This window comes from Cryptomeria japonica, chromosome 5 (assembly GCF_030272615.1).
Source record: "Cryptomeria japonica chromosome 5, Sugi_1.0, whole genome shotgun sequence".
Classification (NCBI taxonomy): Eukaryota; Viridiplantae; Streptophyta; class Pinopsida; order Cupressales; family Cupressaceae; genus Cryptomeria; species Cryptomeria japonica.
The window spans coordinates 603898782-604042960 of NC_081409.1; the positions used below are offsets into that span (position 1 = coordinate 603898782).

The 144179-nt window shown below is 37.9% G+C and overlaps 1 protein-coding gene across 1 annotated transcript; it reads right to left on the bottom strand.

The window, feature by feature from the left end:
- Positions 1-88047: 88047 nt before the first annotated feature.
- Positions 88048-90733, bottom strand: LOC131068739 (AAA-ATPase At5g57480). Its single transcript, XM_058003986.2, has one exon. The coding sequence runs from the start codon at positions 89820-89822 to the stop codon at positions 88203-88205; it is 1620 nt and encodes a 539-aa protein (XP_057859969.1). The 5' UTR covers positions 89823-90733; the 3' UTR covers positions 88048-88202.
- Positions 90734-144179: the final 53446 nt, after the last annotated feature.

The following is a 144179-nucleotide window of genomic DNA, read 5'->3' on the forward strand; positions in this document are numbered from 1 at the left end:
ATACTTTGATGGCTCATACACACAGCATGGAGCAGGAGCGGGTATTCTCTTTATAACTCCCCAAGGCGATTCTATACCAAAGTCATATCGCTTATCATTTCCTTGCACCAACAATATAGTGGAATATGAGGCATTAACAACTGGATTAAGAATTGCAGTTCAATGGAAGATCCAAGAACTTCGCGTTTTTGGGGATTCTCAACTGGTCATCCATCAAGCAACTGATGATTACCAAACAAAAGATGAAAAGCTAATGCCTTACAAACAACTGGTAGATGATTTGAAACAACACTTCACAAAGATAGATTTTGAGTAGATACCAAGAGAACAGAATCGTGCTGCAGATGCCATGGCTACGATTGCTTCGCTCATTGATCTACCACAAAATGAGACCTGCTATGAGTTCCTGGTAGATAATCTGTTGATTCCTTCATACGAGATCACTCCTACTAAAAGGATATGCGTTGTTGGTCCTGAATCCCAGTTATATGGTTCCATATTCACATACCTTCACGACAATATCTTACCTCCCGATCTATCGAACAACCAACGCTGCACTTTCATTTGCCAATCCTCTCGATACGTCATTCTAGCTGATATCCTATACCGACGAGGTCTAGATGGCACCCTTCTTAGATGTTTAGAGAGTGACAAAGCTCAGATTGCGTTACGAGAAGTGCATGAAGGGATATGTGGTCCGCATACTAGTGGTCCTACCTTGGCCAAGAAACTCATCAGGACTGGATATTACTGGCCTACTATGGAAAAAGACTCATATCAATTTGTCAAGAAGTGTAGGCAGTGTCAAATTCATGGAGACCTCATACATGCACCAGCACAAGAACTACAACCACTTGCATCTCCTTGGCCCTTTTGTCAGTGGGGACTCGATCTCATAGGCAAGATTCACCCTCCTTCTTCCAATGGTCATAAATTCATTATCACAACCACAGAGTATTTCACAAAGTGGATAGAAGCCGTGCCTCTCACACAAGTTACTGGGGAACAAATCGCTACCTTCATCCTGAACTACATCATTTGCCGATACGGGATTCCTACTTCCATTATTACTGATAACGGGCGTCCCTTCAAAAATCAGGATGTTCGTGAACTCTGTGACCACTTCCATATCTCTCATCGTTTCTCCACACCATATTACCCCCAAGGTAATGACCAAGCTGAGGCGTCTAACAAAACAATTCTTAAAATCCTTAAAAAGACAGTCGACGATGCTGGCCGTAACTAGCATATCCAACTTAATCCTGCACTTTGGGCCTACCGCACAAGTGTCCGCACACCTACAGGAGCTACACCCTACTCGCTTGTCTACGGCGTTGAAGCCATCTTGCCTATTGAGGTCGAGTTACCTTCTTTATGGATCTCCTTGAGAAACATAATCAATGATGAAGATTACAGGATCTCTCGCTTACAAGAACTAGAACTGCTGGAGGAACGAAGACACACTGCTTTTAATCATCTCAAGGCTTACCAACAAAGAATGATTCGGAGCTACAATCACAAAGTCAAGCCTCACGCATTTGAGGTAGGTGACTTAGTACTTAGAGAGAACCCCAAGAATCAGCAAGATAGAGATAAGATGGGCAAGTTCGAACCAAACTGGCTTGGTCCTTACATCATCACAGCGGTATATGGATCTGGAGCATATCAGCTCTCAACTACAGATGGTGAACCTTTGGAGGATCCTATCAACAGCATGCACCTTCGCAGGTTCTACACATAGCTCTTCAGAGTATCCTAATTCAAAAATACAAAAAAATCAAAAAAATTCAAAAATACAAAAAAAATTATAAAACAAAAAAATCGTTACTTGGTGAAAACCTGGCAAACAGGCGCCTTGTGACACGAAAAACATTGAAAAATTGAAAAAAGTAAAGAGAAATAATTTCGTCCAACGGTGAAAACCACTTCGGTGGCACCCTGGGCAAGTACCATGGTGAAAAATGGGTCACCAGCGCCATGCGTAGAGACTTTGCTCCTCTCTCCTTCAGGATTCTCTTTCATCTTTCACTTTGCACACACTCACAACCTATTCGTTCACAATAAACTTACCCAGTCCCATCATGGCTTGTTATTGATCTACCTAAGATTGGTTAGCCATTCATAATAAATCTCCCTTTTCACATCCCTTTCCATCCATAATAAATCCAATCCTATCTATGGCTAAGGCAAAATCCTACGTCTAGTGATGGGTGTGGAACTGAGAACATCACATGTTTTGAGGAGTATAGTTTCTTCCAGCTTTCTTCAGTCTATCCGCACACAATTCGCAATAAAGCAACATCTGCATCGCCAGATCCACAATAAAGTTCCATCTTCTCCACAATAAAGTATCAGTTTCATGGATTCAGTTAGTTTCAAATGAGACACAGCAGCAACAGTGAGCTTCAACAAAATCAAATCTTTCAACAGACTCAGACAACATATGGTTCAGTGCTATCTATCCTTTTTGTGAAAGTAAACATTGTGACCTTAATCAAATAAGACTTATACAAGTGACAAGAGACACTAAACTTGAGGACTATAGTGGATGTTGGTGTCGAGTCTTGGTTTTCTTTTGATTTTATCTTTTGGTGACATGTCTTTTAGCTTTTCCAGGATGTCTTTGACTAGAGATTCTATCTCCAGGATGTCTTTGACTAGAAAGGCGAGGATGGGGTATCGTCACCTATTTGCATTTGCTGTCTATGGATTGTCTCTTAGTAATGCTATGACTTGTCCAAGGATATGAGGACACTGTGAGTCTAGTATGAACTGGGGCATTCCTTGTTTGTGACTGTCTTATCTCCATGCAAACAGGTACAATGACTTTCTGGGCCGAACATATGCCTCGATTGTCATAAACCTACTTGCCATAATAAAGCTCAATGATGATAACGCACAAGAAGTTCTTTCACGTTCATATCTTCTGTCTTCCATCCCCCTTTCTTGATTGACTTCCATTGTCCTTCTCGAGTCCGCGTAGCCCACTATCACATGACTGAGTATAATGACACACCAAAAACATTTGCATTTCATATAGTTTGCACCTGCATCACCACATATAAGCATTTCATACATACATATAGATATCACAAGTGCATCACATCCTGCATACAACACATATTAGCACATTTTACATGTAAATAATCATTTGCATTATCATATTCATTTGCATTACATAAATTCACATTTGCATCATGCATCACATATACAACATAAAAGAACAAAAATATATTGCATTGCATCATATACATATTTGCATCCATATCATAAGAACATCTCATCACATAAGGTACACATGCATATAGCTGCCACAAAAATGATGAATCATCTCATATATAATCAAAATGTGTCATGATACAATGATGTCAAAAATTATATGGCTACAAAATCACCCACAGGTGTCTACAATACAAAAATGGTACATATACTGATACAAAGGGGAGCCCTCTATGGCTATGATGAACTCCCTCCCTCGGAGCCGCCTGGCCTCGACGGAGTCTAAGCTCTAGATGGACCCGCTCTAGGATCACCCTGCCTATCTGGTGGTGGTGGAGGACCCATGACCCCACCGCTAGATGCCTGCCTCCTACGACTCCCTCCCATAGCCGTCGCTGTACGTGATGGTCTATGGAAGCTCCTCGCCCGCTGATCCACTGGCACGACACCATAGTACAAGTCCCTCCAATAACCTATCTCCTCTCCGGCTCGCAAGACATATGCGTAGCCTGCCCCTGCGTCCTCTGCCGCCTGCCTCCCTGCCCTCAGAGCTATCTCGGCCTCAGTATATCATTGGATGGCCTGATCCCTCTCTCGCTCTATATCCCGAAGCCTGATCCTGAGGTGATCCCTCTCCCTCTCCAACTCTTGGATCTCGTTTGCCTGGCCCTGGCAGATCTCTCTTAGCTCTAGCAGCTCATCCTCCTTAGGATCTCCACCCTCAGCCTCTGCCTGTGGCTCCTCCTCTACAGGTGCCTACTCTTGTACCTCCCCCTGTACCTGTCTCGGTGCCTGAATAGGTACCTGTCTCTAAACATGCCTGGGAACCTGCACCTGTCTCTGTACATGTGCCTGTCCCTACACCTGTCCCTGTCTAGGTCCCTATGCTCTAGGACCCTGTGCTGCTGGTACCTGTAGGGGCAATCCACTTCGACCCCTCACCACTTGGGCTGCTCCCTCCTGTCCTCCCTCCCTCCGAGGTGCTACCCGCCTCTCCCCCACTACTCCCCTCCGCCTCCGTCGGCCCCTACCTCCATCCTCTCCACCATCATCATCATCATCCCCTCCAACCTCTCCCTCCAGCAGCTCTCCCGGATCTATCAACCATGGAAATGGATGCTCTGCCCAATATGCAGCGTACTCTGCATCCATCCCTGCATCCTCCACCTCCGGCCACATATCCCAAGGTAATGGCATCATCTCTATCATCTGTGTCACGGCCTGATCATATGATAACAGCGGTCTGAACTGTGCCTGATCCCTGACTATACGAGCATACATGCCCGAGCCTCGTGGTATCCTCTGAATCCGGCTGAACTGTCTGCCTACCCTGTCAACCAGCTGCCTCTCTAGTATGTAGGGCGTCCGCCCAATCAGATATCTGCTCCTGAATGTATATGGCAGCTCCACGGCATCGTCCTCCCACTCCTCGCACCCCAAGTACAGCCTCCAGATGACTGTGTCAATATCATCTATAACACGCCTCCAGTGCTCCAGCTGACCAATCTGAGGCTGTGACGTAATCATATCATACAAATGTACAAAGCTCCATCCATGTCCTCTGCCCCTAAAATGAATCGGTCGTGTGATAGGAAGGTGCTCATATGCCCACACCTGTAACAACGTCACTCCGCAGCCCAGTCCTACTGATCCATGATAGACAAACTGATGCAGCTCATAGTATAAATGTGCCAGGACACATGGACCCCAGGCATATCAGGTGTGCTCAGTCACCAGTTTCTCCAGTGCTCCTCCCCAGCCCACTGCCAATCCCCGTGTAGCCCTGTTAGGACACAAGAAACCACTGATGGCTCCTCCAATAACAGCTGGTAACGCTAAACCTGTCACGGTCATGGTATCCCATGCCACGTGCCCTGCTCTCATCTCCAAACTGGGATCCTGGAATACCTGTCTCAGCGCCTCCCTGTCTCCATCTCGATCATATGGAATCAGCTCTCCATCGATCGGTATATGCAGTATCCTATAGACATCCTCGAGCATCACTATCATCTCCCCCATAGGCAAGTGAAACATGCAAGTCTCGGAGTGCCATCTCTCCGCCAGTGCAGTCAGCAAACCCATGTTTGCCCGAAACTCGAGCACATATAGCACATGTCTAAGGCCCATCTCCTCAATAGCAATCCTGTCCTGAATCGACAACTCTGGTCGTAATCTCTGTGTAGACGGGAATCTCTCCCGTGACTCTAGCATAGGCAGATACTCCTGCAGTCAACCAATTGAATCATGTCAGTTATCATGGCATTCACTGTTTATCACAAAATGCTACTTGCTATCTAAATGCATCTGGTTATCTACCCTAGTGACACTCACTATTCATCACAAAGTGTTGCTGATTTATCCTAGTGGTACTCCCTATTCATCACAAAGTACTACGTGTGTGACACTCCCTGTTCATCACAAAGTGTTACTCACATTCGCACTCCCTGTTCATCACAAAGTGTTGCCTATCTTGGTGCTCCCTGTTCATCACAAAGTGCCTTGATCTATCTTAGTCTTCCCTAGAGGACCTGCTTGAGTGTATCCTCTCAGCAACTTATCCAATCGACAGCGTATGTTCATCACAAAACTGTCGATTTGACCTCGAAGACCAAAACCATGCATTTTGACACACAAACGCGCTTTAAACTCATAAACGTGCTTATAGACTGCACAAACGCGCTTCTGCAACACAGACGCGCTTTCTGAACACAAACGTGCCTGTATCATGCACAAACGCGGCTAGGGAACATAGACGTCCCTACATGACACAAACGCCTCTACAATTCACAAACGCGTCTGCATTTATCACAAACGCGGTCCCAGTCATAGACGCGCCTGGACCTGACATAGACGCGCTTGTTGGACACAGACGCGCCTGGCACTAACACAGACGCGGTTCTACGTTTTTGCATTTTTTTTAATACCCTATTTCTAGTGCATTTATTGCTACCTATTGAGCATTAATGACAAAAATTGAAATGCGTGAAAATAGGAGGAGGTTTGGTGGTACTTACCGGCTCTCCTGCCTCTGCTGGCCTCTGGAATCGGCGAACGTGGTCGAATCTATGAACGAAGGCCATCGTTGCTGACTGCTGCTGGTCTTTTTTTTCACTCTGCACTGTGATCTTGTAAGGGTGTGGATGACAATGAGGATGTCTTTTGCCCGTGGTCTATCTTATAGCCTACCCTAGCCCTCGCCTTCATTTGCCGAGTCAGTATTCTTCATCCTGTGACTTTGTCACTTTATTCGGTCAACCCATTCTAGCCTTTCTTTCTTATCGAGAGATTGTCTGCAATCTTTTCAGACATTTTCATCCAATCTCTCAAGGGGGCATATCATTCCCATCTTGGGGCAACTCTGTATAAGTTCATCTTATCTTCTTTGAAACAACGCGACAAGCCGCATTGTCTCAAAGAGGGGCAAAATGTAGACACTCAAAATTGTCATGTCTAATTAAATAAATATTTTATTTATTTAATTATCTAAGCCTAATTCTTCTATTAATTAAATAAATCTTTATTTATTTAATTAATTCATTTATCCTCTTCTAGCCTTATTTCTCATTTAAATAAATACATTTATTTATTTAAATTATCCTCTTTCCTAAATTAAATAAATATTTTTATTTATTTAATTATCCTACTTCTTCTATTAATTAAATAAATCTTTATTTATTTAATTAATTCATTATCTTTTTCTACACATGACACATGTCATTCATCTCTTAATTCATACACTACCTACCTCTTTCATTATTTTGGTATTTCTTTTACCTACCCTCTAATCCTAGCCGACCTCTCTTTTTACACCTCTCAATCTTAACCCTCCATTTCTTATTGTGTCTTCTATTTAAGAAGATGCTTTCTTCATTGTCAAACCCTAATGAATAATGACTGATTTTGGAGGACTTGGCTACACTACGATCCTACTTGCAACCACATTCCGTTTTTTGTTGAGCTCTTGTGCATATAAAAATCTGAGAGCAAATATATCAAGCAAGATCAATGGAGATAGGAAGAATGGAGATCAAAACCCTATTGGACATTGTGATGGTATAATCTTTGTGATTTCATGTGATTTGCATTGTCTTAGGTAATCTTCATATGTTATGGTGGATCTTTGTTGATTGTTAGGCTAGGGTTTAGTGGTTGGATTCATTTAGCCTTTCAATATTGTTATTATTGTTATCCATTTTCACCATAAACACATATGATTGATGATGATAGACATACTATATGACATATGACATTTGATGATTCTTATGGATGTTGGTACGAAGGATCACCATGATGGATGGATTTATATGGTTTATGGATTCATATGTGCTTATTATTAATTTATGGAATGGATGATTTATGATGTTATAGTACTACTAACCCTATCTCATGATTATGGTTTCATGCGATGCTTTGATGATATCTTGTGTGACTATCTTCATGAGAGGGATGATGCCTTATCACTCATTGCGAGCATGATATGGTGTTGTGACTCCCTTTTCACTTGCTTGTTTATCATGATGTATGTATGTTGTATATGTATCTCGTTGTGTGGTTGCAGGATTGCAGGTACCAGACATCGACTCCACCTGGTCCCACAGGTCTGAGCGTGTCCTATCCCAATGGCAAGTTGTCAGAGATGACATAGTTTTCCTCACACACTCTAGGCTTAATATGTACACCTTGTCAATTTCATCATGATGTGAGTTGTTTGGTTAGGATCTTGTGTTGTTGCTTGACCCTTTTGATGGGTTGATTGAGGTGATGCGAATGTATGTGGTATGATTTAGTAATGTTGATTTGTTATTATAGTTCGAATATTAATTTATTATTTATTTATGTAATTGATCTATTTTTTTTAGTTATTTATTTGGTTATTTTAATCAACTTAATTTAATTTATTTGTTATATTGTTTAATTATTATTTATTGTTTATTATTAATATTATTGTTATTTATTGTTTATTTATTTAATTTATATTTATTTTTAATTATCTATTATTTATTGAATTTTATTGAATTAGTATATAATGGAATTTATATTTATTTTATTTAATTTAATGGCTTTTATTATTAATATTTATTTATAACAATTATTAATGGGTAAGTAATGAATGTTGTATTGAGGATTAGCATTTATTGGTCGAATAAATAATAGTATCCATGTTTATTGTGTTATTATGGGGTTATGATTTTATATTTTATTTAATTGTCTTTCTACCCCTTTGGTTAATTTGACTTTTTGATATAATCTACCTACCCTCCTATTGTATTGGTCGAATGGGGGATAGTAGGTAAATAATATATATATTTTAATATTTGTCTTGGACTATGTGTGGGGTAGGTATAATATATTATTTATAGAATATTTTGATTGGTTTGTTTTGATTAAGGTTTTGAGTTTAATTTTTTTATTAAATTCAGCTTCCTATGCATTCATGAGGGTTGGAATTTTCGGGAGCTTTTGGAGATTTTGATTGAAGGATTTTTCTTTGGCTTTGGATTTGATTTTCTTGAAGGTTCTTGCTAGATTTTGGAGTTCTTCATCAAATTTATTTTTCTTTGCTTCATTTTCTAGGTTGGCTTCAAGTTCCCTGCACTTAGCATTTGATTTTGAAAAGATTGTTTGTCGTGACTGTAAAAGAATGTTTGGATATTTTGAAATGAAGTTAATTTTATTATTAATATAAAAAATCTATAAGGGAAAAGATTGGATTGATTTGCATTTGATTTAGGAAATTTTGGTTATTGCTTTGCTGGGTATCGGAAAATGCTTCGTGTGATAGTCTGAGATTTTGAATGTTACCTTATGGGTTTGTTTTGGTGTTGTAAAGGCTTTATTTGTCCCTGTATACCCTATTTCAAAACTTATTTGTGTTTAGGGTCCTATTGGTTGAGTTGTGTGGAAGAGATTGTGTCTGCAACTCTTCCTGTACATTGTTTATGTTGGTAGAAGTTTAGATCTTTCGTTGTATGTGCTTATTTGAGTCATGGAACCCCTATTCTATTTTATTTATGGTTTTTGGTGAGTTCTGGGTCATTTTTAGATCATTTGCAGGTCTATGCCTGAATCTGGGCAAGTTTGATTGACTCTTTCTCATGTTTTGCAAATGTTGCAACCCAATAACAAAAGCACTATAACAAGTGACAAAAGTGTCATTCTGGGAGTCAATAGGGCTAGAACTAAGAAAAAAGTGCCAAAGTAGTGTCAGTGCATTTCTGGGTTGAGTTTTGATGTTCGAGTTGACTTTTCTTGTTGATTTTGGATTCCAGAGGCTAGGGTTTGTTGTATTGATGATTTTTGGGTGTTTTTGAATCCTATTTGGGCTCCAACAATTATATTTGCACTTTTTTGTTGAGGTTTGAAATTTTTCTCCAGCAATATGTATGCATCCCTTGTTGTTGAGGATGAGTATATGCAACTCCAGCGAGAGGTTATGTTGCACCTCACTATTGAGGACTATGTGGTATCATTGGATTCATATCCTTTCCCTATTTATGTGTTTATATTACACTTGAGGCTCTCTTTCTTGTTTCATTATGATGCTTTGAGCTTATGGCATGTTTCTTGATATATGGCTTTTGTTTGCATGTTTATAGCTATCCTTTATGATTCAGTTTGTATCAGATTTCTAATGACTTTGGATGCTTTCCATGTTGAGATTCATGATGTTATTCTGATGTCTTTTGTTTATGAGTTACCCTATGGTCATGGTCCATGGTTGGGAGAGTGGGATCTTGCATGTGTAGGACAAAGGTCATGAGTATTAGATCTCTAAGAGGGGGTCTAGACCTATGGAACCACATGGAGAGTTTTCTTGTAATTACAAGTGATAATCATAATAATTGATTAGTGGATTTGAGTATTTAGGAATTCACTAAACAAGATAATAATTATTTTTGTGGCCCCACCACATAGCCCTAGAAGCATGCATGCTCGAGATGAGCTTGGGAAGATCGTTGGAGCGGTAAACCAATCTCCCTTGAATGGCACCAAGGTTGAGATGGTTCCACATGTCTATCAGGGTGAGGCTTGGCCCCTTCTTTGTGAGGATAGAATGTGATTACACTCTTTCCCTTCATGTGTCCATTATCCATATGCCCTTGTTGTTGAGTATTCCTCTGCAAGTTTCATTGATTTGATTAGCCTTGTGATGTGATTTGCATGTTATATTTATGTTGGTGTCTTGAGAAGTCATGTTGTATCCTATGGTTGTTAGGTGTTAGCTTAGGTATTAAGTGTGAGTTGGAACCTTATGTCATCTCCTAGAATGAGGGGTGGTTCCTTATTGGTTTCACATGGTCGGGTTGTTTGATGCCTTCTCCCATTGGGATATTCTTCTTGGATGCTAGCCTAAGTAGATTGGATTCTTGGATCTTCATTATGTGGATATTATTTGGAGATAGTTTCTATATATTTGGATTAGAGAACAATATATCATGCTGATTTGTATATGGAAAATAGATTGTGTATTCTTGAGACATGTATCTTCATGTATTTGTAAATGTAATTGAAAAGGAATATGAGGTAGTAGTTTAGGAGTAGATCTCATTGTACATTCATGGATGTATTGGGTATTCATTATGTAATGTTAGATTATGAGTTTTATGTGGAAAAGAAAGAGTTATTATTCATGCTTTTGTGTTTCATTGAAATTGTAAGATGGAATTGTATGTATAGTTTTAAGGAAATTAAGTTGGAAGAATAGTAGATGTTGTTATAGATCTTGTTAAAGGAATGAAAGTTATCTAGATGAAATGGATTATGTTACTTAGATAAATGAGCTAGTTGTCTTAGAGATTTGTAATTAACTTAAAGGATAATCTAGTCTTATTGAAGAGAATGGTTAGATAATTTATGATGTTTTATGATGAATGGAAGAATGGATATTAGGAGTAATTGATTTAGTAGTTTCTAAAAGATCCTAAAGAGTATGATATGTGACTAAGTTATGAAAATGTGTTAAGGATTTATTATAGTTCTATGGAAAGTAAATGGATAGATGATTATATGATGTATTAGGATTTTGTCAAGTAATGACGTTGAGATGCCCTAGGGAATGGATTGTATTGTATGAGTTTATATAGAGATTGTGTTAATGGTTAAATGGTTATTCTGCTTGCATAATATGACTCTATGGATATGTTAGATGTGTTCATGTTTAATTATGCATTCATGTAAATAGTGAATTATGCATTAATGAATATTAGTAATAACATGGAAGTAATAGTTGCCTTAAGAAGAAAAAAATTATCTCCTTATGTTAGTAGATTTTGGCTTATTTCTCTAGGGTATTTTGGCAGGCATTACAATAGGTGAATTGGCTTATGCTTGCAATGCCTTTACTAAATTGACAAAATGTATTGAAAATGTGCATAATGATAATGCAATCAATTAAGAAATGATATGAAATGATATCAATGATTCAATGATGTGATACAACAATGATATGATCAATTAACCACTTAATTAAGATAGGCAACCTAACAAAATGATAATTAATTAATTAATGAAAGCACATGAAAGATGAATTTCAGAAATTAATGTTTCTAAATCTGAAATTTTATGAAAACAAACTCAAATCAAAACACCCAAATCATAAATAATGAAAGATATGTTGAGTTCACCAAAATGAAATGGTTGGAAATGGATCCTTTGCCTAGAAATGTAAACTAGGGATTTATTCATTAACCGTTTCTAATATATAATCATTTCATTAGAGGAAAAATTAGTTAGGCTAAACTTCAATCGTCAAGGAGAGTTGACCATTGTGTTTAATTACTCCCTTTTGATTGATTTGATATGAAAATGCAAGAACTCAGTGAAATGATGGGGAAATGATAAGATTTAGCATAAATAGACATATGCAAAACAAAAAGTAGAAATAGAATTACAAATTTGGAAATCAAATGTAAAGAAGAACCTACTATTGAAATTCGGAGTTGGAAATATCAGTCCAATGAGATAGACACCCTTGACCTAGGGTTTTTGTTTGTTCAAAGTTTGGAAATATGCAACTCAATTTGATTAGCACAATCTTGCAACCTTTAGCTACTGGATTTGCATCTTGCACACAAAAAAAGAGGGAAAAAAGTTTGTGTTGTATAGGGTCTTGATTAAGTCAAACCCCATGTTGGTTTTTCCACCTTTCTACAAAAATGTTGGATGAAAGAGAGCTTATCATTGATAGGACAAAGTCTGAAAACCTTAACATAAATGCTTGAAATGCCAAATGATACCTTTGATATAAAAATCCTTGCCTTAAAGCCTCATACAAAGTTTGATTTTGCATGATAGGTGTTAATGCATGCCTTGATCATAGAGGAACAAATAACTTGATTATGATTGTTGAACTTGAATGCTTGTTTATAGAATTCTCCTTAACTTCCTTGAAGAAGATGATTGATTGAACACTCAATTGGAAATGATAATCTAGAAATGATTTCTTAGATATAGATGCTCAAATGAGACAGGGAATTGTATTTATATTACACAACTTACACCTTTTTGGGTTTAATTTTCAAAGAAGGTTGACATTAGGGAGAAATTTCCCACTACTTGCAAAGTTAATAATTTGAATTTAAAATATGATGCCAAAGTGGTTTGACTAGGGTGCTAGGAACCATACTTCAAGGGTTTATGCCACTAGGTTCCATAGTCCTGACATTTTGGGTTGAAATAAAGTTCATTGAGTAGTGGATTGTGTTGGACTTCCAAAAATGACCATGAATTAAGCACAATCAGGGATGAGTCAGGGGCATGAGGCACAACTGTTAGGTCAAATATGGAAAGATAATGTACTAAGAGGGGAGGGGTGAATTAGTACTTCAAAACTTTTCTTCAATAAAAACTTTACTATTAAACATAAACTGAATACTGCTGAAACATAATGTAAAGCTAAAACATATAAATAACATTCATACATGTTTCACTCCATAACACATATATTTTGGTTACAAGGAAACTCTTTGTTAGAGAGAAAAACTGTGGTGGGGATGGCACCCACAACTTAACTACTGCAATAATAAAGGTTGCTTGGTTAGAGCTACATGTTTAGCTATTCCTGATAGCTTACTGTAAAGCGAAAAAATTGAACCCTAGTTGTTCTCCCCTCCCCAACTCCAAGGAGAGAGAAGGGGGAGTCACTAGGGTTGATGGTTTTCACTTAGGAGAGACTTTACATTCAAAAGAGGGGTTGAAACCCACAAGATCCAATCCTACGCAATGCAAGATTGGATTCTATATGAGTTTCAAGGGTTGTGACATCAAGGATACCCTCTTTTGTAAAGAATGTAGATAGAAAGATTGAACTAGGAATGCATGTAAAGTAGGAAAGATTCACTTATAAACAGAGATAGGGATATGGGATGAAGCTGCGGACCTGAAATTAGTAGTAAAATGTCGAGACGGTGCTGTTCTGCAAATTTGAGCAAAAATTGACGGGACGATGGCGCCGGCATGCACACGGTCCTCCGAAAAATCCGCGAAACGAAGGGGGATCTGTTTGTCTCTGCACAAGGATTCCAGATCTTCAATTACAGCCGCGTACCTGCAACCTACACATAGAAAAGAGAGGATGATTGGGGGGTTAGGGATGAGGGGTTTTCCTTTAGGTCAAACCCCGGTTTTGGAATTAACCAAGAAATGAGAATGCTGTAAATGTAAATGTTTGTAATGTAAACAAGTACCGATACCTTGTTGTAAGAATGTTTGTATTCTTACATGCGAAGGTGTAATGTATGTAGTATGTTGTATGTTGTATGTTGTATGTGATCTCCTCTTCAATGGTTGAATCCTTGTCTTGAATGCAACACTTAGCCTTGAATGGAGACTTAGAATGCTCAATTGCTTGAAGGAATGCTTGAATGCTTGAATGCTTGAATGTTTGAATATCGCTTTCGCCTTTTGTTCTTGCTTATTCCCTCCTTTTTTGACCTCCTCAAATGGGAGAGGAAATGTAGTTTATATACTTGTCAATTAGGGCTGATAGACTAATTTTCCCGACCTTGGGCCGACCAGGAAACAATATTTTCCAATTTGCAAACTTAAAGACCCGAAGCCCCAAAAGAGACCGGGCCCAAAATAGGGCCAAGGACCAGGGCGCTGGGTGCCATGGTCCTGGGGGACCAGGGCATTGGGTGCCCTAGTCCTGAAGGACTAGGGCACTGGGTGCCATGGTCCCACCTCCCGGGACAGCAGGGTGCAAGGAGGATCAGACCAGGGTGCGGAAAAATGCAGTTTTTGATGTCATGAACAAGTTTTGGGGTCTCCATTCAGGTTCAGTGTTGCGCCGCCATCGTGAAGACCCAAATGTAGTTGAAATTGCAAGTGTCACAATTTTAGGACGCTACACTTACCCTATTAGGAGTATCAAGATCTTTAGATCTACCTTGCTAAAGGATTTTACAACACTTATACTAAATGTTGTACCTAGTTAAAGGCTTTACAATTTATAGACTTTGTTAGATTCTTTTACCCTATTAAAGGTTTCTCTTACAACTCAAAATAATACAATCAAAATCTTTACAAAATATCTGCAACTTCACATCTAAAATGTTATAGCAGATTCTATGTGCTCAATATGAAATTACCTTGCTCATAACATACCTTGGTAATTGATAAATCAACTCGGTAAACCCTTCTATTTACTCTGTTCCTTAACTATTCTCTAAAATCTTTCTCAGTGACCTTTGAATATCTATGTCAGTCGTAACAGTCACAACACATTGTGCTTTCTCATGATTTTTCCTTTCAGCTTATCTATCACACATGTATTGCTTCATACATTTTTATCCTCATTTCATGTTGTATAAATAGATCTCTTATGATGGTGATCTGTTCATGCTTCAATCTTACAAACATGAATCATCGAATGAATAACCATACAAATTATTTCATTGGATAGATGTCCTTAAAATCATACAAAATCTTAAGGTGCAATTTCATATGTGATAATGGTTCCCTATTCCTCCATCTTGTAACACGTTTCCACATATCTGTCCAAGTTCAATGAATCTGGTAACACGTTTCACTCAGTTCATATTAACTCGGTATACCATCTTTGCTGCTCGGTAGACATAGAACATTACTCGGTAGACAACTCAGTGTATACTAAACTCTGTGACTTCTTTCCTTCTATAACCGATTGCTTTAGTGCTTACCGACTAAGTATTTTAGTAGTATTACCCGACTAGAGTATATAGGATGACTTTGACATAAAACTAATGACAACTTAGTAAATAGTAACAATCTCCCCTTTTGACATTAGTTTGGTATGTTTGACAAAACTCTTTTCAAAGTCATTACTCAAAAATCTATATACTTACAAAATTTGGCTAAACTAACAGTATATACAATTGTCAATAAATAGTATACTCAGATATACTCCCCTTATCAATATGTTGTACATAACTCTGATTTTGCATGCAGCTTTATTGTTCTGTATTCACTGCTCGGTGCTCACTACTCCCCCTGTCAAAATTACCTGTACATCCGGATACACTATACTCCCCCTTTTTGACAAACATCAATACTAGTTACCATTCGGTGAAGGCAACTGATCAAAAATAGATTTGTACTTAGTTCAAGCATCAGTGAGAGCATTGGTAAGGGCACACTTGACACTGTCCATTAGGGAATTCTGAGTTGTAATATTAGCTAATAGTGAAATCAGACCATTTAAAGTGCTTCCCTTTTATTGAGTGGATAAATAGGTAGCCCAGTTAATCTGCTCTTCGACGGAGGACACGTGTGGAATGAATAAGGTTTGAAGAGTCATGACATCCATTCTTATTTTGTGCTCTTCATTCCGAAGTTCCAATTGTTGAGCCATGAGAGATTGTAACTTGGTATAGAAATTCTGAATAGAATTGGGCTCGGTGGTCAATTTATTTGAGAGTCGGTGATCTCTTTTTCAATAACTTTGGTTTTATTCTTGATATCTTTAATAAATAAAGAAAATGTACAGAGCTTTTGAAATAAATAAAGAATATGTTTGAGTTGAGGGGACAACTCAGCAATGAGTCTGGCTAGCTTAACTTTATCGATAACAATGGCTTTCTATACCTCTTCAATCATTTTGGCAGTGAGCTCTTTGTCCTTCAATTTGCTCAAGTATTCAGATGTGTCTACTCCAGATGCTTCTATTTTAGTGAGGAGTTCATCCAGTTGAATATGGATGGCTGCATCTTTTGTCATGATAGCTTCAGGTAGCATTTATGTTAATAATGCTTTAACCTTCTGAAGTACTCTGTTTTTCTTCTATATAGCCATTTGTCTCTCTTGTTCTGCTTTGGCTTTGCATAGTTCCCTGAATTCAATGAGTGCTTGCCCTTTCAGTTTTGAAATATCTACATTTGGCAACACAATCAGCTTTGACAAATCTAGCTTGAAACTATGCTTCTTCATTTTCTTCTCTTTAGATGATGAGGGTTTCATTGGTTGAACCAGTACAATGGCTTGGGAGGCTTGTTCACCCTCAGTAGGTTGCTCGGTAGAGGCAACACTTTTATCAGTTTCTTTAGCCTCAGATGAAGCCTTTGGTGATTCATTGCTTGGGGTCTCGATGGCAACAGTTTCAATGCTTGTTGGGGTTTGAGAAGTCTATTCCCCAGTGGTTTGAGAAGTAGCTTCTCCTTTGGTAGACTATTGACCCTCTTTGCCTTGTTTAGTGTCCTGAGGTGTCTCAGTTGAAACATGTTGAGTTACCGGAGGATAGGACTTGACTTGTTCCAAAATTGATTCACTTGATACCAGTTTGGCATAGGGATTCCCTTCTATCATCTCTTGTTCCTGTACCTCAGTGTCTATGATATCCTCATCAAGTTGTATAGTACCAGCAGGATCTTGCTCAGTGATATCAACTATTTCAACTTCACTTTTCTCATCAGCACTCTTGATTCAAAAAATTTCTTGCTATTGTTCTTTTGTCTCTTTCTCTACTTCAAGATAAAGGCCATTCATCAGTTTCAAGGCTCTTTGCTTGACTAGGAAGTTTGTCTGCTAGTTTTTTAGATGTTCACTTATCTCATCTACCGACATGTCTGGAAAGAGACGTACTAGACTTCTTTCTCTCATCTTCTTTTTTGAGTCGATAGCATATTTCCACCTGTTATCAATGCGTAAGTACAATGCTTTTGGAAGAGAATTAGTTACTTCCAATGGGACTAATCAGAATTTAAGAAGTGTACATACAACTAACTCTTCTATTTGCCTCTTTTCTTCTTTTGTTCGAGAGTCATATTTGACATATCTAAACAAACAAAATCCACCATATTGTTTCAGATTTGCACAAAAATTATCAACACTATGTACCTCTTCCTTTTTGCTTTTGACAATCTGAAATTTATTTTTGTCTTTAGATTCGGTGTCACTTGACTCTTTATTCAAAATGAGTCTTTGAGTAGACTTCTTATAAGTTTTTGTTACCTTAGGCATTGCAACATTTTTCTGCTTCTTACTCGGTGACACTGCAGATGATCTAGTATTGGGGCACTTCACTGGAGGAGTAGATGATACCTATGATGTATCATGTTTCTTCCTTTTCAAAATTTTGCCTTTTGGCAACTCGGTGCTCAATGTAATTGCTACTTCTTGGGCTTCAGATTCCTCCTTAGTGATGACTTGATCACTCTTGATAGGAGTGGAGGAAGAACCTTCTCCAAATTTCTCTATTAATATGTTGATCATTTTGGTTGCTTTCCCTTTAGCCTTAGGAACTACAATGCTCATCTTAACTTTTTCTTTGACCTCTTCATAGGTACCGTAACTGATCTCAGTAGCATGCCTTAGAAGTGCAAGAAGGGCATCTATCTACTGTTGCGTAATGTTAGAATCAATCTCATAACCCATAGGCAACAAGGATTGAGTTCTTGGTTCTACTACATTGACATAACAATAGTCAGTGTCCACTTCAAAACATATATCATCCTTGTATTTCTCCACTAATTGGGGTGGTATTTTGTCCCTATTATGCATCTTTTCTTGAAATTTGCTAAAATAATCATCCATTATATCATTGAAATTATCACCTAGTTGTTTGATAAAATCATTTATCTGATGGGTGATTGGTCGGTGTAACTCCCAAACTACGTTACCGACTGATGGAAAGAATTTCTGAAAATAGAAAAACATGCATACTAAGAGTGACCCAAACTTTAGTGTGTTTTTCCAGTTGTTCTTCTTTGGCTTCCTTATGGTGTTGAGATTTTCAAAAAGATTTTTCAACAACACTTCACATAGGTCAATCTTCATACCCTTTTTCACAATTTTGTATGCTAAATCAACAACTACACACGGTACACTGTTTTCCCTTGCCGACTGAAAGAAACAATAACCTATGACTCTAATTGCAAACTTCAAATCTACATCTGTAATATTGTTCAATTTCAGACCTCTGCAATCAGATTCAACTCTGGTTAAAATGATCAATTCTTTCTGTGAAATCATTTTCTGAGCTCGGGCATGTTCGAATATAGGGTATCTGGTGATTAAGTGGATGATTTCCTTGGTTATTTTGAATGGTTTCTCTTCTAACCACATAAAGTCATCATGAACTCTGCTCAAAACAAATTTAACCCATTGGGGTTTGAAGACTCGCAGGTAGGTTAGGGCTTCGGTCAATCCCTTGACTTTGATATGCTCATATTTGCTATCCAGATTTCCATCGGTGCATAATTCATCATACGTGTCTTTGATCTCAATATGACCTAGTTCCTCAACACAACACTTAGTGTAGAATCTGACATCCTCAACCAATAGAACCCTATCCGAAATGAGAGATAATGCAGTTTTATCATCAGGTTCGGATGCTACTTTGGGAGGTAAGGAACATTTCAATGAGGGCTTCTCAATGGGTTCAACAACAATAAGTTTATGAATCTTTGGAGCCATTTCAAACTTTGGATAATTACTAACGAAAAAAGCTTAGGGTTTGAAACTTAACCAGCAAATCTTTTCCACTTAGTAAATATAAAGTAGGTATTCTCAACTAATATGATCGATTGACTTCCTTGAAAAATGTGTTGAGATTGATGAATAAATACCTTTAAATTTTCTCGGGAGGAGTTTGATCACCTCTGAATCACTTAGCTTTACTTTTTGAAAACCTGGTAAGTGTAAAATGACCACGTAAAGGACTTTAAGTACACATTTTACCTTATCGAGCTTTGTGCAATTAGGTAAGAAAGCATTAAATTCACTCAGTTCCTTTAAACCGATTACCTTCCCTTTTATGCTTTTACCGACTAGACAAGCTTCCTACATTTACCAACTTCTCTGGTACTCCAAAAGACTAGATAAAATTACAAACTTGCTATTGCATCTTAGCTATGCGGATTTTGGAATTAAGTACATGATAAAATAGGAAGTGTTAAGATATAACCTTGAGAGAATGCAATCCCTTCATACTTTTACCGATTAATTTAAAATAGATGCACCTAACTCGGTAGGTAAGGTGCTTTCTTCATTAGTTGACACATTTTCCTTCTTTTTCCAAATCATCTGTAATTTGCTTCTTATTTCCTTGATATCTCCTCTGGGTTGATCTCTGCAATCTCTGGCCAAGTGTCCAACTTTGTGACAATGAAAACATGCCATACCAGGATTTCTCCATGATCTTTGGTTGTTCATTCCAAACCTTATAAAGAAGATGGCACTTATATGTCCATATCTTCCATAGCATTCACACCATATCCTTGTATTGCAATCCCATGGTACTGCAGTATATTGTCGGTTGATATATGTGTGAGTTTGGTAACTTCTAGCATTTGCTCAGTGTGAAGACCACATATATTTTTTCTAATTAAACCAACACTTCTCGGTACTGTGACCATATCTATTACAGTTTTTGCAAAACCCCTTGAATTTTGTCGTCTGATAATTGTTAACCGACTTAGTCCTACATTGATTAGATGTGCGACCATACTTATTGCAATTGTAACAATAACCATTAGACCTAGTGACATTTAGTTGCTTACCTTTTCTAATGTGGCACATGTTGGCAGTATGTCCTTGTTTTCCATAGTAGTTGCAAATAGGCTTCTTTCCTTTGATGTTCTTTTTGTTTCCATCTTGTTTTGATGATTCTCCTCTCTCGGTGATGTGGATTCCTTTCTCGGTAGAGTCTTTTCCTTTTTAACTGAGTCCTGCATCTTTGTTGGGTCATTTTATATTCAGTTGCTCATCCAACATCTTTGATGCTTCATAACTTTTCTTCAGTGTTTCTTTGGATTTCTTCTCTGTTTCAAGTTCATCGGTCAATCTTGATATTTCAAGTTTCAATGCTTGATTCTCATTTTCCTTTAGATTTGCTTCATGATGTGCATAACCCAATTGATCAGATAAATTTTGTTGAATTCCAGTCATCCTTGTGATTTCATCATTCTTTTTAGACACTAATGCTTCAAGCTGTTGTTTTTCTCTTTCTGTATCTCTTAAGTTATCCTTAGTTTTCCTCAATGCATCAAGATTTTCAGTCATTTGTGTGCTGAAATGCTCATGTTCTCTTTTCATGGCTTTTAGCTGATCAGTCAATGCTTTGTTCTTTTCTTTCAATACTCCAATCATTTCTCCAGTCTCTTCAGATATATTATTCTCAGATGATGTCTCAATTTGTTCCACCAGCTCTTGTGAGTCCTGCAAATCATCAGACAATCTTCTTCTAACTTTCAGTGATTTTTGCATTTGTTTATGCATGTCTGCAATCACTTGATTTGCATGATCCAATTCATTTCGAAGATTCACAATTCTCTGAGATTGTTTGTAGCCTTCCATTGATAAGATCTTTCTCTTTAGGCAATTAAACCCTTTTCCAAGATTGAAGCTCTAATACCAATTGTTAGGTCCAATATGGAAAGTTAATGTACTGAGAGGGGAGAGGTGAATCAGTACTTCAAAACTTTTCTTCAATAATAACTTTACTACTAAATATAAACTGAATATTGCTGAAACATAATGTAAAGCTAAAACATATAAATAACATTCATACATGTTTCACTCCATAACACATATATTTTGGTTACACAGAAGCTGTTTGTTAGAGAGAAAAACTACGGTGGGGATGGCACCCACAACTTCACTACTGCAATAATAAAGGTTGCTTGGTTAGAGCTACATGTTTAGCTATTTCTGATAGCTTGCCCTGTTAGGAGTATCAAGATCTTTAGATCTACCTTTCTAAAGGATTTTACAACACTTATACTAAATGTTGTACCTGGTTAAAGGCTTTACAATTTATAGACTTTGTTAGAGTCTTTTACCTTGTTAAAGGTTTCTCTTACAACTCAAAATAATACAATTAAAATCTTTACAAAATATCTGCAACTTCACATCTGAAATGTTATAGCAGATTCTATGTGCTCAGTATGAAATTACCTTGCTCATAGCATACCTCGATAATTGATAAATCAACTCACTAAACCCTTCTGTTTACTCTGTTCCTTAACTATTCTTTGAAATCTTTCTCAGTGACCTCTGAAGATCTCTGTCAGTCGTAACAGTCACAACACATTGTGGTTTCTCATGATTTTGCCTTTCAGCTTATCTATCACACATGTCTTGCTTCATACATTTTGATCCTCATTTCATGTTGTATAAATAGATCTCTTATGACGATGATCTGTTCATTCTTCGATCTTACAAACATGATTCATCGAATGAATAACCATACAAATTATTTCATTGGATAGATGTCCTCAAAATCATACAAAATCTTAAGGTGCAATTTCCTATGTGATAATGGTTCCCTGTTCCTCGATCTTGTAACATGTTTCCACATATGTGTCCAGGTTCAATGAATCTGGTAACACATTTCACTTGGTTCATATTAACTCAGTATACCATCTTTTCTACTCGGTAGACATAGAACATTATTTGGTAGACAACTCGGTAACTCTATGACTTCTTTCCTTCTATAACCGACTACTTTAGTGCTTACCGACTAAGTGTTTCGGTAGTATTAACCGACTAGAGTATATAGGATGACTTTGGACATAAAACTAATGAAAAATTAGTAAATAGTATCAACAACCACCAAATTGAGTCCAAAAATGAGTGTGAAATTGTAGAGGGATACAAGTTATGACACTACAAAATCATATACTTTTGTCATCTCATTACTACTATACAAATTTATTAGAGTCTACAAATCAACATATCCTATCATATTCATACAATTGTTGAAGGTTTTAGGAGTGGGAGGAGTTCATAAATATGAAAGGAGAAGAGGCTATTGAAAAAAAAAACCAAAAGGGATAAAAGTGCAAAGGCTATAACAAAACATGATCCCTTACTACTAGAGATTGAAGAAGTCACTACCCAATAAGCTACGCAATCATTAGAGGAACAAACTAAGAGGAAATTAAAAGGCTAATCTTTTCTCGTGTAAGTAGCCATTTAAAAAAAATAAACACAATAGTCAACATTGAAGATAGTTCAACATGAGCCAACAATTGAGTGGAGGAAGACATAGAGGTGTCATTTAAAATGAGATCAAAGAATGAGTTACGACCAAGTGAGAAAATGGAAGAAATAGAAGGCCTAAATGCAATTGGTACATTATGATGATAGCTTAGCAACAAAGGAAAAGGAAACCAAAAAATAAAATAAGTAACCCAAAGAACAAGGTAAGAAGTAGTATAAGTGTCAACTCAAATATCTACAGTAGAAAACAATTAGTTGTTAAAAAAGTTATGTATAGTAGGTAAATTGTTAGAAGTGGCTTAGACTTACTCTCTCACCACCATAATGATAAATAAGTAATCATTTAAACAATGACTACATTTATCATAATCAGCCTACACTATGGAACAAATCATCAAAGGATTTCAAAAGGAATTGAAAAAAAAATAATAAAGGAATATTGACAAGAAAAGAGAGGAATATCTCAAAATGGACTTATAAATAAAACAAGTAATGGAAGAAGTAGCTAAAGACCTAAAAATCTCACCGACAATAACAAAAAAAGTTCAAATATTTCAAGATCAAGAGTTGATAACAAAGTAAACAATAGATACCTAACTCCACAACATGGAGAATACAAAATTTAAAAACAAATTGTATGAAGAAGTAGTAGTAGCAACACAAAGTAGTAGTAACACAAAAATTGTTGAATACAAAGTACTACTGAGAGGGGGGTGAATTAGTGGTTCCTAAACTTTTTGACCTTTCAAAGTAACTTCAGAATACCTATTATTAACTTAAGCACTAAACAATCAAACCGGTAAAGCAGGAAGGAAATCCAAAGAGATCAATCACACAAATGCAACTCACAACACCTAATGTACAAGGAAAACCCAATATGGGAAAAACCTCAATGAGAAAATTTGTTGGAGACTACTGCTTTAATCCAGCCTCATAGGTAAAACATTGGATTACAAATATTTAGGGCACCAACCCCTTCTATTTTAGGGCACCAACCCAAGGAGCACCAATCCCTGCACCAAGCTCCAACTTGGTGATGTATATTGAAATATAATTTAGATATAGTTAAGGCTTCTTGTTGCAAATGAGTTCTGCAATTCTTGATCAAATATCTTAATGTCGATTGACAGTCTTTTCTCCTCCACTGAATCTCACACTATTGGTTGTGAGATTACTTTCTCTGATTCTTGGCCTTTATTATCACTCTTTCTCTCTCACAATCCACCACACACTCTGTCACACTTGGATGTTGCCTTTTTCTACTACACCTTGCTGGTTTTTCTTAACATTTGAACTATAGTTATACCGGTACTCAATCACTGTCGGTTAAACCCTTTCACTAGTTTGCTTGCTCACCTACTCTGCAACTTTCTCAGAATAAATTCTAAGGCCAGAAATATTCTCTGCACTTAATCGCTTTTCTCTCTTTTTCTTCTCCGCAGCAACACTTGCTCTATCTTGAGCTCATATATTTATCATCATGGTTTCCCACCAAAAAGCAATTCAAATTTGGAGCAGTTAGGATTTCCTTTACCCGACACAATCTTCATGAGATCCTAGTGCAAGGAACCTAACACTCCAAGTATGAAATTTTGTTTTCTTTCAAGTTTGTGAGTTATCTTTGTGATGTAATAATAGACCAACCATTTAGGACTCATTAGAGCCATGATTGAGTTGTCCAAGTTTTGGTTTGAGTCAATTGTGTTCAGGATGCTGACAGCCTGAGAAGTGAGATGCTTAGGTAGTTCACATGTGAAGTACTCCAGATGAATGTATTCATGTATTAGGGGTCAATTGTGTTGTGTTTAGGTGTTAGAGGGTGTTTGAGGACCTTCAAGAGTCTTAAAATGCATTAGAATGCAAAGTTGCATCCTGGAGTCAAAAGGTGTAAAAAGTTGTTGAGCAACATTTTGCAATTTCTTGCAAAAGTTGCATTTTTGGTTGAAGGCATTGAAAACTTGGTTGAACCAACTGAAAAAAGAGCATAAAACCCAAAATTCACTTCATTGTACGGGTTGGAGGATTGGAAATGCAAGAGAAATTTTTTGGATTGTGAAGCAAACTTGTTTTCACCGGTTTTTTACAGTTTTTCACTTGTTTTCATTGCTTGTACGGTCCAGTACAGAATAGATGGTGTAAACTCATTGTAGTGCATGAGTTCCCATTGTATTTTTCTTCATTTAGTTTGATCTGTAGGTTTTATTGTCATAGGTTGCAGAGATTTCTTCCATTCTTTGCAACTAGGTGCAAAAACCCTTGCAAGTAGGGTTTAAGAGCAAGAAAATGGCTCTAACCTAAGCATTCTTTGATGGAACCTGTTGAAATCATTAATAATTATAGGTTAGGGTCTTTACATATCTTTAGGATATGATTTTTGGTTTTGCAGGTCCTTAAGGAGGATAAACAATGAAGCCCTAGGCTCACCACTGGGAGTAGGTGAGTTAGGACAACAAGAAAAGTGAGATCTATGAGCACATGGAGATTGGTGCAAGACCAAGTGAAACATGAATGGAAATCCCTCTAAGTTCCCTTTAATAATCCTTAATTTTTTTGAGTAGAATTTTTTACTGGTGAAGAGTTTTAGACCCAACTTACAAAGTCACCCGGTGAGGCCTAAACCCTCCAAAATAGTGCAGCATTGGAAACCCCACTTGTATGGATAACCCAGATGCACTTTTTCATTATTGTTTGTAATTTCCAAAATGGTACTTGAATCCATGATTTATTTCTAGCCTTGTTTGGTAATTTTACAAACTAAGACCCTAAAACCGCCAAGGGAGGGCTAATGCAATTAGGCCTATTTTGAGCCCGGTAGAGACCTAGAAAGGTTAGGAAGCCAAAGAAATGGGTTTGATGTTCCTAAACCCTCAAAATACTACAAAGACACCTGGTAGATGCATTGGGAGCCCATTGGAAGCAATTGTGTGTTGAGATCCTTGCAGGAGTGGTTGGAGCCCTGAAGTGGTGTGTGTGTGATTGAGGTGGCAACCTCAAGAGGTGGAGTTGATTGTCCAAAAATGATTGGCTCTAACTAGGAGGCAATACAAAGAGGTTCAAACCTTGGAGGTCTCATTATCATAACCCCTACTAAGTGCCATTGGATAGACTTGAGTAGTTGAAGGGTTGAGTAGGACAAGTCACTCAAGAAGGTGTATTGAATCAAGCTCCAAGACTCTCTGTATCAGATTTGATCCAATCTGTCTTGGATTGATCACCTGTACTCCAGGGATGCATTTGTACATGTTTTCCATTATCCAATGCATACTTGCTAAAGATAGCAATCACGTACAAGGTTTCCTACTTTGAAATTTGTCAACTCATAAAGCGCTCAGTTATTTCCTTTTCGAGGTCTTCTTGCAATCTGAATTCCTTTGCATTGATCTAGGCACCAACTACTCCCTAATCTTCCTCTATTATTATTTCTTCCTCAAGACACATCAATTAGTTACAATCCCATGATTTGTGGTTGTTTCATTACTGTTGACCAGTTGTTTCAACTACCAAGTCGATGGAGGCTTTACCGACCTCTGCATGTTTGCCACCTCAGCTCCATAGGCATCACAATGGTTGGTCACTTAGCTCACTGACACACAGTCGGTTCATACTTGATCATTTAACAAACTCATACCGGTACATCCCTTTACCAGTAAGACCTTCTTCCTCTACTACCTGGTAGTGCACACTACACTGGTAACACATTTTCACCTCCAATGGTTTGTGATAACTTTAACATTCTGCCTCTTCATCAAAACCAGGCAGCCAACCTCCAAACCAGTTTATTTCTCTACCGATTGTTACTCGACATGTTAATATGCACATAGTCTTCATCTCAGTTTATGCCTTACCGATAAGCCTTCTTTACCGGTAGATGACCCAAGTCATGTGTACCAGTAGCCTTCCTTCTATCTACTCACTCTCATGTGAATTGTCATAATATCGGTCACCCTTTCTTTCTTACCGGTGACCTTGCCAAACCATTTGACATCAATGACAACTTAATGCCAAAATGCCAACAATCTTCCCCTTTGGTATTGATGTCAACTTATCATAAAACACTTCATACCAATACATTTCTCCCCCTTTGAAACAATGACAAAGGGTACTAGACACTCCCCCTTTGATCCATATAGAGCTCCCCCTTTGACCTCTATCAACTCCCCCTGAGCCACATAAATCCTTTCTAAGTAGATGACACAACTCCCAACTTGTATCAGAGGTACTCAAAAGTGCTTACCTCTTGTAGGGACATAATCCATCCTCGCCTCTTGTCCTCAACCTTCTCTCTGAGAAAATGATACTTGATAGAAATGTGCTTTGTTCTGGAATGCATCACCGAATTCTTTTCTATGTTGATGGCACTCGAATTGTCACTCTGGATGAGAATAGGATTAGTGATATCCACCTGTATGTCTTTGAGGGTCTCCTTCATCCAAAGTACCTGAGAGAAGCATATAGCAGCAACAATGTATTTAGCTTCAATAGTAGATAGAGAGATTGAGTCCTACTTCTTGCTATACCTGAGACCAACCGCTCACCTAGAAAGAATGCACCACCACTTGTGCTCTTCTGATCATCAATGCAACCTACCCCATCAGCATCAATTTATTCTTCCAAGATAAAATCTCCTTGTTTAGGATAACATAATCCATAACCGAATGTCCCTTGTAGGTACCTAAAGATTCTTCTTACCACATTCATATGTGACTGCTTAGGTGCAACTTGGAATCTAGCCACCATGCATATTGCCTATACTATATCTAGCCTAGAAGCAGTTATATACAATAGACTACCTATCATGGATCTATATAGAGTCTGATCCACCATCGATGATTCATCATTATTGCTCAATTTACTGCTGGTTACCATGGGGGTACTTATTGGTTTACAATCTTCGAGTTAAAATTTCTTCAACATCTCCTTTGTATACTTAATTTGTGACATGAAGATTCCCTTATCTTGTTGTAATATCTGTAAACCAAGGAAGTGTGTCAATTCACCAAGCATTGACATCTCAAATTTTGATTGCATCTGATCAGCAAATTCTTTGCAGAGAGTGTCCAAGTTGCCTCCAGAGATAATGTCATCTACATATACAACCTAATTGATCATGTGGTTCCCATCTTTCTTGATTTACAAATTCCTCTCAGCACTCCCCTTTTTGAATCCCTGCTCCTTCAGGTATTGATCTAATATCGAGTACCATGCTCTAGGAGCTTGCTTTAGACCATACATGGCCTTCTTCAACTGGCAAACAAATATTTCATCATGTAGCAGAAACCTTTCTAGTTGTTCCATGTATACTTCTTCCAAATTTCCATTTAGGAAGGCAAATTTTACATCCATTTGATATACTTTATAGCCCTTGTAGGCAGAGAAGGCTAGAAACATTCTAATTGCTTCTGATATAGCTACCGGTGCAAACGTTTCTTCAAAGTCAATCCGTTCTACCTGAGAGTAACCTTTGCACACTAATCTAGCTTTGTGCCTAACAATCTTACCTTCTTCATTCATCTTATTCCGGTAGACCCATTTTTTGCCAATGATGTTCTTGTCTTTCAGTCTAGGGACTAATTCCCAAGTCTTGTTCTTCTCAATCTGTTGTAGTTCTTCTTCCATGGCATCCATCCATTCTTGTCTTTTGTTGGCCTCATTGAATGTTTTGGGTTCAACTTTAGTCATGAGGCAAAGGTTGACTTGATCATCATTCCTGGCAAGTCTTTGTAGTACCCCTCCTCGATCAGCCTCTTTTGTATGTTTTGAGTTACTTCAGTAACTGTTCTATGAAACATTATTGTATTTTGATTCAGATATTATGCGATGTTATTTCATACTTTATCTAGATTTATGGTGTATGATTTTATGCAGTATTTTAGTGCTTATGAGTAATGTTATTTTTTTTATGGATCATTATCATGGACTGACACTTTTCCCTTATATTGCGATGCATTATTTATATGTTGCATGTTTGCAAGTGTATTGGGATGCGAGGGGATGATTTTCCTTCACTCACTTTGGTGAGGAAAGGAACGCCATGATTCTCCTTCATTAGTGTGCTTACCATGTCTGTATGTATATTGTCTATATGCACGTGTGGTTCTTTGGTACAGGATTTTGTAGGTACAAGTACCGGGTAGGTACAGGGTATCGACTCCACCTAGTTTCACAGGTCTGAGTGTGCCTTATATATATATATATATATATATATATATATATATATATATATATATATATATATATATCCTATGGGAGTGCAGGAGATAGTTATTGTACCCTAGCTTGATCACAGTTACACTCGTGTCAGTGTTGTCAGTCGGTTGTGTTTCCCCGTCTAGCTGTTATGCATGTCATGGTGCCTTGGTTTGGTCATTTGAGAGTCGTCATTTGATCTATCTTGGTTTTGCGTGTTTCCGTTTATTTAAATGGTTATTTAATTTAAATGGATGATTCTATCTTGTGTTGGCGTAATCATTTAATTATTATGCTCTGTGATTACTGATTTATTAAATTGATGAATTGCTAGATTAAATGGTTAAATGGCTTAATTTATTGTGTAAAGTTGCATTGATATTTTTGTGAAATAAATAAATTGCCTAGCCATTTAAAAAGGTTAAATAATTATGTTGAAGGAAGTATTTATGGAAAAAGAAATAAATAAAAGCTTCCCTTTTTATTTTTCCATTTTGGATTTTTTAATTTAATCATTGGAAAGAATTATTATTTTTGGGGAAAGAAATAAATCTAATTGCCTTTTAGTTTTAAAATATTTAAATTTGATTGGATGAGAACTTTAACCTAGAAGCTTGGGTTAAAAGATAATTTTGGGCATCCATTCAGGGCATTGACAGCGATAGAAGAAGAGGATTTTGGAGAGAAAATTCTGGAAAACTTTCTGGAGGAGCTGGAGATTCGACCTGGTTGCAAGACTGGATTTGCTTCATCTCTTTGCTTGCTAATTTCTTCAAGGTTGGAGGTTTCCTTCTTGTTTTGAATTTGTTTTTGAAATTTTCAGTTTGCTTCCTGTGTGTGGAATTTTATGCAATCTCGTTGTAGATTCTTCTTGGAATGTTGAAATGGGAGAAAGATTGTCTGATATAGTTGATTTTTTTATGCTATTAGCATATGGTTGCATTTAGGAAAGGAATTGTTCATTTCTTCTTGCTATGTGTTATTTGTTCATAGCAAACAATTTCTTCATTTACCTCTTATTTTGAAAGAAATAATTTTCATTTGGGTTTAATGGGTACATCCTTATTTCTATACTGTCAAGAATTGGCTAGCTATTCTTTCCAGTGTGTTTATTTCACCATTTACCTTGCTGGTAAACTCCTCCTTGAAATTTTGGAAATTGGCACTATATATGTGTGCTCGTTAAATAATTCTTGAAATGGAATGTCCCTTGTGGTTATTGATTTTGTATCTTTTTCATTTTAGAATGCTTGGAGGCATGTTTCTTGTGCCTCTCTTGTGGACTTTACCGCTCCTGTGATGGGCTTGCCTCATCACGTGGGTCGATAGTTTTTGCTACCCATAGGTAGCAGAACTACAGGTCAGCAGTGTTGCTACCGGTTGGTACTGGGCACTAATTGTTGACAATACAGCTACCAGTTGGTAGAAATGCTACCGATTGGTAGCGGCAACCACCGGTTGGTAGGGTTGTTACCACTGGTAGCAGCACTACCGGTAGGTAGAGTCTATTGCCCCGGCAGCAGCACAACCGTGGGTTGGTTTGACCCCCGATTAGCTTTGAGCCCTCACCGGTCTCCAAACCGATTAGTGCTAAGTGTAAGGAAGTTAAGTAGCGGAAACAACTTCCTACACTAACCTTGAGAGGAGGGTAATGCAAAACTTTTTCAGATCGTTACAACAGTTACAGGAAATAGAAATAGATATAATAGCATTCATACCACAACACAGTGATTTACGTGGGGAAAACCCTTTCGAGAGAAAAACCCCACCCTCCAAAAGCAGCTCAATATTTTATTCAGCAATCAAAAATAGATTACAACATACTTGCAGAGCAAGCTCTTCGCAGGAGTACCACTAATCAGAGATTCAGAGGCAACTCAATAGCCATAAGACTCTTACACACAACCTCTATCTCACACACACCTCATAAATAGGAGATACAATACAGGAAACCGTCAAACGGTATTACAAAACTATGGGCTAAAACCACCCAATAAGGTGTAGCCGACCTTATCTCCCTTCTAGATGCCCTATGACATGTTAAAGCACACATCAACACGTGTCGCTCCCTTTTATAGCTCATTTATGTATCCGATACAAATTATTTTTCCTATTTCAGGAGTACAAACTTCCGGAGGCCATAACTTGAGAACCGGGTGTCTGATTGACGAACCGTTTGAAGCGCCGGAAAGCTCGCGAAGTGCTCTATCACCTCGTAACCGGCTTCGCCGGTTATGGCCACTTTTCAGGGTGTTTCAGAGCCTCTAAAGTCCCCAAAATTAAGTTTAAATATTTTATTGCACCCCTCCAAGATGAAAACATTAATATCTTCAAAACTAGCTGTGACCTTGCGACGCAACTTTACCGGAATGCTTATCTAACCAACCACAAGCTTTAGGGAGAGTTTCGCACCATTTCGTGCTCAAATGAAAACTTACTATAAATAGTAACCTCGCATAAATACAAGGTTGAGACACCATTTTTCCAACAAATCTCCCACTTGTCGAACACCTTGCAGGAGTGGAAGGGAATGTCAACACAATGAATCAATTGCTAGGGGCCATAAGGCCCATAGACTCTGAACACCATCTGAACTTCTCTATGCTCACAGCCTTAGTTAAAGCATCTGCAACATTCATCAAAGTTTCCACCTTAACCAGCTTCACCCTACCATCTTCGACCATATCTCTAACAAAATGATATTGAACATCAATATGTTTGGTCCGGGCATGAAATGTCGGGTTCTTAGCTAGGCTAATTGCACTCTGACTGTCATAGTAAACTGTCACTGTACCTTGTTTTATTCCAATATCTGAACACAGTCTCTTAAGCCAAATGGCCTCTTTACAAGCATGAGTAGCTGCCATATACTCTACTTCAGTAGTGGATAAAGCAACCACAGCCTGTCGCTTACTCATCCAACTAATTGCACCACCAAACAAAGTAAACACATAAGCACTGGTGGATCTTCTGCTATCAATATCACCTGCCCAATCTGAATCCACATAACCATGGATATCAAGGGAATTCATGTCTCCAATTGAATTACCATGATAACACAAAGAATACTCTGAAGTACCCTTCAAATATCTGAAGACTCTTTTGACTGCATCCCAATGAACTCTACCAGGATTAGACATATATCTAGAAAGTACTCCCACTGCTTGGGCAATGTCTGGTCTAGTACAGACCATAGCATACATCAAGCTTCCAACCGCACTCTGGTAAGGCACTCTACTCATGTCTTCCATCTCCAATGGGGATGTAGGACAATCTGAAACAGATAGTTTCGTTCCAACTGTAAAAGGAACACTCAATGGTCTACAATTCTGCATGTTGAACCTCTGTAACACTGAATTCACATACTTACTCTGGCCTAGCCATAGCTTTCTGTTCACCCTATCTCTTCTAATTTCCATCCCAAGAATGTGCTTTGCTGCACCAAGATCTTTCATTTCAAATTTAGCAGCGAGCTGAGACTTTAGTTCTGAAATCATACCTTTCCCTTTACCAATGAATAACATATCATCAACATACAATGCAATGAATAAGAAATGATCACCATCAGATTTATAATAAACACAGTGATCTGATTTAGAACGTTCAAATCCCAAACTCAACACATATGTATCAAATTTCTGGTACCACATCCTAGGACTTTGTTTGAGGCCATACAAAGATTTCTTCAATTTACAGACCAAATTACTTTTGCCTTTCACCACATAGTGCTCTGGCTATGTCATATAAATATCTTCCTCCAAATCACCATGAAGGAAAGCAGTTTTCACATCCATTTGCTCAACCTCTAAATCATAAGCAGTAGCAATAGAAAGCAAAAATCTAATGGACGTCATTTTTGCAACAGGAGAAAATATCTCACCGTAATCAACACCCTCAACCTGAGAGTAGCCTTTTGCAACCAACCTTGCTTTATACTTCTCAATGCTTCCATCTGAACCAATCTTTTTCTTGAACACCCATTTACAACCAACAGGTTTTCATCCTTCAGGCAATGGTACAAGATCCTATGTATCATTCTTTTTCAAAGCTGCCATTTCTTCCTCCATAGCAATCTTCCAGGATTCTGCATCATTCATACCTAATGCCTCTTCTACAGATTTCGGTTCATCCACACTAGTATTCAGAGCAAAAATACATCTCCAATCATCAGGTGAATACCTTTCAGGTGGTTGTCTATGTCTTGTAGACCTTCAAACAAGCTGAGTTGGAGGTTCTTCCTCCTCTTCTGAAGATTCAGAGCTAGACGAGCTCTCCTCAAATTCTTGCCTATCTAGGGGTCTCGATTCAACTCTTTCAGGTGTAGAAGGAAGTTGAATCACATCTTCTTTTTTAGTCTGTTCTGGCTGCAATGTAACAGAAGGAGACTTAATTTCTCTAAAAATAACACTTCTACTGTGAATTACCTTTTGTGCAACAGGGTCTCAAAGCTTGTATCCTTTCACACCATAACTATACCCGATGAAGATACATTTCACAGCCTTGTTCTCCAACTTTGTTCACTTCTCCTTTGGCACATGTGCATATGCCTCGCAACCAAAAACTCTAAGATGTCTCAATGAAGGCTTGTGACCTGACCATGCTTCCATAGGTGTTTTATCAACAAGAGCTGATGTAGGAGACCTGTTAATCAAGTAGCAAGTAGTGGCAATAGCTTCAGCCCAAAACTTTTGTTCGAGACCAGCACCACTCAACATACTCCTAGCCTTCTCCGTCAATGTCCTGTTCATTCTTTCTGCAACTCCATTCTGCTGTGGAGAATACGGAGTTGTCTTCTGCCTGTTAATTCCATAGTCTTTACAGAATCTATCAAAATCATTAGAGCAAAACTCACCGCCATTATCAGTTCTCAAACATTTTATTTTCTTTCTAGTCTGCAACTCAACCATTGCTTTAAATTCTTTAAAACGACTAAAAACTTCAGATTTACTCTTTAGAAAATATACCCATGTCCTTCTACTAAAATCATCAATAAATGAAACATAATATGTGGATTTTCCAATCGAAGAGACATCTACTGGACCAAACACATCAGAATGGATAAGATCCAAAACACCACAAGTTTTATGAGAACTCGAGTAAAACTGAACGCGGTTTTGTTTTCCATAAATGCAATGCTCACAGAAATCAAAGTCAAGGTTACAGTCATTCAAACCTTCAACAAGGTTTTTATTTTTCAAGGTCCTTAGACCCTTTTCTCCAATGTGGCCAAGTCTCTGGTGCCATAACATAGTCTTCTCTGTAGGTAACTTTGCTTCAGACGAAAGAGCACCCTTAGGTACCCAAAAACCATTTCTATCTGCTGAAGGTGAAACCTTCAAATCTTCCAGTGAAGTATCCGCAAATTTACTTTTTATAGAAGTGCTATTACACTCAACAGTGTATGCTTCAAGCTTATACAAAGTGCCAAACCTGACACCTCTAGCAACTACCATAGCACCCTTAATCATCTTACATCCTGCTTCAGAAAAGACTACCTGCACACCCGCATCTATCAGTTTGCTCACAGATAACAGGTTTCGTTTTAATCCAGGGATATGCAGCACACCATTAATCCTTTTTATTCTACCATCAGAAAACCTGATTCTAACTTTACCTCGACCAACAATGTCTAGATGTGAATCATCACCCAAGTACACCTTACCTCCATTAAATCCTTCATATTCAGAAAACCAATCTCTATTGGAAGTCATATGAAAAGATGCACCTGAGTCAATTAGCCAGGCATCATTACCTGCATGAGTCGCCAAAGCCGCAATAAATGCATCGCCATCTTCCTTGTCGGACTCAGAATCAGAATCGAACTTTTTCTTTTTCTTCTTCTTCTTTTCTTTTTTGCAGTCCTTACAAATGTGACCCGGTTTACCGTAGTTCCAGCAAATGACTTTGGACTTTCCAGGAAATTTCGATCTCCCTTTGGATTTGGACTTGTCGCTCTTTTCATTTTTCTTGCCTTTCTCCTTAGGTCTTCCACGAACGGTTAGGGCTTCCTTTGAACTGATGGATACCTTCTTTCGCATCTCTTCACCGAGTAGGGCACCCACCACGTCTTCAGATTTCAAAACAATAGAAGTACTACCGATAGCCATAACAAGAGAATCCCACGAATCAGGCAAAGAACAAAGCAAGATCTGACATTTCTCCTCCTCGTCCATCTTAACACCGACGGATACTAATTGAGCCACCAACATATTGAATGCTTCTAGGTGGTCTGCAATTCGTCCACCCTCTTCCATCTTCAAGAAATACAATTTCTTTCTTAAGAAAATTTGATTTAATAAAGATTTCACTTGATACATCTCACCAAGCTTAGTCCATAGCTTTTTTGCAGAGTTCTCTTCATGGACATTGATTAGAACAGAGTCTGCCAGGCACAGTCTGATTAGACCCTTGGCTTTTCGGTCCATAACATCATACTGAGCTGCCGCAGTAGGATCTGAGGGCCTTTGGACATTCGCATCAACAGCATCCCAAAGATCTCGATCTATTAGCACATCTTCCATCTTCAGCTTCCACATCTCAAAATTACTTCCATTAAATTTCTCCACCTCTATTCTCCCTAACAAACTCGCCATCTGAATATTCCTGCAACAAGATCAAAAAGTGTCTTCTGCACAAGCTCCCACTCAAATCTGGATTAGTTCAAAAAACCCAACTGCCCATAATTGAAACCAAAGGTGATCAGGTTCTGATACCACTTGTAAGGAAGTTAAGTAGCGGAAACAACTTCCTACACTAACCTTGAGAGGAGGGTAATGCAAAACTTTTTCAGATCGTTACAACAGTTACAGAAAATAGAAATAGATATAATAGCATTCATACCACAACACAGTGATTTACGTGGGGAAAACCCTTTCGGGAGAAAAACCCCACCCTCCAAAAGCAGCTCAATATTTTATTCAGCAATCAAAAACAGATTACAACATACTTGCAGAGAAAGCTCTTTGCAGGAGTACCACTAATCAGAGATTCAGAGGCAACTCAATAGCCATAAGACTCTTACACACAACCTCTATCTCACACACACCTCATAAATAGGAGATACAATACAGGAAACCGTCAAACGGTATTACAAAACCATGGGCTAAAACCACCCAATAAGGTGTAGCCGACCTTATCTCCCTTCTAGATTCCCTATGACATGTTAAAGCACACATCAACACATGTCGCTCCCTTTTACAGCTCATTTATGTATCCGATACAAATTATTTTTCCTATTTCAGGAGTACAAACTTCCGGAGGCCATAACTTGAGAACCGGGTGTCCGATTGACGAACCGTTTGAAGCGTTGGAAAGCTCGTGAAGTGCTCTATCACCTCGTAACTGGCTTCACTGGTTATGGCCACTTTTCAGGTTGTTTAGGAGCCTCTAAAGTCCCCAAAATTAAGTTTAAATATCTTATTGCACCCCTCCAAGACGAAAACATTAATATCTTCAAAACTAGCTGTGACCTTGCGACGCAACTTTATCGGAATGCTTATCTAACCAACCACAAGCTTTAGGGAGAGGTTCACACCATTTCGTGCTCAAATGAAAACTTACTATAAATAGTAACCTCGCATAAATACAAGGTTGAGACACCATTTTTCCAACACTAAGAACTTAAATTTTATAAATGGAATGTTTAAAGTGGTATTGCGTGATGTAATGTGATTTTCATGTGATTTTTTCTTATGTGGTTAATAAATTTATCAATGAAAATTAAGGCATGAATTAGAGATTCAAATTGGTAGTTTTGGATATATTCTGAAAATGATTTAAATGTCTGTAGGAATTCATGTTATAACCGGTTGAATGTATAATGTGGAAATCATTTCTGATGGAACATTGATTTGGGAATTGAATAATGTGACTGTTGCAAGAGTGTTATATTTCATTTTTTTCAATCAATGATGTTGCAAGTTCTTATGATGCTGATATTCTCAAAGATTGTCTAAGTTCGGACTTGATGTATTTAGCTAAACTTGCAAGTGTTTATTGTGATATTTTGGTATGTGGTTTAGCCATCCTGTGGTGGTGTAGTTGGTACCTTTGACCAAGAGATATATGTTGGCTCTGTTGTCTTAACCATGTAGTGTCTTTGCCTTACAGTTAGTCAAGAGTTAGTATGTCCTTGTTTGACCACTTGTTTCTAATAGTGGTGTTATGGTTGTCTGCTTCACCATAGGGTCCTAGGGGAGTGACCATGCTTGTGTAGTGTCCTTTGAGAGAGTGGCTTTCACTTGGGGGTTGCACCCAAAGTGGTAGGTATTACGACCCAATGAAAGGTAATCTAATGAATTGATAAGGTGGGTAGTATCATAACATTAATAAAGATAATTGTACCTTGTGCATAGGTGAGTGCTAGTATAGGGCTCATAATGTGGCGAGAAGGCCTGGAATGGCAAACCAACCACCTTGTCTTCACAAAAGGCTGGTAGGGTCCGCATAAGACTTAGTTGGAGCCAGAGGTTGGGAAAGGTTACCAGGATAGTGAGCCGGGACCTATGGAGGTTGTACCATGGTATCCATCTTAAGCTATGTGATGAAACTCTCTCATTTGGTTCACTTGTGTTTTGCAATGTCAGTTCACTTGTGTTTGTGAAGTTGAGTCACCTGGATTCTTGTGGAGTCTTTTGTGTTGTCATGGAGTCATATTGTTTTGTTGACCATGTCATGCTTATGCTTTTTTGAGGGTCCTCAGCTATCTCCTAGCACGGTGGGGTGATTTCATGTGGGAATTACATGGTCGGGTGGTAGTGCCACTTCCCATCGGATGTTCAGATTTGTACCTTCATGCAAGGATTGGCTTTGTAGGTGTTCCTATGGTTCATGGCTCATGCTTCATCTCATGTTTTGAAGATTACTCATATTTGTAGACCTATGTGGTCATTGTATCATTGTAATATTGATCTTATGTAACCTTGTAATTGGATGAGATATGTCCCTTATGTTTATTGAGAAGCTATGTATTGGAAGAGCAATGTAATCCTATGTTTGGATTTTTTTATCAGTTTCCTTTATGATGTTAGTAAATGCTTATTGAAGTGGAAATTATGTTGTATCCTTTCAATCTTTCTATGATGAATCTTTATTTTCTTATGGCATCTTGTGATCATTGAGTTTTGATGCATATGTGGATTTATGATTTTGTGGAATTTATTCTTGAAGTTAATTCTTCATTGGTAACCCTTAAGGAATTCTGGTGTAAGTTTTTCGCTTGTGTTATCGTGCATGTTGTGTAAATGCACTTATGATGTTTATTCTTTAAAAAAAAAAAATTGTTTCACCCTTGTTGTGGGTTTTCCTTTGACATTCCTGGCAAGGCTTTACATTTGGTATCAGAGCCCATGTTTCAACACTGGGTACTCTAGGTTTGTAGTGAGCCCATTTGCCTTGACCTTTTTATGTAGGTCTTGTGGTGTGACTTTCTTGTGTCTTTCTTTGCCTTTGATCTGAACTTTTTTCTCTTGTTCAGTGTTAGGTCATAGCTAGGAAAGCCAAGGGAGGTGGTTGTGTTGGTGGTCGCACCAGAGGTAGAGGAGGAGGAAGGGGTCGAGGTTCCAACCGCCATAGTCCTTCACCACCACCCACTCATGTGAGTGTGGATAGAGATCAGTCAGTTCATCAAGATGAGCCGCATTCAGTAGAGCAGGTTCCCAAAAGGGAGGAGCTACATCAGATGTTTCATGAGGTGCTAGCTAGACTAGGCCCCAGACCCGAGGTGGATCAGCCCATCCATGGCTAGGTAGAGGAGTCGCTTCAGTGGATTCTAGAGAGAGAGAGAGAGAGAGAGAGATCTCCTAGAAGGAGAGAGGTCCTAGTGGACCCGGATCTAGCTATCTTAGGGCACAAGAGGGACTTGATGAGGTCCAATCCTCCCCTCTTTGATGGAAAAGGTACCGGTCTCAAGGCAAAGACCTGGCTTATCAGTTTAGATTGGTGTTTTGCTATGTATCCTTACAGTAGCAACACCAAGGTGAGGTGCACAATCATGCATCTTGAGAGATTCGAATCTATCTAGTGGAGATTAGAGGAGGAGAGGATCGGTGTGAGCATTAACACCGCATCATGGGAGATCTTTTTGGAGAGGTTCAGGGCACAATTCCTCTCACCCCAGTGGAGGCAATCGCGAGCAGATGAGTTCTATACTTTGCACCAATTTGGGTTGTTAGTGGATCAGTTTGAGCACAAGTTCTATGAGCTCAAATAGTATGTCGGGATCGGCAATGACAAGGCTATGCTTGTGCAGCACTTCTTGAGGGGTCTTAATGACCACATCAGTGGAGTGAGAGTTTTTTAGCCTACTTCAGTAGAGGTAGCCGTGGAGAAATCCAGGTTGGTAGAGAAAAACCTTATCCGTGCTCATGGTGGCTAGTTTGGAGTTCAGTTTGGGAGTAATCCTTTTAGTGGGTCTAGAGGTAGAGGGAATCAGTCCCAAACTGCTGCACCTTTTAGGGGTCCTCAGGTACCCACCAAGGGTGGACAATAGTAGCAGTAGCAGCTGAGATCGAAGTAGTCTTAGGGCTAGCAAGGTGGCATCTCTTAGTCTCAAAAGAGTAGGAGATGGTCGAGGGATAGGCTGACCTTTCCAGGGCAGTCTTCTCAGGGACCATCTTAGGCCCCTAGTGGGGAGAGTTGTCAGCTACCAACACAACCACCTCCTTTGTTAGTGCTCTAATTTTGGCAATTCCTTACCCATCCAGAGATTTCATGGTATGCACGAATGCCTCTTTAGAAGGTATAGGTGTGGTACTTATGCAAGATGGACGTGTGGTTGCCTATGAGTCTCGCAAACTCAAGGATCCCAAGTTGAACTATCCAGCTCATGACTTAGAATTGACAGCTGTAGTGCATGCATTTTTTCATTGGAGACATTTCCTGTTGGGGCATCGGTTTGAGCTGTATAGTGATCACCATAGTTTGTAGTATATTTTCACGCAGCCAAACTTGAATGCTTGATAGCAAAGATGGATGGAATTCCTCTGTGAGTATGATTTTGAGGTTCATTATATTTAGGGGAAAGAGAATGTAGTGGAAGATGCTTTGAGACATAGGCGGCATGAGGTTGCAGCATTGTCCCTTGGTGTGGACTTGAGTGAGATAATTCTTGGAGTTCTTCCTCAAGACACCTGGTATCAGGATGTTAGAGCCATGGCGGAGTCGAGAAGACCATTGGAGGGTAGATATTCTGGATATACTCTTGAGTTAGATGGTCTTCTTACACATCTTGGACGGATCTATGTATCTCCTTTGGAGGGTCTTCACGTTTTGTTCATAACTGAGGCTGATCGTAGGCCTTATTCGACACACCTTAGTGTCAAGAAGATGCACGTAGATCTTAGACAGATTTATCATTGGGCTGGTATGAAACATGACATTGCTGATTTTGTGTCCAAGTGCTTAGAATGTCAATGGGTGAAGGCGGAGCATCAGTACCTTGCAGGGCTTTTACAGTCGAATTTGATACCGGATTGAAAATGGGATATCATTTCCATGGATTTCATAGTAGGGTTGTCTGTTTCTTTGCAGCGTCATGATGCCATCATGGTCATTGTTGATAGATTGACTAGAGTTTCTCATTTTGTTCCTATTCAATCTTCTTACACTGTAGCAGTGGTGGCATGAGTCTTCTTGGAAGATGTGGTGAGGTTGCATGGGTTCCTAAGGCGGATCATTTTTGATAGAGACCTTGTCTTTACATCAGCCTTGTTGACCTCACTTCAACATGCTTTGGGGACCCAGTTGAACTTCAGTTCAGCTTATCAACCAGAGACCAATGGTCAAATTGAGCATGTGAATTAGGTCTTGGAGGACATGCTTCACATGTATGTTATGGGTTAGCAGTCGCATTGGGAGGAATATCTTTGCCTTGTGGAGTTTGCTTATAATAACAGATATCACATCACTATAGGCATGTCGCCCTTCCAGGCATTGTATGGTCGTCCTTGCCGTACTCCTTTGAGTTGGGATCGACTGGAGGATAGGGTGTGTTTAGGCCCGGAATTGCTTCGTGAGATGGAGTAGTAGGTTGAGCAGATTCATGGGCATTTGGTTGTTGCCCAGGTTAGGCAGAAGAAGTATGTTGATGCTCATAGAGTTGATCACCAATTTTTGGTTCACAACTGTGTGTTCTTGAGAGTGCATATGCAGAAGAGTCTGATCCATTATGGAAAGGGTTCTAAGTTGGCGCCTCATTTTGTAGGCCCTTTTGAGATCCTTGAGAGGATAGGACCTATTGCCTACCATCTTGCCTTGTCACCGAGTCTACCCCGCATCCATGATGTCTTTCATGTTTCTGTTCTTCATCCTTATCATTGTGATGTGACCCATGTTCTTGATTGGAGTGCTATGCAAGTTGAGGATAGGCAACTTTCCATGGAGCCCATGCGTATCCTTCAGCATTGGGATTTGACCCTTAGGGGTCATACCATTGAGTAGGTAAGGGTCCTATAGGACCCCAGTGATGAGTCCTTTGTGACTTGGAAGGATGCAGCGAAGATGAGAGAGCTTTATTCTTATCTGTTTTAGGTTTCCATGAGTAAGCCTAGGCTTGGGGGGGAGGATGCAGTACCCCTCCTCTATCAACCTCTTTTGTATGTTTTGAGTTACTTTAGTGAATGTTTTGTAGAACATTATTGTATTTTTATTCGGATATTATGCGATGTTATTTCATACTTTATCTAGATTTATGGTCTATGCTTTTATGTAGTATTTCAGTGCTTATGAGTAATGTTATTTTTTTTATGGATCATTATCATGGACTGACACTTTTCCCTTATATTACGATGCATTATTTATATGTTGTGTGTTTGCAAGTGTATTGGGATGCGAGGGGATGATTTTCCTTCACTCACTCCGGTGAGGCAGGGAATGTCATAATTCTCCTTCATCGATGTGTTTATCATATCTGTATGTATATTGTCTATATGCACATGTGGTTCTTTGGTGTAGGACATTGTAGGTACAAGTACCGGGTAGGTATGGGGTATCGACTCCACCTGGTTTCATAGGTCTAAGTGTGCCTTATATATATATACCCGATGGGAGTGGAGGAGATAGTTGTTGTACCCTAGCTTGACCATAGTTACACTCGTGTGAGTGTTTTCAATCGGTTGTGTTTCCCCATCTGGTTGTTATGCATGTCATGGTGCCTTGGTTTGGTCATTTGAGAGTCATCATTTGATCTATCTTGGTTTTGCGTGTTTCTGCTTATTTAAATGGATGATGCTATCTTGTGTTGGCATAATCATTTAATTATTATGCTCTATGATTATTGATTTATTAAATTGATGAATTGCTAGATTAAATGGTTAAATGGCTTGCTTTATTGTGTAAAGTTGCATTGATATTTTTGTGAAATAAATAAATTTCCTAGCCATTTAAAAATGTTAAATATTTATGTTGAAGGAAGTATTTATGGAAAAAGAAATAAATAAAAGCTTCCCTTTTTTTTTCCATTTTGGGTTTTTTAATTTAATCATTGGAAAGAATTATTATTTTTGGGGAAAGAAATAAATTTGATTGTCTTTTAGTTTTAAAATATGTAAATTTGATTGGATGAGAACTTTAACCTAGAAGCTTGGGTTAAAAGATAGTTTTGGGCATCCATTCTGGGCATTGACGGTAGGAGAAGAGGATTTTGGAGAGAAAATTCTGGAAAAATTTCTGGAGGAGCTAGAGATTCGACCTGGTTGCAAGACTGGATTTGCTTCATCTCTTTGCTCGCTAATTGCTTCAAGGTTGGAGGTTTCCTTCTTGTTTTGAATTTGTTTCTGAAATTTTCAGTTTGCTTCCTATGTGTGGAAATTTATGCAATCTCCCCGTAGATTCTTCTTGGAATGTTGAAATGGGAGAAAGATTGCCTGATATAGTTGATTTTGTGATGCTATTAGCATATGGTTGCATTCAGGAAAGAAATTGTTCATTTCTTCTTGTTGTGTGTTATTTGTTCATAGCAAACAATTTCTTGATTTACCTCTTCTTTTGAAAGAAATATTTGGGTTTGATGGGTGCATCCTTGTTTCTATACTATCAAGAATTAGCTAGCTATTTTTTCCAGTGTGTTTATTTCACCATCTACTTTGCTGGTAAACTCTTTGAAATTTTGGAAATTGGCACTATATGTGTGTGCTCGTGAAATAATTCTAGAATGGAATGTCCCTTGTGGTTATTGATTTTGTGTCTTTTTGGTTTTAGAATGCTTGGAGGCATGTATCTTGTGCCTCTCTTGTGGACTCTACCACTCCCGTGATGGGCTTGCCTCATCACGTGAGTCGATAGTGTCTGCTACCTATAGGTAGCAGAACTATGGGTCGGCTGTACCGCTACCGGTTGGTAGTGGGAACTATCGGTCAGCAGTACCACTACTGATTGGTAGCAGTGCTACTGGTTGGTAGCGGCAGCCACCGGTCGGTAGGGCTCTTACCAGTGGTAGTAGCACTACCGGTAGGTAGTGTCTATTGCCACGGTAGCAGCACAATCGTAGATTGGTTTGACCCCCTCTTATCTTTGAGCCCTCACCGGTCTCCAAACCGATTAGTGCTAAGAACTTAAATTTTATAAATGGAATGTTTAAAGTGGTTTAGCGTGATGTAATGTGATTTTCATGTGATTTTTTATTGTGTGGTTAATAAATTTATCAATGAAAATTAAGGCATGAATTAGAGATTCAAATTGGTAGTTTTGGATATATTCTAAAAATGATTTAAATGCTTGTTGGAATTCATGTTATAACTGGTTGAATGTATAATGTGGATTTCATTTCTGATGGAACATTGATTTGGGAATTGAATAATGTGACTGCTGCAAGAGTGTTATATTTCATTTTTTTCAATCAATGATGTTGCAAGTGCTTATGATGCTAATATTCTCAAAGATTGTTTGAGTGCAGAATTGATGTATTTAGCTATCCTTGCAAGTGTTTATTGTGATATTTTGGTCTGTGGTTCAACCATCCTGTGGTGGTGTAATTGGTACCTTTGACCAAGAGATATATGTTGGCTCTATTGTCTTAACCATGTAGTGTCTTTGCCTTATGGTTAGTCAAGAGTCATTATGTCCTTATTTGACCACTTGTTTCTAATAGTGGTGTTATGGCTATCTACTTCGCCATAGGGTCCTCGGGGAGTGACCATGCTTGTGTAGTGTCCTTTGAGAGAGTGGCTTTTGCTTGGGGGTTGCACCCAAAGTGGTAGGTATTATGACCTAGTGAAAGTCAGATAAGAACTGGTAATCTAATGAATTGATTAGGTGGGTAGTATCATAACATTAATAAAGATAATTGTACCTCATTCATAGGTGATTGCTAGTACAGGGCTCATAATGTGGTGAGAAGGCCTGCAATGGCAAACCACCCACCTTGTCTTCACGAAAGGCTGGTAGGGTCCGCATAAGACTTAGCTAGAGACGGAGGTCGGGAAATGTTACCAGGATAGTGAGCTGAGACCTATGGAGGTTGTACCATGGTATCCATCTTAAGCTATGCGATGACACTCTCTCATTTGGTTCACTTGTGTTTTGTGATGTCAGTTCACTTGTGTTTGTGAAGTTGAGTCACCTAGATTCTTGTGGAGTCTTTTGTGCTGTCATGGAGTCGTATTGTTTTGTTGACCATGTCATGCTTATGCTTGTTTGAGGGTCCTCAGCTATCTTCTAGCACAGTGGGGTGATTCCATTTGGGAATTACATGGTTGGGTGGTAGTGCCACTTCCCATCAGATGTTCAGATTTGTACCTTCATGCGAGGATTGGCTTCGCAGGTGTTCTTGTGGTTCATGGTTCATGCTTCATCTCATATTTGGAAGATTATTGGTATTTGTAGACCTATGTGGTTATTGTATCATTGTAATATTGATCTTATGTAACCTTGTAATTGGATGAGATCTATCCCTTATGTTTATTGAAAAGCTATGTATTGGAAGAGCAATGTAATCCTATTTTTGGATGTTTTTATTAGTTTCCTTGATGATGTTAGTAAATGCTTATTGAAATGGAAATTATGTTGTATCCTTTCAATCTTTCTATGATGAATCTTTATTTGCTTATGGCTTCTTGTGATCATTGAGTTAATGATGCATATGTGGATTTATGATTTTGTGGAATTTATTCTTGAAGTTAATTCTTCATTGGTAACCCTTAAGGAATTCTTGTGTAAGTCTTTCTCTTGTGTTATCATGCATGTTGTGTAAATGCACCTATGATGGTTATACAAAAAAAAAAAAATTGTTTCACCCTTGTTGTGGGTTTTCCTTCGGGGTTCCTAGAGGGGCATTATAGTCTTCTTCTATTCTGCACACCATCACTCTTATTTCCTATAATTTTCTCTTCAGGGTGATTCAGTTGTACATACCAGTTGGGAGCCTTCTTGGATGCTTCCTCTAGTTCAATTTCTGACTGAGCTTCATCATCTTCATCACCGTAATTATCATTCTGGTTAGCATGTGGTTGACATCCTTTGTGCACATCCTCATCAACTCTTACATTCACACTCTTAATGACTCTTCTTAGTCTTTTGTTATAGAATTTGTAGGCCTTGTTGTTAGATGAGTAACCAAGGAAGATTCTTTCATCACTCCAGGAGTCAAACTTCCTAGACCATCCATATCTTTCTTGATAAAGCACTTGCTTCCAAATACTTTGAAGAATTTTACTGATGGCTTTTGGTCATACCACAACTCATAAGGTGTCATTTTGTTGTTTGTTCTTAATTGAACCCATTTTAAAGTGTATGCAGCAGTATGAACAACTTCCTTCCAATATGTGTCTGGCAGACTGGCCTCATTTAACATGGTTCTGGCCATCTCCTTGACTATCCTGTTCTTCCTTTCTACCGTGTCATTTTGATGTGGTGTCCTAGGAGCTAAGTATTGCCTTCAAATTCCATCTTTTTACAATAATCTTCATATTCATTTGATGTAAACTCTCCACCCTAGTCTAATCTTAGGCATTTTAACCTACACCCACTTTCTTTCTCCACCATCTTCCTAAAGATCTTGAATCTTTCAAATGCTTGTGAATTATCTTGCAGGGAGGTGACCCATATCATTCTTGAGTAGTCATCAATAAAGAGCATAAAGTATCTTTCTCCTGCAAGTGCTCTTGTCCTAGTTGGACCACACAGATTTGTATGCACAATTTCAAGTGGTCTTGAGGTGTTGTGCTCTTTTTGTTGGTATTATGGATGTGTTGCATTAGTTTTGTCATTGATGTCAACACTTATCCTTCTGGAGATCTTTGGTTATGTTGAACTGACAAATTATGTGCATCGGCAAGTTCAGTGACTTATGCACAGTCACCGGTATATTGTTCACTGACAGGTTATATTGTTCACCGGCACTGAGGATGACTTGTTATCATCTGGAGATCACTTGGTTATGTCAAAGATATGGTTTGGATACTTGGTTTTGATATTATGGTTATTGGTCTAATCGAGCTGACATGTTTGTTGTTACTGGCAAATTGGTCTAGGTTATGGACCGGCATGCATTATCTATTCCAGATCAACACGACATGTTATGGAGATGATTTATTATTTGGATATTGTTGTAAATATATTGAGCCGACATGATGCATCACATCTTGACTTATTTGTAATTGATTTTATTGTAATATTCTTAGTTAGCCGACCTACACATTTGGTCCTAGGTTTTTTGTATATATGCGAGATCTCATTTGTGAGATAATGTAATAAGGAAGATAACGACATACGGTATATGGTTTTGTAACATGGTATGTGCGAATATTGAAGATCATATGAGTAGACCATAGAGAAGGTTCAAGGAAGGTTTGAAGGTGATTATCAGAGCTTAACTAGTATTGAATCCAGCATTGAATATGTTATTTTGTGCAGTACATTATCATTGGATTTAACCATCCAATTGTAGTCAGTGTGACTCCTATTTGTGATTGAGCAGTGAGCTCTAGGCGGTTGGCCTTTCTACATGTGTAGACCCTATTTGTATACACATACTATTTGCAGTAGTATCATCTGATTGTGGGTAAGGTTTCCCACCATTATTTTCCCCCTTATAGGGTTTCCACATACAAATCTCTATGTTATGTGTTGTGGATGTTTCTCTTTTTGTTTTATGCATTGAGTTTCACCGATATTAATATTAACTGCTAATTTGTCAACCGACATTAAGTTTGGTTTACCGGTATTAAGTATCAAGTTTGATTAAGTTATATTTGGGTTTAAATTAATTGACAACTGATTCACCCCCCCCCCCCTCTCAGTTGGCTCTAAGTCCTAAAAATTGATATCAGAGCCAGGTTCTCTTTTTGCAAAAGTTTAACAACTTGAGGAGATTCTATGGCAACAAACTTTTTTAGGAAGGACAGTCTGAAACTTGATGGAACTTACTATGGTATATGGAAGATCAAAATGGAGACACAGCTAAATTGCATTGGAAGAGACATATGGGATGTTACAAAGAATGGCTATATTGGTCCTGCACCGAATCAACCTAATCCACCAACATTGAGTAAGGATCAAGAGAATGATTACAAAGCAAGAGAAGCACTCTTGAGCACCTTATCAGATCAGCAAATCATGGGATTATCAGACCGATTTACTACTAAAGATATTTGGGATAAATTGGAGACAGTGAATGAAGGAGATACCACTGTCAAAATTGCAAAACTGGAATGCTTTCAAGTCAGGTATGAAAATCGGAAAATGGAAGGAGATGAAAGGATTTCTACTTTTATGGAAAGAGTAAATGAAATTGTTTTGGGAATACAATGTTGTGGAGGATCCTTAAGTGAAGATGAAATTGTTTCTAAAGTTTTAAGAGCTTTGCCACCGGCATACAAAATGAAATTAAATGTTATTAATGAGTTGAGAACAATACCTAATACATCAGTATCTAGAGATAACTTGGTTGGAAAACTTTCAACATTTGAGCTTAAGGAATTTGGTCTTGTTGCTACAATTAAGATAGATTTGGCCTTCAAAACATTGTCATCTACAGTGTCATGATCATCATCTAACAAATCTGATTGGAAAGGACTTTATGCAAGAGAACTTGAAGATATCAGAAAGGAAAATGAAGAACTAGAAGAACTTGAAGCACTATTTGCAAGGAAAATGCCTAAAGGTCCTATTGGAAGTAAGTATGAAGGTAAAGCACCATTTAAATGTTTTAATTGCAATAAAGTTGGTCATATGGCATCTAGATGTCCTAATAGACATGCAAGATTAAGAGAAGAAGCCAAAAGAACATATAAGCCTAACCCTGAATATCAAAGATACACATTTAAGAAGAATAGAGATAAATCATGTTACTATGTTGATGAAGGAGTTACTGATGATTCCGATGAAGAACCAAAAGACAATGGATGGGCTTTTGTTGCAATAAAATAATATCAATCGACACCTATTGTTCCACCGATAGAGAAGGCCCCGGCAACTAAAATTGAAGAAAAGGATGATTGGATTATAGATTTCAGATGTTCACATCATATGACTGGTGATAAAAGTAAATTCTTATCTTTTCAAGAATACAATGGAGTTCTAGTAAGATTTGGGGATTATAAAGCTTTTTTGATCAGAGGAAAAGGCACTACATATTTTGATGGTAAGCACAATACTGACAACATTTATTATGTTGAAGGTTTGAAGCATAATATTTTGAGTTTTGGTCAATTAGTTGAAAAGAGATTTTAGTTACAATTCAAGAATGGTAAATGCAAAATCATGAATAGAACTGGTTTGGAGATTGCAACCAGTAATCAGACTAGAGGTAATATCTTTCATTTGAATAACAATGAAAAGACATGCTTGATTTCACATATTGATGAAAGTTGGTTATGGCATAAGAGACTTTGTCATGTGAATTTTGATTGCATTGTAAAGATCAATTCAATTAAGGCAGTAAGGGATTTACCTAAGATTGTAAAACCTCATAATCCGGTATGTAAGGAATGTCAAATGGGAAAGCAAGTTAGAACAAATTTTTAAAGTATTTCTGAGAAATCCAATAATGTTCTTGATTTAATCCATACTGACTTGTGTGGTCCAATAAGATCAAGAAGTCTACAAGGAGATAGATATTTTATGCTAATCATTGATGATTATTCTAGAATGTGTTGGGTTACCTTTCTCGGGGAGAAATCAGAAGCTTTTGGGAAATTCAAACTATTCAAGGAAATGGTAGAGAATTAAACCAGTAAGAAAATCAAATGTTTAAGATCAGATGAAGGAGGTGAATTTACATCTAAGGAATTTAATACATTTTGTGAAGTGAATGGAATCAAAAGACAACTATCAGCACCTCAGACAACTCAGCAAAATGGGATTGTGGAAAGGAAGAACAGAACTATTCTGGATGCAGCTAGAAGCATGATATTGGAAGAAAATCTACCTCAAGTGTACTGGAGAAAAGAAGTGAATACAATGGTTTACACTTTTAACAGAGTTCACATCAAAGGTGAAACCAGTAAGACCCTTTTTTGAACTATGGTTTGGTAATACTCATACTCTTAAATATTTTAGAATATTTGGAAGCAAATGTTATATTAGGAGAGATGAGTATATTGGTAAATTTGATCCTAGAAGTGATGAAGAAATATTTCTTGGTTATTCATCTAAGAGAAAGGCATATAGATGTTTTAATAAAAGATTGCAGAAAATCATTAAGAGTGCAAATGTGAAGATAGATGAACACTTTAAAGGAAATTCAAGATCTATGGATTTTCAACCGACAGTTGAGATGATCATAAATGAACCTATACAGAGTGCACTGGTATAGAATGTGGATCTAGTCACATCGGCATCATCAGAGAATTCCACAGTGACTGAAGAACAATAGCAAATGAACAAACCCAGGTATGTAAGACTGAATCACTATGAAAGTCAAATAATTGGGAATAAGTATCAAGTTGTTATGACAAGAGGGAGACTGGCAAATGAAGAGGTGTGTTTCATTTCTCAAATTGATCCAGCATTTGTTATTGAGGCATGTGAAGATAAATTTTGGATTAAAGCTATGGAAGATGAATTAGAACAAATTGAAAATAATAATACATGGACATTGGTTCCCCAGCCTAAAGACAAAAATGTAATTGGAACTAAATGGGTATTCAGAAATAAACTTAATGAAGATGGTAAGGTAATTAGAAACAAAGAAAGATTAGTGTGTAAAGGATATTCACAGAAAGAGAGAATTGATTACAATGAAACCTTTGCATCGGTAGCTAGAATTGAGGCAGTCGGATTATGTCTTGCATTTGGAGCTCACAAGAACTATAAAGTATATCAAATGGATGTAAAATGTGCATTTATGAATGGTAATCTTGAAGAGGAAGTCTACATTGAACAGCCTAATGGATTTTCATTGACAAATGATAAAGATATGGTTTGCAGATTAAGGAAAGCTTTGTATGGATTGAAGCAAGCTCCTAGAGCTTGGTATGCTAGATTGGACAAATATCTTTTGAAACTTGGTTACACTAAAGGTAATGCTCACAACAACTTATATTTCAAAGTGACTAATGATGAAATCTTGATTATTGAAGTTTTTGTTGATGATATCATTTTTGGAGGAGAAGATGGATTGTGTAAAAACTTTGCTAAAAAGATGCAGGAAGAATTTGAAATGTCTATGATTGGGGAGATAAAATTATTTTTAGAATTGTAGATTTCACAGACTGATAAAAGTATATTCATATGTCAAACAAAGTACTTGAAGGAACTACTAAAGAAATTTGGTATGGAAAACTCTAAACCGATAATTACTCATATGACTACAACTAATAAATTGACATTGAAGGATGTTTCAGCTCCTGTTGATCCGACAAGATATAAATCTATGATTGGAGGTATACTATATTTGGCACAAACAAGACCTGATATAATAAATGCAGTATGTATTGTTTCAAGATATCAGAGTAATCCTAAAGAAAATCATGAATCAACAGTGAAAAGGATTTTTCGGTATCTACAAGGCACAACAAATCTTGGTTTATGGTATCCTAAAGATGAAAATTTTGATTTATGTGCATACACCGATGCAAATTGGGCAAGAGATGTAGATGAAAAAAGGGCACTACCGGCATGGCATTCTTTCTTGGTAGCAGATTGATTTCATGGTTAAGCAAGAAACAGAGTTGTACATCATTATCAACAATAGAATCATAATATGTTGTAGCAACAACTAATTATACTCAGGTATTATGGATTAAGCAAATGTTGAAGGACATAAAGGTAAAATGTAAAGAACCTATAATCATTTATTGTGATAATTCAGTAGCAATTGATATATCAAAGAATCCAGTATTTCACTCTAAGACTAAACATGTTTCTATCAAATATAATTTTCTGAAAGAGAATGTTGAAGTAAAAGAAGTGAGATTGGTTTATGTGAATACTAAAGAGCAGATTGCAGATATCTTTACTAAGCCTTTGCCTAAGGAAACTTTTGAGTATCTCAGAGAGCAGCTTGGAGTAATACCCTCACCGGTAGAGGCTTATACTATTCAAGTTTGGCATCAAACCAGCAAAATTAACATAGAAACCTTTTTCTGACTTTGATGGAGGAGAGCTACTTCTCAAGGGGAGTAGTTGGTTATTGTATTTGGTTATATGAATTAGTTTTATGTTCTGGTATTTATATTGCTTTGGCATCTAATGTCAAAGGGGGAGAGATACTTATGAAAAAGCATTAACATTATCCTTTGGGGAGAGATTATTCATTGGGGGAGAGATATATACTCTTTGCATTTGTATTTTGATTTCTGGTATTGATCTATTCTGGAGATTGTTGGTTTTTGGTTTTTGGCATTCTGTTTTGGCATTTAGATGTTTTTCCATCTTGTCTTTCCATCAATGCCAAAGGGGGAGATTGTCGGTATTATGGATATGTTGCATTAGTTTTTTCATTGATGTCAACACTTATCCTTCTGGAGATCTTTGGTTATGTTGAACCGGCACATTATGTTCACCGGCAAGTTCAATGACTTATGCACAGTCACTGGTATATTGTTCACCGATAGGTTATATTGTTCACCAACACTAAGGATGACTTGTTATCATCTGGAGATCACTTGGTTATGTCGAAGATATGGTTTGGATACTTGGTTTTGATATTCTGGTTATTGGTCTAATTGAGCTGACATGTTTGTTGTTATCGACAAATTGGTCTAGGTTATGGACCGGCATGCATTATTTATTCCAGATCAGTACGACACATTATGGAGATGATTTATTTTCTGGATATTGTTGTAAATATATTGAGCCGACATGATACATCGCATCTTTACTTATTTGTAATTGATTTTATTGTACTATTCTTAGTTAGCCAACCTACACATTTGGTCTTAGGTTTTTGTATATATGCGAGATCTCATTTGTGAGATGATGTAATAAGGAAGATAAAGGCATATGGTATATGGTTGTGTAACATGGTATGTGTGAATATTGAAGATCATATGAGTAGACCATAGAGAAGGTTCAAGGAAGGTTTGAAGGTGATTATCAGAGCTTAACCAGTACTGAATCCAGCATTGAAGATGCTATTTTGTGTAATACATTATCATTGGATTTAACCATCCAATTATTGTCAGTGTGACTCCTATTTGTGATTGAGTAATGAGCTCTAAGTGGTTGGCCTTTCTGTATGTGCAGACCCTATTTGTATACACATACTATCTGCATTAGTATCATCTGATTGTGGGTAAAGTTTCCCACCGTGGTTTTTCCCCTTACAGGGTTTCCACATACAAATATCTATATTATGTGTTGTGGATGTTGTTTCTCTTTCTATTTTATGCATTGAGTTTCACCGGTATTGATATTAACTGCTAATCTGTCAACCGACATGAAGTTTGGTTTACCGGTATTAAGTATCAAGTTTGATTAAGTTATATTTGGGTTGAAATTAATTGACAATTGATTCACCCCTCGTCTCAGTTGCCTCTGGGTCCTAACACTTTTGTCCTAAAGCTCACCTTAGTTTTCTTAACTTTCACACATTCATCACAAAATGTGCTTATCGATTTGATGATGGGTGGAATATTCCTCACACACCCCTTTTTGCTTACTGCTACTAGGTTATCAAAGCTTATGTGGCCTAATCTTCAGTGCCACAACCAACTTTCATCAACTTGTCCTAACAAGCATTGGAACTGATAGCATTCTTTCAGATTATAAACATTGCCATCCATTCTCTTTCCTTTTTCCACTACTTGACCGGTATCGTCTTTCTTTATCTGGCAACTAGTTGAGTCAAAGGTGAATTTGTAACCTTTGTCACACATCTGACTCACACTCAACAAATTTTTCTTTAGGCCTTCCACATAATATACATCATGTGCCTTCAATTTTTCATCAATACTTAAAGTGCCTTTTCCCTTTATTTTGATGGATGAGTTGTCTCCAAACCTTACGGAACCACCATTCCAATCTTCAAGTTTGATGAATTTATTTTTGTCACTAGTCATGTGGTTGGAGCAACCACTATCTACAACCCATAGATTTTTCCTTTCAGCATGTAAGGCAGTTTGCACTATGAGACTTGATTTTTCCTTTTCCTTTTATTTTTCAACCCATATTAGTTTGGTTTCCTTCTTCTTGTCAATTGCTATATTGTGCTCAGGTTCAGTTACTTGTTCTTGATCAGGTTTTGTCTTCTTCTACTTGATCTTCCAATTTTTACACAACTTTGCTATGTGTCCAAAATCTTAACAATTATAGCATTTTACATCTTCATATAAGGCAACATCCTTAAAATTATTATAGGGTACCGGTTTATTCTTCCTACATCTAAAACTCTTATGACCATAACCATTGCACTGATAACAGACAACATTCATATCCCAGAGGGCATTAAATTGATTTATGTAGATCATGAAATTGAAAATCATCAAAACTATAGCATCCTAAAATTGCGACACTTGCAATTTCGATTTCATTTGGGTCTTCACAATGGCAGCGCAACATTGAATCTGAATGGAGACCCCGAAACCTATTTATGACACCAAAAACTGCATATTTCTGCACCTTGGCCTGATCCTTCCTTGCACCCTACTATCCTGGGAGGTGGGACCATGGTGCCCAGCGCCCTGGTCCTTCAAGACCATGGCGCCCAGCGCCCTGGTCCCTGGCCCTATTTTGGGCCCAGTCTCTTGTTGGGCATCGGGTCTTTAAGTTTGCAATTCGGAAAATAATGCTTCTATGTCAGCCTAAGGTTAGAAAAATCAGTCTCCTAACCCTAATTGACAAGTATATAAACTACATTTCCTCTCCCAAAAGGAAGGAGGAAAAAAATATGTGAGCAAGAGGCGGAAGCAATATTCAAACATTCAAACATTCAAGCATTCAAAGCATTCCTTCAAGCAATTGAGCATTCTAAGTCTCCATTCAAGGCTAAATGTTGCATTCAAGACAAGGATTCAACCATTGAAGAGGAGATCACTTACAATACACAACATACAACATTCATTACACCTTCGCATGTATGAATACAAACATTCTTACAACAAGGTATTAGTACTTGTTTACATTACAAACATTTACATTTACAGCATTCTCATTTCTTGGTTAATTCCAAAACTAGGGTTTGACCTAAAGGCAAACCCCTAATCCCTAACTCCCCAATCATCCTCTCTTTTCTGTGTGTAGGTTGCAGATATGCGGCTGTAATTGAAGATCTAGAATCCTTGTGCAGAGACGAATAGATCCCCCTTCGTTTCGCAGATTTTTCGAAGGACCGTGTGCACTCCGGGCACCATCGTCCCGTCAACTTTCGCTCAAATTTGCAGAACAGCATCATCTTGACATTTTACTGCTAATTTCAGGTCCGCAACTTCATCCTGTGTCTCTATCTCCATTTACAAGCGAATCTTTCCTACTTCACATGTACTCCTAGTTCAATCTTTCTATCTACATTCTTTACAAAAGAGGGTATCCTTGATGTCTCAACCCTTGAAACTCATTTAGAATTTAGTCTTGCATTGTGTGGGTTTGGATCTTGTGAGTTTCAACCAATCTTTTGAATGTAAAGTCTCTCCTAAGTGAAAATCGTCAATCCTAGTGACCTCCTTTCTCTCTCCTTGGAGTGGGGGAACACCTAGGGTTCAATTTTCCACTTTACATTTTGGTGAACCTGACGTGAACATCCTAATTCTGATTATTCATGGTTAGATCTGAAAAATTTGCTTCCTTAATTACATTTCCATGTTTGATCTTTTGCAAATTTTAGAGGTTAATTGCATAAAAACCCTAAATTTTCTTTTTAGTAATTGAGCTTGTGAAATGTTTAATTGTTAATGCTTTTTTCAGATCTACCCTTCTATTGCAAATTGTCAATTCATTTTTGTGCTTTAATTCTGAAAATTAAGTGGTTAAGTGTCAAAACCCTAATTTTTAAACCTTCTTGATTCAACATTTGACCAATGATTTCATTGATCAAAACACCTCCAAATCGGCTGTAACTTTGGATTCCACAACAAGATCACAATATCTCTAATCCCTGAAAATTTGGAAAAAAGTTGCGAGGACCGTGTGCACCCCGAGCGCCATTGTCCCTGACATTTTCTCCAAAATTTCCGAAGCTAGATCTTACTGTATTTTTCTGCTAAAATCCAGAATCTTGACTGATTTCATCAATTCTAACACTTTCAAAATTAAAGTCAAAGTTGCTCTAGTGATTGCTTGGATTAAGGCTTATAATCATTCAAAAATTGCTGAAATTGAAATTCATGTCAAAATTGTGTTTCTTACTGTCCTAAATCTGATAAGTGTGTTGGCATTCATTTGAAATTTCAGTGCTGTATTCAAATTTTTGCAGTTTGTGACTTTTGAAATTAAATGTTTAATTGCAACAACCTTGATTTCCACTTTCAAAATTGAATTTTGCATGAAATTGAGTCAACTTTTAAATTTCAAAACCTGCATTGCTTTTAGTATTCCCTCTAAAATCATAAAATTCAAAATTTTAGTTTCCCTCTCTTTTTCAAAATTCAAATTTTGCATTTTTCAACAATCTTGGTAGGGTTCAAATTTGAGATTGCAACTTTAATTTGGCCTATCTACAGATCGTAAAATCACTCAATTTTTTCAGATTAGCTTTAAAATCATCATAACTTTCATCACTAAAAATTTCAAAAAAAGTTGCGAGGACCGTGTGCACTCCGTTCGCCACGGTCCCTGACATTTTTTCTAAAATTTTGGGAGATTATCCTGATTGCATTTAACAGCTTAAATCTAGGAGATTGGCTGATTTTATTGAAATTTGCTACCTCTAAAATTCAAAATCTTCTCTCTCTCTCCCTAGTGCATGAGTTTTACAACAATAAGCCCTACTTACACTATTCCCATTAGACGAAGCCTTAGAATTAAGTCTTTCCAAGGTTTAATTACTGAGGAGATGGAACATAACTTGAATGGCCTTTTTAACAAGGACATGGGTAATTCCTCTAATCCTCTTAATGATGAAGAATCTCTCCATGAGGTTTTTGTAGAACAACTTTTGAAATTGGATAACCAATTTGATGATTTTCAGCAATGGATGTCTCAAGAATACCCCGATAGTGAAGCTCTTCCATTAATTGAGGGTCTAAAACGTATGGTTCAAAGTGATAAGAATGGAATTGATATTTTGCATAGTATTGCACACATCGTGGATTCGAATGTGATGCCTATGAAGAGTTGTGCTGAAACTTTAGGTTATACACAACCTCCTACTCAATTCAATCATTCTATTCCTTTGACAACTTCTATTGCTAGTATACCTACTTTTACATCAAACATAATGACTACTTCAATACAAAACATTTCACCTATGATCACCAGTCATGGGGGCAATCTTTCTTCTTCAATCAACCCTCTTCCTTAATTCAATCCAACTTATTCATTCATTCCTTCAATGAGTGTCCCTATTACATCTCCACAAATGAACATGACGCAAGGGGACAATTCATTTAACCATTCCATTCCTCCTTGTAGTGTTCCTTCTTTCCAATCATCTCCTATGACTAACCATCATAGTGTCCCGCCACCTTACTCTCAATCAATACCTTCTTTCAATAACATAATACCTCCATCACAATCTAACATGTCTAATATGAACTCTTTGACTGAAGTGACTATTAACAATCTTGCACAAATTGTCTCTTCTTTACAACAACAAATTGCCTCTATGAATCAATCTAAGTTTAGTGTGCCCACGTTTGATGTTGCGAGCCCACTTTCTCTTGACATTGTTCAAGCTATCCCCCCTAAGCATGTTGAAATCCCACAATTGGAGCTTTATAATGGTAAAGGTGATCCTCTAACATATGTTAAGACCTTTCAAACAATATGTACCGATTTTGCTCATGACCAAAGGTTGTTTGCAAAACTGTTTACTAGAACATTAAGAGATAAGGCTCTACAATGGTATTTCTCATTGCCTTCCTATTCTATTACTTCTTTCCAACAACTTGCAAATGCTTTTATTCAACAATTTCAAAACAATATAGGTCCTAAAGTTACTTTAATTGATTTAATGCATTGTAAACAAGGCGTTAAAGAAAAAGTGACTGATTTCATTGGTAGATATAAGCATTTGTATGCTCAAATTTCTTTTCCAGTACCTGACAATGATATTCAAAGAATCTTTATTTCTAATTTACAAAAAGATATTAGAGAAAAACTTATATTTTCTGAGTTTACTTCTTTCCAACAATTGTGTGCAAAGCTTCACAATTATCAATTGACTGTGAGTCAAATGGAACAAGCAAATCCTATGGCTCCGAGTGATAAGGGTGATAGTAGTCAACAACCATTTGGGAAGTTTAAACCGAATAGAGAGTCCATTAAATTCAATGAAAACATCATCAGCAACAATGTGAATGCAGCATCAGGTGTGCCTCCTATTTCTAAGTTTTTCAAGAAAGAAAGAAAGTTTACTCCTTTGAATGAATCATTGCATAGTATTATGAATAAGTTATTAGAACAAAATGTGCTTACTCTCCCTCCTATAAAGCAAATAGATCCTGCAAAGATTAATTCACCCTATTTTGATAACAAATCTTTTTGTCAATTTCATCGTCAACCTGGGCATGATATCGAAAAATGTTTTGCTTTAAAGGGTAAAATTCAAGATTTGATTGATAATAATACTATCTCTGTTTCAGGTGTGAATGATAAAGGCAACACATCTGTAGCTCCTCCTAACCAAAATCTTAAGATTTTTACTAATCCATTACCTTCTCATACCTCTAATGTGATTGAGACTAAGGATTCCTCTTTCTCACCTGATAGTCTTGTGTCTATGACTCTGAATGTGATTAACTTTGTGGAGCAGTAGAAAATCCCTCAAGAACCTTCCATCACATTTGATTCGAGTGAAATTATCAGGGCACCTGATGGTCCTTTATATATAGTTGCAAAAGTCAAGAATACACCTTGTCGTGGAGTGCTTATTGATCCTTCTTGCATGGTTAATGTCATTACTGAAGAATTTCTCTTTACTTTGCAATTGAATCAAGAAATCTATGACAAAACAAATGTGGTTGTGAAATTATTTGATGCATTTTCTTCTCTTGCAATTGGTTCTATTACATTACCTATTGAGGTCCATAACAAATCCCTTGATGTAAGCTTCGCTATTATTCCATCATCCAAACAATTTCGTGTGAAGCTAGGCTATCCTTGGCTATCTTCCATGAAAGCTATTACTTCTCCTATTCACAAGTGTTTGAAATTTCCCCATAATATTGTTACTATCAATCATAGTCTCTTTAAACCAGCTGAAAGAACTTCTAGCATTCCTATTGATTATTTTTGGCCTAAACAATTCCAATCTCTTCCACCGCGAAGTGATCATCTTTTCAAATCTTATCAAAAGTGGAAAAAAGATATGATCCTATCTCTAAGTGAACCTAGAACACCCAAACTTGATATTCCTATCATTCTTGAGAAGGAAGTTCTTCCTTTGAAAGATAAAACTAATGTCTTTCCTCAAGAAGATTCCCAACCCATCCCTATGGATGTGATTATGTCTAACAAACTTTCTAAAAGTAGACCTATACCTCCTCATCATGATGGACTTGGTCTCCTTCCTAAACCAAATATTCCTCCTTTATATGGAGTAGTTCCTCCTCCTTCCTCTTATAGAGAGAAGAGACCTTCTTCTTCTCCTATTGTCCAACCTAAGAGACCACAACCTAAACACTCAAGTGATAAGGATGAGAACATTCCTCCTCCTCAATATTCTCAACTTCCTACTAAGACTAGACAAAATCGTTCTGCATGTGAACGCTGATGAAAGTGTTGTCTTAGAGCTTGTGCAGCTGCTTCTCAAACTTTGCAATCCCCAAAAACACCTTCAGCTAGTATTATTCCATTTTCTCCTCAGCTGAAAATTGAGCCAAAATCTCCTAAACATAAAATGCATGATGGTCTTGATCCTGTACAAGTTAAAGATCCTATTTTTATAAATCTTGATGATGATATAGATGAAAATGTTATTCATGATGAAAATGTTACTTCTCTTCATTTTGATAGTGAATATGAATATGTTGATATCGATAACCATTTATCTAACGAATTTTCTAAAGCACTTATCCTAGCTCCTAGACAAGAACAACGTGGCTTGGAACATGAACATAGCCCTTGTTTGGATCTTGTGATAGCTCCATCTGCTGTGTTGGATGTTCCTCCTCTAGCATGTTTCCTACCTTCCCGAAATATTGATCAGCAAGATCGGGGGGTAGATAACGTGCTAGACTAGTTCATTAGCATAGCAGACTCTCTCCTCCTCTCTTTTGTCACTTCTTCTATGTGTTACTCTCATTCTTCTATTTGTTGTCCTTAGTGTTGTCTACTAGAGGACGATGCAAAACATTGAGATCTCTTTTGGTCTCTCTCATGTTGACTCAAAAGACACATGTGTTCCCTTCTTCTAGGTGACCTTCCTTGATTGGGGAATGAAGAACAATTATGCATACATACATATGATATACATGAATTATCATACAGCATACTGACCCCAAGGAAAGCGAAGTCACCTCATGCTTTGTGTTTTGTGTCTATTATCCTTGGGTTTATCTCACACTAGGGGCCTAAATCCTTGTGATAACGTGCTCCTTTCCCTTCTCATTTCTTATATGTATCACTACCTTAAAGAAATCACCCCCAATGAGGCATGTGCGATCGCTTTAACGTAGGGGGGCATACACCCCATTCATATCTCTTCAAGATACTTGAAAATTTGTTGGCGAACTTAGCTTTGCCTTGAAAAATTTTGATATTCTTCTTGCATGACTCATAGTGAGGGAACCTTACTACTGATAGTCATGGTTCTCCCTCGTGATCTTCCCTTTTACTTTGTCAATCGAAGTTGTAAGATCCTTAGTCCACTGGGGGCTTGGTGTATCTTGCCTCCTTGACGTGGTGAAAGTCTTTCAATGTTGTTTCCTTGTACTTTACCAGAAGTATGGGCGTACGCTTATACTCCCGCTAAAGTGGGGGCTAAATGTAGAGTCCTAAAATTGTGACACTTGCAATTTCGACTGCATTTGGGTCTTTACGATGGCAGCGCAACATTGAACCTGAATGGAGACCCCGAAACCTGTTTACGACACCAAAAACTGCATATTTCTGCACCTTGGCCTGATCCTTCCTTTCACCTTGCTATCCTGGGAGGTGGGACCATGGCGCCCAGTGCCCTAGTCCTTCAAGACCATGGCGCCTAGTGCCCTAGTCCCTCAGGACCATGGCGCCCAGCGCCCTGGTCCCTGGCCCTATTTTGGGTCCGATCTCTTGTTGGGCATCGGGTCTTTAAGTTTGCAATTCAGAAAATAATGCTTCTATGTTGGCCTAAGGTCGGAAAAATTAGTCTCCTAACCCTAATTGACAAGTATATAAACTACATTTCCTCTCCCAAAAGGAAGGAGGAAAAACATATGTGAGCAAGAGGCGGAAGCGATATTCAAACATTCAAACATTCAAGCATTCAAAGCATTCCTTCAAGCAATTGAGCATTCTAAGTCTCCATTCAAGGCTAAGTGTTGCATTCAAGACAAGGATTCAACCATTGAAGAGGAGATCACTTACAATATACAACATACAACATTCATTACACCTTCGCATGTAAGAATACAAACATTCTTACAACAAGGTATCAGTACTTGTTTACATTACAAACATTTACATTTACAACATTCTCATTTCTTGGTTAATTCCAAAACCGGGGTTTGACCTAAAGGAAAACCCCTAATCCCTAACCCCCCAATCATCCTCTCTTTTTTGTGTGTAGGTTGCAGATACGCGGCTGTAATTGAAGATCTGGAATCCTTGTGCAAAGACGAATAGATCCCCCTTCGTTTCGCGGATTTTTCGGAGGACCGTGTGCACTCCGGGCGCCATCGTCCTATCAACTTTTGCTCAAATTTGCAGAACAGCATCATCTCGACATTTTACTACTAATTTCAGGTCCGCAGCTTCATCCTGTGTCTCTATCTCCATTTACAAGTGAATCTTTCCTACTTCACATGTACTCCTAGTTCAATCTTTCTATCTACATTCTTTACAAAAGAGGGTATTCTTGATGTCTCAACCCTTGAAACTCATTTAGAATTTAGTCTTGCATTGTGTGGGTTTGGATCTTGTGAGTTTCAACCCCTCTTTTGAATGTAAAGTCTCTCCTAAGTGAAAACCGTCAATCCTAGTGACCTCCTTTCTCTCTCGGAGTGGGGGAACACCTAGGGTTCGATTTTCCTCTTTACAAAAACAATAGCAATTAGGACAACCACAAAACCTTAAGCTGCTATGAAAGCAATCCCAATCCAATCAATGAAGACATAAAGACAAGATATTCAAATCAAATCAAATCGAAGCAAACCGACGTAGATATCTCCTTCATGTGGCTCCATTGTTCTTCTTTCACCTTCAAATTTGATGTGGATCTCACCTACAATTACAAAATGCAAGTGGAAAGCAAGTTGTTAAGAGATGAAATTCGTAGCATAAGGTTACTTGAAAATGCGATTGATTGATTGATTGATTCCTCAATTGTGATGACATGGCTTCGTAAGAAGGTTGAGACCTCATTCAACAAACATGTCACTATGCAATGCAACTAATGGGATTGACAAATGCAACCTAAAAGGATGACAATGCAACTTAATGTTTTTGTACCTTTTGAATTTTTGGAGACAAACTTTTGAAATGCAAAGCTAAAGACTCAATCTTGGGAAGTTGAAATGAAGTCAAGACCTTAAAGGACAAAGGACCAAATGACAATAGGACAAATTGACAATGTCTCACCTATATGCTTGGATCCTAAGCTAGGTTTGACAAAAATGATATTAATGAAAGGACAAATTTTAGACAAGGTCAAGACTCCCTAACAACAACATAGGGTATCATCCAAAGTTTTGATTTTTCAAGTTTGACAAACCAAATCTTTGAGACTAAATGCAAGAAGGAAATTATTATGACAATGACTTAGGATATGACATGAAAATGATCTAAGGATATGATGTGACAAGATGAAGCCAAGACAAGATGACAATACAATGATAAGGAATATGCGAAGACCAATGACTTGGAATATGCAAAATGTAGCCTAGGCAAGACCTAATTTTAGCATGACAAGGATAATGCACGAATGTCACCTAAATGGAAATCTAGCTTGGATATGACAATGAAATGCAAACTTAGGGAAATGATTTTGAATCTAAGTGCAAAATGAGGACGCTTGCAATGAAAAGGACTAAAATGAAGGGAGGTGACAATATGCCCTAGGACCTAAGTTGGACTATGCAAAACCTAGCCTAAAATGACATGAATTTTGAAACAAAGACATTCAATGTTTGACAAGCCATGTTCAAATGTTGGATGAATACTTGGACAAATTTGGACTTTTGTTTGGATTTTGTTTTGAATTGAAGGTTGTTGATTTTGAAAAACCCTAGTTGATTATGAGCACTTTTGAAAGTTTGTTTCTGATTTAACTTTTGATAATTACGGAAGACAAAAATGTTTGTTTGACTTTGACTCAAGACAATCAAGCACATTCACAAAAAATCCTCTGGCCGGCAAGGGAAATATCTGTTGAATCCTCTGACCATAAAATACAACACTCAGCCGGATAGCTAGACGCTTGGTAGCACTGGCTCCCCCTTACAGTGTACTGACTTCTCGGGCATACCAAGATTCAAGTTCAAGGGGCATCACTTCCCAAGAAATTGCTATCTCTAACTGAGGAGTACATGAGTGGTGTCTTCGGCATGTGCATATCACAACGCCTATGCCAACAGATAGAAGGATTTTGGCATCTAAAAACAAGAGATTCTAGTAAGGGCATCCGTTCGAGTGGGTATTGATCCGGCGAATAAATCATCGCAATACCATTCCAGCACCTGTTGTCTACAACTTTTGTTGCATCCACAGTTATTTAGAGTGGTTTGGAAGAGCTTGGCTTTAGCCCGTCACCACTTTGGGTCATTCCCTCTCACCAATGCCTATGTGAAGTGCCAAGCAAATCGGGAGGCAGGCCCAATTCTAAGGGTTAAAATATGCAATCAAATTAAAAACAGACAAAGCATGCATGGTGTTCATTAACCTTTAAGAAATGACATGTGCAACTACTTTAAAAATCGCAAGCAAGACATTTTAATGAGAGTCTTTGACCATGTCCTACATAAGATTCGTTAGTAGTTGCATTTTTAGTCTTCGTCACACGTAATGCCAAGATGCTGCACAGAGAATTAGCACCAAAGAAAAACCAAAATGCAAGAAACAAAATGAAAACAAACAAATTTGGAAGTAAAAACAACTGATTTCACCTTTGTTTCTGGCCTTGCACAGGTGCAGAATGCTTCAACACAGGCATAGAACCCATCAACACAGGCTCGGAATGCCTCAACACAGGCGCAAAATGCCTCAACACAGACGCAGAACCTATCAACACAGGTGCAGAAGTGCCCAGAGAGCTCTGAGTCACCCTGTTTCTTGAGTTTTTTACCTGCAAATAGCTCAAAAGCACTCAAAACATGATTAAGGGGTTAGTTCACGTCAGGTTCACCAAAAATGTAGATCAGGAAATTGAAAATCATCAAAACAATAGCAATTAGGACAACCACGAAACCTAAAGTTGCTATGAAAGCAATCCTAATCCAATCAATGAAGACATAAAGACAAGATATTAAAATCAAATGAAATCGAAGCAAACCGACGCAATATCTCCTTCATGTGGCTCCATTGTTCTTCTTTCACCTTCAAATTTGATGTGGATCTCACCTACAAGTGCAAAATGCAAGTGGAAAGCAAGTTGTTGATGAAATTCGTAGTGTAAGGTTACTCAAAAATGTGATTGATTGATTCATTCCTTCATTGAAGAAAATCATCCAATTTATAGACAAATTGGAGAGAGGACAAGATTAGCATGAAGAGATTTGAAAGGAAATTAAAATCAAGAATGGCAAAACTATGACAAATGTATGACAAGTTGCTATGCAAGATGTATGACAAATTATGACAAGATTGAAATAGAAACTAGGAATTAGGAGAAATTAGAAAATTAGAAAATTGAGGAAAAAGATGAAATAGAAATTAGGTGAATTAATTAATAGGTTTTCATCCATTAATTAATTCATGAAAGAGACCTAGGACTAAATAAATAGATTTATTGAACCCACAAAGAAGAAGAAAAGGATTAAATGAACAAATCATAAAACCCTAGAAATAAGAGGACAAGGAATTAGGTCAAGACAACAAGAAATTAATGTAGGTTTTATCATGATTCTAATTGACAAAGGACCAATGTTGATAAATGATTGAGATTGGTTGACAATAAATCAATGACAAATTGACCAAGATTGACAAGGAGATCAAATTGATAGGCGCCAATTGACGAGGAACAATGACTAATCGATCCAAATTGACATGATTGAAAAGGACAAAGAGCGATGACGAATCGGTTGCAAAATGACAAGATTGACAAGGACAAAGTTCGATGACGAATTGATCACAAAATGATGAGATTGACAAGGGCAAGGATCGATGACGAATCGATCGCAAAATGACAAGGCTAACAAGTTGATAATTGCAAATGATTACTAACAAGCTAAAGATGATTGAAAGATTGACAAGAGGACAAAACCCTCATTCAAACATCGATTAGGATTGACGATGTCTAAAATGATGATAAATGAGCACACACCATGATGCGACAGGATAAGATCGACCAAAATCATGACTAAAGATTTCTATCGACAAGACCTAATTCGAAAGTGAGAAAAATGAGGAATGCAGAAGAAGGACTCGATGCTTGCAAATGATAAAGACCAAGTGCACAACATAGAAGAAATATTAATGCAGCGCAATAACCCTAAAATAAGGCAATGCACAAATGTTAAAGTATGACTCCACAAGCGTTGACCATTTTTAGACGTCTACAATTTCTACTTTCATAGCTCATAGAGGGCTTATTGGTTAATCTACAATTATCTATTCTATGCCCAAATTTGTTACACCAGTAACAGTAACCATGAAAGTTTTAAACATACCAGTTAGGTTGCCTTGATCTGAATGGGACTACCTCATTAGGGGTCTTCCCTTCATGTTGTTGAATCTAGTGAATCCTTCATAGTCAACTATTGCATTTCTCCTTGGATTTGCATGTTGGTACAAGAAGTGTGGCCTCTGGTTCATTGTTGTATACTGGTTTGAGTGGTGATCTCCAACAACATCTGCATATGTCTTTTTACTGGTATTCTTGCCTACATTGAATGTCTTCTTTTCTTCACCTTCAATTGAAGAGGTGAACTTTATTTCTTTGTTGGATTTATCTTTGTGGGTTGAACTTTGACCTTCTTCAAAGCCTAAGCCACTTGTGTCTTTGGATTGCTTCTGTTTGCTCAACATCTTGTCTAAGGCCTCAGTCCTACCTTCATATTTTCTCCTTACTTTTATTTCTTCCTTACTTTCTTCAAGCTCCTTTCTGAGCTTACTATTTCTGCTTCCAACTCTTGATGCTCCTTTTCCTTCTTTGTCATATCAGAGGATGTAGCTTCACATATCCTCTTAGTTTCTTCTTGTTGTAATTTTAAGTCAGATATAACTTGAATTGACTCATCTAGGGATTGCTTCAAGAGATCTTGTTCACCTACTACAGCAAGCTTGACCTTTTTGAGTTCTCTTCTTGTTTTACTCAATTCCTCAAGAGAACTAATGAGTTCACCTTCCAAATCCACTTCAGCTTCAATGTCCTCCTCTTCCTCATCTTCATCAACTGGCTCACCAAGTGCCATGAAGAGATTGACTTTTCTGTCGTTCTCATGGTAATCATCTTCTGGTGCATTTTCTCCATCTTTTGTATCATCCTCAATAGTATATAGGCTGTTTTGATTCTGGTAGCCTCTCCTTCCTTGCCAGTAGTCGTTTATTTCTCTATCTTTGCCAGCGGATTTTCTGAACTCTCTTGACTCATCTTCATCGGTTTCTTTGTGGGGATAATTTGCAGCAAAGTGCTCGACCTTCCCGCAGTTGAAACATTTAAGTGGTAGCTTTCCTTTATACCGGTCGGATCCTCTTTTGAGCTTCCTAACAATTTTTGCTACTTCTACATCAGAATCTTCACTAGATTCTTTATGAGTAGCTGCTTCTTTGCCCTTTTTGGTGATGTTGAATGTTGCTTCTTTCCTTAAGGAAGTATCACCAGTTGCTCTCATCTCATAGGTTTTCAATGAGCCAAATAACTCATCCATTGTAAAAGTCTTCAGATCCTTGGCTTTTTCTATAACAGACACCTTAGTATCATACTTGGGTGTGAGAGATCTAAGTACCTTCTTGATAAGAATCTCATATGTAATCTCTTCTCCAAGTCCTCTGATGGTGTTCACAGTGTCATCAAACCTGTGAAGATAGTCTACAATCTTTTCATCATCTTTCATCTTGATGCTTTCAAGTTGGCCCCTTAGTGCTTGCATCTTGTCCTCTTTGACTTTTGCATCTCCTTCAAACAACCTCTACAATTTATCCCAAGTCTCCTTTACTGAAACACAGTGCATAACTTTGACAAACTCATTATCAGACAACCCACTCAAGATAGCATGTTTGGCCTTTTCATTGTTCTCATACTCCTTTTTGGCATCTGGATCAGTGGGAGGAACACTAGGAACAACATACCCATTCTTGACAAACATCCACACATCAAAACCCAGGGAGGAAATAGAGGTCTCCATTATTCTGCTCCAGAAGGCATAGTTGGATCCATCAAACATGGGGGCTTTTGAGGAAGAAGACTCATTTCTTTCCATTGTGTTCAAAGTCTAGAATCTACCCAAGGTTTAAATAAAACTAGGAACCTACGCTCTGTTACCAATTGTTGAACACAGAGTACCACTGAGAGGGGGGTGAATCAGTGGTTCCTAAACTTTTTGGCCTTTCAAAGAAACTTCAGAATACCTATTATTAACTTAAGCACTAAACAATCAAACCGGTAAAGCGGGAAGGAAAGCCAAAGAGATCAATCACACAAATACAACTCACAACACCAGATGTACAAGGAAAACCCAATATGGGAAAAACCTCGGTGAGAAAAGTTGTTGGAGACTACTGCTCCAATCCAGCCTCATAGGTAAAACATTGGATTATAAATATTTAGGGCACTAACCCAAGGAGCACCAAGCTCCAACTTGGTGATGTATATTGAAATACAATTTAGATACAGTTAAGGCTTCTTGTTGCAAATGAGTTCTGCAATTCTTGATCAAATATCTTATTGTCGGTTGACAGTCTTTTCTCCTCCACTGAATCTCACACTACCGGTTGTGAGAATACTTTATCTGATTCTTGGCCTCTATTATCACTCTTTTTCTCTCATAGTTGCACCACACATTGTATCACACTTGGATGTTGCCTTTCTCTACTACACCTTGTCAGTTTTTCTTAACAGTTGAACTACAGTTATATCGATACTCAATCACTGTCGGTTAAAACCCTTTCACCGGTTCGTTTGCTCACCTACTCTGCAACTTTCTTAGAATAAATTTTTAAGGGAAAAAATATTCTTTGCACTTAATCTCTTTTCTCTCCTTTTGTTCTCCGCAATAGTACTTGCTCTGTCTCGAGCTCATATATTTATCACCATGGTTTCCTATCAAAAAGCAATTCAAATTTGGAGTGGTTAGGGTTTCCTTTACCTGACACAATCTTCATGAGATCTGATCTAGTCTATCTTGGATTGATCACCTGTACTCCAGGGATGCATCTGTACACATTTTCTATTGTCTGATGCATACTTGCTAAACATAGCAATCACGTACAAGATTTCCTACTTTGAAATCTGTCAACTCATAAAGCACTCAATTGTTCCCTTTTTGAGGTCTTCTTGCAATCGGATTTTTTTTTCATTGATCTAGGCACCAACTTCTCCTTGATCTTTCTCTGTTATTCTTCCTTCCTTGAGCCGCATCAATCAGTTACAATCCCATGATTTGTGTGTTAAATCCTAGAGACAACTAAGAGGGGGGTGAATCAGTTGTCTAATAAATTCAAACCAAAAACAACTTAACCAACTTAATGCTTAATACCAGTAAACCAGTTTAGTATGCCGATAGACAGTGTTAATAGTTAATTGCTATACCAGTAAAGATTAATGCATGAAACATAAACACAAAGTCATCCACAACACATAACACAAATATTTGTATGTGGAAACCCTATAAGGGGAAAAACCATGATGGGAAACCTTACCCACAATCAGATGATACTACTACAGATAGTAGGTGTACATAAATGGGGTCTACACATGTAGAAAGGCCAACAGCCTAGACCTCACTGCTCAATCACAAAATGGGAGTCACACTAACTACAGTTGGATGATTAAATCCAATAAGAATGTACTACACAAAATAGCATCTTCATATGTTGGATTCAATACCGGTGTAATGCTGATATGCTTCCACAAAAACCTAGCTTCTCCTTCAAATGATGTCTGCGTGTATAGCTCTGCTTAACCTCGCATATACCTTCACTTAGTTCTTTTTCGCATTCCCACATTTGATCTTACAAATAAGATCTTACAGTTATACCATAACCTAAGACCAATTTAAGTAGGTCAGCTCTACAAGATATTACAATAAAACATTTTACAAACAATATAATTGTAGATGTCTAAAAATGGTCAACGCTTGCGGAGTCATACTTTAACTTTTGCGCATTGCCTTAATTTAGGGTTTTTGCATCGCATTAACATTTCTCCTATGATTCGCACTTGGTCTTTATCATTTGTGAGCATTGAGTCATTCTTTTGCATTCTTCATTCGTCTCGCCTTCGAGTTAGGTCTTGTCGACAACAATCTTCAGTCATGATTTTGGTCAATCTTATCCTATCGCATCAATGTGTGTGCTTATTTGTCATCATTTTGGACATCGTCAATCCTAATTAGGGTTTTGTCCTCTTATCAATCTTATCATCATGCGATCGATTTGTCATCGATCATTGTCATTTTCAATCTTGTCATCTTGCGTCGATTTGTCATCGATCGTGGTCATTTTCAATCTTGTCATTTTGTAATCTATTTTGTCATCAATCCTTGTCCTCTTGTCAACTTTGTCATTTTGCGATTGATTTGTCATCGATCGTCGTCCTTCTCAATCATGTCAATTTGGATCAATTAGTCATTGTTCCTCGTCAATTGGCGCATTTCTCAATCAAATCATTTATCAGCATTGGTCATTTATCAAATCAGAATCATGATCAAATCGAATCGACAGCAATTATCCTTTGTCAAGACCTAATTGGCATTCTTGCATTTTCTAATTGATCTTCTAGGGTTTCATGATTTTATTCATTTAACCCTGTTTGTCATTTTTCTCTTTAGGATAAATGATTTATTTATTTATCCTAAATCTTCTCGTCACAATTAAATGTTCATTTAATTGGCTAACTAATTCCTTCTCTCTTTGTGAATTAATTAATAAATGAAAAATTATTAATTAATTTACCAATTTACTAATTTCTCCTAATTCCTAATTTTCTAATTTTCATCAATTTTCTAATTTCCTAATTTCTAATTCATCTAATTTCCTAATTTCTAATTCTCCTAATTTCATGGGAATGACATAGCAAATTTGTCATATTTTGTCATAATTTGTCAATCAATCAATTTTGACATAGAAATTTGTCATAATTTTGTCAAAATCATCAATCAATCAATCTTGCATAGAAAGTGCAAATTTGTCATAATTTTGTCATAATTGTCATTCTTGATTTGAATTTCCATTCAAATCACATTCATGCTAATCTTGTCTTTCTCCAATTTGTCTATAAATTGGATGAATTTCTTCAATCCCAACTAATCACTTTTTTGAATCCCTAATCCCTGGTCGAATCAATCACGCTTTGAGTATTCTTGCGCTACTATCTTGTCTACTTGCTTTCACATCATGCTTATGCACTTGAAGGTGAGATCCACAAACAAAGCTATTTGAAGGAGAAAGAAGGACAATGGAGCCACATGAAGGAGACATTCAAGTTTGCAATGGTTTGTGTTTGAATTGATGTCTTGTTTTCATGTCTTTATTGAGTGTGTTTAGGATTGATCATTGCATTTTAGTTTCCATGATTGAGCTAGACTAATATTGATTTGCTTTGATGATTTCTGATTTCCTAGCTACATTAATTGGTGAACCCAATGTGAACTAACCCCCTAACCATCCTTTTGAGTGCTTTTGAGATGATTTGTAGGTCAAAAACCCAAGAAATAGGGTAATGCAGGGCTTTCTGAGAACTTTTGCGCCTGTGTAGGAGCAATCTGCGCCTGTGTCAAGCATTTTGTGCCTGTGTTAAGGACTTATGTGCCTATGTCAAAGGGATCTGCGCCTATGTTACATCATTCTGCGTTTGTGTTACATCATTCTGCACCTGTGTAAGAAATTTTGCGCCTGTGTAGGGCCAGAAACAAAGGTAAAAGGCAGTGTTTCTTACTTGCAAATTGTTTTGTTTTGCATTCTATTTTTGCTTTTTGGTTTTTTGGTACTGATTCTTTGTGTATCACCTTGGCATTATGCATGGCAAAGACAATAAATGAAACTACTAACACATTTTATGCAGGTTCGATAGTCAAAGACTAAACAAATTAAACTTCTGACTTGGTGATTTTGCAGGTTGCCTTATACTCCAACTAAACCTTGTGTTTGTAATTCATAATTAGGCACCTAGTTTTGATTGCTAAGTAGGATGGAATGAACGTATGTTTGCTTTGATTGTTGAGTTTGACATTGGAGTAGGAGAGTATGCTCTCATCCTTCTTGGGTGATCAGAAATCTAGATCTTTGATACCATTCTCATGTTTTGATTATGTGTTACCTTTAGAGGGCCTACCTTCCCGACCATTTGCTTTTGCAAGCAAGTGACAATCGTGAGAAGGGAACAACCCAAAGTGAGTACGGCTATAATACCTTGGCATTCTAACTCACTATAAATAAATACCTGATGGGCGAAAGCTTTGAAGGAAGGGTTACATGGGAATTGTAGTTACTTGGGAAGTGATGACCCTTGGACTCTTTCTCATATCAACATCTAAGTAGGACCTCATAGTCTAAATCGTGCTTGCGCGACTACATTTGTTTGGTATCTTGGTGGGCTTAATGTCTCAATCATGCTTGCGTGACACCAAGGAGTAACGCTTAACAGAAATCCTTACTAAACACCTTGTATTTAGAGGCCAAAAATCCTTCTAGTTGCTTGAGAAGGACAAGTTCGGATACTTGGAAGAGATACTAAGTTCACCATGGGGAGATTTCCATGGGGACTGATGCTTGGTTGCCTTGAGAAGTGAGTGTCGTGGAGGGGAGCCCGTGGGGTCAAGCATCTATGTATTCTCCTTGAATCTCATAACGAGTCTACCTCTCAAGTACCTACTGCCCTTGCCTACCATAAGAAATGTGTGAATGAGCATGATTGTTTTGAGTCTAAGTTGAAATATCTTGTCTTCTTTGCTTGTCAAAAGTTGAGTTGTGTCTCATTTCAAAAACAAGGCAAATTGATTCAAAACAAGGTTAAACACAAGAGTATTTCATCCAACAAAGTTCAAAACACCTTCAAACATGGTTGTCAAACATTTTTCAAAATCTTGTCTCAACATTCATGTCACTTAGATTTAGGTCCTCCATTGTCCATACTTAGGGCTTAGAGCATCATTCTTGCATTCCACTTGGTCCATTTCATTTAGGTGTCCATTTGCATGTCCTTATTAGGTTCTCATTTAGGTGTCCTCTTACATGTCATTATTAGGTCCTCGGTTAGGTGTCATATTGCATGTCCAACATTAGGTTCATCCTAGGTTTGCATTTTACAAATTCATTGTCAACTACCAAGGTTAGGTTTCACCTAAGTCATACTCCTTTGCATATCAATAAATGTCATCCATTTGCATGTGTCCTCTTGCATTAGAGTAATACCATTTCATAATTCAACCTTAGGTTTTGTCTTAGGTTGACATTGTCATACATTTGCATTTGCATCTTTGTCCTCATAACATTAGGTCACATTTGCATACCCTAGGTCTCTTCATCAAGCTTAGGTCATTATCATATCATATTAGGGTCATTTGCATAGTAATTGTCCCTTTGCATATAGTGTCAAAACTAGGTTTTGTCATACTTGAGTAATTGCAAATCTTTGATAAACCCTAAGTCATTGTTAAGAAGTCTGGACCTTATCAAACTTTTGTCTTTTTGTCATCAATGTCATTTTTGTCAAACCTAGCTTAGTATCCAAGCATATAGGTGAGACATTGTCAATTTGTCCTATTGTCACTTGGTCCTTTTCTCCTTTGAGGTCTAGACATCATTTCAATTTCCTAAGGGTCTCATTTTTAGAATTGCATTCATGAGTTTGTCAAAATCTTGAAAAACAACAAAAACATTAAGGTGCATTGTCATCCTTTTAGGTTGCATTTGTCAATCCCATTAGTTGCATTACATAGTGACATGTTTGTTGAAATGAGATCTCAACCTTCTTACGAAGCCATGTCATCACAATTGAGCAATCAATCATGTCAATCCAATCTCTACATGTCTCAGAACTTGGATCAAACTTATTATGATGATGTAAATGTCCAAATACAAAAACTAGAGGAGAAACTAGCTCAAGAAGAGGAGATATTGGAACAAAGAGTGAAAAACATTGAGAAGAATAGATCACAAATGTCCAAAATGTTTCAAAAATTTCCAGGTCGAAATCCAAAGATTGAGCCAATTGATGTAAGATCTCTTCTTGAACGATCAGACATACCAGCTCTCCTCTCCCAAATAGAGATGATGAAACAATTTCAAGAAAAGAGACAACAACATTATGTGCCTCCACAACAAGAACAAGAAGGTGTCTACTATCAATCACATCTTCAACCATCACAACCAATTGTTCAACAGTTCCAACATATACAACCAATACAACCAATGGTCCAATTTCAACAATATGTCCAACCAACTATACAATGTCAACAAATGGTTCAACCAATGGTGGAATATCAACAAGTTCAACCAACATATCAATGTCAACAACTACAACCAAACATTCAAAAACAAAGGTTGTAGCCCACACTAAGCCAAGTTTCAAACATGTCAGAACAATTGAACCAAGTCCAATATCAAAACATGAAATCAAACCACATCCTTGCCAAACAAGTTCAAATTCCAGATTCAACTATGTCGAAACCTTGAAAGAAAGGTGGCTTTATTACAAGGCTCTTAAGGAACCTACCAAGTGAGTTCTTTGAAGAAGATCAAGATAATACACTTATGTCTAGCAATGCCTCATCCCCCCACAAACAAATTGACTCTCCAGTGGCATTTATCCCTACACCTTTAGAAGTTTCACAAGAACCTTCTATATTGTCCTCATCATACAATACACCCAAGGATGCAATTATCCAAGGGCTATCCATAATTGATTGCCAAAATAATCCAATTCATGATGCACATCCTTGTCATGTTTCAGAAATACAGGACCCAATGCCACCATGCACTTTATTGCCATTACCTGTTTTAGAGGACCCCATTTGAAGTCCCTCCTCCTCATGTTCAAGCATTGATTCCTTGCCAGAATCCATCACAAATGTTCAAAGTGTATTTCCTTCATGCCAAAACATTGATCCCTTTCCAAAATCCCCCATGCATATCCAAAGTCCAACCCCATGTCAAGAGGATAAATTAGAGCACGAAGAAATGAGTCCTAAAGAAGATCAAGATCAAGATCCTGAAACCTTATCATCCCATCCAATTGTTGACCAGGACCTCATCTTCCCAGACACTCACAATGATTCCCCTATTCTTGTCCATCCTATCCAAAGTCCTATTGACACTCCATTCCCCGAGCAAGATCAAGATATCCCAATCCATCCAATCCCAAACGATCCCCTTCCATTTCATGAAAAAAATGTCCTTTCAAATCCCATTGACATTTCAGATATCCCTTCCATCCTTTCCAATGATCCCATTAAAAGTCAAGAGCAAAGCACCTTAAAAGAGGATTCCAATGATCTTCCTCCTTGTCAAGATCAAATCATTCCTTTAGATCCTCCACAAGATCCTTTTGTTCCTCCATCTCCTTGTCTTAATGTTCCATATACACTCCAATATCGCATTTCTTTTGATGATCCCATTATTTCTCCCATTCCATCTCTTGAAGAGCCTGTCATTGAACCATGTCCACTACACGATCCTAGTTTCCCTCGTGATCCTGATCCCCCTCATGATCCTAATCCCCTTCATGATTCTAACGTGTCAATGCAAGATGTTCATGAACCCTCGACATGCATAATGGGTTCTTCCACTTTGGTGCAATCCGATCCACTTCAAGATCTCATTATTTCTCTCATATCATATCCACCTCATAATGGACTCGTGTCTTCTTCCCAAAGAAAAGAGTATCCTACAAGTCAAGATATTCATAAAGGCAAAGGGGTAGATCTCCATAAGCAAGAATCCCTTCATGTGAAAGAAAATGTTAAGGGTCATGTCTACACAACTCACTCTCAAGACGTGGGTACCCCTACTAAATCCAACATCCCTTCAAAATCCAAACATATCCCTTCCCCATCATCCCTTCCATCCATCTTAGGTCCTTATATCCCTTCGTCCTCTATGCAAGGTCAACAAAGGCACACATCTTTGAGAACCTTCTAGTCATCCAAAAGAACTCCATTTCATTCATATTCATCCATGCATTCCTTTCCCCCTCCAAGCAATTTGGATGCCAAGTATAAAAGTCATAAGTCTAGCAATCCACATGTATTCAAGGATCAACATGTCCAATATAATCGACATGTCAAAACAAAGAACAAATTTATCTATAAATAAAAAGAAATATCCAAAAGGCCACAAAGACCCACTGAGAAAAATAAAGAAAAGTCAAAATATATATGGGTTCCTAAATCCCTTGTGCAAGCAATGCACTCCAAGGAACCACAAAAGCATGAAAAATCAAAAACCATGTGGATCCCTAAGCGACTCCTTAAAGCACAAAAGCCTAAAGAAACATCCAACTTGGAATCCAAAGTTGCTATTCCTCCATCCAAACCTCTCAAATTTGTTCCTCCACCACCTTCTTCATCTGTTTTGGGCCCTTATGTCCCAAAATCCATAGCCTTTCCTTCGTCAAAATCTCAATATCCAAAATACATTTTTCCTCCATCAGTCCATCACCCCTCAAGGTGTGTGCCAATGTTGATCTTGCCAACATTTCTGTCCACTAAAGCCCAATTCTTCTAATACCCTATCCATTATCCAATGCATATTTTCCATCCTTCAATCCCTTTGATCCCATCCTTTACATAAATCCTTGCCTTAGTTTCATCTTATTTTCCATGTCCTTATCCTACCAACGTCTTTGAGAATACTTTTAAAAGTGATGGTCCTTTTTTTTTCAAAGGCTACTATTCAAAAAAAAAAAAAGACGCTTGAGTCCTTCTTCCATCCCCTATCATGTGTCCATCTTCTCTTCAAAAAGTCAAAAAAAAAAAAAAGTGAAAAAAAAAGATAAAGAAAAAGAAAAAAAGTAACGCAAAAAACAATTCGTCCACTGGTGAAAACCTGGCAAACAGGTGCCTTGGGCAAGTACCGTGATGAAAACCTAGCAAACAAGCGTCATGTGTAATCTATGAACTTCTTGCATACCGTACTTGGGGACAGGTTTTATCCTATCATATCCTTTTGTCCTTCATTGTTCCATTATCCTATCGAACCCCTGTCATTACCCTCCATTATCCTATTGTCCCTCATGTCCAGTTTCCCTTTACACCTTTGATCTTGACAAGGCTTGAGCATCATGCATCTTGTTTGCAGCTTTTAGTCCATCATAGCTTTTGGTCTTTATCCATTTGCTTATTATAACCTTTCATCCATATTCCCTAGCTTATTGCAACTTTCTGCCACTATCCCTTAGCCTACTCCGACCTTCAGTCCATGTCCCTTATCCATTCTTGGTCTTGCTTATCCTATCCATATCTTATCACTATCCATACACTCTTTTTCATTCCTTGATCTTGATCTGACATAAAGACGCAAAATTTAAACATGGTTTCAAACACCTCTTGACATGTCCCTCATGCCATGTCATTGCTTTACATTGTCATATCTAGTCTCTCATCCCATCATGCAATAGCCCTTGAAAATTGCATCTGTATTGTCTCCATGATAAAAGGCCTTTGTCTTCCCTCTATCCACCAACATTTCAAAAAGCCTATTTATTCACTTGTCATATTCCTTGCCTTGCTAGACACTGGGGGCAAAATCATAAAAATTGAAAAATGTCCTGAAATAATCCAAAAAAATCAAATAATGTCCTTAAAAAAATCATAAAAAAATCAAATAATGTCCTGAAAAAAATCATAAAAAAATTGAAAAATATCCTGAAAAAATCCATAAAAATTGAAAAATGTCCTGAAATAATCCAAAAAAATTGAAAAATGTCCTAAAATAATCCAAAAAAATTGGAAAATGTCCTGAAAAAAATCATTAAAAAAAATTGAAAAATGTCCTGAAAAAATCATAAAAATTGAAAAATGTCCTGAAAAAATCATTAAAAAAATCAAAAACTGTCCTGAAATAAATCCCTAAAAAGTCAAATAAAATCTTGAAAAAAAAATGAACACAAAAAAATTGTAAACACTCGAAAAGCAAAACAAAAATATATCCTGTTTGTGCGTAAGACAGATCACTGAGCATCCCTCCAATGACACGCAATCACACATTGTGCTTTACTAAAATCACGCACTCATAGATGAACTTTTTCAATCAAACCAGACATTCAAACTGATTAAAATTGTCATATCAATCAATCAGCATCAATATCATTCGTCCTTGGCACACTATCATGGGTCTTATACAGGGTGTGGTATACTCGAAACTAGACTGTGTCCTATCTTAGGCGGGGTACCGCATTCTCTGAAACCAGACAGCATGATCGTCTTATCAACACTTTCAACTTTTGACAATGAAGATCAAGATGTTTGTTTGACTTGTTGGAATTAGCGAGTCTTATCATTTACTGATTTATCTTTAATCATGTTCCTATGTTGCTCGATGATGTCACTGAGTGATTTAGAGTGACCGAGATGGTTCATGGTCACTTTCTTTTTTGTTGAGATTGTTGTTTGTGGAATGTTTGTTGCAAACTGGGGCAACTATATCATTGGGTGTCTATGATAAGTACGTTCGCTTTGTGAACACCGCACATACCTCGACCCTTGATGTATGCACCCTAGGATGCTTCACTCATTCCTTGTGTGCAATATGTCTGTCTTTTGCAAAAAGGGTCGCATTTCAGCTTTGGCCTTCAATGCCATGATGCTACGCATCCATTTTGCTACATTAAAATAAAGGTTCTCACCTACAAAGTGCATTAGTGAAAGCAAGTTTTTCTTCGCCTCTAACTGTCCTTTGTCTCATTTCTTCTTACTAACATTTCTTCCATCAGTTTGGGCAGTCAGTTTGGTCTAGTGCTCCAATCTCCAAAAGCATAAGCTGCATCCTGCATCCATTGGTTAGTGCATTTGCATTATATCAAGCATTTTATCCATTTCATATTATAATTGCATCAAAAACACATCCAAATGTATCCATACATGTTCCACAATAAATAGTGCATAAGATATCCATGCATGAAAAGTAAACATATGTCATAACACATTGCATCCCATCATATCAATGCATATCATATGTCAAAATAATATTGGAGTACAAAATTGGACTGTCTGTCCTAAGTATGGCCCGCAGGCTGACTATATAATATCACACTACATAATGTCCAACTACATCTGTTTGTCATAAAGAGCACGTGCCTCTGTCACTGGGTGCTCCCTCTGTCCTCCTCATCCCTGCCATGTCTCAAGGATGATGTCCCTCCTGCCCCTGGTCCTGGCTGTGGTGGTCTCATAGGTCCACTCACCCCCATGCTGCTCACTGACCTCCGAGAGCGTGCCCTGCTCTCTGTCCTCGATCATGCCCGATATGAAGCTGCTCTCTGCTCTAATGGAACTGCACTCTCATAGAGTGTCCTCCAATGGCATATCTCCTCTTCAGTCTCTACCAACATTTGTGCCATCTCACGTGCACTGGCATCCCTAATCGACCCAATATACTCAGTGACTCTGGTTGGTTCTCCCGCATGATCAATGGATACTGTTGACTCTGCATCATAATTGGGGCACATTTTGTCAGTTTTAGGGTTTGCTCCTATGGGCTGCATTTCCTTGTTTCATGTCCAAATCAGGGTGTTTCTAATCTATTTTGCCCTATCCTATCCTTATCCCCCCTTTTCGGATCATTTGCATGCTGTTTTTGACCAAACTTGAGTTCCCAGGGCACAACTGCGCCTGTGTGTTGTATCCTGCGCCTGTGTTGCATTGAACTATGCCTGTGTACCCTACACAAGCGCAGAATACCCCACACAAGCGCAGAAGTCAGTTTTTGCATCCCCTGTGGGCCCCGCAATGTCCCGCAAGCAAGTCAAATTCATCAAATTGACAATATGGATTTTTGAGATACATACCGCTGCTCCCACGTCGTCTGGTCATCTGGAAGTGCGTACACATTCTCCAAGGTGATCTGCCATTGGAATGTTCGCCATCTCTCTGCAAGTGTCCTTTTCCAGAGCAACAAATTCTCCTCTTTAGCTAGTGCAAATGAGCAATTTTCACTCTCTTTGTCTCATTTATAGATCTTTGTCAGTGCATCGATGGACGTGCACTCTCTCCATCTTATGTTGGTCACGGTCTTTTGCACCATCAATTGTTTGTCCTTTGTGTATCCGATCTCTGATTGTCAGTCCGTTCGATCCTATCATTTTTATCGATCAATTGGCCTCTTTTATGCATGTTTCTGGCCAATTCCTCGAGGGGGCATGCATATGTCATTGTCAGTTGTCTGGGGCATTTTCAGTATTGTTCTTTGAAACAATGCTTAGAATCACATTGTCTCAAAGAGGGGCAAAATGTAGATGTCTAGAAATGGTCAATGCTTGCGGAGTCATACTTTAACATTTGTGCATTGCCTTATTTTAGGGTTTTTGCATCGCATTAACATTTCTCCTATGATTCGCACTTGGTCTTTTCATTTCCGAGCATCAAGTCATTCTTCTGCATTCTTCATTCGTCTCGCCTTCGAATTAGGTTTTGTCGACAACAATCTTCAGTCATGATTTTGGTCAATCTTATCGCATCAATGTGTGTGCTTATTTGTCATCATTTTGGACATCATCAATCCTAATTAGGGTTTTGTCCTCTTATCAATCTTATCATCATGCGATCGATTTGTCATCGATCGTTGTCATTTTCAATCTTGTCATCTTGCGATTGATTTGTCATCGATCGTGGTCATTTTCAATCTTGTCGTTTTGTAATCTATTTTGTCATCGATCCTTGTCCTCTTGTCAACTTTGTCATTTTGCGATTGATTTGTCATCGATCGTCGTCCTTCTCAATCATGTCAATTTGGATCAATTAGTCATTGTTCCTCGTCAATTGGCGCATTTCTCAATCAAATCATTTATCAGCATTGGTCATTTATCAAGTCAGAATCATGATCAAATCGAATTGACATCAATTATCCTTTGTCAAGACCTAATTGTCATTCTTGCATTTTCTAATTGATCTTCTAGGGTTTCATGATTTTATTCATTTAACCCTGTTTATCATTTTTCTCTTTAGGATAAATGATTTATTTATTTATCCTAAGTCTTCTCGTCACAATTAAATGTTCATTTAATTGGCTAACTAATTCCTTCTCTCTTTGTAAATTAATTAATTAATTTACCAATTTACTAATTTCTCCTAATTCCTAATTTTCTAATTTTCATCAATTTTCTAATTTCCTAATTTCTAATTCATCTAATGTCCTAATTTCTAATTCTCCTAATTTCATGGGAATGACATAGCAAATTTGTCATATTTTGTCATAATTTGTCAATCAATCAATTTTGACATAGAAATTTGTCATAATTTTGTCAAAATCATCAATCAATCAATCTTGCATAGAAAGTGCAAATTTGTCATAATTTTGTCATAATTGTCATTCTTGATTTGAATTTCCATTCGAATCACATTCATGCTAATCTTGTCTTTCTCCAATTTGTCTATAAATTGGATGAATTTCTTCAATCCCAACTAATCACTTTTTCGAATCCTTGATCCCTGGTCGAATCAATCACGCTTCGAGTATTCTTGCGCTACTATCTTGTCTACTTGCTTTCACATCATGCTTATGCACTTGAAGGTGAGATCCACAAACAAAGCTATTTGAAGGAGAAAGAAGGACAATGGAGCCACATGAAGGAGACATTCAAGTTTGCAATGGTTTGTGTTTGAATTGATGTCTTGTTTTCATGTCTTTATTGAGTGTGTTTAGGATTGATCATTGCATTTTAGTTTCCATGATTGAGCTAGACTAATATTGATTTGCTTTGACGATTTCTGATTTCCTAGCTACATTAATATCCGATACAATAACCGATTAAATATGTCAGCTTAAGGCATTTACAACAATAATAAATCATCTCCATAGCGTGCCATGCTGATCTGGAAAAGATAAACCTACCCGTGTAACCCTAGGTAACCCTGGACCTATTTGCCGGTAAAAGCAAATATGCAAATATGATTATACCAATGATTAATTCTTCAAAACAAAGTGTCCACATGATGTCTTCGACATTACCAAGTGTCTTCCATATCATTCCAAGTGTCGGTGATCATTATATCATGTCGGTGAACCATATACCAGTAACTGTGCAATAGTTACTTGTTTGTCGGTGAATGTTGTTGGATCTCTAGAGTGTTAGTGCTTTAGTAGGTGTTGACATAAATGACAAAACCATACCAAAATACCAACATTGTGGTTGTTTCATTAATGTCGACTAGTTGTTTCAACAACCAAGTCGATGGAGGCTTTATCGACCTCTGCATGTTTGCCACCCAACTCCACAGGCATCACAACGGTCAGTCACTTAGCTCACCGACACACAGTCGGTTCATACTTTATCATTCAACAAACTCATACCGGTACATCCCTTTATCCATGAGACCTTCTTCTTCTGCTAACCGACAGTGCACACTACACAAGTAGCACATTTTCACCTCCACTCGTTTGTGATAACTTTAACATTTTGCCTCTTCATCAAAAACAGGTAGCCAACCTCTAGACCGGTTTATTGCTCTACCGGGTGTTACTCGACATGTTAATATGCACATAGTCTTCATCCCGGTTAATGCCTTATCGGTAGATGACCCAAGTCATGTGTACTGGTAGCCTTCTTTTTGTCTTCTCACTCTCATGTGAATTGCCATCATATTGATCACCCTTTCTTTCTTACTGGTGACCTTGCCAAACCGGTTGACATCAATGACAACTTAATGCCAAAATGCCAACAAAAATCTCATAATAAATTATTATAATGTAGGAAATTACAACTAGAGCAACCACAACTAGAAAAAAATAAAGGAATTGAAACATATCAAAGAATAGGAAGAAGAAGAACTTGAGAGGAAACCACAAAACAAGCACAAATAGAGACATCAATCTCTAAGGTTTTAGATATTGCAAACATAGAAGATGTAGAGATTAAGGATAGTCTCCAAAAATAAAATAAGAAGGGGAGAAAGAAGAGAAGGAAGAGGAAAAAAAAAAAGCGAGAAATAAAAAATATTGAAAGAGGAGAGGTATCAAAGCAATTAGATAAATTGTTATGGTAAATATCATCTACATGTTAGAGTAAATGGCATTTACACATTAAGCTTACTTCGGCTTAGTTGGCATAAGTTAGTTGCCATTAAATGTCATTTTCATGTATTAAGTTTACTTAGGCATATATGACAATTAGTTGTCATATCATAGAGTTTCTTTATGTAACTTGTCATTTAATATTGCTCATAGGATCATGTTAGTTATCCTAGGTGGCATTCTATAATATGAGTCATTTCTCATTATTTATTATTTTCTTTAGGTATTTATTATATTGCATCATGCATTTAATGTTCGTAACAAGGTAGTTGTCTCATCATATAGGATTAAGACACATGCCCACATCTTGGTACTCATACCTCATGCTCTTGCCTATATAACCAAGGCTCATTTGTACATTGTATCATGTCAATTCAATCATTGTCATATCTCATTGGGTATTTCAATTTCATGATCATGCAAGATCATGTTGCAACATTCTTTCGTGGAAGGCATGTTTCTTGGTTGATCCTTTGAAGTATGTGCAACTTCATTATGGGTTCTTTGTTATTCCAACATTTACCCCACCTAAACAATAAGAATTTAATCTAATAAGGGGGATAAAAAAATATACTGGCAAAATAGAAGCAAATAACTTTATCAATTATAGTGACCCCAAGCATCTTGATCCATACTCAACATGATCTCATATTGATTTCATGCAAACATCACCAATCCAAAAGATGGAATTGAGATAAGCTTTCAATAGAAATACAAAACAAAAAAAATGATTTTAATAGAGGAATATCACATTAGAGGAAGTCATAAAAAAGATTATCCAAATACTAAAACTACTACAAATCTATATAGATTCATTTGCAATAGTTTCTACTTAGATATAATGAGCAATACTTTGGTTGTTAATTCACATAAGCATTTGGGAACAAGAAAAATAAAGTATTAAGAAATAGATTATAGAAAAAAATAAAGAAAAGAAGTTGAGAAGATCACAATAGAAATGGGAAATACAACTTGTATCAACAAATCAAGAAGTTGAAGGATACTTGCAATAACATGTGTTGTATTAGTTATGTTAGAAATACTTGTCTTAGTTGTTATTGATGTCAAACCTGGCGATTCGAATTGGTTTAGATATGTTGCAAAATAGTGGAAGATAGGTATGTATGATACAAAATAGTGGAAGATAGGTATGTATGTTGCAGATCAGTGGAAGATAGGTATGTATGTTGTAGAACAATGGAAGATAGGTATGTATGTTGTAGATAGGTATGCACAAATGATACAGATTACAAATCCTAGTTGTTGCATGTTTCATACATGTTTATTGCTCTGAAAATATGTATTGACAATATGAGGATACATTTATCTTGATATGAGATATTTGGTACTGGTTGTGCCAATTGGATTCATGCCCCAATCGTTCATGAAGTCGGATAGCATGGAGATGATTTATTTTAGAGGTGCAGTCCTTCACATCTGTGTCATGATGTAGATGTGGTAGTGCAATTTTGTTATGCGTATTGTCATCATTTGATATTTTTGTATTCATGGTGTTGGTGCTCTGGAAGTCATGCTTTGGATGTTGTGCTCTAGAAATGCATTTGGTTATGCAGTGTTGAGCAGTTTTTTGTGCTTTTATTTCCTTCGAATTCTTGATTCCTAATGACAATCTTTTGATGATTCATTATTCATATCTTCACCTTGTAATGTTGAGTTGGATCGTGGTCTTTATGCTCCGACAACGTGTTATTGTGGAAATTTGAGGATATGCTCTTTCCGGGTTAGGTCGACCTTGAAAGATTATGTTGACATTTTGCTTTAGGATTGTAGCATGTGATTTGAACGTTAAAATATCTTTTGGGAAAATGTTATTGAGGCCAACTTGTTGTTTATTCTTAATGTTACACTCATATATATACATAGGCATATTATGTTTCATGATATAATAGAGAGAGATGTATGAGATAGATGAATTGCGATGAAGTAAGTGAAGAGCAAGGTGGTAAGCGATAAAGCGAAGAAGTTGATGCTAAATGAGTAAAAGAGAAGAAAAGATGTAGTGTGACAATATTTTGGAGCAAGCAAATAGCAAAGAGATTTACAGAGTTTCTTAACTAGATCTACTGCAACAATTGGTGTGTTGTTTGAGCTTAATAGGAACTGATCCCATGCATTAGTAGATGCAATTTTCTTCATTCATTTCTCTATTTTCTGGCAGTGACCTGTTGTAATTTGGGTAGTGAGCCCTCCAGGAAATGAGCCCTTTGGCAGTGAGCCTCTTTTGTAATCCCATATAACTAGTTATATTATCTTGAGAGTTAACCCTCTCCGTGGTTTTTCCCATTTAGTTTTTTCACATATAAAAATATGGTGTCTCTCTTATGGATGTGTGTGTTGTGATTTTTGCTTCTATTGGTTATTTCATTTCATGTTAAGGATATCTAATGTCAAGATAAGTTTCAGATTATCTAAGCAGTTTGTTTTGGTAATACTGATTCAGCCCCCCTCTTAGTATTCTGGTCTGTTCAACAAGTTCTACACCAATTGAATCGAAATTAATGTGCCTCCAAAGACTTAGATATATCCTTTGGGAGCTTAAATCTTCCAATCCTCAAGTAACTAGAATTTTATGAGATAATAAGATGGATCACAGTGTTAGCAACTCCAAAATATATAGAACCAACATACTTAACTATGTAAACAAAGAATAAAGACAATAACACAATTAAATGATTTGGGGTTGTAAGTGAATATATATTTGGTGCTCAAGTTATTCCTACATTAGTGTAATTGTAGCATCCTAAAATTGCACCCCTTGCAATTTTGACCGCATTTGGGTCTTCACCTTAGTGTTTGCATCCCTTGGCCTAATTGAAAACCTGATTGTGCTCATACACATCACAAACACCAAAAAAAATTATTTTGCACTTATCCTGCACCTTGATCCTGCCCTAAAATATGGCAGGACTAGGGTGTGGCGCCATGGTCCTCCCTAAAATGGGGCCCCTCAAAACCCTTTTTCCCATTTCAAATTTGAGTGAGATTTTCCTCTTTGTGTCAGCTAATGTCAGAAAATTAGTCAATTAACCCGACAGGTAGGTATATAAAGAGGATTTCCCCTCTAATTTGAACATCCATCAATTAGAAAGAGCACACATACGTCATCAAGTGATCAATCATTCAAGAGCAATTGAGCATTTTCAGTCTTCCTTCAAGCCTCGGAGCAACAATAAAGTCAAGGATCAAGCATTGAAGTGGAGATCTACATCCTATTTCATGAAACCCTAATTCCATGTGGCTTGACAAGCAAAACTTTACAAGGAGGTATAATCATTTCATTTTTAGTCATTATTTATCATCTCCCTAAAAAGGAGAACATTTTTTTTCAGTCATTTCAAATACATTTATCTCAATTTCATGGTTAATTCCAAAACCGAGGTTTGACCAAAGGCAAGCCCCTATTCCCAACCTATTTCCCTTTCTTTCTGTGTGCAGGATACAGGTGCGTAGCTGTACTTCTGGAAATAAGCTTCAGACATAGAGATGAAACAACCCTTTTTGACGTACGAAAAATTCAGAGGACTAAGAGGCAGTGCCACGGTCCTTGCTTTTTCGGGGCATTTCCATAGGACAGATCCAAATCAACTCATATTGCTCAAATCCAGGTGCATGACAAAATCTCGAGCCTATAGCTTAGTATTTTCTCAGTTTTATCTTCAATTTCAGCACTTTGCTCTAAATCAACATTTCAACTTACAAAAGAGGAAAAAACACATCATAATTAATTAATCCACTTAGTATTCAGTCCTATCTGATTTGTGATTGACTCTAGTGGATTCCTCCTATCTTTTGAATGTAAAGGAATCTCCCTCTAAAAGTGAAAATTGATTTGGTGATTTCTCCTTCTATATTGCAAATTGCCAAATCAAATTTCCCCATTTACAGTAACTATCATAATGACTACAAACAATGAATATGAAAATATTTTAGCCATGGCATGAAAAAGATCAATATATGCTAATGAACTAGGAGGACGTGTGAGAAGGTAAAGGCTACCTATATGCACTCCCTCCCATAGAATTACATCGAAATAGAAAAATGCATCTTGAGAGCAAGACAATGTTTTAGGTGTTGGAAAAATGTTGGTAGGTCAAGAATTGTAAATAAGATAAACCAATAATCGCTAGAAGTATAGTAGCAAGTAGCATCATGTGACACCTTCCATAGAAAATCCAAGAGATATCTCAAGAAAGAGGTGCATGCATGCCTCTCTATGTATCCAAACACATAAATGTATCACACAATGATAAGAAAAGGAATATATATATATAAACGTAAAAAGAATATATTAAATGAATGGATTTGCAAAAGGATCTTATGTTGTCAATAAATATAATCTTTACGTTGTGTATGTTATCTATTGCATTATTTTGATTCCTTCCTATTGGAATAAACTAGGGTTCCAATTTGTTTTTCTTTCATATTTATTTGTTCTAAATGACTTTCCAATCCAAGTCAAGTTCTAAGTCCTTATCTACAATTCACTTAACTATTTGATGGATCCATCGAAGTGCTTTATATCATATCTTTATTCTTGCTAATAGTGAGGCTATTTTATGTCCAACTTGAAAATTTCAATTGAGTATTTTATTAAATTTATTTTTAATTAAGATTATGAAAGTTTGTGTATTCAATTTGTACATGGATTATGACAATTGCTTGAACTTATCTTCATAGTTGATAAGTCTTAGAAGATTGCATCATCCTATGCTCTTGGATGTGGTTGGATGTGTGAAAATTGTTCAAATAAAGTTTTGTTTCAAATTGCATTTCTTTGGTTACAAATTGACTTAAGAGAAGCCCATTCTTAAATTTTTGTTTCAAATTGAATTTCTTCGGTTACAAAATTGAATTATTAAGACAAGAACATTCTTAAATTTTTGTTTCAAATTGAATTTCTTCGGTTACAAAATTGAATTAAGACAAGCCCATTCTTAAATTTTCTCTTCTTTCTTTATCTTTGATTCTAATATCTTCTTTCTTTATCTTTGATTCTAATATCAAAACTGTACACTTCTCTAAATTGTTTTAATTACTTTGATTGAAACTTTTTCTATCAATAAGATCTTAGATTATATATGTTTACATCTCTAGATCTCAACTTTATAATTAAAATATATTTACAAGTAACATTTTATATTTTAATATCTTTACTTTTAATTAAATCCCTTTAAATAAAACAATTATCCTTAATCTATCACAAATGTACTATAACTTCTTCACTTTTCTTTGAAACAAAAAAAACTATCTAACACAAATTTTCACCTCAATAAATATTTTCATTTGTTATATTTTCACATTTTATTTTTTATTTTCAGCTCTTACTCATATATTAATTTAAGTTAATTTTACTCATATATTAATTTAAGTTAATTTATGCTTTATGTGTATATTTTTAAGTTAATTTATGCTTTTATGTGTATATATCTTATTGAATTAAATTTGAAGAAATATTATTTTCTTTTCACAAAAAAAAAAAATCATAATATTTTACTTCCATTAATTCCCCACATCAATTTTAATCCTCTCCTAATCTTATTTCTGTATATAATTAAAAATTAAATATAAATTAATATTTTATCACTAAACTAATTTAATAATTATTTATTGCCACAAAATTACCACTTAAGATTAATCAAGTATCTTATCATTAATTACCCGGTTAGCCATTAATGAATTAATCTAATAATTTCTTAAGGTAACATACTTTATTATTCAGAAAATATTTTATTTTTTATTGAAGAAAGCTTGGAGATAGTTAATTAATTACCAAGCAAATTACAAATTATCTAGACTTGTAATATTTCTAGACATTCTAGAAAGTAAGAATATCAATCAACCCAAGCATTGCAATGAAAAGATTAAAAATTCCATAAAAGGTTTCGGAAGCAATTTGAAAATCCAAAAGCTTTTAACATATAATAACTAGAGAACTTATATCATGCAGAACAACAGGCTGGCTTAGAATACCAACACAACATTTTGGAAACTCGAGCATTAAAAACATTAAAATATAAGAACATAAATTTCAATGCATAAATAGAAGAAGATAAAACAAAAGCAAGGATCTAGCCTGAGCAAAAAGTGGACTACAAAAATTGTGCTTACAGTAGAACTTCAACACGCTACTAAATCAGCTGGATCATGACAAACTATTCAATACATTCAGATTTCTTCTGCATCTTTATATCTCCACTCTTCCTTTCCTCTTCAGAGAGATAATTACTCTTTGCTAGTTTCTCTGCATCTGCAGCTTTATCCTTAGCAATTTGGCTTGCTTTGTAGCACTCAAATGTTTCAGACAATACTTTACCAAAACCCAATGATTCTTCTTTATCAATCTTCTGAGGAGTATCCAGAGCTCTCTTTTCTTGCTCCTCATACTCCTCAATTGGGTTTTCTTCCCTGGTAAAAGAAGATCCATGAGGAGGTCTCTCCTTTGCAGCCTTGAATGCTTCAAACAACTCTTCCAGAGCTCTTGTTGGATTGAGATGATACTTTATGAGGATTTCACTGACATCTGCAGGTGTCATCTGGGCATCCTGAATAATCTGCTCCAGTTTTAGGAACAGTTCATGCTTTTCAAGGCCAAGATAGTTCCTAACTAGAATTTTCAGGGCAGGGAATGTGCAGAATGACATTAAGATGTGCATATCCATCCTACCAGACCTTAACAATGCAGGGTCCAGCTTCTCTATATGATTAGTGGTGAAGACAAATATTCTTTCACTACCACAGCATGACCATAGCCCATCAGTGAAATTCAGCAATCCAGAGAGAGTAATGGAATTGTTGTTATCATCAGATCTATAGATTGGGGACTCTGCTCTACCCTCTAACCTGCAAGGCCTTTTGGAACGGTCAGAGAGATTGAGGGAGCAATCAATATCCTCAATGACAATGATAGACTTGTTAGTAGTCTTGATTAAGAGTTTCCTTAGCTCTGCATTTGTATGGACCTCTGTAAGTTCAAGGTCATATACATCATAGCACAAGTGATTAGCCATAGCTGCAATCATGCTAGATTTACCTGTTCCTGGAGGTCCATAAAGCAGATAGCCTCTTTTCCAGGCTCTTCCAGTATTCTGATAGAATTCCTTCCCTGTGGCAAAGGCCTCAAGGTCTGCAATGATCTCTGATTTCCTAACTGGGTCTAGTGCCAGAGTATCAAATGTGCTTGGATGCTTGAAGGGCACTGATTCCCAAGGTTGAGCTCTGGAATCCATACCTCCTCCTTTAGAATTTGTGTACAACAAGCGGTCTTGATTCTTTCTCCTGATCTGTGAAGCGTGCTCCATGATGTGTTCCAGATACGAATTCAAGACACGCTCTGTATCCTTCTTGTGAATGCATAAAACAAACCCTCTCTTCTCCTCTGGGAGTGGCCTCCATGAAAATGCCTGGTTCTGTCTCTGGGTTACACTGTGCTCCCACCAGATGGTAACCCCTTTGTACTTGTCAACAATCTTATCATTGTTGGCAAGACTGAAAGAGAAAGAGCTTGAGTTTTTAGCCCTGCTGAGATTAACTCTAGTTGCGGAAATGGATGGAGAGTTGCTTAGGTGAAGTTGCACAGCACTATAAAGCTCATTGGTGTTGACACCTTCTACTTCCATGATGTCAAAGTAACTATAGGCTGAGAACCATCGGAGGATATGATGGATGAATTTGCTTAAAGCATAACGAAGCTCAGGGGGAAGTACTGCCTGTATGAGTGTCTGGCTAAAGGCCAGAACACCCATCACAGAAGCCATTGATGTCCATAACTCCATAGCTATCCAAAAACACTGAAAAGATAAGGGAAAGACAATCTATTGGGTGCAAAACTAGAGCAAGAAACAGTATAGGTTTGCTTTGCTGATCAAAACAGGGAGAAGGCTATCAAATTGGGTTTTTGTACGCAAAATTAGTGGTACTTGTGCTCATGGAACCTAAACAAGTACAAAATGCATAAGAAAAATCAGCCCTGGCTGCAAAACAAGAACAAGCACTAGGGGACAGTGTGATTGGTGGACAAAGGAGCTTCACTATAGGGCAATGGATGGAAAATGAAGGCACAGGTTAGAAGGTTCCCGATCAAGACTAGCATCCAGAGTAGTAAAACATGATTCGACTTAAGTAGAAATCTTCATTGTCAGAGCAGAACGGAAGCCAAAACTAAGAAGTATGAATGAAATGAACATTCAGATGAAAAAAACTAGTCCAGGTACTTACTTGAGCTTAAACACAACATAGCAATAGTCTGTCAACTGCTTATCAATGTGCTTACTTACTGGATGGACAGCAAGTTGAAAACCATGGTTAAGCACTTGTCTTGTAAGATTGAGCAGGAAAAGTGCTTACTACACCACAATTAACATAGACAAGTAAAAGAAACTGTACTACCACCCAATACAAGGCCGAAAATGAAGAAACCCAATACATAAAAAAGCCAAATGGGTACCCTATAAATAGGGGATAACCAACCCACTTCAACTACCGCGGGACTTTCAATACTAATCATCAATGCTGAGCCCTCTGAACACGTTAATGAATGGTAACCTGCATGGAAACATTCTGTATTCCAAGGCAGCAGAGAACTTTAATACACTAACCCGAACCCATGAGCCGTCATTTATATGGGAATGGGAATGAACAGTGAATGCATTGCATTTTTGCATGGCACGGGGAATCGAGAAAGGCAGAGGATTCCCTCCGCATTGCTTGCCGTGTACACTTACTTTCCTTATTATTTTTCCAATAGAGTTAATATGCAGTTGAAAAAATATCCTAGAAGTAATTTAAAAGTAAGGTAGACCAATACATGACAGACAGACACATAAAAATGGTGAAGGAATTGTCAATTAAATAGCCCCAAAAACAGCAGTCTGCAATGGGATTCTTCGTTATCTTTTAATTGCTGTCACATGTGATTAAAATATCATCCACCCATCTGACTCCTTCGTGCAGAAAGTTTAGCAGCTTCAAGACTGGGGACCTATAGTACTACAACTTGTTGATTTTTTTATATAAACATAGATATATAGTTATATCAGATGTGTTTGAAATCCATTGGAATGTGTGTTTCCTGATATGTCTGATACTGGCTTCTGCTGCCTTGTGGCAGAATGACTGTCATTGGGAGTGCTACCCAATGTACCTTTCATCTGTGTACAAGTTAGATGCCCAGGAGATTTGTGTGTTATATTCTATCCTAAAATACCATTCCATCCACATATTAGAAGATGAAGAAATTGTCGTTATATATATGTCCTGAAAGTAAGGCATTCATGAACCTGTTCTCTTTCATGGATTTAGTGCACTGCCCACATGGTATGATGAGATTCTGCACTTTTCATGCTGAACCACTCTGAGCAAACCTTGCTGGATCTGCCCCCCTCTGCAGGACAAACAAGGAGATGATAACAAGCAACCACATTGCAATCAAATACAACTCAATTATCACAGCCCTGAAAAAATTCCCTACGAATCATTGCTAGTGGTGACTAGCAAGTTCTAACTTCTAGCCCATTGTTTTGGCCTATTTAGGTCTAGACATGCGTAGACATGCCCCACATGCAACCCAAAATTCATCATAGCTACAACTAATTTCCCCCTTCATGATTGATTATCAGGGAGCAAGACAGTAATTCAGGCTTGTTTTTATGTGGGAATATAACAAGCAATCCCTCTGAGCGGTCCATGTACCTGCAATTCTTTCGCTCAAAGTTATGAAAGCAACATCAGCAAAGGATTCACTTGACAGGGGATCTCTGCTCTCTGCTATCTGCTAAGAGTTGCTTACAAGTCTACTAGTCAGAACAGAGCCGTATCTTCTTAATGACATTGTTCAATTTAGCATATTAATAAAAGTAGAGTGTCCCTTTCAAAAATACCAAAAATAAACTATTGACCCTCAAATAGTGGAAGATCAGGTACCCCAAATGATCCGGGTTTTGCTACCTTGAATTGGGAGACATTGCCCATTTCAATGTGGGATGCACAATATATTGAAGATGGAGAAAATTAGGATATCGAGTCTTAATCAAAAATCTATTGGAATTGGTGATTATGAAATGGCATTGTAAGTAGAGATCTAACCCTATATTCAACCTTTATAGCTCATAGGAATACTGATGCCACAGTCCACATGCGCATGGACATGAAAGGAAGATATTTAACCTAACTTTAAGAATAGGGTTTCCTTTTTCATCTGGTTGTATGCATTATAATACTGCTCAACGTAAAAGGTAAAGTCCATGCATGGATATGTGCATGGGCAGATATACAAATTTATTGGCTACAGAATTTTTTTGAGATTTTGTTGGATTCTGTGAAATTTTTATCACCTTAAACTATGTTTGAAAGGACAGCTTTCAGACATTTTACTTAAACTGAAGAATAATTGAAAGCACGGTGATTAACCATTCTTCTTTCGGAAATATTCTGTTGGAAGATAAGACACGTTAATAATATTTTCCTGCTCGCTTTTGCTCTGTTAAATGTATTCTCACAGGAATCGAGAAACATAAATTCTTAAGGGAAATGTTGCATTCGCACGCATAAAAGGAGGACAGAGTGATCTTTTTTGCTTTTTTTATTAGAAAGCTTGCAGACTTAAGGTGAAAAGCAGTTTGAAATTGATGCAACAGTTCACTCTGGACAAGAGCTAAAAACATCAGTCCATGGAATACAACAGGAGAAAACAGGCCGTTGGGATCGAGGTTTCGATTTTTCAGAGTAATAATGATAATGCATCAAGGCTGTAATCCAATTGGTTGCCTTGGGAATTTTGTTCTTTGTCATATACCTGACATAAAAATATGTGGTGTTCGAAGTGTTAACAACGTCTGTACAACAGGTGTAAGCTGTTGAAGTGTGGCAGAGATTCGGCTGGTGGTCATACGGGCTTGTGCTCTCTACTTATGGTGGCCAAGCCATAGAAGAAATCAGGTGTGGACGAGGGCTAATGGTTTATGTTGTTGTTTACAAGCTTGAAACATTTTTTAGGGTTTTATGTGAGCAAGCTTAAACAATACATTCTAAGATTTGACTTGTTTAGGTTGAAATCAACACGAGTTTTCTTTTTAGGATCCACGTGTTAATGTTTTTTCAAATGAATCACCTATGCAACTCAAAGCTTATTGTAGAGGGGGGAAAAGTAAACCTCTCTAAAAGGTGTTTGCCAACCTCTTGAGGACTCATTTGATCAATTTCTCCACTCACGATAAGCACGAAGTATGAAAACTATCAAGTGCTTGTAGATAACAATGTTTTAATTTTGGTAAGCAGGTTTCTGGAATCAGATTGTGTGTGAGTTTTTTTATCAACGTTTCGGATCATACTTCGTGATCCATCATTAGGATGATTGAGAGCACCAAAAGAAAAAAAATGATGAGTGATCGCAGACCAGGAGGAAGCTTATTTTTTGTCTAGGTTCCTCCTTTGTTTCCTTGTACTTTTTATCTTTCTCTCTCCTCTCCCACATTTTTAAGCTTCCTCCTAGTTTGCAATCATTCATCATTTTTTGCCTCTGGTCCTCTCAATCATCTTGATGATGGATCATGGAGTGTGATCTGAAATGTTGATAAAAAACTCGCATACAATTTGACTCCAGAAACCTGCTTATCAAGATTACTATGGATTGTGGAAATCTTATTTCATTAAAGTTTTAATTACTCAACTCAAAAGCACAAGTCACAAAGATCTTTTGGTGACCTCCATAAGCTCTTTGTCTACGATGCATGTGCAGGTCTCAAATGATGATAGCATGACATGTTGGTGTCTTGTACGAATAGAATGTAGAGAGTATGCCAAAAAATGACCAGGACTTGGGTTTTAGTGTTTTAGTAGTATGGAAGGTACAAAAAATTGATGAATACTAAGAAGGGGGGGGGGGGGGGGGGGGTGAATTAGTATGCCAAAAATCTTTGCACTTAAACACTTTGCAAGACTAACGGGAAACCGATAAAACAGTTTAGTAGACAAACCGGTTAGCACACATGCAAACCAAATAGCAAATAATGCATTCACCCACAAAAGCATAAACACCATAACACATGAGATTTTGACATGGAAACCCAAAAGGGAAAAAACCACGGTGAGATGGAACTCACAAGTAACTATCTGCAGAATAGGAACGAGACCGGTTAAGGTCAGATCGGTTAAGGTCTTACAATGGTCTTTACCAAAACAGATCCTGTTAGGAATTTCAATCTCTGTTAGGAGATAAGTCCGATTAAAGACTACCTTGCTAGAGGATTTTAGATTTACAGATGTGAACCACCTTGTTAGAGGATTTACAAAAGGCTTTTGGGCCTACCCGGTTAAGGGCTACAGACTTGTCGAAGATGTGAGTAATCAACAAGTGAGTGATGTAGCAAATAGCATAGATTGCCTGATTAGATCCTTGATAGCTCTTTTCTAATGCATTCCAGCATTACTTCAGTCTTCTACACATTCATACTCTCTTTGACTCCTCAACCACCTTAAACCCTAGCAGCAATATCAACTTCACCAACAACAACAACAACATCAACAACCTAAAACCCTAGACATGATGTCCTTATAAAGGAACTTGATTTCATGTCGATCCATTAGGATTACAATACAATTTCCTAAGTTCAATACATCTAGACATATTTGGTAACACGACACAAAAAGCACCATTAAAGTGTTGACACCGTTAAAGTGTCGGCACCGTTAAACAATCGGTGGATGGTAACTCATCACAAAATGTTGGTTAGTAACTCATCACAGAGTATTGCTGGTTTATACAAAATACCGGTTCAAGCTAAATGCCGGTTGCCGGTTTGACAAAATGAAGACTGGGAAATATGTGTTCTGCCACTTTGATCCTTCGCACAGCTTGGGGTTAACATATTGTTTTAGAACGGTAAACACTTTCTGCAAAACACCAATAGTCTAAGGACTATAATGCTTCATACCGGTTGGAACAATTGTCGGTTGAGCATAACTTATACATACAAAAATGATCTCAATGCAAGTGTGTGTCCATCAATGACAATCACAACATAATCATCAAAAATGCCAACAATCTCCCCCTTTGGCATTGATGGCAACACTTAGGAAAATAAAATTTTGACATCTAAGTGTTTTACAACAAAATCATGCCATTAGCAAAATTGCTCCCCCTAAGCATATACACTATCCCTTTAACAATACAATGTATAACTATTTTGCACATAGAGATATTAGAACATACATCAAAATTTTAAATACCAGATACTTCTCCTACTTAGAATACTTCTCCCCCTTTGCCAACAATGACAAAGTACAGCTGAACAACCCCTATTTTCATTTGGTATTAAAATAATAAAAGTTTATGACAATAAGGAATAAAACTTGTCAAAAACAGATTTAAAGTCCTGCAAGAATTGTTTCATAGATAAAGACCAGGACTCAAGTAGGGAGGTGGCTACTTCTTTCTCTGTCTGCATCTGGGAGACCTGTTCTTCCATGGCGTCAATTGTGCTCATCTCCTGTGTCACTGTTAAGGCATCCAGATTTAGATAGCACTTCTAAAGAATTTGCAGACGTGGGAGTAGAACCAGTTGTAGCTCTTGCAAATCTCGAGACCGGGTGCTGATCTCATGCTCCATTTTTGCTGTCTGGATGTGAAACCAGTGAACGGTTTGCCCTTAAGTTGTAAAAGAGTCGTATGGCAGCTTGAAGGTACTCATATACAACTGCAAATTAGATTGAAGCTTTTGCTTCTATGCAAGCACATCGTCACAGAACAAATGGGGTTGACAAATCTTGCTGAGTAGAAGATTCCCCTCATCCAGAGCGTCCCTTATATCCTTTTGTACTTTTTGGAGTTCAGTCCAGAGCCCATTTAACTTCTTCACCAGAGCAATATTTAAAGCCTTTTGATGCTCTTTCTTAGCATTTGCCTCTACTACCTCTTCTAAGCTTTGCACTTGATCATCTACTACTGTGCATAGGAGCTTTAGTTGTGCCAATGATGAGTCGGTACTGGGGAGGTTTGTACCGGGTAACAAACCTTTAAGAGTGTCCACCACAGCTTGGATCACATCTTCCTCCTTCTTCCTCCTTAACACCTCAAGGCGTTCTTGAGCAACCTTGATGCTCTGCAGTAGCTCCATTTCACTTGCAGACTGGAGGTCAATGGGACTGGTGAGGTCAGCCAGTTTGGCTTGACTACCGATTGCCTTAGGTGTCTCCATCTGCATGCTCTTTGCTGCTTCTCCTACCTTGTCCTCCTTTTTTTTCTTCCTTGTCGCTTCTCTTCTCTTTTCCTCTTCCTTCTTCCTTTTCTCTGTTTCCTTCCGCTTCTCCTCTTCCTTATCTTCCTCTTCCTTCTTCTTTTCTGCTTCCTTTCGCTTCTCCTCTTCCTTTCTCTTTTTCTCATCCTCTTCCTCTTTCTTCTTCCTTGCATCTTCTTGTTTCTTTTTCTCTTCTTCCTCTTCTTTTCTTTTCTTTTCTTCTTCTTTTCTCTTTTCTCCTTGTTTCCATTTCTCCTCATCTTCTTCCTTCTTCTTCTTCTCCTCTTCATCTTTCTTCTTCTTCTCCTCTTCATCTTTCTTCTCCTCCGCTTGCTTCTTTGCTTCCTTCTTTTTGTCCTCAATTTCCTTTTTCTTTATTTCTTGTTCTGCCTGCTTCTCCTATCCTATAGCTTCCGATGGTGTAACCTGAGCAATATCTTCTCCATCCAGAGCATCGACATCAATAGTGTCAATCGGTTCAGCAACCGGATTTCCTTCATCATCAAACACTTCATCCAGTTTAGTTATTGTCAGTTCTTGATCAGCCTTCCTGTTGGCTTCAACCACTCTATGCATCTTCAGAGCTTCTAGAGCAAGGGTGTGTGTATTCTTGAGCACTTCTTTACCCTTCCCTTCCAGTAATAGGAGTCTTCTTCTTCTCATGAAGAAGAGGCCTTTGTATTTATTCATTACTTCAAACAGTTCTGAATTTGATACATCAGGAAAGTGTTCAGCATAAACTTTTTCCCTCATTTCCTGTTCCAGCTCTATGGCAATGTGCCATTTATTGTCTAATGATTTATACAAATAATCTGGTGTCTCAGATCTAATTTCTGAAGGCGACCAGTCATTAACACATAAATACTGAATTATTTCTTTTTCAACCACTTCCTTTTCATCATCATTAAAGTCATCAAAACAATCAATCAAATCATTCAACACTTTTCTCCTAATGTTTTTGATAGTTCTTTGACACTCAAAGGTTTGTAGGAGGAGATGTCAATATTTACTGGTGCCGACGATGTCGGTTCATTCTTTGTCTTTTTCTTTGCTTGACGTGTCTTCTTTGGTTTTTCCTCAGACACAGTTTCTTCTGAGTCTGGAGAGGTATTCCTTGTCTTCCTCTTTCTCTCGAACACTTTAGCAAGTGTTGCTTTAGGTTTCTTTTTAGCTGGTGACCGCTTGGTCACTGTAGGACTGGCTGTAGTAGCTGATGTTGATGCTAAAGGCACTATTTTTTCCTTCTTCACTGAAGGTTCTTTTCCTTTCTTTGTTGAGGGTTCCTCAACCAGTGTTATCCTTTCTAGGTAGGTGCTAGTTCTTTTTGCCTTTGGATCAAGCGGTGAGGCAATAAGGGTAGAGGCATATCCTTCCAGCATATCATTCATTACCTCATAGCCCACAGGCTCCACTTCCTCCTGCCTGGGCTCAATAGCCTCCATTATGCATTGATCCACTTTAATGGTGAAACATATATCATCTTCATATTTCTTAATAATATCACTTGATATTCTCACCCTCTGACTCATTTTGTGTCTGAACTCATCAAAGTACTTGTTCAGAACTTCAGGGTAACCGTTTCCAACTACTTGAATGCTTTCCTTGATTTGTTTGGTTACCGGTTGGTCAACAGACCACTGGACATCACCAACTCCTAGAAAGTAGCCTTGGAAGTAAAAGAATAACCCAACCAGTAGTTGTCCAAACTTGAACCTCAATGCATTATCCTGTTTGATTGATTTCAAATTCAATAGGAGTTGCCTTTGCATACCGGTGCATAGGTCAAATGATGCATCCTCCTTGATCATCTGGTAAGCGGCATTTACCGCTGTAATAGATACAGAGTTAATTTCGCTGGCTGAGAACGTCCGGTATCCAATCACCATACATGCATATTTCACCAGATCGTCCTTGATAGAATTAACAGTCATACCTCGTGAGTCGCTCACTTAACCGGTGAGCTTGGACATTTCTATTTTTCTTACCATCCTTAGGGCTGGCACTTCCCCTGTATTGAAGAAACCGGTGATGGCATGAATTTCTTGTGGGGTTATATCATGTGATCTTTCCAGGTACATCTTGTCACCATGAACTCTGCTCAGAATGATCCTAATGTGATCATCTGTGAAATCCTCCAGGAAATAAACAGCATTGTGGAGCTTCTTCTTCTCCAATATACTAAACTCTGGTTTGATCTTTTTATCTTGTCCACAAAATAAACCTAGCTGCGAGTGAATTGCTAGAGACCCTAGGTCTTTGATTTTACAATCAATGTAATATGAGATTCCCTCTTCTACTATCACACTGGCTGGAACTTGTGATAGGGCATTATATCTAGACTTGCATTGAATAAAGCTTGTTGAATCTATAGATGTACTAGAGCTAGTATGGGATGCTGAAGCCATGATAGAAACTGAAAACTCAAAAAATACCTTTTGAAAATCGTGAATTTAGGGCTTTCAGATTCTTCTCCACCTCACACTCCGTCGGTTGTAGAATCACCTCTTTGCTTCTTCACTTGACCGTTTGCAACTTGAATTTGAATCTTCTTCAAGGTTCCTTAAATTCTTAGAATCGCAGCACAAATCGCTTTGTCGTCAACCTGCACTCGAAAACCTCCTTCGCTTTGAAAATTGATAGTGAGAAATGATTTGAAAAATCCTTTTAAACATATTCCTCACCTACTGCAATTAATGCTCCAACATTAGGGCGTAAACCCTAATTTGCCTTTTACCATTTCCGATCTTCCGCCTATTGACAGGTATCACATATTGGTTAAGGTCTTTTACTGTTGTAAACCAGGGGTTCGAAACATTTCGCCGTTTGCTCCCCCTAAGATTTTTTGAAGCTTAGTTTGTCGGTTCCGTGATTTCCACACTAGGTGCAGAAACCGGTTCCTCTTGCAACACCACTGGTTTCTTCTTCCAGGCTTTGTTCATATCCGCTTGAACAGTGTCAACATCAATGTTTCCTTCCGAAGTGACTGGTATATCATCTGATATACTCTTTCTTGATCTACAGAATCTGGCAATGTGACCCGATTTGTTGCAGTGATAACAGACCAATCCAGGTGCTCTCTAGGGTCCATTGTTCGTGTTTCCATTCTTTCTTCTGCATGTTGTAGCAGTGTGACCATGGCCATGACAAATCCAACAGTTTTCTCTCCATCTGGTTGTCACTTGATAACCACCACTTCTTGGTTGATGATTGAAGGCATTAAACCAGTTGTGATTCTAGTTTATAAAAGGTTCAGGACCAACTCCTTGGATCCTCTGAGGATATCTTCCAGTGTTATTCATAACAGACCTGCATTCAGATGCTCTATGCCCAAACTTGTTGAATGCATAACAGTTACCATTGAATTTATAGGATCTAGATTTATCATTTAGAAAATAGGGAAAATTATTGTAAGCCTTACTCCTACACACATTGGCAGTATGTCCTTCTTTAAGATAGTTAAAGCAAATAGGTTTAACTTTTGCTTACCTTTGTCCTTTGATGCCGGTTGTTTCTTTGATGTTACAACATTTGTACCAGAGGTCTCACCTTCCTCATGACCGGAATAACTAAGTCCATTGGCATTCTTAACCGGTTTGGCAGATTCAAGCTTTTGCTCTAGCTTGACAGTACTCTTGTTGAACTTAGCAAGTATTTCCTTTGACTCAGAGAGTTCTTTGGAAATAGCAGCATTTGTTTCCATCAGGGTTTCATTCTCAGAGATGACAGTGTTAAGTTCTCCTTGCATGTCTTCCTTTTCCACTTTGCTCACATGGAGTTGAGCAGTTAGGGCACTGATCTCTTGCTTCAGCTTGGAGTTTTCATGATCTTTGTCTTTGACCAGATCTTCAGCTTTCCTCCAGTTCTCAAGCTCTTGGCACATTCGCATAGTCAGTCCTTCCAATTCTTTTCTCAGGTTGGAATTGGATTCATTCAACTTTTCTACTTCTTAAATCAAGGCTTCCATGTTCGCTTCATCAGAGGAACTATTTTCAAATAGCTCCATCAACTTTTCTGCACGTTCTCTCCTTTTTGTTTGAGATGCCTTGTATTTGACCATAAGATCATCATAGGATTGCTCAAACTGAGTGAGTCGATGAGTAAGTTCTCTCAAAGTATATTCCCCCATAGAAAGGTAGGCTTTGATACCAATTGATGAATACTAAGAGGGGGGGGGTGTGAATTAGTATGCCAAAAATCTTTGCACTTAAACACTTTGCAAGACTAATAGTAAACCGGTAAAACAGTTTAGTAGACAAACCGGTTAGCACACATGCAAACCAAATAGCAAATAATGCATTCACCCACAAAAGCATAAATGCCATAACACATGAGATTTTGACATGGAAACCCAAAAGGGAAAAAACCACGGTGAGATGGAACTCACAAGTAACTATCTGCAGAATAGGAACTAGACCGGTTAAGGTTAGATCGGTTAAGGTCTTACAATGGTCTTTACCAGAACAGATCCTGTTAGGAATCTCAATCTCTATTAAGAGATAAGTCCGATTAAAGACTACCTTGCTAGAGGATTTTAGATCCACAGATGTGAACCACCTTGTTAGAGGATTTACAAAAGGCTTTTGGGCCTACTCGGTTAAGGGCTACAGACTTGTCGAAGATGTGAGTAATCAACAAGTGAGTGATCTAGCAAATAGAACAAATTGCTTGATTAGATCCTTGATAGCTCTTTTCTAATGCATTCCAGCATTACTTCAGTCTTCTACACATTCATACTCTCTCTGACTCCTCAACCACCTTAAACCCTAGCAACAATATCAACTTCACCAACAACAACAACAACATCAACAACCTAAAACCCTAGACATGATGTCCTTATAAAGGAATCTGATTTCATGTCGATCCATTAGGATTACAATACAATTTCCTAGGTTCAATGCATCTAGACATATTTGGTAACATGACACAAAAAGCACCGTTAAAGTGTCGACACCGTTAAACAATCGGTGGATGGTAACTCATCACAGAGTATTACCGGTTTATACAAAATACCGGTTCAAGCTAAATGCCGGTTGCCAGTTTGACAAAATGAAGACTGGGAAATATGTGTTCTGCTACTTTGATCCTTCACACCGCTTGAGATCCTCGAGCTGCTTGGGGTTAACATACTGCTCCAGATCGGTAAACACTTTCTGCAAAACACCAATAGTCTAAGGACTATAATGCTTCATACCGGTTGGAACAATTGCCGGTTGAGCATAACTTATAATACAAAAATGATCTCAATGCAAGTGTGTGTCCATCAATGACAATCACAACATAATCATCAAAAATGCCAACAAAAATGATAAACAAAAGGAACATGGCTGAAATAGACTAAAATAGAGATAAAGAAAGCAAGAAGTAAAGCTTACAAAAGGTCTCAAGAATGAAGCCTCCAACTAGCTTACTTCTTCTTTGACAAACTTGCACACAGCAAAACAAAGACAAACATGTTGGGGCTATGTAAAGAGATTTGCTACAGGAAAACCCTCGCTTTGGTGTTTCCACCTCCACAAATAGTCAATATAGACAATAGATAATATGATAAATGAAATACAAAATGATCAAGATAGTTGATATGCTATGGAGATAATTGGAAATGCAATGAAAGAGAGAAAAAACTCTCCTTCAACCCCATATAAGTGAGAGTCTGTCAGAGTGAAGAAGAAGCACAAAACACTCCAAGGCACAAAGCTACAATGTAGTGAGGATGCAATGAACGAGATGCAACTATGGTAGAAAGTATGACAAAACTAGTGATGGAGTCTCAAGCATGAAGTAAAACTAGAGACAAAGAAGCAAGAAAGCAATTAGAGCTTCTTAGAATGCAAGAGAGAGCAAAATGAAGCCCAAAATGGCAACACATGCAACCTAGAAGAGAAACCAATGTCGGTGTGTGTAGAAGGAGGGGTTACAACTACTAAAAATAATAGGTGTAATGTGTTGGCAATTGACACTTATTTGATTGGTTTCATATGTTGTCATTGATGGCAACATGTTTCGGCTTCATTCTTTGGTTTTGTTCTTCACCGACACCGTCAGGTATCTTCACTGGTAGGAAGGATTCTATGGGTACCGAAATTGAAGGCCAACATAACTTACATATAGGGTACCAGCATAGGAGACCGACATCATTGGGAGATCCGGCAATCAGAAATTCATTTTAATATTTATGTATATATGTAATTAGCCGACATGTATAATCATTTTGTAAATATATATGTAAGCTGACATGAGTCATAAAGGATTGTAAGGGTATATAGGTCAGTTGATTAGATCATTTTGTGATATGTTAGGATATGATGGAAATGATTGTAATGAGGAATGTTGATGCGAAGATCATGTATATGAGAACATTTATGTAAGAGGTTATTCCGGTAAGGGTAGGGTTTTCAGAACTAGAACAGTCAGAGCTTGAACTAGAACTCTATCAGGCATAATAGATGCATTAGATGAGTTTAGTGTTATGTTTTCTTATTCAAAGTGACTGTAGTCAGTGAGATTCCTTTGTGTTGAGCAGTGTGCTCTAGGCTGTAAACCTTCTTGCATGTGCAGGCTTCCATATTATGTAATATCTTTTCATATGGCCAGTGGATTGATATTGTGGGTCACAAATCCCACCGTGGTTTTTCCTCTTTGAGGTTTTCCAGGTATAATTCTCTGTGTTATGGTATTCATTTGTGTGATTGGCTTATTGATTGCTTTACTTCTTTCAATCTTATATGTATCATTTTACCCGTTGGTGAATGTATGTTATAATAAGGTTAAAATTGAACATTCTGGTAGAACACTGATTCACCCCCCCCCCCCCCCCCCCTCTCAGTGTTCTTGGATTCCAACAATTGGTATCAGAGCCTTGTGCCTCGAAGGAAGTCTAACAGCTTGAGAAAGATCCTGAATCCATAATCCATGGATATGAGTATGGAGAAGCAACTTGAGGTAGCACTTGAAGATTATGATACTGAAAGGATGAAGAACTTGAAGTTACAAGATGAATTTAATTTTGCCAAGGAATTCATTCTTATCCTACAGGAGATGTTGTCATATATTCAAGCTAGGAGGAAGGAATTTCTACAAAATCGGGATAATGAAGAGAAAGATGCCCTTAATGGAAAATGTAAGAAGCTAAGTCAGGAGAATATGATCATGAGGAATGAAATGCAAGCCCTAACTATGAATATGTCAAAGGAGATTGAAGACCGAAAGATGAATGAAGAAAACCTTGGGAGATCTTTGAAAGATAGATCTGAAGAATGCATCCAGTTGGCTCATGAAAATGATATGTTGAGAACAAAATTAGTGCAATCCCAAAGCAATGAACAAGAACTTGAAAGACAGATGGTAAACCTAAGAGATGATCTGACTATTTCAAGTGAGTACAAGAACAAATTCAAGGTTAGTTCAGTACAACTTGATGAATTATTGAAAATCCAAAGACAGAATGGAGATTCTAGTGGACTTGGATTTGAACAAGGTCAAAGCTCTAGTATTGTAAATGAAGATCAAAACTAGAAGACACCGGTAAGGCAACTTAATGCTTACAAATTTAATGGTAGATGCTTTGTTTGTAATAAATTTGGTCACATGGCTAGGCAATGTAGAAATAGAGCAAATAAGAACTATAATTCTACTCTCGGCCAACGTTATAAATGCAATAAGTATGGTCATAAGACAAAAGATTATAGAATGAATGTAAAATGTCATGCATGTGAAAAATTTGGACATATGGCTAATTAGTGCAAGTCAAGCAATTATACTAGTTTTAGCAAAGAAATTCAAAGGAATATGGTTACGTGCTATGCATGCAACAAGATTGGACACATAGCTAAGTTTTGTAGAAGCAAAAATCCACCGATTAACAAGGATGGATCAAATGATAAAGGGAAAGAAAAGGTCAATGAAATCCGAAAAGACCATAACAAGAAATGGGTCAGGAAGTCAGATGATCAATCAGCAGATGAGAATGCTTCAGTTACTCAACCGACAGATGAGATTGCTCCTGCATGGGGAGGGAGCTCATCCGGTAACTGAGGCAGATGCCTTAGGGGTAGGCAAAATTCATGAAAATATTGCATAAGCCCCGAGGAGTTCTAGAAGATGTTCCAAACATTGGAAAAGGTTTATCTGGTATGGAGATGTTTGAAAAAGATCTGGTATATTCCACCAGAAGTCATTCATATCAATGACGGATTAGGGTTTCTTCAAGAGTAAGTGCACCAAGTTGTGGTACCAAAAAGGTGCCACTTTTTATCTTTTCATAACATTGGCATGAAAAGGTCGTCCAAACCTACGGGTTGGATTCCTAAGGAAAATCCAACCCAAAGGGTTGGTATTCTCGTAAGCAAACCATTTGACGAGCGCCAAATATGGCCCTTGCCCTATTTGGCGCTTGCCAAATTCAAAATTTTGAATTTTCACATTTGGTGCTCGCCAAATGCAAAATTTTGAATTTTCACATTTGGCGTGCACCAAATTTGGCACTCACCAAATGTGAAAAGTCATTTTTTTGCATTTAGCGAGAGCCAAATTTGGTGCGCACCAAATGTTTTGCATTGTCCAATGTGAAGGTTTTGTGAGTGTAGATTTTCCAATCTAGGCACAAGTTATATCCACCCTCAAAGGAGAATATATACATGAAATATAACATTTAAGTATAGCTCTATAGGACTTATAATGTAGATTCTAGTTTTTAGAGGATCATATAAAATTTCAGACAGTCAAATTTTAGTAATCAACATGCTCCTATTAGCATTCTTTAGCTATTTATCTCACTCTCTTTATCTTCCCCAAACTCTAGACCTATCTCTCTCCCTCTCTTGTCTCTCTCACTTCTCTATCCTTGACTCTCTCCCTCTCTCTTCTCTCTCACTCTCTTATTGTTTCTCTCCCCTCCCACTCCTTTCTCTTGGTCACTACCTATCCCTTTTATCCTCTCTCTCCCCATATCTAGGGTTGTCCCTCCCTCTCTATTCACCTCACTTCCTCTCCCTCCCTATATTATTGCCCACCTTTCTCTCTCCCTCTAGGTTTCTCACTTATCTAATTGTCCACCCTCTAGTTCTCTCCCTCCCTCTCCACCTTTCTCTCCCTTCTCCTTACCTCTATCTATTTATGAACTCTCTCCCTCTCTTCTCTCTCTCTCTCCAAACATATCTATATCCTCATTCTCTAGGTCTCTCACTCCCTCCATGTATACCTCTCTATCCATCTCCTCTTACTCATCTCTTTGTTATTCTATCTCTTCTATTCTCCCTCCCTCCCCTCTCCAGGTCTCTACCTTCCTTTCTTCCTCTCTCCCTCTCTATCTCCCTCTCCCACTCTCTCGGCTTCTTTCTTCCTCTCTTATTCTCTTTCTTCATTGCTAGGTCATTACCTCTCCATCCCACCCTATCTCCCCTCTCTAGGTTTCTCCCTCCCTTCCTCTCCACCTATCTACCTCTGCATATAGGTCTCGTTACCCACCTCTCTGTATCCCCCTCTATCTATCTCACTCCTCTTTGGCCATCTAGGTCTCTCACCTATCTATATGCCCCCTCTATAGTTCTCTATGTCCCTCTATACCTCTCTCTCCCTCCTCCTTAACCCTATCCCTTTATGAACTCTATCCTTTTCTCTTCCTCCCCTAACCTCTTTGGCTCCTCCTTCCATAGGTCTCTCACTCCCTCCATGTCTACCTCTCCATCCATCCCCTCTTACTCCTCTCTTTGTTCATCTATCTCTTCTCTTCTCCCTCCCTCCCCTCTCTAGGTCTCTCCTTTCTTTGTTCCACTCTCCCTCTCTACCTCCCCATCCATACATACCCCCATATATATCTCACTCCCCCACTTTTTAATTCTCTCTTCCTCTTTTATTTTCTCTACATTCTAGGTCATCAACTCTCTCTCACCTCTCTAGGTTTATCACTTCCTTCTTCTCCACCTATCTACCTTTGCATCATGTCTCATTACTCACCTCTCTCTCCCCCCCTCTATCTATCTCATTCCTCTCTCTTGTCATCTAGGTCTCTCATCTCTCTTTCCCAATATAGTTCTCTCACCTATCTATTTGTCTCCTCTCTAGTTCTCTCCCTCTCTCTTCCCATCTATCTCCCTCCCCCTTTACCCCTATTTATTTTTGAACTCTCTCCTCCTCTTCTCTCTTTCCCCCCACCTCTCTATCTTCTCTTTCCATAGGTCTTGTAGTCTCTCCATATCTACCTCTCCCTCAATCCCCTCATACTCTTCTCTATCTTTATTATTTCATCTCTCCTCTTATCCCTCCCTCCCATTTATAGGCATCTCCATTCTTTTATTCCCCTCTCCCTCTCTATCTCCCTATCCCTCCTTATCCCCATCTCTCTCTCTCCATTCCCTACTAATTCTTATTCTCTCTTTACCATCTACATCATCAGCTTTCCATCACACCCTCTCTACCCCTCTCTAGGTTTCTCCCAAATCCCCTCTCCACCTCTCTACATCTCCATCCATATCTCATTACCAACCTCTTTCTATCCCCCACCATCTATCTCAACCCTCTCTCTCTCTCTCTCACCCTATCTAGGTCTCTCATGGCTCTCTCCCCCTCTAGGTATCTTATATCTCTATATAACCCATTTGGGTATGTGCAGGAGCATGGTGGGCCATATAACCCCTTAGGAAACCATTACTATCTATCTTAGGAAACCATATGACCTCTTAGGACAACATATGGTGTCGTTACAAGTCATATGGTGTCCTAAGGGGTCATATGGTGTTCTATGACCCCTTAGGATACCATATGATCTCTTAGGACACCATATGAGCCCTAACGACACCATATGGCATCCTAAGGGGTCATATGGTGTCCTATGGGTCCATTTGGTGTTTTATGACCCCTAAGGAGATCATATGACCCCTTAGGACACCATATGACCCCTAACAACACCATATAGTGTCCTAAGGGCTCATATGGTTTTCTATGACCCCTTATGACATCATACAACCCCTTATGACATAATATGACCTCTAACGACACCATATGGTGTCCTAAGGGGTCATATGGTGTCCTAATGGGTCATAGAATACCATATGACCCCTTAGGACACCATATGATCCCTAACGACACCATATGACCCCTTAGGACACCATATGACCCCTAACGATACCATATTGTGTCTTGAGGGGTCATATGGTGTCACAAGTGGTCATGTCATATACTAGGATGTTAAAAGGGGTCATATGGTGTCCTAGGGGGTCATAGAACACCATATAACCCCTCGGGACACCATATGACCCTTTAGGACACCATATGGTGTTGTTAGGGGCCATATGGTGTCCTAAGGGGTCATATGGTATTCTATGACCCATTAGGATGCCATATGACCCCTTAGGACACCATATGACCCCTAACGACACCATATGGTGTGATTAGGGGTCATATGGTGTCCTAAGGGGTCATAAGGGTCATATGGTGTTCTATGACCCCTTAGGACACCATATGATCCGTAAGACTACCATATGGTGTCCTGAGGGGCCATATGGTGTCGTTAGGGGTCATATGGTGTTCTATGACCCCTAACGACACCATATGGTGTCTTAAGGGGTCATATGGTGTCCTTAGGGGTCATATGGTGTTCTATGACCCCTTAAGATACCATATGACCCCTTAGGACATGTCATATGGTGTCGTTAGGGTTCATATGGTGTCCTAAGGGGTCATATGGTATTCTATGACCCATTGGGACACCATATGACCCCTAACAACACCATATGGTGTCATTTGGGGTCATATAGTGTCCTAAGGGATCATACGATGTCCTAAGGGGTTATATGGTGTTCTATGACCCCTAAGGATACTATATGGTGTTCTAAGGGGTCATATGGTGTTGTTAGGGGTCATATGGTGTCCTAAGGGGTCATAGAACACCATATGACCCTTTAAGACACCATATGACCCCCTAGGACATCATATGACCCCTTAGGACACCGTATGGTGACATTAGGGCTTATATGGTGTCCTAAAGGGTCATAGAACACCATATGACCCCTTAGGACACCATCTGACCCCTCAGGACACCATTTGGTGTTGTTAGGGGTCATATGGTGTCCTAAGGGGTTATAGAACACTATATGAACCCATAGGACACCATATAACCTCTAACGACACCATATGGTATCATTAGGGGTCATATGGTGTCATGTGGGATCATATGGTGTCCTAAGGAGTCATAGAACACCATATGACCCCTTAGGACATCATATGACCCCTTAGGAAACCATATGACCCCTTTGGACACAATACAGTATCGTTAGGGGTCATATGGTGTTCTAAGGGGTCATAAAACACCATATGACCCCTTAGGACACCATATGGTGTCATTAGGGGTTATATGATGTCATAAGGGGTCATAGAAGACCATATTTCCCCTTAGGACACCACATGACCCCTTAGGATACCATATGGTGTCATTAGGGGTCATATGGTGTCCTAAGGGGTCATAGAATACCATATGACACCATATGACCCCTAATGACACCATATGACCCCTTAGGACACCATATGACCCTTAACGATACCATATGACCCCTTAGGACATGATATGGTGTTGTTAGGGGTCATATGGTGTCCTAAGGGGTCATATGGTATCGTAAGGGGTCATATGGTGTCTTAAGGGGTCATATGGTGTCCCAAGTATCAATACTACTCTCAACCCTATCTACCCTAAACAATGTTGTTGGCATTGTGTTGTCATTGATGTCAACCGGTATAGGATGTTACCTGTATCACTTACATTGATGTCAACTAGTAAAAAAGAGGCTATTAGCATTAGAGTTTGATGTCAACTGGAATAGGAGATGGGCCGGTATAGGAGAAGAGTTGATGTGTTGTCATTGGTGACAATCTGGTGACCATCTTCATGCAGAAAGAAGAACCGACATGTATTGGTATGATAGATGTGCAGTAATGTGACCACTCTGAACAAGGGCTGTTGATATGGTGTTGCATGCAGCCATGATGAAAAGATTACATGATGGGCATTGTTTTTGCTGAAGTGGAAGAATGTTGTTTGGTTCACATCAACACCGGAGGAGAAGTAGAAGTATGAGCAAGCTACCAAATTGCTAGTGTAAGGATAACTAGCGAGTCTCCCACTAGATGAAGAAGCTTTCCTGGGCTAGGTGATAGGTTGACAAAGTATGTTCCCTCTGTGTGCAGGATGGCATATGTCATGTTGAAGATGTATCCTCCCCTCAGTAATGTCACACTTGCACTGGCAGAATGATTCCCTAAGATAGACAGGTGATTGAATGCAGAGACTGGATGTACAAGTGGAAGATGAGAAAGCCTCCAGAGCATGAGATAAAAAATGCATATCGAATAAGCAAGTGAAAACAAGGTGTGCTACAACGACATTGAAGGAAGAATGAGATATTGATATGGTGTGTTTGTCATCCTAACAAGCCTGTTGAGAGGAGAACCGGTTTGATGAAGAAGGATGTTAGTGAGTTTGCAGGAATATATATATATATATATATATATATATGATGTCACCAGGATGCTAAAGGGAGGTTGATGCAAAATAGTAGGAGTGTGATGACTTGGTATCATCAATGTGTCTCACTGACAAGAAGAAAGTATGCTATCCACTAGTAGACACATCTACCAAAATCTCAAGGTGTGCTACCGCGACATTGAAGGAAGAATGAGATATTGAGATGGTGTGTTTGTCATCCTAACAAGCCTGTTGAGAGGAGAACCGGTTTGATGAAGAAGGATGTTAGTGAGTTTGCAGGAATATATATATATATATATGATGTCACCAGGATGCTGAAGGGAGGTTGATGCAAAATAGTAGGAGTGTGATGACTTGGTATCATCAATGTGTCTCACCGACAAGAAGAAAGTATGCTATCCACCAGTAGACACATCTACCAAAATCTGCATGGGTGATAATTGACATGTTATGTCAACTAGTGAATCATCAGAGAAGAAACAAGGAAGATAAGGTTCTCACCTGATTAAGAGGAGTGCAACAAACTGAAGATTAAGGAGAGAGTGATCAGAGATACACACCTGATAAGCATTTGAAGAAGGTGTGTTGAGTTGCCATTGTTGTAGATCAAATGGAGGATGATGACATCGAGTCATCTAGGTAATTACTGGTAAACAAGGATACCGACATGTAGCTGAGTGAGCAGAATGTGAAAGAGTGGAATTCCTTCATCTGATATAGTTACACATGTTGAGTTACTCCTAATAGCTATTGAGGACTAGCATGGTTGATGCTCGGTTGATGTACTACACCAGCAAGATTAAGTTGGTGTTGGCATGAAGGTTTACCGGCAAGGTGTTATATGTTGGTAGGGTTTGTTAACTGGTAGATGAAACCGGTTATATATGTGGTCAGTGACCTAGGCATGAACCGATAGAGCAGTGTGATGAGGTGGATACCAACAATGTTGCCATGTGAAGATGAAGTGGCAAACTTGCATGAAGTGGCAGATGAAACATGCATAGGTCAGTGAAGTGAGGTCGGTGAGGTAATTGTGATTGGTCCGACAATAATGGTGACTGCAAGACTCAAGGTAGAGTTGCAGAGTTGTGTGGCTTGAGATCTAGGATAGATTGATTGTGCGGATTGGAGTAGGCGAAGGAAACAACTAGGCCATTTATGGCGATTGACTGAGGTGTGCCGACAGACTGATTGCAGATTATCAAAGATGGAAGGTGTGATCAAGAAGGTCCACAAATGGCGGAAGTGTATAGTTAACTTTCAGGGAAATCAGATCGGGCATGATCTGATTGGATTTGGTTTGCCTTGAGAATGATGAGGAAACCCTAACCGCCTAGATTTTGAATAGGCTTTTGGTGGAAAGTCTGGGCTATAAATGTGCAAGCAAAAGACAATGTTAAGTGTTGTTGAATGGAAGAAGAGTGTGCTACTGTGAAGTAATTAAGTGTTACTTCTGCATGTGAGAGAAAATCAGTCAAGTGATCAACGAGTATCTGAAAAGAGAGTAAGAGTGAGGGAGAACCTGGTTGAAGTGTTCAACTGGTAGAAGAGCAGAACCAGTAGTGTCCATACTGACAGAGCAGAGGTTAAGGAAGCTGCAGAGTAGAAAGACATAGAATCGGTAGAGTATTGTACCGGTGAAGAGAAGAGTAGTGAAAAAGAGATTCAGTAAGAGAAGAATAGAAGAGAGGTGAACCGGTAGAGTTTACTGGAAAGCAAAGTAGCAGATGAGAAAAATAAAAGAGTAAGTCAGTGTAGTAGAGAAGGTATCTCACTGACAGAGTAAGGTATAAGAAATGGTTGCAAGATTCACTTGTAGCAAGATAACTTCTTTTGTAATTGATGTTTTGATTGTGAACATTGCGTTATAGCTCGATGCAAGGGTTGTAGCCCATAAACAAGTTAGGGCTTGGTGCTCCTTGGGTTGGTGCTCCTTGGGTTGGTGCCCTAAACACTGTAACAGAGTTTTCATTGTGAGGCTAGATTGGAGTAGTAGTCTCTAGCAGCATTGTTCACTGAGGTTTTTCCCATCTTGGGTTTTCCTCATACATCCTGGTGTTATGTGATGTCCCTTTGTGTGAATGCATTTGTGTTTAGTCTCCTCTCTAACAGGTAAGTCTGCATTCAACTAGATGTGTTAATCGATATTCTCACATAGGATAGTTAATGGGAGAAGGTTGAGAACCACTGATTCACCCCCTTCTCAGTGGTGCATTGTGACTAACAAATGTTCCATCAATCTTGTACCCCATACCATAAGCCTCATATCATACAACCTATTATCTAAATCCTATATAGGGGAGGGAGAAAAAAGAGGGGAAAGGGAAGAATAAAGAGAAAGAGAGATCTACGAAGAAAGGGAGAGGTGGGTAGGGAGTGGCTGAGAGACCTAGAGAGGGAAGAGTAGATAGGTGAGGGAGAGAGAGAAAAAAATAAGAGAGATAAGTTCACAAAGAGAGAAAGAGGGGTAAGGAGGAAGAAAGGAAAGAATTAGAGAGGAGAGAAATATAGAGATGAGAGATCTAGAGCCTAGGAAGAGAGAAGTGAGAGACCTAGGGTGGAAAGATAGAGGTGAAGGAGATATAGGGGGATTAAGAGACAAAGAGGGAGATGTAGATATGTAAAGATGGAGGGAAGGAGAAAAATAGGTGTGGAAAGAGAGGTTAGGAGGGAGAGGTATTCAGTAAGAGAACACAAAGAGAGTAGAGAGAAACAATAAGAAGAGAAGAGAGATGGAGGGAAGGATAGATATGGAGATAAGGAGGGAAGGTGAGAGAGAGAAGGAGAGAGTATAGGAGAGACCTAAAGAGAGGAGATAGAATAAATAGAGAGAAGAAAGGGGGAGAAATAGGTCTAGATTTTTTGGTAGATAAAGAGGTGACAAGAGAGATAAGGGAAGGCGAGAGTTCATAAAGGGAGATGGGTAAGGGGTGATGGAGAGAGAGATGGAGAGGAAGGGAGAGAACTAGAGAGGGGATAAATAGAGAGATGAGATATGTAGAGCATGATAGAGAGGTTAAATACCTAGATGGGAGAGATAAAGGAGAGATAGATAGAGGGGCATAAAGATAGGTTCCTAATAAGACATTAATGGATAAGTATAGAGGTGGAGAGGGAATGAGGGAGAAACCTAGAAATTTGAGAGAGGGAGGTAGAGAGAGTAGGAGGGAGAGGTGACAACCTAGACAATGGAGAGAGGGAATAGATAGAAGAGAAAAGAGATGACTAAGAGGGGATGGATGGAGATGTTTACATGGAGGGATTCAAAGACCTAAGGAATGAGGAGATAGTTAGGTTTGGAGAGAGAACAGAGGGAGAGAGTTAATAAATGGATAGGGATAAGGGAGAGGGAGAGAAATATGGAGATGGGGGGAGAGAACTAGAGGGTGGAAAATTAATTAGGTGAGATACCTAGAGGGGGAGAGATAGGTGGGTAATAATATAGGGAGGGAGAGGTAGTGAGGTGAATAGGGAGGGAGGAAGAGACCTAGATATGGGGAGATGGAAGATAGAAGGGATAGGTAGTGACCAAGAGAATGGAGAGGGAGGGGAGTGAAATAACAAGAGAATGAGAGGGAAGAAGAGAGAGGGAGGGAGTCAAGGATAGATATGGGGTCAAGGAAGAATGAAAGGTAGAGAAGTTGGGTTTACCTAGAGAGGGGAGAGAGAAGTGAGAGAGACAAGAGAGGGATAGAGATAGGTCTAGAGTTTGGGGATGATAAAGAGAGTGAGATACACAACTGAAGAATGCTAATAGGAGCATGTTGATTACTTAAATTTGATTGTCTGAAATTTTATATGATCCTCTATTAACTAGAATCTACATTATAAGTCTTATAGAGCTGAAACCACCCTCAAACATCCTGCTATAATATACATGAAATATAACTTAAAGTATAAGATAGAAAAAAGACATATTGAAATGTGACTTATACTTAAATGTTATATTTCATGTATATATTCTCCTTTGAGGGTGGATGTAACTTGTGCTTATATTGGAAAATCTACACACTCACAAAACCTTTACATTGGACAATGCAGAACATTTGGTGTGTGCCAAATTTGGCGCTCGCCAAATGCAAAAAATTGACTTTTTAGATTTGGCGAGCGCCATATAGGGTGAGCACCATATTTGGCACTCACCAAATGGTTTGGATTGGAAACCACCAACCCTTTGGGTTGGATTGTACTTGGGCATCCAACCCAAAGGGTTGGATGACCATTTAAGGCCTGAGACATGTTTTTATTAGAAGATTAAAAAATTTCACATATTTTTTGCCGCACTCTCCATCAAGATTGCATGCGTTTCAATGAAACTAAAAAACAAACCCATAGAAACCTCAATATCTCTCTTAGCTATTCAAGCATGCATTTTTTTTGCATTTTGATTTCATTAAGGCTTTCATCTGTAATTTCTTTTGTTAGTGTGTCCATTTTTGGTCGAAAACCAACATGCACTATTTTGGGTATAGTTTTTTACACATTCATTGGATTTTGAAGAAACTTATATTTTTAGAAACTAGATTCCATTCTACACAATTTAATTTTTTTTTTTTTTGATTTTTGATTAGTTATCAATGATTTTAGGGGGGAGCACACTCAAATTTCTGTTTTTCAAGATGTGTCCACTTCAAAAATTAGTAAAAAATCATATACTCATTATAAAATTAGCTGAAAAATTTGGCATAAACTACAAGGTGTTAGATAATTTCTCACCGAAGCAATTTTAAAAGTTAACATTTTAGGGGGGCCACAACAAACGCTATTTTATGTTTTTTGCATAAAAACATGACCACTTTTTGTGGCCCCCCTTTTTGAAGCCATTAATCTCCACCATTTTAAAAACAAATTGGTAGTCTAGAAAGTAGAATCAAAGTACTCTGACTCTTGTTCTTGTTGCATCTTCAAATTTGGAGTGTAACTATCTTCAATTTGTCATTAAGTTCAGACTTTGTTGATTTCATAAAAAAGTGGCATCGTAAGACCTCCTTTTGGTGCCACAACTTGGTGCACATACCCTGAAGGTTAAAAGGTTGAATCCACTTCATTTTTTATCACCTTTCATTCAGAGAAATTAAGAGCAATACAAAGCAAGTCAAAGGCGATTCAATACGATCATATATCTTCTTCAGTGATTCCACCAACAATCGAAAGAGTTCTCTAGGGTTTCACCGACAACCATTTCTCAGGTACTTATTGAATTCATCTTTCATCATGGAAGTGGGATCATCCTCTAGACCTACTTTCATTGCAAATCCTACTATTGTCAAGGTTAAGGACCGTCCCAGGCTAATTTTCAAGCAATGCCCGTATATTGCCACCTTGGATGATTCGGTGGGTGCATTTTCGTGTGTTCTAGAAGGAGTTGTTTATGTGGAAGATGTCAGAGCATACATTCACTGCCACATTGAGGATCTGGGTACCGGTGACATCAAGAGCATGTATATGAGCGAGTTGATGGGAGACTCCGGAAAGATCAAGCCTGAGTATAAGCACATTGAGGATTTAGGGTTTACTAGCATTCTTGATATCCCTAAATTTGAAGATGAGATCATTAGATATGTATTGAGCAGAGTTCATGGAGAATTCATTTGGTTGGACATACCTTATAAGATCATGAAGGAGGTCATTAGGGCCATCACCGGTTTACCGCATATTGGTCAACGTCAGGAGAAAAAGATTTCAAATGATCAGGTTAACAAACTCACCAGCACAACTTCAGACCGACGATTGATGAGGGTCAGCACCATCACTGATAGAGATATCAGATTTGGCAGTATGATCATTGGGTATAAGGTAACTCAATCCAATCATCTCAATTATGTTTCTAGCTCCTGCATATATGCTGCACATAAGATTATGAGGGAAAATGAGAAGATAGATCTCTGTAGATGGATGTTAGATGAGTTGATAATTAACCTTGGGAAGATCAAAGGAAAGAAGAAGGGGATATTCTGATACAGAAATCTTATTGTCTGCTTGATGCTATTTTTCCTTAATGAAACTCCTGGTTTTGGGAAGAGATAGTGGGCATTTGATATCCTGATAGGTAGACAACTAAAACAATCTATTTCTAGTTTAGGTAGTTAGCGAGATGATAAGGTTTGGGGTTACTTAAAGTCATTCTAGAAGGAAATGAAATCCAGAGAGAGGGTTCCTAAACAAATTGTTGAGAAATACTCAACTAAGAATTGTTTTATGGTTAAAAAGGATGAAACCTTAATGGAAGCAGTTAAAGCACAAAAGATAAGGATAGAAGAGATGGGATATGAGGTTGATGCTGAAATTCTAGATGCTTATGCCAAAATGTTGATTGATGCTCCTATTGATGAGATTGAAAAGTCCTTTGGCACTGTAAAACAGAAGAAGGAAGAGGTTGAAACTGAATTCAATCAGAAGAAGAGGGAGAAACAACAAGGCAAGGCCAACAAATTTATTGAGCACGTATCTTAGGACATCAAGGCCTTAATGGATGTTGTTCTGGCAAAAGGAAGGAAGAGGAAAGAGCCTGAAATCTTCATTGAGCCTATTCCATCAGACTTTGGAACTGAAGATGACACACCTTTAGCATTCAAGAGGGTATTGTAGAAGAAAGGTGAGGATTCTAAGGAGGAAGCAAGGAAGCAACCAGTAAGGAAGGCCACAATCAAGATACTGACAAGCAAACCTGAAAAGAAAAGAGCTCCAAAGGAAACATCTCATACACTTTCTGCTCCATCTGGTACTGGAAGAAGAAAGAAGATGGATGAAAAAGACCTTGCTATTGTATTTGGTAATGTAACTACTATCCCACCCAAGACTTGTGTAGAATCAATAGATGAAATCACTAAGGATGATATGTTAAAAAATGTACAATTCTATTATGAGCACTTAGATGATGATGAGTAGAGAGAAATTGAGGAAGTAGTTTTGTTATATCTGGATATATTTAAGAAAGCTTTGTTGGAAATTGAGAAGCAAATACTGGCACAACTATATGACAACCTAAATGCTTGGAGATTGTCAACTATGGAGGAGGATAAGCACATACAAATTCAAGAGTTATTAACTACTTGTGGATCAATTACTCTGAATGAGTTGGATATGACACTTGAAGTTGTAGACAAAACAATTTTTTGAAGCAAGCACATGATAGTTAGTCTTATGTCAGGTAGGGTTAATGAAATAATCAGTGAGACCCACAAGGCATGGGTTCAATTCTTTATCGACAACCCTGGTTTCTACACTTCATAGAAAGATAAAACTGAGACTACTAACATCCTGGTTGAAGGGAAAGGGAAAGGTATAATGGGTGCATCACCCACAATTTTAAAAGATAATAAGGCATTGGATGTAGAGGCCCCGGTAGAATCTAATGTACAAGACACAGAGGTGATACTAGCAAATGTGGAGATACCAGTAGATTCACAGAGTGTACAGGTTACAAATACTGAGGACAATAGTCCTCCAGATAAGAATGTACAGGTTAAGGACACAGTTCATGTGGAACTGATAGTAACTGATACTACATGAAGTGGTGAAGCCACCGGTGCAAAAGAGGAAGTTATTAAAGTTAATCAACCATCAGAGGAGAAGAAAGAGGAATCTGGCAGGGAACCGGTAGTGAGCACATCATTGTTGCCAATTGACACCTCACGGGTAGAGCAAAAGAGAATAACTAAGATGAGTTCTACTGAGCTCATGATGATGGCTGCTCAGAAGATGATGAAGGAAGGATCAGTGGACAAAGGAATAATTGATCAATCAATCCCAATTTTGCACAGACTTGTCCCAGAGTGCCATTTTGACAAAGGAGCAAGCCCATTCGGAAAACTCATAATAATTACTGTGTTGGCATTTTGATGATGTTTGTATGTAGTTGTGATTGTCATTGATGGACACACACTCATTTGTTGTATGAGTTATTCTCAACCGGTAGTATGTGATGTATTGTTCAAACAGGTATTATATGCCAATATATGCATAGTCTTTGTTTGTGGAAGACTATCAGTGTTTGCAGAAGGAGCTTACTAGTCAAAGCATGACCGAGGACTTCAAGTGGTATGAAGACCTCAAGCAGTACGAGGACCCCAAGCGGGGACCAATCTTTTTTAGATTAGAACACTATGTTCTAGTTTACCAGTCTTTGTTTATAAACTGGTAATCGATATACTTTATTTTGTTAACTGACTAACTTGTAAAGTGTGATGAGTTATCATCCACCGACACCGATGCGGTAATTCTATGTCGTGTTACAAATTATGTCTAGATGCACTATACCTAGGAAATTGTAGTCTAATCTCATTGGACTGACATGAAATCATATTCTTATATGAGGACATCATGTCTAGGGTTTTGTGGGCTGTCTTAGAAGATCAGGTCTTTGCAAAAAGTATGTTACAACAGAGATTGAACATATGAAGGACAAAAAATTGAAGTAATGCTGCAATGCATTAACAGAGCACAATCAAGGATCTAACTAAGCATTTTGTGCTACTTTCTAGATCACTTACTTGTTGATTAATAATCTCTTCGACAAGTCAGAAACCCTTAACTGGGTAGGCTCAGTTAAGCCTGTTCTAAATCCTTTAACAAGGTGGTTCACAGTTGTGGATCTAAAATCCTTTAACAGGGTAGTCTTTAACATGACTTATCTCCTAACAAAGATCAAGATTCCTAATAGGATCTGTTCTAATGAAGAACATTGTAAGGCCTTAACCGGTTTGACCTTAACCGGTCTGGTTGCTATTTTGTAGATAGTAGACTTGTGAGTTTTACTCACTATGGTTTTTCCCATTTGGGTTTCCATGCCAAAATATCATGTATTATGGTGATTGTGTTATTGTGGGTGAATGCTTTATTTTCTATTTGGATTGTTTGTGTATTAATCGGTTTACTATTGAAAGGGCTGTACCGGTCTACAATAAAACTGCTTAAGTGTTTGGTAAGGTTTTTGGGTATACTAATTCACCCCCCCTCTTAGTATTCATCAATTGGTATTAGAGCCAACCTTTTTTTAAGTCTAACCTCTTGAAAGGAGATATGGGGGAATACAACATGAGGGAACTCACTCATCGTCTTCCTGAATCTGAAAGAGCCTATGATGAGCTTAAGGTCAAGTATAAAGCCTCTTTATCCAAAAGAAGAGAACTTGCTGAGCAAATATTGGAAATTACTGAAAACAACTCTTCTGATGAAGAAAACATGGATGCCCTAGTCAAAGAAGTGGAGAAACTGAATGAGTCCAAAACTAACCTGAGGAGGGAGTTGGAAGGATTGACCATTAGGATGAATCAGGAACTAGAAAATAGAAGAAAAGCTGAGGATCTCGTAAAGGACAAGGAGCACGAGATCTTTAAGTTGAATCAAGAAATTGGTACCATTACCGTTTATTTGCAAGAGGGTAAGGAAGAGAAAGAAGAAATGCAAGCAGAACTCAATGCAACCATTTCTCAAAATGAAACCCTAATGAAGAACAATGAAGCTCTTTCCAAAGAACTTGCTGAGATGGAGATACTTGCAAAGTTCAACCAGAGTGCTGCAAAATTGGACCAAAAGCTGGAATCAATGAAGCCATCAAGGGATATGACTGGACCTGGTTTCTCTGCATGTGAGGAAGGTGAATCCTTTGGAACTAGGATTGATACACCAAAAGAGCAACCGGTACCTGAGAACAATAGAAAAAGAAAAGGTAAGTCAAATTTCAAACCTGTATGCTTTAACTGTCATAAGGAAGGACATACTGCTAATGTATGTAGGAGAAAGACTTATAATAATTTTCCTTACATGCAAAACAATTTGTATGACCACAAGGCTAGAAATGGTAGATTTAATGGTCATTGTTATGCATGCAACAAGTTTGGGCATAGATCTTTTGAGTGCAGATCGGTTATGAACAACTCTGGAGGTTATGCACCAAGATCAAAAGGAGTTGTCCAAGAACCTCTTATGCACTAGAACTCAAACCAGTATAGAACCTATGACCAATGGTCAAATGGTTATGGAGTGACAAACAGTTGGAGTGCAACTTGTGTGATCTATCATGGTAGAGGTCACACTGCTACAACATGTAGGAGAAAGAATGGAAAGGTGAACAACGAACCATGGAGAGCACCTAGTATGGTATGCTATCATTGTCACAAACAGAGACATCTCACCAGAACATGAAAACTAAGACAGAATCCATCGAAAGACAAACCGGTCGACCTAGAAGGTAAAGGAAAGGTTGATGTTGAAACCGTTCAGGCAGATGTGAATTAAACTTGGAAAAAGAAATCTCAAGAGAAGCCACAAGATGTACTAGTTTCTGCACCTAGTGTGGAGACCCCTGAATCGACAAATTGAGCTTCGAAAAGCTTAAGGGGGAACATATCGATAATAATGTTTTGAACCCCTGCAGTATATCGGTAAAGTGCTTTTATTGGTATTGGTTACCTGTCAACCAAAAGAAGAAATGAAGTGGTAAAAGGTAAAATTAGGGTTTGTACCCTAACAATGATGCATTTATTATGGTAGGTAGGAGCATGTATAAAGGAGATGCTTGTAGTCATTTTTACTTACCTTTTTTTGAAGAAGCATTTGTCTAACTTGAGCAGCGCAACAAAAGCAATCAATCTTGCATTTGAAGAAATCCAGGAAGAAATCTTGTGCAAGACCCACCGGTCATTTCAAGCTATCCAGAGTGGAGTTCAGAGTGGTAAAACAAGCTTCTGGAGAAGTGTGTTGTGCTCGACATCGATGAACCCTAGTTCGGAGTGAAAAGGTATTTTTTGTCGAATCACTCTTATCATTCAAAATTATTTAGACATGGCCTCTACATCCAAAGTCTCTTCTAGTTCTTCCCCACCCGAGGAGTCATTTGAATCTCTTAGGAAGAAGTTGAAATACAATGCCCTATCTCAAATTCCCATTGGAGTCATTGTCAAAGGGGATGTTTTTGGTTATATTGATTACAAACTGGAAGACCTAGGATCTCGAGTTATTCACTCCCAGTTGAGATTGTTCTGTGGAGAAGATAAGAAGATTAAACCAGAATACAACATGATCAAGAAGAAGAAATTCCACAATGCAGTATATTTTCTTGAGGAATTCACAGAAGATCATATAAGAATTATTCTTAGTAGGGTTCATGGTAACAAGATGTATCTTGAGTGAACCCATGATATCACACTGGAGGCAATCCATGCTGTGACTAGTTTCTGCAATATTGGAGAAGTCCCTGTTCTTCATATGGTCACAAAAGCCAAAGTGGAAAAGCTCACCGGTTCTATGAGCAACAAGCATGCAATGAATGTCAACACCATCAAAGATGACTTGGTGAAGTATGCATGCATGGTGATCGGGTATAGAGTATTCTATGCTAGCAGGATGAATTTTGTTCCTACAGCTATGGTGAATGCCGCTTATCGAATGATCAAGGAAGATGTAGAGTATGACTTGTGTACCTGTATGCAAAAACAACTCATGGAGATTTGAAATCCATCAAAGAGGACAAGGCACTAAGGTTCAAGTTTGGTCAACTACTTGTCAGGTTGTTTTTCTACTTTCAAGGGTATTTTTCGGGAGTTGGTGATGTTGAATGGTCAAGTGACCTATCAGTTACAAGACAAATCAAGGAGAGTCTACAAGCAGTGGGATCTACTTATCCGAAGACTCTGAACATGTATTTTGATGAGTTTAGATTAAAGATGAACCAGTGAACAAGGCTATCAGGTGACCTGGTTAAGAAGTATGAAGATGATATTTGTTTCACAATCAAAGTGGATCATTGCATAATGGAAGTGGTTGAACCAAGAAAAGATGAAGTTGAGCCTATGGGCTATGAAGTGGTGAATGATATACTCACTAGGTATGCCTCTACCCTACTTGCTTCACCACTTGATCCAAAGAAGAAGATGACCGATACCTACTCTGAGAGGGTTAATCCTACTGAAGTACCAAATCAGAGGAAGAAGAAGGTTGTACCATCAACATCGGCACCAGTTACATCTGTTGCCAATCCAAAAGTGACCAGGTCACCAGCCAAGAAGAAACTGGAGGCTATTCTGCCAAAGGTATTTGAGAGGAAAAGGAAAACCAAGAACAGAGCACATGATTCAGTAGACATTGAATCAGAAGATGAAATAAAGAAGGTGAGGCAATCGAGTAAGAAGACCAAGCTAATCGGTAATGTACCCATAACCTCTACACTGGTAAATTTACACATTTCTTCTTACAATCCTATGACACATTATCAAAGGACTATTAAGAATATTAGAAGGAAAATTCTTGATGATCTTAACGATACTGAAAAGCAAGAGGTAGAGAAAGAACTCATTAAGTATTTATGTGATAATGATCGGTCTCCAATTGATATTAAACCTAAAGTTTCTAATTATTTGTACAATTCTTTGGACAATAAATGGCGCATTGTCATTGAAAAGGAGCAAACAATTAGGGAGCAAGTTCGTGCTCAATATTTCCTAGATGCTTCCAATTCTGAATTATTTGAGGTTCTTGATCGGTACAAAGGCATCTTTTTCATGAGAAAGAGAAGACTTCAGTTACTTGGAGGTAAAATCTCTGAAGTAGAAAAAGACACTCATCTGCAGGCTCAAGAAACTGTCAAGATGCAAAAGGTATCTAAAGAAAATCTATAGGCAGAACAAGTGTCTGACCTATCACAATCAAAATTGGATGAAACCTTCAATGATTAGGGAGAAAGAGTAGCTGAGCAAAATGATCCTATCGATGTGGATGCATTAGATGCTAAAGGTACTAAATCAGAGGAAATAGAGAAAGAGAAAGTGGAGAAAGAGAAAGTGGAGAAAGAGAAAGCGGAGAAGGAGAAAGCGGAGAAGGAGAAAGAGGAGAAGGAGAAAGCGGAGAAGGAGAAAGCAGAAAATGAGAAAGCGAAAAAAGAGGAGAAAGAGAAGGCCGACAAGGAGGCTAAGGAGAAAGAAGAGTAGGAGAAGAAGAGACAAGAGGAAATCAAAGAAAGGGAAGGTGGATAGACTTCCGAGACTCCCAAGGAAATTGGAAATCAAGATCAAGCTAAACAGGTTGATCCCACTGGTCACAATGAATTGACTCTTGCCTGTCTTACCAAATCTGTAGATGAAAATGAGCTACTTAGAAGTTTTCAACTTGCTCAAGAAAGATTGGAGGAAATAAGAAAGAAGAAAGAAAAATATGATATTCAAATTGTTGTTGATACTCTCTCAACCTTAGTCCCCGATACTGATCTTTCCGGTACCGATTCCTCACTGGCCCAGTTGAAGCTTCTTGCACAATAGTGGGTGATCAAGTACAATCATTAGAAGATGCTGCCCAGGCTACTATAGAGAAAAATACTACAAAGGCACTAAAAGTTGCATGGGTGAAGCAATTTAATGAAGACAGAGCCAAGTTGATCCATCAGAGAGATGATATCAATCTGGCAATGGCTGAAGAACATAAACTTTTGAGAAAAATCTGCTAGCCCGATCTATTCTATGATGTTACTATGAAGAAGAAAGGTCAACTTCAATCGGAATTAAAGCAGTATATAGAGAACTTCAAAGTTCCATATGATTCCTTCACAGTGTATGGGTAGACTGTATAGACTCACAGGCAACAAATTGCTAGAATTAATTCAGAGATTTGCAAGCGAACTCTAGATCTACAAAATCTTTAGTTGCTTTTATTACTTAAGTTGCAGATTCTTCAGAAGTGCTTTCTGAACATGGATGCCATTATTGTCACTCAGGAATTGAGCACTATTGATGCCATGGAGGAGTTAGCATTCCAGATGAAGATTCAGAGTGAAATTGCTGCCTCACTCATAGATACTTGGTCTACAGACATGAAGGAATGTCTAAAAAACTTTAAATTCATTTTTGAAATTTTTTAATCATTATTGTCATAAACATATACTTCATTTTCATGTTATGCAATATGATTTTGGTAAATCTCTGTGGCATGTTTGCATTACTTTGTCATTTTTGGCAAAGGGGGAGTGGTACTGATTGAAAATTTTATGCAAATGGAAGTAGTACATGTTTGAAACTTTGGCAAAGGGAGTAGTGTATATGCTTAGGAGGAGTAATTTTGATTATGGCATCATTTTTGCTTTGTAAGCACAGATGTCAAATTTTCCTAAGTGTTGCCATCAATGCCAAAGGGGGAGATTGTTGCTGTATGAGTTATTCTTAACCAATAGTATGTGATTTATTGTTCAAACCAGTATTATATGCCAATATATGCATAGTCTTTGTTTGTAGAAGACTATCGGTGTTTGCAAAAGGAGCTTACCAGTCAAATCATGACTGAGGACTTCAAGCGGTATGAGGACCTCAAGAGGTATGAGGACCCCAAGCAGTAGCCAATCTTTTTTAGATTGAAACACTATGTTCCAGTTTACCAGTCTTTGTTTGTAAACCGGTAATCAGTATACTTTGTTTTGTTAACCGGCTAACTTGTAAAGTGTGATGAGTTATCATCCACCGATACCGATGTGGTGATTTTGTGTCATGTTACAAATTGTGTCTAGATGCACTGTACCTAGGAAATTGTAGTCTAATTTCATTGGACCGACATGAAATCAGATTCCTATATGAGGACATCATGTCTAGGGTTTTGTGGGTTGTGTTAGAAGATTAGGTCTTTGCAAAATGTATCTTGCGATAGAGATTGAACATATGGAGGACATAAGACTGAAGTAATGCTGCAATGCATTAACAGAGCACAATCAAGGATTTAACTAAGCATTTTGTGCTACTTTCTAGATCATGTACTTGTTGATTACTAATCTCTTCGATAAGTCATAAACCCTTAATAGGGTAGGTTCAGTTAAGCCTGTTCTAAATCCTCTAACAAGGTGGTTCACAGTTGTGGATCTAAAATCCTTTAACAGGGTAGTCTTTAAGAAGACTTATCTCCTAACAGAGATCAGGATTCCTAACAGGATCTATTCTGGTGAAGAGCATTGTAAGGCCTTAACCGATCTGACCTTAACCGGTCTGACCTTAACTGGTCTGACCTTAACCGGTTTGGTTGCTATTCTGCAGATAGTAGACTTGTGAGTTTTACTAACCGTGGTTTTTCCCATTTGGGTTTCTCATCAAAATATCTTGTGCTATGGTGATTTTGTTATTGTGGGCAAATGATTTATTTTCTATTTGGCTTGTTTGTGTATTAATCGGTTTACTGTTGAAAGGGCTATACTAGTCTGCAGTAAAACTGCTTAAGTGTTTGGTAAGGTTTTTGGGTATACGAATTCACCCCCCTCTTAGTATTCATCATAATGAGCACATTTCTAAGGATTTTTAATCACTGCAGTAGATATCTAACTGACAGGCATTGGAGAGATTCACACAAGCTAAGAGAGCTACTAATGTTAATTGATAATGTACTAATATATACAGAGTATGTTGTAACATAGGATTACTTACAATATATATAGATAAAGGGATTAAGGATTCTTAGGAGAAAATTATAGGTATAGTCAATTCTTTTGGTGGCTTAAATTCTTTGACTACATCTATTGATGGACAAATTTTGGTATTAAATGCTCAAATTTGAGCTCTTGAAAGGGATAAAGACAAAATTATTAGGAGAGATAAAGGGCTCAAAGTATTGGTGAGTCCCCGGTTGGACTCTTTGAGTGTACATAAGAAGAAATTCATTGATATGGTTGGTAAGCCCACACCGACAGAGATTAAGGAGAAAGATTCCTATGCTCACATTCTTAATGTACTTGTATCAATATATGACACATTCAAATCCAGTTGGGACACTTATCTAGAGATTTTGGAGAAAGCCTATCCAGAAAGTTTCAAGTATAATCAGCTCCGATAAAGTATTTTGGGATACATTCTTTGTATAGTATTTCATTCTTCATCCCAATTTTCGGTATTTATTTTTGGCATTGATGTCAAAGGGGGAGGTATAGGTGAAAAATATATTGTTGACGTCAGGAGATATGGAGTATTTTATACAGATCATGATCATAGATGGATATTGAGCTCAGGGGGAGCAGTCTCAGGATAAACTACTAGATGAAAACCATTATCATTTTTATCATTTACACTCATTTGATTGGTTTCATATGTTTTCATTGATGGCAACATGTTCCGACTTCATTAATTGGTTTGGTTCTTCACCGACAGACACTTCACCGACATCGACATGTATCTTCATCGGTAGGAAGGATTCTATGGGTACCAGCATTGAAGGCCAACATAAATTACATACAAGGTACTGACATAGAAGGCCGACATAATTGGGAGATCCGACAATTGGAAATTCATTTTAATATCTATGTATATATGTAATGAGTCGACATGTATAATCATTTTGTACATATCTATGTAAGCTGACATGAGTCATAAATGATTGTTAGGGTATATAGGTTAGTTGATTAGATTATTTTTTGATATGTTAGGATATGATGGAAATGAGTTTAATGAGGAATATTGATGTGAAGATCATGTATATGAGCACATTAATGTAAGAGGTTATTCCAGTAAGGGTTTAGGGTTTTCAAAATTGGAACAGTCAGAGCTTGAACCAAAACTCTATCAGGCATAATAGATGCATTAAATGAGTTCAGTTTTATGTTTTCTTATTCAAAGTGTCTGTAGTCAGTGAGATTCCTTTGTGTTGAGCAGTGTGCTCTAGGCTATAAGCCTTCCTGCATGTGCAGGCCCCCATATTATGTAATATCTTTTCATATGGCCAGTGTATTGATATTGTGGGTCACAAATCCTACTATGGTTTTTCCTCTTTGAGGTTTTCCATGTATAATTCTTTGTGTCATGGTATTCATTTGTGTGATTGTCTTATTGATTGCTTTACTTATTTCAATCTTATATGTACCGGTTTACTAGTTTGTGAATGCATGTTATAATAAGGTTAAAATTGAACATTCTGGTAGAACACTGATTCACCCTCCGCTCTCAGTGTTCTTGGATTCCAACAAAATGCTCCAACAAATAACTTCAAACTGTATTTTCACATGACACCATGCAACATACAGATGTTTCCATGGCATGTTGCTATCCCTGAGTCAAATAATCAATAGGGCTGGGAAAAGGACAAACAAGAAGCTAACAAGGCAAGCCAAGTGTGCAAGCGAGAAAAAGATAGAGGAATTCTCCAATTAGCTTAAAGAAGAGGCGCTTATGTAGTGTGAATTGCACGGGGTGCAATTTATGACATTACATTTTTCCCGGGCCATTTTAGCGAGCATATCATTATCAAAAGATGTAAGCTAAAGTAAAGAGTTACAAGAGTTTTACTAAGATATGAAGGGGAAGTAGAATCCTTTAACTATGCAGAGTTGCCTTTAAGGAAGAGACCTGAACATTTGTGAGATTTTGCTAGGTTGTTTTTGTTAGGACCCGAAAATGACAACTGAGAGGGGGGTGAATTTGTTGTAAACCAGTTCTCAGTAAATTATAATCCAAAAGCAAATTATTCCAACTTATTATAAGTGCCTATAAACCAAAATTAAGTGTCGATAAGATAGATTAATAGTTATGGCAGTATTGGTTTAACTTAATGCATAAAACATAAAGAGAAACAACATCCACAACACATGACACATAGATTTTGGCATGGAAACCCGGTAAGGGGAAAAACCATGGTGGGAAACCTTACCCACAATCAGATGATACTACTACAGATAGTAAGTGTATACAAATGGGGTCTGCACATGCAAAAAGGCCAACCACCTAGAGCTCACTACTCAATCACAAAATAGGATTCACACTGACTACACAATTGGATTCTTAAATCCAATGATAATGTACTGCTCAAAATAGCATCTACAATGCTGTATTCAGTACTGGTTTAAGCTCTGAACATGAGTACCAAACACCTTCATAACATTCCTTCAACCTTCGAATAATGTTTGTGTGATTCACACAAGGATCTGCTTATTTTCACTCTTTAATATTTGAACACACTCATACCATAACCATATCTCGATAATAAGATCTTACAATCATATATACAAAACCTAAGACCAATCAACTCACTAAAGACATTACAATTAAATCAATTATAAATAAGTCTTGATGCGATACAATATGTTGGCTCAATACATTTACCATATTATCCAATCAATAAATCATCTCCATAATGTGTCATACTGATCTGGAGTACCGGTCCATAACCTAGACCTATCTGCCGGTAAAGGCAAATTTGTCAACCCGATTAGACCAATAAGAAAAACACCAAATCCAAACTTCCAATCCATGTCTTCAACATAACCAAATGATCTTTAGATGATAACAAGTCATCATCACTTTCAATGAACAATATAACCTGCTGGTGAACATATACCGGTGACTGTGCATACGTCACTAACCATACCGGTGAACACAATATGTCGGTTCAACAATAAACCAATATAACCATAATGCCAAATCAATAATGTAGACCTCAAAGAAGATAAGTGTTGACATCAATCATAAAACCAATGCAACACATGACAAAGTCATCCATAATACCAACAGTTTCATCACAAACATGTTAGCTACAAACGGTTGGCATTTTGAGTTTTTTGGTATTTTGCATCAAGATTGCATTAATGATATATTGTCATTGATGTCAATTGAACCGGTAAATGGTATTCATGTTATTTTTGATATTGTTGCTTTTAATATTGGCTAGTAACCGGTAAGAAGAGATTTGTGGAAGATGTTGTAAACCTGTATGTTAAGTTTGTGAGTTGAACCGGTGTAAAGGGTTAAACCTTTCTATGTAATGTAACCTGTAAATCCTATCAGCTGTTAAACCCTAACCAACCAAGTTTGATGGTTTATATCTGATAAGTGGTAATTATGGAGACACGTGTGATCATTTGATTAAGGAGATATTCAAATTGTTTTGGCACATTTGTTCTTGTCTAGGGAAGGAGCAAAGTGGATTGCATCTAATGCACATCGCGTGATGAGTTACAAAGTCCAATAGAGTGGTGATCATGGAGTGGTTGAAATTATCTTGAAGAATGTGAAGAGATTGTCATGATTTCTAATGGTCAAGATTTTACCAATTTGTTTGTAATCTTGATGATGAGAATTAGGTTTTTGCTGTGTAACTGACCTAATTGATTTCTATTTAAGGTCGATGAAGTTGCTTGTTAAGGTTGTTGGTAAGGCTAGTAGAAAACCTATTGAGTGTATAGTTTCCAAACCAGTGAATGGATCTGCACTTTGAGTGAAGGCAGACTGGAGGTTATAGAAGGATCTGATCAAGAAAAAGTAGTGCTATTCAGATAGATCAACAAAACCGTTGTTTTCTAACAATTACAATAGAATTTAAATCCTTTAACCAGGTAAGCTCTAACAAGCTTGGTTACTCATTAAATCCTTTAACAAGGTTGTCCATTAGCTTGGATTCTTAAATCCTCCAGTGAGGTTACTCCTGACAGGGTATTATGCTTCTGACAAGGCATATTTGTAAAATCCCTTAACCGGGTGATTCCTAACTGGAATTAGTTCTTAATAGGACTTATTGTAAAGCTCTAACAGGCTTTGGCTCCTAACAGGGTGAACTTCGAAAGAGTTTAGATAGCTATCCTCATGAGTCTCATCTCACCGTGGTTTTTACCTATTTGGGTTTTCCACGTATAAACATTTGTGTCAAGTGGTGAATACTTTTGTGGTTGTGATCTTATTTATTGATTTGGTTAATCTCTGATAAGGCATGTTAAGTAGAAGCATTGAGAGATGAATATGTTGAGTTATGACTAAGCATTTTTTATATTCACAAGATTGAAGTTGTTTACTATTAAAGTTTTCATAATGGTTAAACCGGTTGATGTCAAGTATTCTTATGAATATTGATCTTAACTGAGATATGATTATTTTGTTTGACTGAGGTTGAGTTCAGGAACTCTGTATTAGTTTTTCAGTATACTGATTCAGCCCCCCTCTAAGTATTCTACTGGATACTTATTCTTTCATCATACCATCAATTGGTATCAAAGCATCTCAAGTCCTCTTAATCTAAAAGCCTAACAACTTGAGGAAAAGATCTTGTAGATCATGATGAAGTAAGAAGGTCCGAAGTTCAACAAAGATAACTCTAGAATATGGACTAACAAAATGAAGATTTACATTAAGAGTCTTGGTAGTCAGTATTGGGAGCATATAGAAAATAAGTATACTACACCTACTGGACCCCTGACTAATGATCACAATAAAGAACAACAAGAAAATCACCAGGCACTAGAAGCTATTATTAGTTCTCTGTCTGATGTTGAATATGTAGATGTTCATGGTCTTGAAACTACATATGAAGTATGGAAGAAACTGCAAGAGATTTATAGCGGTGATGAACATATTAAGATTGCCAAAGAGGAGAGTTTAAGAGGCAATTTTGATGACATGAGAATATTTGAAGGTGAGAATATCCTGTAGTATGGTCAAAGGATTAAAGAGATAGTTGGTGAGATAAAGAGTGTAGGAGGGAAAGTGGAAGATGCCACAATAATCAGTAAGGTACTGAGAACCCTGCTACCGGTCTATGCTATCCAAGTTGCAGCTATTCAGTAGCTAAAATCCATTGATAAGACAAAGGTAACTCTTGACTCTATTATTGGAAAACCTACTACTTTTGAACTAAATGGCTATGATGGTAATGTACAAAAATAAGAATCTACATTTAGAGCTTCTATCTCTAATCCATTTGTGAGAAGAAGTAGAGATACCAGCCATAACTATGAATCTAGACCCAACAGAGATGCTAAAGCTGAAGACAACTTAGTAGAACTTGAAGCATTGTTGGCAAAACGACTGCCTAGAGGCACTGGTAAATATAAAGGTGAGCTACCTTTAAAATTTTTTGCATGCAACAAGATTGGTCATATAGTAGCAAATTTCCCTAATGGTGAAAATGAGTACAAGAGAGACAAATTTAAGAAATACAAGGGTAAAGGCAAGAGAGATTGTCTTGTAGCTATTGACAGTGGTGTTACTGATGAAGAATCTGATGATGATGCTAGTGAAGGTATTGTGTTTGTACCAATTAAGGAAGAAATATCAGATCAGAAGGCACTAGTATCCAGAATGGATAACTCTGATGATTGGATCATTGATAGTGGATGTTCACATCACATGACTAGTGATCAGAACAAATTTCTTTCCCTAAAGGAATTTGATGGTGGTGCTGTCAGATTTGGCAATGACTCACCTTGTATGGTTAAAGGTAAGGGAGTTATCTCTCTTAATGGGAAAAGCAGTGCTAACAATGTCTATTGGGTTGAAGGCCTAAAACACAATCTTCTTAGTGTGGCACAACTTAATGACAAAGGATATCCACTAGAATTTAGAAATGGTATATGCAAAATCTTTGACAACAAAGGTGAATTGATTACAACTAGTAAACAAACCAGAGGTAATATGTTTCATCTCAATCCTAAAATTAGCAACCTTTTGATTGTGAAAGTGGATGATAGCTACCTCTGGCATAAGATATTTTGTCATATTAATTTTGACAATATTATTAAAGTAAGCAAGTCTAAGACAATAAGAGGTCTGCCTTAGCTAGACAAACTGGTTAATACTCTTTGTAAAGAATGTCAACTAGGAAAGATGACTTCTTCAACTTTCAAGAGAAAGTCCTTCTTAGCAGAGAAATTGTTAGATTTGGTTCATACAGATCTATGTAGACCAATTAGAACAAGAAGCATTGAAGGTGATAGATACTTTATGATCTTCACTAATGATTGTTCAAGGATGATGTGGGTCACATTCTTGAAGGATAAAAATTAAGCTTTTGGTAAATTCAAGGCATTCAGAGAGTTAACTGAGAAAGAGAGTGGCAAAAAGATAAAATGTCTAAGAACAGATCAAGGTGGTGAATTCACTTCTACAGAGTTTACTAAATATTGTGATGATAATGGTATCAAGTGGCAGCTTTCTACACCAAGGACACCACAACAGAATGGTATAGCAAAAAGAAACAACCGATCAGTGGTTGAAGCTGCTAGGACTATGTTGATACAAGGAGGTGTATCAAAAAAATTTTGGAAAGAAGTTGTAAGGACAATTGTGTACACAATGAACCGAGGTCAGGTGAAAAGAGGTAAGGACAAGACCCCATATGAGTACTGGTATGGGAGATCACCTGATGTTAGCTATTTTAAAATATTTGGTAGCAAATGTTTTATTGAAAGAGGTGATTACATAAGCAAATTTGAAGCTAAGAGTGATGAAGGCATATTTCTTGGCTATTCTACCAAGAGTAAGGCCTATAAATGCTTCAACAACTGGACACAAAAAAATTGTTGAAAGTGCTAATGTTCATGTAGATGAATGTCCTGAAATTGTAGAAGGAACTAGTTTTGAGATGAAGGATGAAGATCCTTGCATTTTTCTTTTGGAACCTGAAACTATTAAAACAGAAACTGGTAAAGCAAATCCTAATGAACTTGTTCAACCAAAACAAATAAATTCAGAGGAAGATGACAATGATGAAGCTAAACTTGAAGAGAATGCTCATGTTATTCCTAGGTATGTGAGACTGAATCATAGTCTTGAACAGATAATTGGGGATAAGGATGCCGGAGTACTAACTAGAAGGAGAATAAGAGAGAACTCTTGCATGATATCCACCTTTGAACCTAGAAGTGCTAAAGAGGCATTTTGTGACGATCATTGGGTGAAAGCTATGGAGGAGGAGTTAGATAAAATTGAGAAAAACAACACTTGGACCCTAGTACCCCAACCGGTAAACAAGATTGTTATAGGTACCAAATGGGTGTTCAGAAACAAGTTAAATGAAGATGGTGTTGTAGTTCAGAATAAGGCAAGATTAGTATGCAAAGGTTATGTACAAGAAGAAGGAGAAGACTATGGAGAAACTTTTGCACCAGTAGTAAGGCTAGAAGGTGTCAGAATATTGCTTGCATTTGCAGCTCATAAGAAGTTCAAGGTATACCAGATGGATGTTAAGTCTGCATTCTTGAGTGGGATATTGGAAGAAGAGGTTTATATAGAGCAACTTAATGGTTATGCATTGATAGATACAGAAGACATGGTATGCAAATTGCATAAAGCCTTGTATGGATTAAAGCAGGCACTTAGAGCATGGTATGAATGACTTCATACTCATTTGATGAAGATATGCTTTACTAGAACTAGTGATGACAACAACATTTATCTCAAGTTTGAAGGAGATGAAATACTGGTCAGTGAAGTATTTGTAGATGACATTATATTTGGAGGTAATGATGACATGAGTAATTGTTTTGTAGATGTAATGAAGAATGAATTTGAGATGTCATTAGTAGGGGAAATAAAAATTTTCATAGGCTTACAGATACATCAAATGAAGAATGGTATTTTCATTACTCAATCCAAGTATGTGAAAGAGGTTTTGAAGACTTTTGGTATGAGTGACTATAAACAAGTTGGAACCCCAATGGTTATAGGTTGTAAATTGTACAAGGAAGATGCATCTAAGCCTGCAGATGAAAAGGAATACAGGTCAATGATTGGCAAACTACACTATGTTGTTCACAGAAGACCAGATATTGCCCATGTAGTTGGCATTGTTTCTAGATTTCAGAAGAATCCAAAGGAGGCACATCTGATTGCAACCAAGAGAATTTTTAGATATCTAAAAGGTACTATTGACTATGGGTTATGGTATCCATATGGTGGAAATTTTAATCTGAAATCATACACAGATGCTGATTGGGTAGGAAACATTGATGACCAGAAGAGTACTCCTGGTGGAGCATTCTTTTTAGGAGGAAGGATAGTCTCTTGGAGTAGTAAAAAGAAGAGTTGCACTTCATAATCTACCGCTAAAGCTGAGTATGTAGCAGCTTATATGAGTTGCACACAAGCTGTGCGGATGAGGCACATTTTGGAAGGTTTGAAGATAGAAATCTCAGAACCTATGAAGATTTTGTGTGATAATACAAGTACAATAAGAATTTCAAAAAATAATGTTTTGCACGCAAGGACTAAGAACATTGAATTGAAATATCACTTCTTGAGGGAAAAAGTTCAAAGTAAAGATGTTATCTTGGAGCATGTTTCTACCAAGGAGCAGCTTGCAGATATCTTTACCAAACCTTTGCCTAAGACCACTTTCGATTATCTTAGAAGTCAATTGGGGGTTGTCCCTCTTCATGAAGTTAGTTAAGCATGATGTTGATTGCATCAGTCCATGAACCACTTGTAGAATCTTATATGGATTGATGAAGGAATGGATGTATTCCACAGGGGAAGCATCAACATTATAGTGAGAGAAAAATTACATGTTTTAATTTCACTTTGGCATTGTTGTCAAAGGGGAAGAAGAATTATGTGATTGGGGAGAAGAATTATGTGTCCGATTAAGTGAACCAATGATAGGTTGAAGACAAACAGATGAAGGTGAATACTTGGTAATGTAAACCAAAATTTCTATTCACTAATCTTATTAGCAATCAGAGGTGTTGATATTTGTATTGCCATCAATGCCAAAGGGGGAGATTGTTGGCATTTTGAGTTTGTTGGTATTTTGCATCAAGATTGCATTAATGATATGTTGTCATTGATGTCAATTGAATTGGTAAATGGTATTCATGTTATTGCTGATATTGTTGTTTTTAATATTGGCTAGTAGTCGGTAATAAGAGATTTGTGGAAGATGTTGTAAACCTGTATGTTAAGTTTGTGAGTTGAACTAGTGTAAAGGGTTAATCCTTTCTATGTAATGTAACCGGTAAACCCTATCAGCTATTACACCCTAACCGACCAAGTTTGATGGTTTATTATCTGATAAGCGATAATGATGGAGACACATGTGATCATTTGATTAAGGAGATACTCAAATTGTTTTGGCGCATTTGTTCTTGTCTAGGGAAGGAGAAAAGTGGATTGCATCTAATGCACATCACGTGATGAGTTACAAAGTCCAATAGAATGGTGATCATGAAGTAGTTGAAATTGTCTTGAAGAATGTGAAGAGATTGTCATGATTTCTAATAGTCAAGATTGTACCGACTTGTTTGTAATCTTGATGATGAGAATTAAGTTTTTGCTGTGTTACTGACCTAATTTATTTCTATTTAAGGTCGATGAATTTATTTGTTAAGGTTGTTGGCAAGGTTGGTAGAAAACTTGTTGAGTGTATAGTTGCCAAATCGGTGAATGGATCTGCACTTTGAGTGAAGGCAAACTAAAAGTTATAGAAGGATATGATCAAGCAAAAGTAGTGCTATTCAAATAGATCAACAAAACTGTAGTTTTCTAACAATTACAATAGAAGTCAAATCCCTTAACCGGGTAAGCTCTAACAAGCTTGGTTACTCATTAAATCCTCTAACAAGGTGGTCCATTAGCTTGGATTCTTAAATCCTCTAGCGAGGTTACTCCTAACAGGGTATTGTGCTTCTAACAAGGCATATTTGTAAAATCCCTTAGCTAGGTGATTCCTAATCAGAATTAGTTCTTAATAGACTTATTGTAAAGCTCTAATAGGCTTTGGCTCCTAACAGGGTGAACTTCGAGAGAGTTCAGATAGCTATCCTTGTGAGTCTCATCTCACCATGGTTTTTACCTATTTGGGTTTTCCACGTATAAACATTTGTGTCAAGTGGTGAATGCTTTTGTGGTTGTGATCTTATTTATTGATTTGGTTAATCTCTGATAAGGCATGTTAAGTAGAAGCATTAAGAGATGAATATGTTGAGTTATGATTAAGCATTGTTGATATTCACAAGATTGGAGTTTTGATTAATTAAAAAATAGGTTTTCAGGACCCAAAACCTTTACAGCATAGATAGAGAAAAAGCACTGAGAAGAATAGTGCAATAGTGTCCGCAAACATAAAGACTGGCCAAAAGACTAGTGAACAGAAAGGACAGCTTAACAAAAAAACAACAAAGAAACAGGGAAGGTGCTACACAATGATTTTCTTTAGCAGATCCTTCACCTTTGTCACCAGCTCGTCATAGGTGGCCCCGAGAACTTTCAGGTCTTCCAGATCCTTGTTTGGTTTTTTTTCCATCCTCTTGCCTCTGGTGCGGGTTCTAGGACCTTGAGCTTCCCCTGTTCCTTCAGCTTCCAGTTCTAAGTCCTGGATTTCCTTTTGTCATCCATCTTGCTGATGAGGGTGTGGGTGTTGTTGGTCAAGATCTTCAAGATACTTAGGCTCTGTTCAGCGATGTTATTCAGGCACTCCTCAATTTTATCAACTTTGGTAACAATATCCGAGAGGGTTTTTTCGCTAGTGTCTGCAAGGCTTTTTCTGTCTAGTATCTCCTTTTCAATCTTCTCAAAATTGGGGTTGAAAGCATCTCTGATGTCTTTAGCTTTGGCAATGGTGTTTTTAAGGTCCTCAATATAGTCAGCCATTGTATTCCCCTCCCCAATATTAATGGTTTCCAAAATAAGGACTCTGTTACAGAGTTTCTTGTATTCATCCACAACTTTCTTGTAACCATTAATGAGCCACTCCATTGTTTCCATGAAACCATGCAAACCCTCAGGAGGAGGGCCACATGAGGGAGTAGCTTTTCCAGGGGTAACTTGTTCATCTTTGGGGATGTGGAGGGTGGAAATTGTGTCGGCAGCCCTGAGAGTCTCTTCCATAGTCTCCTTTTCCAGGATGTGCTTAGCTTCTAGGGTCCTTGCTTGCTTGTCAGCTTCCGGTTCCTTGCCAGTCTCCTCTTTTTTCTTGTGCTTTTTCTAGGTCTAGGTATGGATTTTTGTTTTCTTCTTCAGCAGCCCTTTAGGGTTCTCCTTCTCAGAATCATCCGAGTCCTCCCCTTCTGAAGAGATGCTGATCAGGGGTTTGCTTTGAGGCTTTTTGCCCTTGGATGAAGAGGGTCTTGTTTTTCTGTATTTCCTCTTCTTCTCACTTTCATACTCCGAGTCATCAAAACTATCCTCTATATCAGATTCCTCCTCCTCAGAAAAGGCAGAATCAAACATCTCTTCCTTAGAATCCATAGAGGGCTGCATCTGAGCAATTTGAGTGGCCTTTAAATGGTCATAAATTAGGACCATTAGGCCTTGGTGCATAGCAGTATCACCTAAAGGATTCTCTTTGTAAGAGCCTTAAGGGATGCATTCATTGAACAAAGCAGGAAATAAGGGAAATTAACCTTATCATTGTGCCTACAGTGATTTAACAGAACAAAGTGATACCCATAAACTTTCGTAAACCTTCCATCTAGAGTGATATATCACATTAAAACAAAGAGAATCTCCCGCCAAGGTTTGGCAAAAGCCCTAGGTGAGTAGTAGGTTTTGCTCAACTTTACCAGTCATTTTTTCTCTTTCTCAGTTACCGGGTACCTTTCAATAGCTTCCCTACTGACCTTCCTATCTTTGTAGAAGTTGCAACCTTCCTTGGTGAGGCCCGTGGCTTGAGCAATTAAATCTTCATCGATTTCAACCATTTGATCGCCCATTTTTAACATGCCTTTCTTCCAGTTCTTGCAAAAAAGACTGGTTACCATACCATCTAGGCCGTGGAGTCTCTCCATGAAGTTTGAGAGACCACCTTGCTGCAGAATACCCCAAACCTCTTCCTTCTGTTTCCATTCTTTACAACTACTTGGTTCATATTGCCTCCTATTTTTGCCCATGTTGTCGCTACTCACAGCCAAATTTTGAAACTTACAGAGTTGATTAAACTGAGAGCTTTTCGGAGCTATAACAATTAACTAGAAAGCGTGAGAGTTTATGGCATTGATGTTATAATGAGTGATTTTTTAAAAATAACTCGAAGTACTCACATCAGTACTTTTCATAATTATCCTATCCATCAAGAGTCTTTGGAGTGCTTCTATATCTCTCATTTCTAATGATTTGTTTGACATCTTCGGGGAGTCCGTATTCACCCATCCACATGGTAATTGCCTCACTTTTAACCGCCACATTGGCAGCCCAGTCAGCAGAGCCATTGGCCTCCTGGTACATGTGGGAGATATGGCATTTTTTAAAGGTGCTAATAATGTCAATAGAAGAGGTGATTATGTTGTGAATCGACCATGAAGGTTTTGAAGTACCATTAAGGCACTTTATTATATTATTTGAATCCCCTTCTATCCATAGATAGGGGCATTTCCATTTTTTGGCTAGGATGATGCCTTGAAGAGCTACCATTGCTTTAGCTTTATGGTTGGTTTGGGTTCCAATAGGGACAACAACCATTTCCTTGCAAATTCCTCTATGATCTCTAAGAATAGCTCCACACCCTGAAGGACCTGGGTTGCCTTTGGCAGCACTATGAAAATTGACTTTGAGCCAACCTTGAGGAGGGGTTTGCCATTTAGCTTCAAGCCTTTTATCATGGTTGAGATTAGGACCATCAATGATCTTCATATTCCATACCCTTAAGATATTTGAATCCAGTGGGTTGTTTGAGTAACAAGGACCCTCAATGATCCCTATATTTTCCTGAATAGACCATTGAATTTTCTAGAACACAATATCTTGATTGAGGGAGACATCCCTGAAGATTCGGTTATTTCTTTCTTTCCATAGACCCCACAAGATGTGAGGAAGAGAGAGCTACCACAAACATCTCAAAAAAGGGTTAGTCCATTGAATATTCTAGGAGGAGAACATATCTCTGATGTTATTAGGAAACACCCAAGCAATACTAAAGCTCTTGAGGAAGCTTTCCCAAACAAAGGCTGAGAAGGAACAATGGAGAGCAAGGTGGTCCACAGACTCTTCCTCTTGAAGGCACAACACACATCTATTAGGGAGGGCAAAACCTTTGCCTTTGAGATTGTCAAGGGTCAGGATCTTATTTTGGAGGATAGTTCAGAAGAAAAAATTGATTTTGGGGGTAAGACCCTTAATCTAGGCTTTAGACCAATAAGGGTTAATAGGAGGTGGGGGGGAAAGGACACAATACATAGAAGACACAGATAAAGTTCCTTTGGGGTCATGTTTCCAAATAAGGGAGTCCTCTTCATTATTCAGCCATACCGCAGATAGATGGATCTTGAGCTTAGAAAGGCTAGGGTGGATACTTTTAATGTTCTGCCATTCATTACCATTCCAGTACTCAACAACTAAGGAGCCAAAATATCTAATACAAGAGGGAGCATGGGGGGCCCATTCATTGAATTCCATTAAAGGTTTATCAAAAAGCTAGGGATCCTCCCATAATTTTACTTTCCTACCATTTCCAAGTTTCCATATCACTCCTTTAACTATACTTTCTTTACATTTAGAGGCATGATTCCAAATGTGGGATCCATTAATACTGAAATCCAAATTGATAAAAGAGGAGAGAGAGGAGGACAGAAGAGAGTACTTACTTCACCAAATTTTTCACCATTCAGAATTGGAATGAAACATTCTCCAGACTTGTTTGGACATGAGAGCTTCATTTAAAGTACGAATCCTCCTGAGGCCTAGACCTCCTTTGCTTTTTGGCCTACAGACCTGGTCCCAGGCCACCAAGGACATTCTTTGCTTATCCTCAACCCCAGACCATAGGAATCTTCTTTAAATTTTCTCAATTGCTTCAGTATACTTGACTGGAATTTTGAAAAGACTAAGAGCATAAATTGGAATACTTTGAAGAGTAGCCTTAAGGAGTTGGAGCTTGCCAGCTTGACTTAAGAGGGCCCCTTTCCAACTAGCAAGTTTTTTATGAAATTTGTCCACTAGAGAACTCCAGAAGGGATCAAGAGGGGTAATTCCCATGGGGAGACCAAGGTAGGTAGCAGGAAGGTCAGCAATCCTACACTCCAAGATTCTGCTAATCCTCTGTTGTCTTCTCTCTGGAGTATTCATGAAAAAGACTTCACTTTTAGCCCAGTTGACAAGCTGACCCAAAGCAGATGCAAATTTACACAGGGTGCTCTTCAAAACTTTAGCTTCTGAAATACTTGATTCCCCCATAATAATAGTGTCATCAACAAACTATTGGTGGGAGCAGATAAGGTTAGTAGATGATGGTTGGAGGCCCTTAAAGGAGCCTTGCAACACCATTTTTTCCATGGTCCTTCCAAAGCATTCAGCCATAATAATGAAGAGGATGGGGGAGATAGGATCTCCTTGCCTAAGACCTCTAGAAGCTTGGAAAAAAGTAGTAGGAGAACCATTGACAAGAACAACAAAAGTAGTAGAGGTGGTAAGTTGGGAGAAAAGGTCGACAACTCTAGAGGAGAACCCAAAAGAAGTGAGGATTTTCTGAAGTAAAGACCAGTCAACCCTGTCATAGGCTTTGGAGAGATCTAGCTTTAGGATGAGACCCTGATTCTTTGCTCTAACAAGAGAGTGAATGTTCTCATGGACCGTAATAATTGAGTCAATAATTTGTCTTCCAGGAACAAACCCATTTTGCTGGTGTTTAATTAAGGCAGGAAGGACAGCCAAAATTATAGAGGTAAAACCTTGGAAATAATCTTGTAAAATGAATTGCAGAGGCTAATAGGTTTGAATTTGTCCAAAGAATCAACACCTTGAATCTTGGGGATGAGAGCAATAAAAGGTCCATTGATTTCTTTCAAGAGTTTTCTAGCCCCAAAAAATTCCTTAACCCCATTGGAAACATCAGTTCCAACAATCTCCCAAAAATCTTGAAAAAAGAACATTGGGAAGCCATTTGGGCCAGGCGCTTTGTTACCATCAAAGGAGAAAACAACATTTTTAATTTCTAAGTTAGAGGGAATTGAAGAGAGGGAGGCATTCTTTTGAGCATCAATGAGACAAGGAATGTTTTGAAGAAAAGAGGATTGGGCTTTAGCATCCAGACTGTGATTCCTCTTGAGGAGGTCCGAGAAATACCTCTTAGCTTCATTCCTTATTTCATCCTCCTTGACCAGCTCCCCATTCTCCACAACTAGCTTGTTCCCCCTATTAACTGCTTTATGCTTGATAGTCAACATATGGAAGAATCTTGTATTCCTATCTCCTTCCTTAAGCTAGATGCATCTCAATCTCTGCTTCCAGAATGGTTCCTCTTTGGCAATAATATCATGGTATTTTTTGAGAGTCTCATTTTCATCAGCAATAGACATAGCACTGAAACCATCCTTCTGGATCTGATCTTGTATTTCTTTAAGGTCTTCTTGAATTTTACTCTTAGCCTCAAATATATTTCCAAAACTGGTTTTGTTCCAGAGTTGTATATTGTCCTTCACACTTTTGAGCTTCTTGACAACTTTAAACATAGTCGTTCCCTCAACTTGGATGCTCCACCATTTTTGAATATTTCTTCTGATTTCAGGGTGGAGGGTCCACATTTTTTCAAATCTAAAGGGAAAGTTTCTCTTTCTATTGATTGAGTCAGCAATGAAGGTGATAGGAAAATGATCAGATCCAACCCGAATGTGGGCCGAAAAAGAACAGAAGTACTGACTATACCAGTCATCAGAGATGAGAGTCCTATCAAGTTGCACTTGGATAAGGTCATTACCAGTTCTTCTGTTAGTCCAAGTGTAATTACAACCCTGTATTTCCAAGTCATTGATAGCTTGAGAATTAATAAAATCCATAAGGGCCATCCTACTTTCCAATTGAGAAGGACTACCTCCAAATTTTTCCTCCTCTCTCAAAGGAGTGTTGAAGTCCCCCATAACCATCCAACTAAGATTTTTGAAGCTATCCCTAGCCTGAATGATTTTTTTCCAAAAAGAGTTTCTAGCCTTTAGGGTATTAGGAGCATAAATGTTGGTAAGAACCCATGAAGTATCATCTTTTAAATGCTCAAATTTGATACAAGAGAAATTACTGTCCTGAATTATGACCTAACCTTTAACACTATTAAGGTTCCAGATGGTAGCAATGCCTCCTGAAGCACCTTCAGAATTGCCACCACTAACATTACCATTTTTGAAGAACCTCAAAGATTCAACTTTTTCTCTACTCATTTTGGTTTCTTGAATTAGAAAATATCAGGATTACTATCTCTTATCATATTCCTAATAATATCATGTTTATGGGGATTATTGAGTCCCCAAATATTCCAAGAGATTATCTTCATAGCTACTTACCAATTCCCAGCTCCTTAAGAGTCTTTTGGGTTCCATCTACAATGTTCTTGCTGGCCTCCTTGTCTCTGACTTTGTGGTTAGAGGGCCATCCTAAGGAAGAGAAAATATACCCCACATCAACTTGAGCTATTCTGCTAGATTTCCTTAGTAGAGAAGTCAAGGGAGTAGATCCTTTCTTATTCCTATATTTTGGTTGCTTCCATTCAGTTTCTATCATAGGAGCCGCTTCCATGTTGCTGAGGATTTTGGAGATTTCTTCTTCATTGCTCCAGTTAGGAGTTCTGGAATTAGTTGAAACATTGTTCACTATTTTTGAGCTCTGTTCTGAGTCCAAGAAGTTCATACCCAAAATTGCACATTTTTGGGCCTCTTGAATTTCAAAACTTGGCATGGCTAGAGAAGAATCAGTCCTTTCTTCTTGGGGGTCAGGGATCTCTCCTTCCTCAGGTTGGTAATCTTTTGTTTCCAGTTCCTTGCCTTCATAAGTGTCAGCAACCACTTCAACTATCTCATTTGAAGGATCATTCTGATCTTTCATTTCCTTTTTTTTGAGTTCTACCCAAGGGGCTGACTTTGGTTGGTTCATTTCTCACTACTTCTTGGGTTGAGGGACTAGAGATAGAATTTGAGGTGACTTCCTTATTTTCCCCTAAAGGATTAAAGCGATTGGAATTTTCTTCCTTATTCTCTAGATTTTTAACTTGCCACACCATTTTCTCTAGCAACTTTTGATTTTCAATCTGGGGTTTAGGCTGCTTAGGTTCCACCTTTGGCTTGATTGGGTAGGATTTTGCCCAATGACCTACTTTTTTACAGTGGAAGCATGCAAAAGGGATAGATTCATATTCGATGTGTTGTTTCCAAGTTCCCAGCTTTGAAACTAGGTCTATCTATTGCAGCATATCTGCTTCAGGGGCTACTCCTACATAGAACCTTGCATGAGTTAGTCTTCTTTTTGAAGCAGTGACTGGGTCTATTGAGAGAAACTTGCCAAAGGAGCTTGCTATTCCAGAGAAAATACTTTCTACCCAATATTCAAGAGGAAATCCTAGTAGCTTTATCCAGACTGGAACTTGCGCCAAGAGAGAATCGTTCATATTTAGGTTTGGATGCCATTTTCTAAGGACCAGAGCTGTCTTTCCTACCATGTAGGGGCTCTTGCACAGAATCTTAACCTTATCTTCTTCACATGAAAAAGAAAAAGACAGAAGGCCTTTAGGTAAAGCCGATACTTCAAAATTTCCCTTGAGGACCCATTTTCATTTGACAAAACCCCTTACAACTTCAATATTAGGATGCGAACCCATAAATTTCCCTACCAAGGAGTTTGACATACTATTGATATTATGGTCCAAAACCTAGTCAAAGATAGAGATAGTGAACTTACCGTCAGAAGGGTCAGAAATATTCTTAACAGGAGGTAGGGAGGATTTACCAGTAGGTCTAGTTCCAAAAAGGGATGACCATTTCTTTTTTCCCCTTCCGCTGTCAATGGAGTCATCACATGGAATGGGCCCCCCATTGGACCCTTCCCCCAAAAGCCCAGATGAACCCGCTATCTCCTTTGGCAGAGTACCATCAGACTGTAAGTCAACAACAGCCTCCAGGATGTCCAAAGGCTTATCCTTATCACCTATGGGACCAACAACTTTGATCTGGCCGCTCCCACCATTGGAACCAGGGTTCCCGCCTTGCTGAGAATTTGAAATTTGAGTTCGCCCATTACCGCCAGCTGCTCCCCCTTCCGCCATTAAGTGGCTATTATGTTATTATCTATTTACTTCTCTCTTGATTGAAGCTCCCTCCTTCACAAGATTGAAGTTGTTTACTATTAAAGTTGTCATAACAGTTAAACCGGTTGATGTCAAGTATTCTTATGAATATTGATCTTGATTGAGATATGATTACTTTGTTTGATTGAGGTTGAGTTCGGGAACTTTGTATTAGTTTTTCAGCATACTAATTCACCCCCCCCCTCTCAGTATTCTACCAGATACTTATTATTTCATCATACTATCACAAACAAGATCATGTAAAATGAATTAAGAGAAAATTTTGATATAATTAGAATACGGCTAGACACAAATAACAAGATAGTGATCACTGAGATAAAAAAATTATGTTAGTTAGGGTAGCAAATTATGTTATGATTATAGATAATCATATGATAGGGCTAACGATGAGTGATTAGATAGTGGTTTGGCCCCCATAAAGGCATCAAAATAATATATATGATAAAAATAATGAGATAGTACCGAGATTAATATGAATGCAAATATGCATAAATGTAGACATGATAGACCCCCCTAGAATGGTATGCATTGTATGAAGGGAACATATGTCATTCTAAGGATAAGAGACATTCTGTTACTTCAACATAATCAGTTATTTCTTTGGAATGCCCCCTTGCAATGAATGACACATGATACCCACAACATCAACAAAAACACAAAGAGATACAGGGATTTGATAGTTCAAACATTAGAAGAACTCACAATAGTTGTATGGTTGTGTATGA

Coding starts and splice junctions, on each gene's coding strand:
- LOC131068739 (XM_058003986.2), bottom strand. CDS start 89,822: ATGGAGTTATGGACATCAATGGCTTCTGTGATGGGTGTTCTGGCCTTT.